A 143,551-nucleotide genomic window follows, 5' to 3' on the forward strand; every position below is an offset into this window, starting at 1 on the left:
AGAAAAATGCAAAGGTACAATACAGCATTTCCTTGCCGATATCTCTCTTTTGCAAAGAGATAGGCATTGGAAAATTCAGGGCTATAACGTGTAGATGAAGCACTAACAGGAGGCTTTAAAATTTTCATTCTAGTGTCTTTCGTTTGGGAGAAAAATGCAAAGGTACAATACAGCTTTTCCTTGCCGATATCTCTCTTTTGCAAAGAGATAGGCATTGGAAAATTCAGGGCTATAACGTGTAGATGAAGCACTAACAGGAGGCTTTAAAATTTTCATTCTAGTGTCTTTCGTTTGGGAGAAAAATGCAAAGGTACAATACAGTTTTTCCTTGCCGATATCTCTCTTTTGCAAAGAGATAGGCATTGGAAAATTCAGGGCTATAACGTGTAGATGAAGCACTAACAGGAGGCTTTAAAATTTTCATTCTAGTGTCTTTCGTTTGGGAGAAAAATGTAAAAGTACAATGCAGCTTTTCCTTGCCGATATCTCTCTTTTGCAAAGAGATAGGCATGAGAAAATTCAGGGCTATAACGTGTATATGAAGCACTAACAGGAGGCTTTAAAATTTTCATTCTAGTGTCTTTCGTTTGGGAGAAAAATGCAAAGGTACAATACAGCTTTTCCTTGCCGATATCTCTCTTTTGCTAAGAGATAGGCATTGGAAAATTCAGGGCTATAACGTGTAGATGAAGCACTAACAGGAGGCTTTAAAATTTTCATTCTAGTGTCCTTCGTTTGGGAGAAAAATGCAAAGGTACAATACAGCTTTTCCTTGCCGATATCTCTCTTTTGCAAAGAGATAGGCATTGGAAAATTCAGGGCTATAACGTGTAGATGAAGCACTAATAGGAGGCTTTAAAATTTTCATTCTAGTGTCCTTCGTTTGGGAGAAAAATGCAAAGGTACAATACAGCTTTTCCTTGCCGATATCTCTCTTTTGCAAAGAGATAGGCATTGGAAAATTCAGGGCTATAACGTGTAGATGAAGCACTAACAGGAGGCTTTAAAATTTTCATTCTAGTGTCTTTCGTTTGGGAGAAAAATGCAAAGGTACAATACAGCATTTCCTTGCCGATATCTCTCTTTTGCAAAGAGATAGGCATTGGAAAATTCAGGGCTATTACGTGTAGATGAAGCACTAAAAGGAGGCTTTAAAATTTTCATTCTAGTGTCTTTCGTTTGGGAGAAAAATGTAAAAGTACAATGCAGCTTTTCCTTGCCGATATCTCTCTTTTGCAAAGAGATAGGCATTGGAAAATTCAGGGCTATAACGTGTAGATGAAGCACTAACAGGAGGCTTTAAAATTTTCATTCTAGTGTCTTTCGTTTGGGAGAAAAATGCAAAGGTACAATACAGTTTTTCCTTGCCGATATCTCTCTTTTGCAAAGAGATAGGCATTGGAAAATTCAGGGCTATAACGTGTAGATGAAGCACTAATAGGAGGCTTTAAAATTTTCATTCTAGTGTCCTTCGTTTGGGAGAAAAATGCAAAGGTACAATACAGCTTTTCCTTGCCGATATCTCTCTTTTGCAAAAAGATAGGCATTGGAAAATTCAGGGCTATAACGTGTAGATGAAGCACTAACAGGAGGCTTTAAAATTTTCATTCTAGTGTCTTTCGTTTGGGAGAAAAATGCAAAGGTACAATACAGCTTTTCCTTGCCGATATCTCTCTTTTGCAAAGAGATAGGCATTGGAAAATTCAGGGCTATAACGTGTAGATGAAGCACTAACAGGAGGCTTTAAAATTTTCATTCTAGTGTCTTTCGTTTGGGAGAAAAATGCAAAGGTACAATACAGCATTTCCTTGCCGATATCTCTCTTTTGCAAAGAGATAGGCATTGGAAAATTCAGGGCTATTACGTGTAGATGAAGCACTAAAAGGAGGCTTTAAAATTTTCATTCTAGTGTCTTTCGTTTGGGAGAAAAATGTAAAAGTACAATGCAGCTTTTCCTTGCCGATATCTCTCTTTTGCAAAGAGATAGGCATTGGAAAATTCAGGGCTATAACGTGTAGATGAAGCACTAACAGGAGGCTTTAAAATTTTCATTCTAGTGTCTTTCGTTTGGGAGAAAAATGCAAAGGTACAATACAGTTTTTCCTTGCCGATATCTCTCTTTTGCAAAGAGATAGGCATTGGAAAATTCAGGGCTATAACGTGTAGATGAAGCACTAATAGGAGGCTTTAAAATTTTCATTCTAGTGTCCTTCGTTTGGGAGAAAAATGCAAAGGTACAATACAGCTTTTCCTTGCCGATATCTCTCTTTTGCAAAAAGATAGGCATTGGAAAATTCAGGGCTATAACGTGTAGATGAAGCACTAACAGGAGGCTTTAAAATTTTCATTCTAGTGTCTTTCGTTTGGGAGAAAAATGCAAAGGTACAATACAGCTTTTCCTTGCCGATATCTCTCTTTTGCAAAGAGATAGGCATTGGAAAATTCAGGGCTATAACGTGTAGATGAAGCACTAACAGGAGGCTTTAAAATTTTCATTCTAGTGTCTTTCGTTTGGGAGAAAAATGCAAAGGTACAATACAGCTTTTCCTTGCCGATATCTCTCTTTTGCAAAGAGATAGGCATGAGAAAATTCAGGGCTATAACGTGTATATGAAGCACTAACAGGAGGCTTTAAAATTTTCATTCTAGTGTCTTTCGTTTGGGAGAAAAATGCAAAGGTACAATACAGCTTTTCCTTGCCGATATCTCTCTTTTGCTAAGAGAGGCATTGGAAAATTCAGGGCTATAACGTGTAGATGAAGCACTAACAGGAGGCTTTAAAATTTTCATTCTAGTGTCCTTCGTTTGGGAGAAAAATGCAAAGGTACAATACAGCTTTTCCTTGCCGATATCTCTCTTTTGCAAAGAGATAGGCATTGGAAAATTCAGGGCTATAACGTGTAGATGAAGCACTAATAGGAGGCTTTAAAATTTTCATTCTAGTGTCCTTCGTTTGGGAGAAAAATGCAAAGGTACAATACAGCTTTTCCTTGCCGATATCTCTCTTTTGCAAAGAGATAGGCATTGGAAAATTCAGGGCTATAACGTGTAGATGAAGCACTAACAGGAGGCTTTAAAATTTTCATTCTAGTGTCTTTCGTTTGGGAGAAAAATGCAAAGGTACAATACAGCTTTTCCTTGCCGATATCTCTCTTTTGCAAAGAGCTAGGCATTGGAAAATTCAGGGCTATAACGTGTAGATGAAGCACTAACAGTAGACTTTAAAATTTTCATTCTAGTGTCTTTCGTTTGGGAGAAAAATGCAAAGGTACAATACAGCTTTTCCTTGCCAATATCTCTCTTTTGCAAAGAGCTAGGCATTGGAAAATTCAGGGCTATAACGTGTAGATGAAGCACTAACAGGAGGCTTTAAAATTTTCATTCTAGTGTCTTTCGTTTGGGAGAAAAATGCAAAGGTACAATACAGTTTTTCCTTGCCGATATCTCTCTTTTGCAAAGAGATAGGCATTGGAAAATTCAGGGCTATAACGTTTAGATGAAGCACTAACAGGAGGCTTTAAAATTTTCATTCTAGTGTCTTTCGTTTGGGAGAAAAATGCAAAGGTACAATACAGCTTTTCCTTGCCGATATCTCTCTTTTGCAAAGAGATAGGCATTTGAAAATTCAGGGCTATAACGTGTAGATGAAGCACTAACAGGAGGCTTTAAAATTTTCATTCTAGTGTCCTTCGTTTGGGAGAAAAATGCAAAGGTACATTACAGCTTTTCCTTGCCGATATCTCTCTTTTGCAAAGAGATAGGCATTGGAAAATTCAGGGCTATAACGTGTAGATGAAGCACTAACAGGAGGCTTTAAAATTTTCATTCTAGTGTCTTTCGTTTGGGAGAAAAATGCAAAGGTACAATACAGCTTTTCCTTGCCAATATCTCTCTTTTGCAAAGAGCTAGGCATTGGAAAATTCAGGGCTATAACGTGTAGATGAAGCACTAACAGGAGGCTTTAAAATTTTCATTCTAGTGTCTTTCGTTTGGGAGAAAAATGCAAAGGTACAACACAGCATTTCCTTGCCGATATCTCTCTTTTGCAAAGAGATAGGCATTGGAAAATTCAGGGCTATTACGTGTAGATGAAGCACTAAAAGGAGGCTTTAAAATTTTCATTCTAGTGTCTTTCGTTTGGGAGAAAAATGTAAAAGTACAATGCAGCTTTTCCTTGCCGATATCTCTCTTTTGCAAAGAGATAGGCATTGGAAAATTCAGGGCTATAACGTGTAGATGAAGCACTAACAGGAGGCTTTAACATTTTCATTCTAGTGTCTTTCGTTTGGGAGAAAAATGCAAAGGTACAATACAGTTTTTCCTTGCCGATATCTCTCTTTTGCAAAGAGATAGGCATTGGAAAATTCAGGGCTATAACGTGTAGATGAAGCACTAATAGGAGGCTTTAAAATTTTCATTCTAGTGTCCTTCGTTTGGGAGAAAAATGCAAAGGTACAATACAGCTTTTCCTTGCCGATATCTCTTTTGCAAAAAGATAGGCATTGGAAAATTCAGGGCTATAACGTGTAGATGAAGCACTAACAGGAGGCTTTAAAATTTTCATTCTAGTGTCTTTCGTTTGGGAGAAAAATGCAAAGGTACAATACAGCTTTTCCTTGCCGATATCTCTCTTTTGCAAAGAGATAGGCATTGGAAAATTCAGGGCTATAACGTGTAGATGAAGCACTAACAGGAGGCTTTAAAATTTTCATTCTAGTGTCTTTCGTTTGGGAGAAAAATGCAAAGGTACAATACAGCTTTTCCTTGCCGATATCTCTCTTTTGCAAAGAGATAGGCATTGGAAAATTCAGGGCTATAACGTGTAGATGAAGCACTAACAGGAGGCTTTAAAATTTTCATTCTAGTGTCTTTCGTTTGGGAGAAAAATGCAAAAGTACAATGCTGCTTTTCCTTGCCGATATCTCTCTTTTGCAAAGAGATAGGCATTGGAAAATTCAGGGCTATAACGTGTAGATGAAGCACTAACAGGAGGCTTTAAAATTTTCATTCTAGTGTCTTTCGTTTGGGAGAAAAATGCAAAGGTACAATACAGTTTTTCCTTGCCGATATCTCTCTTTTGCAAAGAGATAGGCATTGGAAAATTCAGGGCTATAACGTTTAGATGAAGCACTAACAGGAGGCTTTAAAATTTTCATTCTAGTGTCTTTCGTTTGGGAGAAAAATGCAAAGGTACAATACAGCTTTTCCTTGCCGATATCTCTCTTTTGCAAAGAGATAGGCATTTGAAAATTCAGGGCTATAACGTGTAGATGAAGCACTAACAGGAGGCTTTAAAATTTTCATTCTAGTGTCCTTCGTTTGGGAGAAAAATGCAAAGGTACATTACAGCTTTTCCTTGCCGATATCTCTCTTTTGCAAAGAGATAGGCATTGGAAAATTCAGGGCTATAACGTGTAGATGAAGCACTAACAGGAGGCTTTAAAATTTTCATTCTAGTGTCTTTCGTTTGGGAGAAAAATGCAAAGGTACAATACAGCTTTTCCTTGCCAATATCTCTCTTTTGCAAAGAGCTAGGCATTGGAAAATTCAGGGCTATAACGTGTAGATGAAGCACTAACAGGAGGCTTTAAAATTTTCATTCTAGTGTCTTTCGTTTGGGAGAAAAATGCAAAGGTACAACACAGCATTTCCTTGCCGATATCTCTCTTTTGCAAAGAGATAGGCATTGGAAAATTCAGGGCTATTACGTGTAGATGAAGCACTAAAAGGAGGCTTTAAAATTTTCATTCTAGTGTCTTTCGTTTGGGAGAAAAATGTAAAAGTACAATGCAGCTTTTCCTTGCCGATATCTCTCTTTTGCAAAGAGATAGGCATTGGAAAATTCAGGGCTATAACGTGTAGATGAAGCACTAACAGGAGGCTTTAACATTTTCATTCTAGTGTCTTTCGTTTGGGAGAAAAATGCAAAGGTACAATACAGTTTTTCCTTGCCGATATCTCTCTTTTGCAAAGAGATAGGCATTGGAAAATTCAGGGCTATAACGTGTAGATGAAGCACTAATAGGAGGCTTTAAAATTTTCATTCTAGTGTCCTTCGTTTGGGAGAAAAATGCAAAGGTACAATACAGCTTTTCCTTGCCGATATCTCTCTTTTGCAAAAAGATAGGCATTGGAAAATTCAGGGCTATAACGTGTAGATGAAGCACTAACAGGAGGCTTTAAAATTTTCATTCTAGTGTCTTTCGTTTGGGAGAAAAATGCAAAGGTACAATACAGCATTTCCTTGCCGATATCTCTCTTTTGCAAAGAGATAGGCATTGGAAAATTCAGGGCTATTACGTGTAGATGAAGCACTAAAAGGAGGCTTTAAAATTTTCATTCTAGTGTCTTTCGTTTGGGAGAAAAATGTAAAAGTACAATGCAGCTTTTCCTTGCCGATATCTCTCTTTTGCAAAGAGATAGGCATTGGAAAATTCAGGGCTATAACGTGTAGATGAAGCACTAACAGGAGGCTTTAAAATTTTCATTCTAGTGTCTTTCGTTTGGGAGAAAAATGCAAAGGTACAATACAGTTTTTCCTTGCCGATATCTCTCTTTTGCAAAGAGATAGGCATTGGAAAATTCAGGGCTATAACGTGTAGATGAAGCACTAATAGGAGGCTTTAAAATTTTCATTCTAGTGTCCTTCGTTTGGGAGAAAAATGCAAAGGTACAATACAGCTTTTCCTTGCCGATATCTCTCTTTTGCAAAAAGATAGGCATTGGAAAATTCAGGGCTATAACGTGTAGATGAAGCACTAACAGGAGGCTTTAAAATTTTCATTCTAGTGTCTTTCGTTTGGGAGAAAAATGCAAAGGTACAATACAGCTTTTCCTTGCCGATATCTCTCTTTTGCAAAGAGATAGGCATTGGAAAATTCAGGGCTATAACGTGTAGATGAAGCACTAACAGGAGGCTTTAAAATTTTCATTCTAGTGTCTTTCGTTTGGGAGAAAAATGCAAAGGTACAATACAGCATTTCCTTGCCGATATCTCTCTTTTGCAAAGAGATAGGCATTGGAAAATTCAGGGCTATTACGTGTAGATGAAGCACTAAAAGGAGGCTTTAAAATTTTCATTCTAGTGTCTTTCGTTTGGGAGAAAAATGTAAAAGTACAATGCAGCTTTTCCTTGCCGATATCTCTCTTTTGCAAAGAGATAGGCATTGGAAAATTCAGGGCTATAACGTGTAGATGAAGCACTAACAGGAGGCTTTAAAATTTTCATTCTAGTGTCTTTCGTTTGGGAGAAAAATGCAAAGGTACAATACAGTTTTTCCTTGCCGATATCTCTCTTTTGCAAAGAGATAGGCATTGGAAAATTCAGGGCTATAACGTGTAGATGAAGCACTAATAGGAGGCTTTAAAATTTTCATTCTAGTGTCCTTCGTTTGGGAGAAAAATGCAAAGGTACAATACAGCTTTTCCTTGCCGATATCTCTCTTTTGCAAAAAGATAGGCATTGGAAAATTCAGGGCTATAACGTGTAGATGAAGCACTAACAGGAGGCTTTAAAATTTTCATTCTAGTGTCTTTCGTTTGGGAGAAAAATGCAAAGGTACAATACAGCTTTTCCTTGCCGATATCTCTCTTTTGCAAAGAGATAGGCATTGGAAAATTCAGGGCTATAACGTGTAGATGAAGCACTAACAGGAGGCTTTAAAATTTTCATTCTAGTGTCTTTCGTTTGGGAGAAAAATGCAAAGGTACAATACAGCTTTTCCTTGCCGATATCTCTCTTTTGCAAAGAGATAGGCATGAGAAAATTCAGGGCTATAACGTGTATATGAAGCACTAACAGGAGGCTTTAAAATTTTCATTCTAGTGTCTTTCGTTTGGGAGAAAAATGCAAAGGTACAATACAGCTTTTCCTTGCCGATATCTCTCTTTTGCTAAGAGAGGCATTGGAAAATTCAGGGCTATAACGTGTAGATGAAGCACTAACAGGAGGCTTTAAAATTTTCATTCTAGTGTCCTTCGTTTGGGAGAAAAATGCAAAGGTACAATACAGCTTTTCCTTGCCGATATCTCTCTTTTGCAAAGAGATAGGCATTGGAAAATTCAGGGCTATAACGTGTAGATGAAGCACTAATAGGAGGCTTTAAAATTTTCATTCTAGTGTCCTTCGTTTGGGAGAAAAATGCAAAGGTACAATACAGCTTTTCCTTGCCGATATCTCTCTTTTGCAAAGAGATAGGCATTGGAAAATTCAGGGCTATAACGTGTAGATGAAGCACTAACAGGAGGCTTTAAAATTTTCATTCTAGTGTCTTTCGTTTGGGAGAAAAATGCAAAGGTACAATACAGCTTTTCCTTGCCGATATCTCTCTTTTGCAAAGAGCTAGGCATTGGAAAATTCAGGGCTATAACGTGTAGATGAAGCACTAACAGTAGACTTTAAAATTTTCATTCTAGTGTCTTTCGTTTGGGAGAAAAATGCAAAGGTACAATACAGCTTTTCCTTGCCAATATCTCTCTTTTGCAAAGAGCTAGGCATTGGAAAATTCAGGGCTATAACGTGTAGATGAAGCACTAACAGGAGGCTTTAAAATTTTCATTCTAGTGTCTTTCGTTTGGGAGAAAAATGCAAAGGTACAATACAGTTTTTCCTTGCCGATATCTCTCTTTTGCAAAGAGATAGGCATTGGAAAATTCAGGGCTATAACGTTTAGATGAAGCACTAACAGGAGGCTTTAAAATTTTCATTCTAGTGTCTTTCGTTTGGGAGAAAAATGCAAAGGTACAATACAGCTTTTCCTTGCCGATATCTCTCTTTTGCAAAGAGATAGGCATTTGAAAATTCAGGGCTATAACGTGTAGATGAAGCACTAACAGGAGGCTTTAAAATTTTCATTCTAGTGTCCTTCGTTTGGGAGAAAAATGCAAAGGTACATTACAGCTTTTCCTTGCCGATATCTCTCTTTTGCAAAGAGATAGGCATTGGAAAATTCAGGGCTATAACGTGTAGATGAAGCACTAACAGGAGGCTTTAAAATTTTCATTCTAGTGTCTTTCGTTTGGGAGAAAAATGCAAAGGTACAATACAGCTTTTCCTTGCCAATATCTCTCTTTTGCAAAGAGCTAGGCATTGGAAAATTCAGGGCTATAACGTGTAGATGAAGCACTAACAGGAGGCTTTAAAATTTTCATTCTAGTGTCTTTCGTTTGGGAGAAAAATGCAAAGGTACAACACAGCATTTCCTTGCCGATATCTCTCTTTTGCAAAGAGATAGGCATTGGAAAATTCAGGGCTATTACGTGTAGATGAAGCACTAAAAGGAGGCTTTAAAATTTTCATTCTAGTGTCTTTCGTTTGGGAGAAAAATGTAAAAGTACAATGCAGCTTTTCCTTGCCGATATCTCTCTTTTGCAAAGAGATAGGCATTGGAAAATTCAGGGCTATAACGTGTAGATGAAGCACTAACAGGAGGCTTTAACATTTTCATTCTAGTGTCTTTCGTTTGGGAGAAAAATGCAAAGGTACAATACAGTTTTTCCTTGCCGATATCTCTCTTTTGCAAAGAGATAGGCATTGGAAAATTCAGGGCTATAACGTGTAGATGAAGCACTAATAGGAGGCTTTAAAATTTTCATTCTAGTGTCCTTCGTTTGGGAGAAAAATGCAAAGGTACAATACAGCTTTTCCTTGCCGATATCTCTCTTTTGCAAAAAGATAGGCATTGGAAAATTCAGGGCTATAACGTGTAGATGAAGCACTAACAGGAGGCTTTAAAATTTTCATTCTAGTGTCTTTCGTTTGGGAGAAAAATGCAAAGGTACAATACAGCTTTTCCTTGCCGATATCTCTCTTTTGCAAAGAGATAGGCATTGGAAAATTCAGGGCTATAACGTGTAGATGAAGCACTAACAGGAGGCTTTAAAATTTTCATTCTAGTGTCTTTCGTTTGGGAGAAAAATGCAAAGGTACAATACAGCTTTTCCTTGCCGATATCTCTCTTTTGCAAAGAGATAGGCATTGGAAAATTCAGGGCTATAACGTGTAGATGAAGCACTAACAGGAGGCTTTAAAATTTTCATTCTAGTGTCTTTCGTTTGGGAGAAAAATGCAAAAGTACAATGCTGCTTTTCCTTGCCGATATCTCTCTTTTGCAAAGAGATAGGCATTGGAAAATTCAGGGCTATAACGTGTAGATGAAGCACTAACAGGAGGCTTTAAAATTTTCATTCTAGTGTCTTTCGTTTGGGAGAAAAATGCAAAGGTACAATACAGTTTTTCCTTGCCGATATCTCTCTTTTGCAAAGAGATAGGCATTGGAAAATTCAGGGCTATAACGTTTAGATGAAGCACTAACAGGAGGCTTTAAAATTTTCATTCTAGTGTCTTTCGTTTGGGAGAAAAATGCAAAGGTACAATACAGCTTTTCCTTGCCGATATCTCTCTTTTGCAAAGAGATAGGCATTTGAAAATTCAGGGCTATAACGTGTAGATGAAGCACTAACAGGAGGCTTTAAAATTTTCATTCTAGTGTCCTTCGTTTGGGAAAAAAATGCAAAGGTACATTACAGCTTTTCCTTGCCGATATCTCTCTTTTGCAAAGAGATAGGCATTGGAAAATTCAGGGCTATAACGTGTAGATGAAGCACTAACAGGAGGCTTTAAAATTTTCATTCTAGTGTCTTTCGTTTGGGAGAAAAATGCAAAGGTACAATACAGCTTTTCCTTGCCAATATCTCTCTTTTGCAAAGAGCTAGGCATTGGAAAATTCAGGGCTATAACGTGTAGATGAAGCACTAACAGGAGGCTTTAAAATTTTCATTCTAGTGTCTTTCGTTTGGGAGAAAAATGCAAAGGTACAACACAGCATTTCCTTGCCGATATCTCTCTTTTGCAAAGAGATAGGCATTGGAAAATTCAGGGCTATTACGTGTAGATGAAGCACTAAAAGGAGGCTTTAAAATTTTCATTCTAGTGTCTTTCGTTTGGGAGAAAAATGTAAAAGTACAATGCAGCTTTTCCTTGCCGATATCTCTCTTTTGCAAAGAGATAGGCATTGGAAAATTCAGGGCTATAACGTGTAGATGAAGCACTAACAGGAGGCTTTAACATTTTCATTCTAGTGTCTTTCGTTTGGGAGAAAAATGCAAAGGTACAATACAGTTTTTCCTTGCCGATATCTCTCTTTTGCAAAGAGATAGGCATTGGAAAATTCAGGGCTATAACGTGTAGATGAAGCACTAATAGGAGGCTTTAAAATTTTCATTCTAGTGTCCTTCGTTTGGGAGAAAAATGCAAAGGTACAATACAGCTTTTCCTTGCCGATATCTCTCTTTTGCAAAAAGATAGGCATTGGAAAATTCAGGGCTATAACGTGTAGATGAAGCACTAACAGGAGGCTTTAAAATTTTCATTCTAGTGTCTTTCGTTTGGGAGAAAAATGCAAAGGTACAATACAGCTTTTCCTTGCCGATATCTCTCTTTTGCAAAGAGATAGGCATTGGAAAATTCAGGGCTATAACGTGTAGATGAAGCACTAACAGGAGGCTTTAAAATTTTCATTCTAGTGTCTTTCGTTTGGGAGAAAAATGCAAAGGTACAATACAGCTTTTCCTTGCCGATATCTCTCTTTTGCAAAGAGATAGGCATTGGAAAATTCAGGGCTATAACGTGTAGATGAAGCACTAACAGGAGGCTTTAAAATTTTCATTCTAGTGTCTTTCGTTTGGGAGAAAAATGCAAAAGTACAATGCTGCTTTTCCTTGCCGATATCTCTCTTTTGCAAAGAGATAGGCATTGGAAAATGCAGGGCTATAACATGTAGATGAAGCACTAACAGGAGGCTTTAAAATTTTCATTCTAGTGTCTTTCGTTTGGGAGAAAAATGCAAAAGTACAATGCTGCTTTTCCTTGCCGATATCTCTCTTTTGCAAAGAGATAGGCATTGGAAAATGCAGGGCTATAACGTGCAGATGAAGCACTAACAGGAGGCTTTAAAATTTTCATTCTAGTGTCTTTCGTTTGGGAGAAAAATGCAAAGGTACAATACAGCTTTTCCTTGCCAATATCTCTCTTTTGCAAAGAGCTAGGCATTGGAAAATGCAGGTCTATAACGTGTAGATGAAGCACTAACAGGAGGCTTTACAATTTTCATTCTAGTGTCTTTCGTTTGGGAGAAAAATGCAAAGGTACAATGCTGCTTTTCCTTGCCGATATCTCTCTTTTGCAAAGAGATAGGCATTGGAAAATGCAGGGCTATAACGTGTAGATGAAGCACTAACAGGAGGCTTTTAAATTTTCATTCTAGTGTCCTTCGTTTGGGAGAAAAATGCAAAGGTACAATACAGTTTTTCCTTGCCGATATCTCTCTTTTGAAAAGAGATAGGCATTGGAAAATTCAGGGCTATAACGTGTAGATGAAGCACTAACAGGAGGCTTTAAAATTTTCATTCTAGTGTCTTTCGTTTGGGAGAAAAATGCAAAGGTACAATACAGCTTTTCCTTGCCAATATCTCTCTTTTGCAAAGAGCTAGGCATTGGAAAATTCAGGGCTATAACGTGTAGATGAAGCACTAACAGGAGGCTTTAAAATTTTCATTCTAGTGTCTTTCGTTTGGGAGAAAAATGCAAAAGTACAATGCAGCTTTTCCTTGCCGATATCTCTCTTTTGCAAAGAGATAGGCATTGGAAAATGCAGGGCTATAACGTGTAGATGAAGCACTAACAGTAGGCTTTAAAAATTTCATTCTAGTGTCTTTCGTTTGGGAGAAAAATGCAAAGGTACAATACAGCTTTTCCTTGCCGATATCTCTCTTTTGCAAAGAGATAGGCATTGGAAAATTCAGGGCTATAACGAGTAGATGAAGCACTAACAGGAGGCTTTAAAATTTTCATTCTAGTGTCTTTCGTTTGGGAGAAAAATGCAAAGGTACAATACAGTTTTTCCTTGCCGATATCTCTCTTTTGCAAAGAGATAGGCATTGGAAAATTCAGGGCTATAACGTGTAGATGAAGCACTAATAGGAGGCTTTAAAATTTTCATTCTAGTGTCCTTCGTTTGGGAGAAAAATGCAAAGGTACAATACAGCTTTTCCTTGCCGATATCTCTCTTTTGCAAAGAGATTGGCATTGGAAAATTCAGGGCTATAACGTGTAGATGAAGCACTAACAGGAGGCTTTAAAATTTTCATTCTAGTGTCTTTCGTTTGGGAGAAAAATGCAAAGGTACAATACAGCTTTTCCTTGCCGATATCTCTCTTTTGCAAAGAGATAGGCATTGGAAAATTCAGGGCTATAACGTGTAGATGAAGCACTAACAGGAGGCTTTAAAATTTTCATTCTAGTGTCTTTCGTTTGGGAGAAAAATGCAAAGGTACAATACAGCTTTTCCTTGCCGATATCTCTCTTTTGCAAAGAGATAGGCATTGGAAAATTCAGGGCTATAACGTGTAGATGAAGCACTAACAGGAGGCTTTAAAATTTTCATTCTAGTGTCTTTCGTTTGGGAGAAAAATGCAAAGGTACAATACAGCATTTCCTTGCCGATATCTCTCTTTTGCAAAGAGATAGGCATTGGAAAATTCAGGGCAATTACGTGTAGATGAAGCACTAAAAGGAGGCTTTAAAATTTTCATTCTAGTGTCTTTCGTTTGGGAGAAAAATGTAAAAGTACAATGCAGCTTTTCCTTGCCGATATCTCTCTTTTGCAAAGAGATAGGCATTGGAAAATTCAGGGCTATAACGTGTAGATGAAGCACTAACAGGAGGCTTTAAAATTTTCATTCTAGTGTCTTTCGTTTGGGAGAAAAATGTAAAAGTACAATGCAGCTTTTCCTTGCCGATATCTCTCTTTTGCAAAGAGATAGGCATTGGAAAATTCAGGGCTATAACGTGTATATGAAGCACTAACAGGAAGCTTTAAAATTTTCATTCTAGTGTCTTTCGTTTGGGAGAAAAATGCAAAGGTACAATACAGCTTTTCCTTGCCGATATCTCTCTTTTGCAAAGAGATAGGCATTGGAAAATTCAGGGCTATAACGTGTAGATGAAGCACTAACAGGAGGCTTTAAAATTTTCATTCTAGTGTCTTTCGTTTGGGAGAAAAATGCAAAGGTACAATACAGCATTTCCTTGCCGATATCTCTCTTTTGCAAAGAGATAGGCATTGGAAAATTCAGGGGTATTACGTGTAGATGAAGCACTAAAAGGAGGCTTTAAAATTTTCATTCTAGTGTCTTTCGTTTGGGAGAAAAATGTAAAAGTACAATGCAGCTTTTCCTTGCCGATATCTCTCTTTTGCAAAGAGATAGGCATTGGAAAATTCAGGGCTATAACGTGTAGATGAAGCACTAACAGGAGGCTTTAAAATTTTCATTCTAGTGTCTTTCGTTTGGGAGAAAAATGTAAAAGTACAATGCAGCTTTTCCTTGCCGATATCTCTCTTTTGCAAAGTGATAGGCATTGGAAAATTCAGGGCTATAACGTGTATATGAAGCACTAACAGGAGGCTTTAAAATTTTCATTCTAGTGTCTTTCGTTTGGGAGAAAAATGCAAAGGTACAATACAGCTTTTCCTTGCCGATATCTCTCTTTTGCAAAGAGATAGGCATTGGAAAATTCAGGGCTATAACGTGTATATGAAGCACTAACAGGAGGCTTTAAAATTTTCATTCTAGTGTCTTTCGTTTGGGAGAAAAATGCAAAGGTACAATACAGCTTTTCCTTGCCGATATCTCTCTTTTGCTAAGAGATAGGCATTGGAAAATTCAGGGCTATAACGTGTAGATGAAGCACTAAAAGGAGGCTTTAAAATTTTCATTCTAGTGTCCTTCGTTTGGGAGAAAAATGCAAAGGTACAATACAGCTTTTCCTTGCCGATATCTCTCTTTTGCAAAGAGATAGGCATTGGAAAATTCAGGGCTATAACGTGTAGATGAAGCACTAATAGGAGGCTTTAAAATTTTCATTCTAGTGTCCTTCGTTTGGGAGAAAAATGCAAAGGTACAATACAGCTTTTCCTTGCCGATATCTCTCTTTTGCAAAGAGATAGGCATTGGAAAATTCAGGGCTATAACGTGTAGATGAAGCACTAACAGGAGGCTTTAAAATTTTCATTCTAGTGTCTTTCGTTTGGGAGAAAAATGCAAAGGTACAATACAGCTTTTCCTTGCCGATATCTCTCTTTTGCAAAGAGCTAGGCATTGGAAAATTCAGGGCTATAACGTGTAGATGAAGCACTAACAGTAGACTTTAAAATTTTCATTCTAGTGTCTTTCGTTTGGGAGAAAAATGCAAAGGTACAATACAGCTTTTCCTTGCCAATATCTCTCTTTTGCAAAGAGCTAGGCATTGGAAAATTCAGGGCTATAACGTGTAGATGAAGCACTAACAGGAGGCTTTAAAATTTTCATTCTAGTGTCTTTCGTTTGGGAGAAAAATGCAAAGGTACAATACAGTTTTTCCTTGCCGATATCTCTCTTTTGCAAAGAGATAGGCATTGGAAAATTCAGGGCTATAACGTGTAGATGAAGCACTAACAGGAGGCTTTAAAATTTTCATTCTAGTGTCTTTCGTTTGGGAGAAAAATGCAAAAGTACAATGCTGCTTTTCCTTGCCGATATCTCTCTTTTGCAAAGAGATAGGCGTTGGAAAATGCAGGGCTATAACGTGTATATGAAGCACTAACAGGAGGCTTTAAAATTTTCATTCTAGTGTCTTTCGTTTGGGAGAAAAATGCAAAGGTACAATACAGCTTTTCCTTGCCGATATCTCTCTTTTGCTAAGAGATAGGCATTGGAAAATTCAGGGCTATAACGTGTAGATGAAGCACTAAAATGAGGCTTTAAAATTTTCATTCTAGTGTCCTTCGTTTGGGAGAAAAATGCAAAGGTACAATACAGCTTTTCCTTGCCGATATCTCTCTTTTGCAAAGAGATAGGCATTGGAAAATTCAGGGCTATAACGTGTAGATGAAGCACTAACAGGAGGCTTTAAAATTTTCATTCTAGTGTCTTTCGTTTGGGAGAAAAATGCAAAGGTACAATACAGCATTTCCTTGCCGATATCTCTCTTTTGCAAAGAGATAGGCATTGGAAAATTCAGGGGTATTACGTGTAGATGAAGCACTAAAAGGAGGCTTTAAAATTTTCATTCTAGTGTCTTTCGTTTGGGAGAAAAATGTAAAAGTACAATGCAGCTTTTCCTTGCCGATATCTCTCTTTTGCAAAGAGATAGGCATTGGAAAATGCAGGGCTATAACGTGTAGATGAAGCACTAACAGGAGGCTTTAAAATTTTCATTCTAGTGTCTTTCGTTTGGGAGAAAAATGTAAAAGTACAATGCAGCTTTTCCTTGCCGATATCTCTCTTTTGCAAAGAGATAGGCATTGGAAAATTCAGGGCTATAACGTGTATATGAAGCACTAACAGGAGGCTTTAAAATTTTTCATTCTAGTGTCTTTCGTTTGGGAGAAAAATGCAAAGGTACAATACAGCTTTTCCTTGCCGATATCTCTCTTTTGCAAAGAGATAGGCATTGGAAAATTCAGGGCTATAACGTGTAGATGAAGCACTAACAGGAGGCTTTAAAATTGTCATTCTAGTGTCTTTCGTTTGGGAGAAAAATGCAAAGGTACAATACAGCTTTTCCTTGCCGATATCTCTCTTTTGCAAAGAGCTAGGCATTTGAAAATTCAGGGCTATAACGTGTAGATGAAGCACTAACAGTAGACTTTAAAATTTTCATTCTAGTGTCCTTCGTTTGGGAGAAAAATGCAAAGGTACAATACAGCTTTTCCTTGCCAATATCTCTCTGTTGCAAAGAGCTAGGCATTGGAAAATTCAGGGCTATAACGTGTAGATGAAGCACTAACAGGAGGCTTTAAAATTTTCATTCTAGTGTCCTTCGTTTGGGAGAAAAATGCAAAGGTACAATACAGCTTTTCCTTGCCGATATCTCTCTTTTGCAAAGAGCTAGGCATTTGAAAATTCAGGGCTATAACGTGTAGATGAAGCACTAACAGTAGACTTTAAAATTTTCATTCTAGTCTCCTTCGTTTGGGAGAAAAATGCAAAGGTACAATACAGCTTTTCCTTGCCGATATCTCTCTTTTGCTAAGAGATAGGCATTGGAAAATTCAGGGCTATAACGTGTAGATGAAGCACTAAAAGGAGGCTTTAAAATTTTCATTCTAGTGTCCTTCGTTTGGGAGAAAAATGCAAAGGTACAATACAGCTTTTCCTTGCCGATATCTCTCTTTTGCAAAGAGATTGGCATTGGAAAATTCAGGGCTATAACGTGTAGATGAAGCACTAACAGGAGGCTTTAAAATTTTCATTCTAGTGTCCTTCGTTTGGGAGAAAAATGCAAAGGTACAATACAGCTTTTCCTTGCCAATATCTCTCTGTTGCAAAGAGCTAGGCATTGGAAAATTCAGGGCTATAACGTGTAGATGAAGCACTAACAGGAGGCTTTAAAATTTTCATTCTAGTGTCTTTCGTTTGGGAGAAAAATGCAAAGGTACAATACAGCATTTCCTTGCCGATATCTCTCTTTTGCAAAGAGATAGGCATTGGAAAATTCAGGGCTATTACGTGTAGATGAAGCACTAAAAGGAGGCTTTAAAATTTTCATTCTAGTGTCTTTCGTTTGGGAGAAAAATGTAAAAGTACAATGCAGCTTTTCCTTGCCGATATCTCTCTTTTGCAAAGAGATAGGCATTGGAAAATTCAGGGCTATAACGTGTAGATGAAGCACTAACAGGAGGCTTTAAAATTTTCATTCTAGTGTCTTTCGTTTGGGAGAAAAATGTAAAAGTACAATGCAGCTTTTCCTTGCCGATATCTCTCTTTTGCAAAGAGAAAGGCATTGGAAAATTCAGGGCTATAACGTGTATATGAAGCACTAACAGGAGGCTTTAAAATTTTCATTCTAGTGTCTTTCGTTTGGGAGAAAAATGCAAAGGTACAATACAGCTTTTCCTTGCCGATATCTCTCTTTTGCTAAGAGATAGGCATTGGAAAATTCAGGGCTATAACGTGTAGATGAAGCACTAAAAGGAGGCTTTAAAATTTTCATTCTAGTGTCCTTCGTTTGGGAGAAAAATGCAAAGGTACAATACAGCTTTTCCTTGCCGATATCTCTCTTTTGCAAAGAGATAGGCATTGGAAAATTCAGGGCTATAACGTGTAGATGAAGCACTAATAGGAGGCTTTAAAATTTTCATTCTAGTGTCCTTCGTTTGGGAGAAAAATGCAAAGGTACAATACAGCTTTTCCTTGCCGATATCTCTCTTTTGCAAAGAGATAGGCATTGGAAAATTCAGGGCTATAACGTGTAGATGAAGCACTAATAGGAGGCTTTAAAATTTTCATTCTAGTGTCCTTCGTTTGGGAGAAAAATGCAAAGGTACAATACAGCTTTTCCTTGCCGATATCTCTCTTTTGCAAAGAGATAGGCATTGGAAAATTCAGGGCTATAACGTGTAGATGAAGCACTAACAGGAGGCTTTAAAATTTTCATTCTAGTGTCTTTCGTTTGGGAGAAAAATGCAAAGGTACAATACAGCTTTTCCTTGCCGATATCTCTCTTTTGCAAAGAGCTAGGCATTGGAAAATACAGGGCTATAACGTGTAGATGAAGCACTAACAGTAGACTTTAAAATTTTCATTCTAGTTTCTTTCGTTTGGGAGAAAAATGCAAAGGTACAATACAGCTTTTCCTTGCCAATATCTCTCTTTTGCAAAGAGCTAGGCATTGGAAAATTCAGGGCTATAACGTGTAGATGAAGCACTAACAGGAGGCTTTAAAATTTTCATTCTAGTGTCTTTCGTTTGGGAGAAAAATGCAAAGGTACAATACAGCTTTTCCTTGCCGATATCTCTCTTTTGCAAAGAGATAGGCATTTGAAAATTCAGGGCTATAACGTGTAGATGAAGCACTAACAGAAGGCTTTAAAATTTTCATTCTAGTGTCCTTCGTTTGGGAGAAAAATGCAAAGGTACAATACAGCTTTTCCTTGCCGATATCTCTCTTTTGCAAAGAGATAGGCATTGGAAAATTCAGGGCTATAACGTGTAGATGAAGCACTAATAGGAGGCTTTTAAATTTTCATTCTAGTGTCCTTCGTTTGGGAGAAACATGCAAAGGTACAATACAGCTTTTCCTTGCCGATATCTCTCTTTTGCAAAGAGATAGGCATTGGAAAATTCAGGGCTATAACGTGTAGATGAAGCACTAACAGGAGGCTTTAAAATTTTCATTCTAGTGTCTTTCGTTTGGGAGAAAAATGCAAAGGTACAATACAGCTTTTCCTTGCCGATATCTCTCTTTTGCAAAGAGCTAGGCATTGGAAAATTCAGGGCTATAACGTGTAGATGAAGCACTAATAGGAGGCTTTAAAATTTTCATTCTAGTGTCTTTCGTTTGGGAGAAAAATGCAAAAGTACAATGCTGCTTTTCCTTGCCGATATCTCTCTTTTGCAAAGAGATAGGCATTGGAAAATTCAGGGCTATAACGTGTAGATGAAGCACTAACAGGAGGCTTTAAAATTTTCATTCTAGTGTCCTTCGTTTGGGAGAAAAATGCAAAGGTACAATACAGCTTTTCCTTGCCAATATCTCTCTTTTGCAAAGAGCTAGGCATTGGAAAATTCAGGGCTATAACGTGTAGATGAAGCACTAACAGGAGGCTTTAAAATTTTCATTCTAGTGTCTTTCGTTTGGGAGAAAAATGCAAAGGTACAATACAGCTTTTCCTTGCCGATATCTCTCTTTTGCAAAGAGATAGGCATTTGAAAATTCAGGGCTATAACGTGTAGATGAAGCACTAACAGAAGGCTTTAAAATTTTCATTCTAGTGTCCTTCGTTTGGGAGAAAAATGCAAAGGTACAATACAGCTTTTCCTTGCCGATATCTCTCTTTTGCAAAGAGATAGGCATTGGAAAATTCAGGGCTATAACGTGTAGATGAAGCACTAATAGGAGGCTTTAAAATTTTCATTCTAGTGTCCTTCGTTTGGGAGAAACATGCAAAGGTACAATACAGCTTTTCCTTGCCGATATCTCTCTTTTGCAAAGAGATAGGCATTGGAAAATTCAGGGCTATAACGTGTAGATGAAGCACTAACAGGAGGCTTTAAAATTTTCATTCTAGTGTCTTTCGTTTGGGAGAAAAATGCAAAGGTACAATACAGCTTTTCCTTGCCAATATCTCTCTTTTGCAAAGAGCTAGGCATTGGAAAATTCAGGGCTATAACGTGTAGATGAAGCACTAACAGGAGGCTTTAAAATTTTCATTCTAGTGTCTTTCGTTTGGGAGAAAAATGCAAAGGTACAATACAGCATTTCCTTGCCGATATCTCTCTTTTGCAAAGAGATAGGCTTTGGAAAATTCAGGGCTATTACGTGTAGATGAAGCACTAAAAGGAGGCTTTAAAATTTTCATTCTAGTGTCTTTCGTTTGGGAGAAAAATGTAAAAGTACAATGCAGCTTTTCCTTGCCGATATCTCTCTTTTGCAAAGAGATAGGCATTGGAAAATTCAGGGCTATAACGTGTAGATGAAGCACTAACAGGAGGCTTTAAAATTTTCATTCTAGTGTCTTTCGTTTGGGAGAAAAATGTAAAAGTACAATGCAGCATTTCCTTGCCGATATCTCTCTTTTGCAAAGAGATAGGCATGAGAAAATTCAGGGCTATAACGTGTATATGAAGCACTAACAGGAGGCTTTAAAATTTTCATTCTAGTGTCTTTCGTTTGGGAGAAAAATGCAAAGGTACAATACAGCTTTTCCTTGCCGATATCTCTCTTTTGCTAAGAGATAGGCATTGGAAAATTCAGGGCTATAACGTGTAGATGAAGCACTAACAGGAGGCTTTAAAATTTTCATTCTAGTGTCCTTCGTTTGGGAGAAAAATGCAAAGGTACAATACAGCTTTTCCTTGCCGATATCTCTCTTTTGCAAAGAGATAGGCATTGGAAAATTCAGGGCTATAACGTGTAGATGAAGCACTAATAGGAGGCTTTAAAATTTTCATTCTAGTGTCCTTCGTTTGGGAGAAAAATGCAAAGGTACAATACAGCTTTTCCTTGCCGATATCTCTCTTTTGCAAAGAGATAGGCATTGGAAAATTCAGGGCTATAACGTGTAGATGAAGCACTAACAGGAGGCTTTAAAATTTTCATTCTAGTGTCTTTCGTTTGGGAGAAAAATGCAAAGGTACAATACAGCTTTTCCTTGCCGATATCTCTCTTTTGCAAAGAGCTAGGCATTGGAAAATTCAGGGCTATAACGTGTAGATGAAGCACTAACAGTAGACTTTAAAATTTTCATTCTAGTGTCTTTCGTTTGGGAGAAAACTGCAAAGGTACAATACAGCTTTTCCTTGCCAATATCTCTCTTTTGCAAAGAGCTAGGCATTGGAAAATTCAGGGCTATAACGTGTAGATGAAGCACTAACAGGAGGCTTTAAAATTTTCATTCTAGTGTCTTTCGTTTGGGAGAAAAATGCAAAGGTACAATACAGTTTTTCCTTGCCGATATCTCTCTTTTGCAAAGAGATAGGCATTGGAAAATTCAGGGCTATAACGTTTAGATGAAGCACTAACAGGAGGCTTTACAATTTTCATTCTAGTGTCTTTCGTTTGGGAGAAAAATGCAAAGGTACAATACAGCTTTTCCTTGCCGATATCTCTCTTTTGCAAAGAGATAGGCATTTGAAAATTCAGGGCTATAACGTGTAGATGAAGCACTAACAGGAGGCTTTAAAATTTTCATTCTAGTGTCCTTCGTTTGGGAGAAAAATGCATAGGTACATTACAGCTTTTCCTTGCCGATATCTCTCTTTTGCAAAGAGATAGGCATTGGAAAATTCAGGGCTATAACGTGTAGATGAAGCACTAACAGGAGGCTTTAAAATTTTCATTCTAGTGTCTTTCGTTTGGGAGAAAAATGCAAAGGTACAATACAGCTTTTCCTTGCCAATATCTCTCTTTTGCAAAGAGCTAGGCATTGGAAAATTCAGGGCTATAACGTGTAGATGAAGCACTAACAGGAGGCTTTAAAATTTTCATTCTAGTGTCTTTCGTTTGGGAGAAAAATGCAAAAGTACAATGCTGCTTTTCCTTGCCGATATCTCTCTTTTGCAAAGAGATAGGCATTGGAAAATTCAGGGCTATAACGTGTAGATGAAGCACTAACAGGAGGCTTTAAAATTTTCATTCTAGTGTCTTTCGTTTGGGAGAAAAATGCAAAAGTACAATGCTGCTTTTCCTTGCCGATATCTCTCTTTTGCAAAGAGATAGGCATTGGAAAATGCAGGGCTATAACATGTAGATGAAGCACTAACAGGAGGCTTTAAAATTTTCATTCTAGTGTCTTTCGTTTGGGAGAAAAATGCAAAAGTACAATGCTGCTTTTCCTTGCCGATATCTCTCTTTTGCAAAGAGATAGGCATTGGAAAATGCAGGGCTATAACGTGCAGATGAAGCACTAACAGGAGGCTTTAAAATTTTCATTCTAGTGTCTTTCGTTTGGGAGAAAAATGCAAAGGTACAATACAGCTTTTCCTTGCCAATATCTCTCTTTTGCAAAGAGCTAGGCATTGGAAAATGCAGGGCTATAACGTGTAGATGAAGCACTAACAGGAGGCTTTACAATTTTCATTCTAGTGTCTTTCGTTTGGGAGAAAAATGCAAAGGTACAATGCTGCTTTTCCTTGCCGTTATCTCTCTTTTGCAAAGAGATAGGCATTGGAAAATGCAGGGCTATAACGTGTAGATGAAGCACTAACAGGAGGCTTTTAAATTTTCATTCTAGTGTCCTTCGTTTGGGAGAAAAATGCAAAGGTACAATACAGTTTTTCCTTGCCGATATCTCTCTTTTGAAAAGAGATAGGCATTGGAAAATTCAGGGCTATAACGTGTAGATGAAGCACTAACAGGAGGCTTTAAAATTTTCATTCTAGTATCTTTCGTTTGGGAGAAAAATGCAAAGGTACAATACAGCTTTTCCTTACCAATATCTCTCTTTTGCAAAGAGCTAGGCATTGGAAAATTCAGGGCTATAACGTGTAGATGAAGCACTAACAGGAGGCTTTAAAATTTTCATTCTAGTGTCTTTCGTTTGGGAGAAAAATGCAAAGGTACAATACAGCTTTTCCTTGCCAATATCTCTCTTTTGCAAAGAGCTAGGCATTGGAAAATGCAGGGCTATAACGTGTAGATGAAGCACTAACAGGAGGCTTTACAATTTTCATTCTAGTGTCTTTCGTTTGGGAGAAAAATGCAAAGGTACAATGCTGCTTTTCCTTGCCGTTATCTCTCTTTTGCAAAGAGATAGGCATTGGAAAATGCAGGGCTATAACGTGTAGATGAAGCACTAACAGGAGGCTTTTAAATTTTCATTCTAGTGTCCTTCGTTTGGGAGAAAAATGCAAAGGTACAATACAGTTTTTCCTTGCCGATATCTCTCTTTTGAAAAGAGATAGGCATTGGAAAATTCAGGGCTATAACGTGTAGATGAAGCACTAACAGGAGGCTTTAAAATTTTCATTCTAGTATCTTTCGTTTGGGAGAAAAATGCAAAGGTACAATACAGCTTTTCCTTACCAATATCTCTCTTTTGCAAAGAGCTAGGCATTGGAAAATTCAGGGCTATAACGTGTAGATGAAGCACTAACAGGAGGCTTTAAAATTTTCATTCTAGTGTCTTTCGTTTGGGAGAAAAATGCAAAAGTACAATGCAGCTTTTCCTTGCCGATATCTCTCTTTTGCAAAGAGATAGGCATTGGAAAATGCAGGGCTATAACGTGTAGATGAAGCACTAACAGTAGGCTTTAAAAATTTCATTCTAGTGTCTTTCGTTTGGGAGAAAAATGCAAAGGTACAATACAGCTTTTCCTTGCCGATATCTCTCTTTTGCAAAGAGATAGGCATTGGAAAATGCAGGGCTATAACGTGTAGATGAAGCACTAACAGTAGGCTTTAAAAATTTCATTCTAGTGTCTTTCGTTTGGGAGAAAAATGCAAAGGTACAATACAGCTTTTCCTTGCCGATATCTCTCTTTTGCAAAGAGATAGGCATTGGAAAATTCAGGGCTATAACGTGTAGATGAAGCACTAACAGGAGGCTTTAAATTTTTCATTCTAGTGTCTTTCGTTTGTGAGAAAAATGCAAAGGTACAATACAGTTTTTCCTTGCCGATATCTCTCTTTTGCAAAGAGATAGGCATTGGAAAATTCAGGGCTATAACGTGTAGATGAAGCACTAACAGGAGGCTTTAAAATTTTCATTCTAGTGTCTTTCGTTTGGGAGAAAAATGCAAAGGTACAATACAGCATTTCCTTGCCGATATCTCTCTTTTGCAAAGAGATAGGCATTGGAAAATTCAGGGCTATTACGTGTAGATGAAGCACTAAAAGGAGGCTTTAAAATTTTCATTCTAGTGTCTTTCGTTTGGGAGAAAAATGTAAAAGTACAATGCAGCTTTTCCTTGCCGATATCTCTCTTTTGCAAAGAGATAGGCATTGGAAAATTCAGGGCTATAACGTGTAGATGAAGCACAAACAGGAGGCTTTAAAATTTTCATTCTAGTGTCTTTCGTTTGGGAGAAAAATGCAAAAGTACAATGCAGCTTTTCCTTGCCGATATCTCTCTTTTGCAAAGAGATAGGCATTGGAAAATTCAGGGCTATAACGTGTATATGAAGCACTAACAGGAGGCTTTAAAATTTTCATTCTAGTGTCTTTCGTTTGGGAGAAAAATGCAAAGGTACAATACAGCTTTTCCTTGCCGATATCTCTCTTTTGCTAAGAGATAGGCATTGGAAAATTCAGGGCTATAACGTGTAGATGAAGCACTAAAAGGAGGCTTTAAAATTTTCATTCTAGTGTCCTTCGTTTGGGAGAAAAATGCAAAGGTACAATACAGCTTTTCCTTGCCGATATCTCTCTTTTGCAAAGAGATAGGCATTGGAAAATTCAGGGCTATAACGTGTAGATGAAGCACTAACAGGAGGCTTTAAAATTTTCATTCTAGTGTCTTTCGTTTGGGAGAAAAATGCAAAGGTACAATACAGCATTTCCTTGCCGATATCTCTCTTTTGCAAAGAGATAGGCATTGGAAAATTCAGGGGTATTACGTGTAGATGAAGCACTAAAAGGAGGCTTTAAAATTTTCATTCTAGTGTCTTTCGTTTGGGAGAAAAATGTAAAAGTACAATGCAGCTTTTCCTTGCCGATATCTCTCTTTTGCAAAGAGATATGCATTGGAAAATTCAGGGCTATAACGTGTAGATGAAGCACTAACAGGAGGCTTTAAAATTTTCATTCTAGTGTCTTTCGTTTGGGAGAAAAATGTAAAAGTACAATGCAGCTTTTCCTTGCCGATATCTCTCTTTTGCAAAGAGATAGGCATTGGAAAATTCAGGGCTATAACGTGTATATGAAGCACTAACAGGAGGCTTTAAAATTTTCATTCTAGTGTCTTTCGTTTGGGAGAAAAATGCAAAGGTACAATACAGCTTTTCCTTGCCGATATCTCTCTTTTGCAAAGAGCTAGGCATTTGAAAATTCAGGGCTATAACGTGTAGATGAAGCACTAACAGTAGACTTTAAAATTTTCATTCTAGTGTCTTTCGTTTGGGAGAAAAATGCAAAGGTACAATACAGCTTTTCCTTGCCGATATCTCTCTTTTGCTAAGAGATAGGCATTGGAAAATTCAGGGCTATAACGTGTAGATGAAGCACTAAAAGGAGGCTTTAAAATTTTCATTCTAGTGTCCTTCGTTTGGGAGAAAAATGCAAAGGTACAATACAGCTTTTCCTTGCCGATATCTCTCTTTTGCAAAGAGATAGGCATTGGAAAATTCAGGGCTATAACGTGTAGATGAAGCACTAACAGGAGGCTTTAAAATTTTCATTCTAGTGTCCTTCGTTTGGGAGAAAAATGCAAAGGTACAATACAGCTTTTCCTTGCCAATATCTCTCTTTTGCAAAGAGCTAGGCATTGGAAAATTCAGGGCTATAACGTGTAGATGAAGCACTAACAGGAGGCTTTAAAATTTTCATTCTAGTGTCTTTCGTTTGGGAGAAAAATGCAAAGGTACAATACAGCATTGCCTTGCCGATATCTCTCTTTTGCAAAGAGATAGGCATTGGAAAATTCAGGGCTATTACGTGTAGATGAAGCACTAAAAGGAGGCTTTAAAATTTTCATTCTAGTGTCTTTCGTTTGGGAGAAAAATGTAAAAGTACAATGCAGCTTTTCCTTGCCGATATCTCTCTTTTGCAAAGAGATAGGCATTGGAAAATTCAGGGCTATAACGTGTAGATGAAGCACTAACAGGAGGCTTTAAAATTTTCATTCTAGTGTCTTTCGTTTGGGAGAAAAATGTAAAAGTACAATGCAGCTTTTCCTTGCCGATATCTCTCTTTTGCAAAGAGATAGGCATTGGAAAATTCAGGGCTATAACGTGTATATGAAGCACTAACAGGAGGCTTTAAAATTTTCATTCTAGTGTCTTTCGTTTGGGAGAAAAATGCAAAGGTACAATACAGCTTTTCCTTGCCGATATCTCTCTTTTGCTAAGAGATAGGCATTGGAAAATTCAGGGCTATAACGTGTAGATGAAGCACTAAAAGGAGGCTTTAAAATTTTCATTCTAGTGTCCTTCGTTTGGGAGAAAAATGCAAAGGTACAATACAGCTTTTCCTTGCCGATATCTCTCTTTTGCAAAGAGATAGGCATTGGAAAATTCAGGGCTATAACGTGTAGATGAAGCACTAATAGGAGGCTTTAAAATTTTCATTCTAGTGTCCTTCGTTTGGGAGAAAAATGCAAAGGTACAATACAGCTTTTCCTTGCCGATATCTCTCTTTTGCAAAGAAATAGGCATTGGAAAATTCAGGGCTATAACGTGTAGATGAAGCACTAACAGGAGGTTTTAAAATTTTCATTCTAGTGTCTTTCGTTTGGGAGAAAAATGCAAAGGTACAATACAGCTTTTCCTTGCCGATATCTCTCTTTTGCAAAGAGCTAGGCATTGGAAAATTCAGGGCTATAACGTGTAGATGAAGCACTAACAGTAGACTTTAAAATTTTCATTCTAGTGTCTTTCGTTTGGGAGAAAAATGCAAAGGTACAATACAGCTTTTCCTTGCCAATATCTCTCTTTTGCAAAGAGCTAGGCATTGGAAAATTCAGGGCTATAACGTGTAGATAAAGCACTAACAGGAGGCTTTAAAATTTTCATTCTAGTGTCTTTCGTTTGGGAGAAAAATGCAAAAGTACAATGCTGCTTTTCCTTGCCGATATCTCTCTTTTGCAAAGAGATAGGCATTGGAAAATTCAGGGCTATAACGTGTAGATGAAGCACTAACAGGAGGCTTTAAAATTTTCATTCTAGTGTCCTTCGTTTGGGAGAAAAATGCAAAGGTACAATACAGCTTTTCCTTGCCAATATCTCTCTTTTGCAAAGAGCTAGGCATTGGAAAATTCAGGGCTATAACGTGTAGATGAAGCACTAACAGGAGGCTTTAAAATTTTCATTCTAGTGTCTTTCGTTTGGGAGAAAAATGCAAAGGTACAATACAGCATTTCCTTGCCGATATCTCTCTTTTGCAAAGAGATAGGCATTGGAAAATTCAGGGCTATTACGTGTAGATGAAGCACTAAAAGGAGGCTTTAAAATTTTCATTCTAGTGTCTTTCGTTTGGGAGAAAAATGTAAAAGTACAATGCAGCTTTTCCTTGCCGATATCTCTCTTTTGCAAAGAGATAGGCATTGGAAAATTCAGGGCTATAACGTGTAGATGAAGCACTAACAGGAGGCTTTAAAATTTTCATTCTAGTGTCTTTCGTTTGGGAGAAAAATGTAAAAGTACAATGCAGCTTTTCCTTGCCGATATCTCTCTTTTGCAAAGAGATAGGCATTGGAAAATTCAGGGCTATAACGTGTATATGAAGCACTAACAGGAGGCTTTAAAATTTTCATTCTAGTGTCTTTCGTTTGGGAGAAAAATGCAAAGGTACAATACAGCTTTTCCTTGCCGATATCTCTCTTTTGCTAAGAGATAGGCATTGGAAAATTCAGGGCTATAACGTGTAGATGAAGCACTAAAAGGAGGCTTTAAAATTTTCATTCTAGTGTCCTTCGTTTGGGAGAAAAATGCAAAGGTACAATACAGCTTTTCCTTGCCGATATCTCTCTTTTGCAAAGAGATAGGCATTGGAAAATTCAGGGCTATAACGTGTAGATGAAGCACTAATAGGAGGCTTTAAAATTTTCATTCTAGTGTCCTTCGTTTGGGAGAAAAATGCAAAGGTACAATACAGCTTTTCCTTGCCGATATCTCTCTTTTGCAAAGAAATAGGCATTGGAAAATTCAGGGCTATAACGTGTAGATGAAGCACTAACAGGAGGCTTTAAAATTTTCATTCTAGTGTCTTTCGTTTGGGAGAAAAATGCAAAGGTACAATACAGCTTTTCCTTGCCGATATCTCTCTTTTGCAAAGAGCTAGGCATTGGAAAATTCAGGGCTATAACGTGTAGATGAAGCACTAACAGTAGACTTTAAAATTTTCATTCTAGTGTCTTTCGTTTGGGAGAAAAATGCAAAGGTACAATACAGCTTTTCCTTGCCAATATCTCTCTTTTGCAAAGAGCTAGGCATTGGAAAATTCAGGGCTATAACGTGTAGATAAAGCACTAACAGGAGGCTTTAAAATTTTCATTCTAGTGTCTTTCGTTTGGGAGAAAAATGCAAAAGTACAATGCTGCTTTTCCTTGCCGATATCTCTCTTTTGCAAAGAGATAGGCATTGGAAAATTCAGGGCTATAACGTGTAGATGAAGCACTAACAGGAGGCTTTAAAATTTTCATTCTAGTGTCCTTCGTTTGGGAGAAAAATGCAAAGGTACAATACAGCTTTTCCTTGCCAATATCTCTCTTTTGCAAAGAGCTAGGCATTGGAAAATTCAGGGCTATAACGTGTAGATGAAGCACTAACAGGAGGCTTTAAAATTTTCATTCTAGTGTCTTTCGTTTGGGAGAAAAATGCAAAGGTACAATACAGCATTTCCTTGCCGATATCTCTCTTTTGCAAAGAGATAGGCATTGGAAAATGCAGGGCTATAACGTGTAGATGAAGCACTAACAGGAGGCTTTTAAATTTTCATTCTAGTGTCCTTCGTTTGGGAGAAAAATGCAAAGGTACAATACAGTTTTTCCTTGCCGATATCTCTCTTTTGAAAAGAGATAGGCATTGGAAAATTCAGGGCTATAACGTGTAGATGAAGCACTAACAGGAGGCTTTAAAATTTTCATTCTAGTGTCTTTCGTTTGGGAGAAAAATGCAAAGGTACAATACAGCTTTTCCTTGCCAATATCTCTCTTTTGCAAAGAGCTAGGCATTGGAAAATTCAGGGCTATAACGTGTAGATGAAGCACTAACAGGAGGCTTTAAAATTTTCATTCTAGTGTCTTTCGTTTGGGAGAAAAATGCAAAAGTACAATGCAGCTTTTCCTTGCCGATATCTCTCTTTTGCAAAGAGATAGGCATTGGAAAATGCAGGGCTATAACGTGTAGATGAAGCACTAACAGTAGGCTTTAAAAATTTCATTCTAGTGTCTTTCGTTTGGGAGAAAAATGCAAAAGTACAATGCAGCTTTTCCTTGCCGATATCTCTCTTTTGCAAAGAGATAGGCATTGGAAAATTCAGGGCTATAACGTGTAGATGAAGCACTAATAGGAGGCTTTAAAATTTTCATTCTAATGTCCTTCGTTTGGGAGAAAAATGCAAAGGTACAATACAGCTTTTCCTTGCCGATATCTCTCTTTTGCAAAGAGATAGGCATTGGAAAATTCAGGGCTATAACATGTAGATGAAGCACTAACAGGAGGCTTTAAAATTTTCATTCTAGTGTCTTTCGTTTGGGAGAAAAATGCAAAGGTACAATACAGCTTTTCCTTGCCGATATCTCTCTTTTGCAAAGAGATAGGCATTGGAAAATTCAGGGCTATAACGTGTAGATGAAGCACTAACAGGAGGCTTTAAAATTTTCATTCTAGTGTCCTTCGTTTGGGAGAAAAATGCAAAGGTACAATACAGCTTTTCCTTGCCGATATCTCTCTTTTGCAAAGAGATAGGCATTGGACAAATTCAGGGCTATAACGTGTAGATGAAGCACTAACAGGAGGCTTTAAAATTTTCATTCTAGTGTCTTTCGTTTGGGAGAAAAATGCAAAGGTACAATACAGCTTTTCCTTGCCGATATCTCTCTTTTGCAAAGAGCTAGGCATTGGAAAATTCAGGGCTATAACGTGTAAATGAAGCACTAACAGGAGGCTTTAAAATTTTCATTCTAGTGTCTTTCGTTTGGGAGAAAAATGCAAAGGTACAATACAGCTTTTCCTTGCCAATATCTCTCTTTTGCAAAGAGCTAGGCATTGGAAAATTCAGGGCTATAACGTGTAGATGAAGCACTAACAGGAGGCTTTAAAATTTTCATTCTAGTGTCTTTCGTTTGGGAGAAAAATGCAAAGGTACAATACAGTTTTTCCTTGCCGATATCTCTCTTTTGCAAAGAGATAGGCATTGGAAAATTCAGGGCTATAACGTGTAGATGAAGCACTAACAGGAGGCTTTAAAATTTTCATTCTAGTGTCCTTCGTTTGGGAGAAAAATGCAAAGGTACAATACAGCTTTTCCTTGCCAATATCTCTCTTTTGCAAAGAGCTAGGCATTGGAAAATTCAGGGCTATAACGTGTAGATGAAGCACTAACAGGAGGCTTTAAAATTTTCATTCTAGTGTCTTTCGTTTGGGAGAAAAATGCAAAGGTACAATACAGCATTTCCTTGCCGATATCTCTCTTTTGCAAAGAGATAGGCATTGGAAAATGCAGGGCTATAACGTGTAGATGAAGCACTAACAGGAGGCTTTTAAATTTTCATTCTAGTGTCCTTCGTTTGGGAGAAAAATGCAAAGGTACAATACAGTTTTTCCTTGCCGATATCTCTCTTTTGAAAAGAGATAGGCATTGGAAAATTCAGGGCTATAACGTGTAGATGAAGCACTAACAGGAGGCTTTAAAATTTTCATTCTAGTGTCTTTCGTTTGGGAGAAAAATGCAAAGGTACAATACAGCTTTTCCTTGCCAATATCTCTCTTTTGCAAAGAGCTAGGCATTGGAAAATTCAGGGCTATAACGTGTAGATGAAGCACTAACAGGAGGCTTTAAAATTTTCATTCTAGTGTCTTTCGTTTGGGAGAAAAATGCAAAAGTACAATGCAGCTTTTCCTTGCCGATATCTCTCTTTTGCAAAGAGATAGGCATTGGAAAATGCAGGGCTATAACGTGTAGATGAAGCACTAACAGTAGGCTTTAAAAATTTCATTCTAGTGTCTTTCGTTTGGGAGAAAAATGCAAAAGTACAATGCAGCTTTTCCTTGCCGATATCTCTCTTTTGCAAAGAGATAGGCATTGGAAAATTCAGGGCTATAACGTGTAGATGAAGCACTAATAGGAGGCTTTAAAATTTTCATTCTAATGTCCTTCGTTTGGGAGAAAAATGCAAAGGTACAATACAGCTTTTCCTTGCCGATATCTCTCTTTTGCAAAGAGATAGGCATTGGAAAATTCAGGGCTATAACATGTAGATGAAGCACTAACAGGAGGCTTTAAAATTTTCATTCTAGTGTCTTTCGTTTGGGAGAAAAATGCAAAGGTACAATACAGCTTTTCCTTGCCGATATCTCTCTTTTGCAAAGAGATAGGCATTGGAAAATTCAGGGCTATAACGTGTAGATGAAGCACTAACAGGAGGCTTTAAAATTTTCATTCTAGTGTCCTTCGTTTGGGAGAAAAATGCAAAGGTACAATACAGCTTTTCCTTGCCGATATCTCTCTTTTGCAAAGAGATAGGCATTGGACAAATTCAGGGCTATAACGTGTAGATGAAGCACTAACAGGAGGCTTTAAAATTTTCATTCTAGTGTCTTTCGTTTGGGAGAAAAATGCAAAGGTACAATACAGCTTTTCCTTGCCGATATCTCTCTTTTGCAAAGAGCTAGGCATTGGAAAATTCAGGGCTATAACGTGTAAATGAAGCACTAACAGGAGGCTTTAAAATTTTCATTCTAGTGTCTTTCGTTTGGGAGAAAAATGCAAAGGTACAATACAGCTTTTCCTTGCCAATATCTCTCTTTTGCAAAGAGCTAGGCATTGGAAAATTCAGGGCTATAACGTGTAGATGAAGCACTAACAGGAGGCTTTAAAATTTTCATTCTAGTGTCTTTCGTTTGGGAGAAAAATGCAAAGGTACAATACAGTTTTTCCTTGCCGATATCTCTCTTTTGCAAAGAGATAGGCATTGGAAAATTCAGGGCTATAACGTGTAGATGAAGCACTAACAGGAGGCTTTAAAATTTTCATTCTAGTGTCCTTCGTTTGGGAGAAAAATGCAAAGGTACAATACAGCTTTTCCTTGCCAATATCTCTCTTTTGCAAAGAGCTAGGCATTGGAAAATTCAGGGCTATACCGTGTAGATGAAGCACTAACAGGAGGCTTTTACATTTTCATTCTAGTGTCCTTCGTTTGGGAGAAAAATGCAAAGGTACAATACAGCTTTTCCTTGCCGATATCTCTCTTTTGCAAAGAGCTAGGCATTGGAAAAATCAGGGCTATAACGTGTAGATGAAGCACTAACAGGAGGCTTTAAAATTTTCATTCTAGTGTCTTTCGTTTGGGAGAAAAATGCAAAGGTACAATACAGTTTTTCCTTTGCGATATCTCTCTTTTGCAAAGAGATAGGCATTGGAAAATTCAGGGCTATAACGTGTAGATGAAGCACTAACAGGAGGCTTTAAAATTTTCATTCTAGTGTCCTTCGTTTGGGAGAAAAATGCAAAGGTACAATACAGCTTTTCCTTGCCAATATCTCTCTTTTGCAAAGAGCTAGGCATTGGAAAATTCAGGGCTATACCGTGTAGATGAAGCACTAACAGGAGGCTTTTACATTTTCATTCTAGTGTCCTTCGTTTGGGAGAAAAATGCAAAGGTACAATACAGCTTTTCCTTGCCGATATCTCTCTTTTGCAAAGAGATAGGCATTGGAAAATTCAGGGCTATAACGTGTAGATGAAGCACTAACAGGAGGCTTTAAAATTTTCATTCTAGTGTCTTTCGTTTGGGAGAAAAATGCAAAGGTACAATACAGCTTTTCCTTGCCGATATCTCTCTTTTGCAAAGAGATAGGCATTTGAAAATTCAGGGCTATAACGTATAGATGAAGCACTAACAGGAGGCTTTAAAATTTTCATTCTAGTGTCCTTCGTTTGGGAGAAAAATGCAAAGGTACAATACAGCTTTTCCTTGCCGATATCTCTCTTTTGCAAAGAGATAGGCATTGGAAAATTCAGGGCTATAACGTGTAGATGAAGCACTAATAGGAGGCTTTAAAATTTTCATTCTAGTGTCCTTCGTTTGGGAGAAAAATGCAAAGGTACAATACAGCTTTTCCTTGCCGATATCTCTCTTTTGCAAAGAGATAGGCATTGGAAAATTCAGGGCTATAACGTGTAGATGAAGCACTAACAGGAGGCTTTAAAATTTTCATTCTAGTGTCTTTCGTTTGGGAGAAAAATGCAAAGGTACAATACAGCTTTTCCTTGCCGATATCTCTCTTTTGCAAAGAGCTAGGCATTGGAAAATTCAGGGCTATAACGTGTAGATGAAGCACTAATAGGAGGCTTTAAAATTTTCATTCTAATGTCCTTCGTTTGGGAGAAAAATGCAAAGGTACAATACAGCTTTTCCTTGTCGATATCTCTCTTTTGCAAAGAGATAGGCATTGGAAAATTCAGGGCTATAACGTGTATATGAAGCACTAACAGGAGGCTTTAAAATTTTCATTCTAGTGTCTTTCGTTTGGGAGAAAAATGCAAAGGTACAATACAGCTTTTCCTTGCCGATATCTCTCTTTTGCAAAGAGCTAGGCATTGGAAAATTCAGGGCTATAACGTGTAGATGAAGCTCTAACAGTAGACTTTAAAATTTTCATTCTAGTGTCTTTCGTTTGGGAGAAAAATGCAAAGGTACAATACAGCTTTTCCTTGCCAATATCTCTCTTTTGCAAAGAGCTAGGCATTGGAAAATTCAGGGCTATAACGTGTAGATGAAGCACTAACAGGAGGCTTTAAAATGTTCATTCTAGTGTCTTTCGTTTGGGAGAAAAATGCAAAGGTACAATACAGCTTTTCCTTGCCGATATCTCTCTTTTGCAAAGAGATAGGCATTGGAAAATTCAGGGCTATAACGTGTAGATGAAGCACTAACAGGAGGCTTTAAAATTTTCATTCTAGTGTCTTTCGTTTGGGAGAAAAATCAGCTTGAATGCTTCAGGGGCTGGGGCATAGCCAACATGAGCCCCACACCGAAGGAGGGTGGAGGTGTTTAATGCAAACTAGGGGTCAGACAAGCGCCGCAAAAGGCCACCATGCCCTGCACGCACCTTTTCTGTTTTCATATGCAGACGAGGGTTGAAGCCAACTTTGACCCACTGCTTGGATGACATCACCATATGCAAATCCATCTGCGGCAGGCCTTCCCCCAGGAATGCTTGCACTAGTTGTTGCATTTGGTTTGTTGTTTGGGGGTGCTTCAGTATTAGGCAGCCTTCTGCCCTCCCATGTTCATCTGAAAATATGTGTTCTCCCTGCAGTTGTTGTCCCCAGATGAGAGTTCCCTTGTGCTGCCTCAGTTGAATCTCCTTAACTTGACAGAGATGTGCCTGAGCAGCGGCCCTCCCCAGCTCTATCCCAAATCATACTTATTTTGCATAGGAGATACCATGGTCATGAAGATTATTCTCCCAGGGTGAGGTTCATTCATTGCATTCTGGGTATGCTGACCCCTGTGATTTCCCCAAATGTGGGAAACTCGACTGCTTTATTTGTGGTAGTGGGGGACTGTGTTTGTGTTTTCCTCTGGTCAGCTCTGGTAAAAGTCAGATTTCTTTGTTTCAGAGCCTTGTTCTTCTTTTGAGAGTTCCCTTGTGCTAGTTCTTCAGAACGAACAAATCTTTTGCTTTTTACTAAAGATTTCCGTGGAGAGGAGCAAAACTGAGTTTTATCTCAATTTTTGCATGCCCCGTCTTATTGGGGTTTCTTTTATCAGTTTAAAGATAGAACGAGTGTGCTTTAATGTAAGCTCATTTGCGTAGAAATGACAGTAAATGTTTGTTTCTTTTCAAACAGAACTTTCTTGACTATACTAATTGCTTGAAAGATCTGGGAGCACATGGAAAAGAGTACAAACCATGTTTATAGCAAGGGGAAGCCTGGTGAGAAATCTGCTTTCTTTCTTTCAAATTGGGTGCTCACTTTGAGCTGAATGAGGACTGCTGGCATGGCACTCAGGCGACAGGTAGAATCTTGGTCATGCTGTGGTTTCTCTTCAGAACGAACAAATCTTTCGCCTTTTACTAAAGATTTCCGTGGAGAGGAGCAAAACTGAGTTTTATCTCAATTTTTGCATGCCCCATCTTATTGGGGTTTTATTTTATTGGTTTAAAGATAGAACGAGTGTGCTTTAATGTAAGCTCATTTGCATAGAAATGACAGTAAATGTTTGTTTCTTTTCAAACAGAACTTTCTTGACCACACTAATTGTTTGAAAGATCTGGGAGCACATGGAAAAGAGTACAAACCATGTTTATAGCAAGGGGAAGCCTGGTGAGAAATCTGCTTTCTTTCATTCAAATTGGGTGCTCACTTTGAGCTGAATGAGAACTGCTGGCATGGCACTCAGGCGACAGGTGGAATCTTGGTCATGCTCTGGTTTCTCTTCAGAACTAACAAATATTTCGCCTTTTATTAAAGATTTCCGTGGAGAGGAGCAAAACTGAGTTTTATCTCAATTTTTGCATGCCCCATATTATTGGGGTTTCTTTTATCAGTTTAAAGACAGAACGAGTGTGCTTTCTTGTTAGCTTTAATGTAAGTTTATTTGCATAACAATGACAGTAAATGTTTGTTTCTTTTCAAACAGAACTTTCTTGACCATGCTACTTGCTTGAAAGATCTGGGAGCACATGGAAAACAGTACAAACCATGCAGTATCACAAGAGCCTTTATTTGATCTTTCATGAAGATAGAGCAGAATTGAGGACACGTCAACAATTTCTGCCGAAGGTGGTTCATCTTTCCACATGGTGCCTTTGGCCACTGACACCTTCATTGAGTCAAAGTCTCTGGCTGTGGTCAGAACTTTGAAAATTTATGTCACCAGAACGGTTCAGATTAGGAAAACAGAGGCTCTGTTTGTCCTGTATGCTCCCAACATGATTGGGTGTCCTGCTTCCATGCAGACCATTATGCGCTGGATCTGTGGTTAAATTCAGCATGCTCATTCCACGGCAGGATTGCCGTTACTGAATTAGGTGAAGACCCATTCTACTAGAAAGGTGGGTTCATCCTGGGCAGCTGGTCGGGGAGTCTCGGCATTGCAACTTTGCCGAGCAGCTATTTAGTAAACACTTTTGCTAAGTTTTACAAGTTTGATACCTTGGCTGATGATAACCTCAAGTTGGGTCATTCGGTGCTGCAGAGTCGTACGCACTCTCCCACCCGTTCAAGAGCTTTGGTATAACCCCATGGTTCTTAATGTGACCCCAGCATCCTCTAGGTCGTATGAGAAAATAGGATTTTAATACCTACCGGTAAATCCTTTTCTCTTAGTACGTAGAGGATGCTGGGCACCCGTCCCAGTCCATACTGTGTCTGCAGTTATTACTTGTGGTTATACACATGTTGTGTTACGGTTCTGGTCAGCTTTTTGCTGCAATTGTTCATGCCGTTGGCTTGTGTTCTGTTGAATGCCACGTTCTGCGGCATGCTTAAGGTGTGAGCTGGTAAGATGCTCACCTTAGTTTAACAATAAATCCTTTCCTCGAAATGTCCGTCTCCCTGGGCACAGTTCCTATAACTGGAGTCTGGAGGAGGGGCATAGAGGGAGGAGCCAGTTCACACCCTTTGAAAGTCTTAAAGTGCCCATGTCTCTTGCGGATCCCGTCTATACCCCATGGTTCTTAATGTGACCCCAGCATCCTCTACGGACTAAGAGAAAAGGATGCCCTTGTGTACTATCCTGACTTCTCCTCCCGTCTGCTTACTTTGTGCCTTCCAACGCACAATGCGAACTACAGGTGGTGCTGCAGGGCCCACACCCTTTTACTTGCCTTACAGAGCAGCTCTGGAGCTGTTACAGTGCCCAGCTGCTGCAAGAAATCAGCATGAATGCTTCAGGGGATGGGGCATGGCCAACATGAGCCCCACACCAAAGGAGGGTGGGGGTGTTTAATGCGAACTAGGGGTCATCCAAGCACTGCAAAAGGCCGCCATGCCCTGCATGCCCCTTTTCTCTTTTTATATGCAGATGAGGGTTCCAGCCAACTTTGGCCCACTGCTTGGATGACATCACCGTATGCAAATCCGTCTGCTGCAGACCTTCCCCCAGGAATGCTGTTACTAGTTGTTGGATATGGTTTGATATTTGATGGTGCTTCAGTATTAGGCAGCCTTCCGCCATCCCATGTTCATCTGAAAAGATGTGGTCTCCCTGCAGTTGTTGTCCCCAGACGAGAGTTCCCTTGTGCTTCCTCAGTTGAATCTCCTTAACTTGACGGGGGAGGGGCTGCCCGAGCTGCCACCCTCCCCAGCCCTATCCCAACTCATACTTATTTTACATATTAGATCTCTTGATCATGAAGATTGTTCTCACAGGGTGAGGTTCATCCATTATATTTTAAAATAGGAAGGTACAAATTACATATTTGAATTGCATCTATGTGCTGGATTCAAATGCCCCCCCCCCTTCCTTTCTCAATTGTGCCCGTCAGCAGCTATTCTAAGGTTGCTGCCAATGGGTGTGACACATTAATTTCTTCTGTGGGGTACACTGGACTCCACAAGGATTCACATTGGGGTGTAGAGTAGGATCTTGATCTGAGGCACCAACCGGCTCAAAGCTTTTGACTGTTCCCAAGAAGCTCAGTGCATTCTCCTCTATAACCCCGCTTCCATGAACAGGGAGCTCAGTTTGTAGTTGGTGCCTTCAGTAGCAGGCCAATTAACAGGGGCCTGCCTCAGGCAGCCTATTCTTAGCTATTAATTTTGACAAGAAAAGAAGAACTTGTTTTATGAGAATCTACAAGGGCTGCAGCAGGCTAGGTCTAATAGACATCTTTACTGCAGCTTCATCACTCCCAGCGGCGCTATATACTCCCGTGCCCTGGTTGCTGGGTCACTGCAGCGGAGGCTCCGGTTTCATCCTAAGGTCAGTCACACACACACCACCCTTCCGGATCACGAGGCCGCTGATGAAGGGGAGCGAGGCCGTAGGGGGTGGGCCGTGTGCGCACTGCGGTGGACACTGATTACTGGGCAGCCGCTCCACTAGCCACCAGGTACAGTTAAGGAGCACAGGTCTGGGGGTTTTTCTCCTATATTAACCCAATTTTGTACTGCCCGCAGCGCATTGTGATAGGTAATAGGGCCTGATTCAGGTTGGATTGCAATCACAATAAGCGATCCAACTGCAAAAATTGCTAAGAGCATACGCATGTGCCTGCATTTTCTGCGGCACCCCGCAGAGAATGTGATCGCCTCTGCCTGTCAATCGGGGTGGGGAAGGGGGGGAGAGGTGGGTCAGCAACACTCCATTTCCAAGTCAGGGATGGAGCGGTGCGGGGGCAAGGCTTCAAAATGGGGTCTGCAACGGAGGAGACACAGGGGGCGTGGTCACAGCGGCTGTATGACATCACATTCAGCCGCTGTGATCACAAAAATGGTGGCGGCTTCCTGCGCGCACATACAGTCTGCACCAGCAGGAGCCTACACCATTTTTTATGATCACGCTGAACTGCAGTGCGACTGCAATTACAGCATGGTCAAGAAGGGAGGCGTCATGCTGGGTGGCCATGCCCTGTCACTGTGCAGGAGCCAGCACCGCTCACACACTAGTCCCCGGGTGCAGCCCCCAACCCCCGGGACACCCGGAGCAACAAAATGTAGATTCAGGCCACCAGGCCACGCCCCTACCTATGAAACCATGCCTCCTTTTTACCATTGCGCTGCTTATCTGCGCGCACTGCATTACAATCTCCCTCGCCACCTCTCTGTGTGTCACCAGTGATAGTGACACCTCTGCCATGCTTGTAGCAGCTGGTCCTAAGATCTACGCCTCAAACCCTGAGTGTTTGCCCTTGTGACTTGTTGATCATCATAGCGAAGCAGATGCTTACAGAAAACTGCAGGGGCTTAGATTGAAAATAAAAAAATTGATGGGTATAAGGTAGAGAGGAGCGGGTTCGGTTCTCCGAGAACCGAATTCCCCACGAACTCCACGTGGTTTACACTGGTCCGAGGCAGGCTTGGTTGTTCCCGCCTGACTCGGAAAACCTGAACAAGGGAAAATGTCATCATCCCGCTGTCGGATTCTCGCGAGATTCGGATTCCATATAAAGAGCTGCGCGTTGCTGCCATTTTTACTCGTGCATTGAAGAGAGAGCGGAGAGGACGTGGCTATGTTCTCTCAGTGGAAATCTCAATATCAGTGCTCAGTATCAGTGGTTACTTATTGCTGCTCAGTAATACTAGTAGTGTGTCTCTCCTGCTCAGTGTCAGTTCTCAGTAGTATCCTCATCAGTGCTCAGTATCACTGCTCATTGTCTTGTGCTGCATTGTGGTGCTCAGCATACTACAGTACATTACTAATAGTCCAGTGCTGCATCTTGCTGCTCAGTGTCAGTTCTAGTATCCTCATCAGTGCTCACTATCACTGCTCATTGCATTGTGGTGTTCTGTATACTACAATAACATAGTAATATAGTAACATAGTTTTTGAGGTTGAATAGAGGCAAATTGCCCATCGTGTTCAACCTGTTTTAAGTTGTGATGATTCTACATACTTGCTGAATAATGTTTTATGACTAGTTAGCTACTATAACTCATGTTACCCCCGGATTAACCATGTTGATATTTTAAGTATTATAACCTTGGATAGCTTTTTCATTCAGAAATGTATCCATTCCTTTTTTAAATCCAATTACAGAGTCCGCCATTACCACCTTCCCTGGCAGGGAATTCCACATCCTGATTGCCCTAACAGTGAAGAAACCTTTCCTCCATTGCGTTCTGAACTTTCCTCCAGTCGCAGCGAGTGACCACGTGTTCTTTTAATAAATAATTCCTCTGATAACTCTTTGTTATGTATCTTTACATATTTGAAGATATTAATAATATCTCCTCTTAGGCACCTCTTTTCTAGTGTATAAATATTCAGCCTAGTAAGTCTTTCCTTATAGTCCAGTACTTTTAGGCCTTTAATCAATTTAGTCTTCAGGATCTCTTACACTTCCATGAGCAGCAGAGTAGTGCAATGGAAGCATGCTGGGCCCATAACCCAGAGGTCGATTGATCGAAACTATCCTCTGCTATGTGCATTTTTTTTTTTATAATTAAAGTAATCAAAAACTGGGATTGATATTTTGGCTCTTTTATTTTTACTTAAAGTACAATAACTTTTATCATTTTAATTTGTTTTAATAGTATATTGACAGCATTGTTTTCTTTAAAAAATCCACTTAATTTTCTTTACCCTATTACTGAAATGGTAATTGACAAAAACAAACTACATTGTCACCAGAAGAGCAATGCAAAATGTACAAGTGATATATGAAAATCATCTTCCATCTTGAATTTCAATGATGCATTGGGACAACAATTTGTGAGAAACATCTTCACCCACAAAGAAAGATTTTCTTAATTCCTTACCTGTGTGCTGATTAGATATCACCTTGTTTTCACATTAAACAGACTTCCCCGTGAGGAAGCAGCAAGGATGCAGTGACGTTTCCTGGTGTCAACCTGTATTATTTCAGTAGACATTGAAATGAGGATGCATCTTTGATGCCTTTCCAATGAAGCAAGTTTATTTCAGTAATAGGTGAAAAACCATTCCTACAAAGGTGTTAATCAGAGACTTGGCTTTGTGGACACTTTTCAGAGAGCAAATTTGTTAGCATAAACATAAAATCAGAAAATGAAGAGCTGTTTAATCACTCAATTGGACTTTTCTGCCAGCATATTTTTTTTCTCTGCAACCCACTGCTAAATTGTGCTTCCTAGCTGTTTTTTTATAAAATCACTTAATCAAATCTAACTCTGATTACATCAGAGAAGGCCAGGTACCCTACACCATAAGGGGGGTTTTTGAAATTTTGACTTGTCTACTTAAAGATCACCAAAATCTGATTACAAGGTCAATTACATCCCTGGGTGGGATTGAACCACCAACCTTTTGGTTAATAGCCAAACATGCTAACCGATTGCGCCACAGAGACACCTTGCAAAAGTCAATACTGACAAAGGCTAATAATCATTCATCTAGAACGTTTCCTAGAAAAACTTTAAAAAGTCAATAATCTGGAGAATTTTTGTAAGAAACACATTGGTACTTTCCCATGATGAGTGAGTGCTTCAGGATTTCTTGCACTTACATGGGCTATTAACCAAAAGGTTGGTGGTTCAATCCCACCCAGGGATGTAATTGACCTTGTCATCAGATTTTGGTGATCTTTAAGTAGACAAGTCAAAATTTCAAACCCCCTCTTATGGTGTAGGGTACCTGGCCTTCTCTGACGTAATCAGAGTTAGATTTAATTAAGTGATTTTATAAAAAACAGCTAGGAAGCACAATTTAGCAGTGGGTTGCAGAGAAAAAAATAACATTTTAAACCTACCGGTAATTTTTTTTTCTCGTAGTCCGTAGAGGATGATGGGGACTCCGTAAGGACCATGGGGGATAGACGGGCTCCGCAGCAGACATGGGCACTTTAAGAAAGACTTTAGATCTGGGTGTGCACTGGCTCCTCCCTCTATGCCCCTCCTCCATACCTCAGTTAGAGAAACTGTGCCCAGAGGAGACAGACAGTTCGAGGAAAGGATTTTTGTTAATCCAAGGTCAAGATTCATACCAGCCACACCAATCACACCGTATAACTTGTGATATACTACCCAGTTAACAGTATGAATCAAATCTAACTCTGATTACATCAGAGAAGGCCAGGTACCCTACACCATAACAGGGGTTTTCGAAATTTTGACTTGTCTACTTAAAGATCAACAAAATCTGATTACAAGTTCAATTACGTCCCTGGGTGGGATTGAACCACCAACCTTTTGGTTAATAGCCGTACACACTAACTGATTGCGCCACAGCGAAACTTTGCAAAAGTACATACTGACAAAGGCTAATAAGCATTCATCTAGAACGATTCCTAGAAAAACTTTAAAAAGTCAATAATCTGGAGAGTTTTTGTAAGATGTTTCTTCCAGCAACCAATGAAGAAACACATTGGTACTTTCGCATGATGAGTGAGTGCTTCAGGATCTCTTGCACTTACATGTGCAGCAGAGTACTGTAATGGAAGCATGCTGGGTCCATAACCCAGAGGTAGGCAGATTGAAACTATCCTCTGCTATATGACTTGTCTACTTAAATATTACCAAAATTTGATGACAAGGTCAATTACGTCCCTGGATGGGATTGAACCACCAACCTTTTGATTAATAGCTGAACACACTAACCGATTGCGCCACAGAGACACTTTGCAAAAAGTACATACTGACAAAGACTAATAAGCATTCATCTAGAACGTTTCCTAGAAAAACTTTAAAAAGTCAATAATCTGGAGAGTTTTTGTAAGATGTTTCTTCCAGCAACCAATGAAGAAACACATTGGTACTTTCCCATGATGAGTGAGTGCTTCAGGATCTCTTGCACTTACATGTGCAGCAGAGTACTGCAATGGAAGCATGCTGGGCCCATAACCCAGAGGTAGGCAGATTGAAACTATCCTTTGCTATATGCATTTTTTTTTTGTTCATTAAAGTAATCCAAAACTGGGATTGATATTTTAGCTTTTATTTTTACTTAAAGTACAATAACTTTTACCATTTTAATTTGTTTTAATAGTATATTGACAGTGTTGTTTTCTTTCAAAAATCCAATTAATTTTCTTTACCCGATTATTAAAATGGTAATTGACAAAAACAAACTACATTGTCACCAGAAGAGCAATACAAAATGTACAAGTGATATATTAAAATCATCTTTCCAGCTTGAATTTCAATGATGCATTGGGGCAACGATTTTGTGAGAAACATCTTCACCCTTAAATAAAGATTTTCTTTATTCCTTACCTGTGTGCTAATTAGATATCACCTTGTTTTCACATTAAACAGACTTCCACATGAGAAAGCAGCAAGGATGCAGTGGCGTTAATGTTTCCTGGTGTCAACCTGTATTATTTCAGTAGATATTGAAATGAGGATGCATCTTGCTGCCTTTCCAATGAAGCAAGTTTAATTTAGTAATAGGTGAAAAACCATCCCTACAAATATGTTAATCAGATACTTGGCTTTGTGGACACTTTTCAGAGAACAAATTAGTTAGCATAAAAATAAAGCCAGAAAATGAAGAGCTGTTTAATCACTCAATTGGATTTTTCTGCCAGCATATTTCTTTTTCTCTGCAACCCACTGCTAAATTGTGCTTCCTAGCTGTTTTTTTATAAAATCACTGATTCAAATCTAACTCTGATTACATCAGAGTAGGCCAGGTACCCTACACCATAAGAAGGGGGTTTGAAATTTTGACTTGTCTACTTAAAGATCACCAAAATCTGATAACAAGGTCAATTACATCGTTGGGTGGGATTGAACCACCAACCCTTTGATTAATAACCAAACACACTAACCGATTGCGCCACAGAGACACTTTACAAACATACATACTGACAAAGGCTAATAAGCATTCATCTAGAACGTTTCCTAGAAAAACTTTAAAAAGTCAATAATCTGGAGAGTTTTTGTAAGATGTTTCTTCCATCAACCAACGAAGAAACACATTGGTACTTTCCCATGATGAGTGAGTGCTTCAGGATCTCTTGCACTTACATGTGCAGCAGAGTACTGCAATGGAAACATGCTGGGCCCATAACCCAGAGGTAGGCAGATTGAAACTATCCTCTGCTATATGCATTTTTTTTGTTAATTAAAGTAATCCAAAACTGGGATTGATATTTTTGCTCTTTTATTTTTACTTAAAGTACAATAACTTTTACCATTTTAATTTGTTTTAATAGTATATTGACAGTATTGTTTTCTTTCAAAAATCCACTTAATTTTCTTTACCCTATTATTAAAATGGTAATTGACAAAAACAAACTACATTGTCACCAGAAGAGCAATACAAAATGTACAAGTGATATATTAAAATCATCTTTCCAGCTTGAATTTCAATGATGCATTGGGGCAACGATTTTGTGAGAAACACCTTCACCCTTAAATAAAGATTTTCTTAATTCCTTACCTGTGTGCTAATTAGATATCACCTTGTTTTCACATTAAACAGACTTCCACATGCGAAAGCAGCAAGGATGCAGTGGCGTTTATGTTTCCTGGTGTCAACCTGTATTATTTCAGTAGACATTGAAATGAGGATGCATCTTGCTGCCTTTCCAATGAAGCAAGTTTAATTCAGTAATAGGTGAAAAACCATTCCTACAAAGGTGTTAATCAGAGACTTGGCTTTGTGGACACTTTTCAGAGAGCAAATTTGTTAGCATAAACATAAAATCAGAAAATGAAGAGCTGTTTAAACAGCTACTGCCTGAGGGTCTCTTGACCTGGTGCAATACCTCTGTAGCTTTTTGTTGAGGCGGGACGCCATCATGTCTATCTGGAACAGTCCCCACCGACTTGCAATCTGTGCGAAGACTTCCTGATGGAGTCCCCACTCTCCTGGATGTAGGTCGTGTCTGCTGAGGAAGTCTGCTTCCCAGTTGTCCACTCCCGGAATGAACACTGCTGACAGTGCGCTTACATGATTCTCCGCCCAGCGAAGAATTCTGGTGGCTTCCGCCATCGCCACTCTGCTCCTTGTGCCGCCTTGGCGGTTTACATGAACTACTGCGGTGACGTTGTCTGACTGGATCAGAACTGGTTGGTCGCGAAGTAAGGTCTCCGCTTGACATAGGGCATTGTATATGGCCCTTAGCTCCAGGATGTTGATGTGAAGACAAGTCTCCTGACTTGACCAAAGACCTTGGAAATTTCTTCCCTGTGTGGCTGCTCCCCAACCTCGGAGGCTCGCGTTCGTGGTCACCAGGATCCAGTCCTCAATGCCGAACCTGCGGCCCTCTAGAAGGTGAGCACTCTGCAGCCACCACAGGAGAGATACCCTGGCCCTGGGGGACAGGGTGATCAACTGATGAATCTGTAGATGTGACCCGGACCACTTGTCCAGTAGGTCCCATTGCAAGATCCTCGCATGGAACCTGCCGAAGGGAATGGCCTCGTATGATGCCACCATCATTCCCAGGACTCGAGTGCAGTGATGCACTGACACCTGTTTTGGTTTCAATAGGTTCCTGACCAGAGTCATGAGTTCCTGGGCCTTTTCTATCGGAATATAAACCCTTTTCTGGTCCGTATCCAGAATAATGCCCAAGCAAAGTCAGACGAGTCGTAGGAACCAACTGCGACTTCGGGATATTGAGAATCCAGCCGTTTTGCTGTAACACCTTCAATGAAAGTTATACGCTGTTCAGCAACTGCTCTCTTGATCTCGCTTTTATGAGGAGATCGTTCAAGTACGGGATAATTGTGACACCTTGCTTTCGCAGGAGCACCATAATTTCCGTCATTACCTTGGTGAAAATTCTCGGAGAAAATTCTGGAGAGACCAAACGGCAACGTCTGAAATTGGTAATGACAATACTGTACCGCAAATCTTAGGTACGCCTGATGAGGTGGATAAATGAGTACATGAAGGTATGCATCCTTTATGTCCAGAGATATCATAAAATCCCCCCCTTCTAGGCTGGCGATGACCGCTCTTAGCGATTCCATCTTGAACTTGAACCTTTTCAAGTATAGGTTCAGGGATTTTAAATTTAATATGGGTCTGACCAAACCGTCCGGTTTTGGGACTACAAACAGGGTCGAATAATTTCCCTTTCCTTGTTGAAGCAGGGGAACCTTGACCACCACCTGTTGAAGATACAATTTGTGAATTGCATTTAACACTATCTCCCTTTCCTGGGGAGAAGATGGTAGGGCCGATTTGAAAAACCGGCGAGGAGGCACCTCTTCGAATTTCAGCTTGTAACCCTGAGAAACAATTTCTATTGCCTAGGGATCCACCTGCGAATGAACCCAGATGTGGCTGAAAACACGAAGACGTGCCCCCAACTGGGCGGACTCCTTTAGCGGAGCCCCAGCGTCATGCGGTGGATTTTGTAGAGGCCGGGGAGGACTTCTGTTCCTGGGAACTAGCTGTGTTGTGCAGCTTCTTCCCTCTGCCCTTACCTCTGGCAAGAAAGGGACGCACCTCGTACTTTCTTGTTTCTCTGTGATCGAAAGGACTGCATTTGATAATGTGGTGCTTTCTTAGGCTGTGAGGGAATATAAGGCAAAAAATTTGATTTACCAGCTGTAGCTGTGGAGACAAGGTCCGAGAGACCTTCCCCAAACAATTCCTCACACCTGTAAGGTAAAACCTCCATATGCCTTTTTGAGTCGGCATCACCTGTCCATTGCCGGGTCCATAGGACTCGTCTAGCAGAAATCGACATAGCGTTTATTCTAGAACCCAGTAGACTAATGTCACTTTGAGCATCTCTCATATATAGGACAGCATCTTTTATATGCCCTATGGTCAATAACATAGCATCCTTATCTAGGGTCTCAATCTCTGCTGATAAGGTATCTGTCCATGCTGCCACCGCGCTACAACCTCGGCCGACGCAATTGCCGGTCTGAGTAAGGTACCAGAATGTGTGTAAATGGACTTTAGGGTAACCTCCTGCTTGCGGTCAGCAGGGTCCCTGATGGTAGCCGTATCCTGGGATGGCAGCGCTACCTTTTTGGATAAGCGTGTCAATGCTTTATCCACCCTAGGGGAGGATTCCCACCGTATCCTGTCCATTGGCGGGAAAGGATACGCCATAAGAATCCTTTTGGGAATCTGCAGCTTTTTGTCTGGAGATTCCCAAGCTTTTTCACATAATTCGTTCAACTCATGTGAGGGGGGAAAGGTTATCTCAGGTTTCTTTCCCTTATACATGTGTACCCTCGTGTCAGGGACAGGGGACTCTGTGATGTGCAAAACATCTTTTATTGCAATAATCATATATCGAATACATTTAGCCAATTTTGGTTGTAACTTTGCATCATCGTAGTCGACACTGGAGTCAGAATCTGTGTCGGTATCTGTGTCAACTATTTGGGATAGTGGGCGCTTTTGAGACCCCGAAGGTCCCTGCGACATAGGGACAGGCATGGGTTGACTCCCTGACTGTTCCCTAGCTTCAGCTTTGTCTAATCTCTTGTGTAATAAGTTTACATTAGCACTTAAAACATTCCACATATCCATCCAGTCAGGTGTCGGCGTTGTCGATGGAGACACCACATTAATTTGCTCCTGCTCCTCTCTAGGAGAGCCTTCTACCTCAGACATGTCGACACACGTGTACCGACACACCATACACTCAGGGAATCCTCTTATCTGAGGACAGTTCCCCAACAAGGCCCTTTGGAGAGACAGAGAGAGAAAGTATGCCAGCACACACCCCAGCGCTATATGACCCAGGAAAAAAACACAATCATTTTATGTTTACCCAGTAGCGCTGTATTTCCATATATATATGCGCCTAATTATGTGCCCCCTCTTCTTTAAGACCCTCTTTCTACCGTGGTATAAGCAGGGGAGAGTCCATGGAGCTTCCCCTCAGCGGTGCTGTGGAGAAAATGGCGCTGGGGAGTGCTGAGGGAGAAGCCCCACCCCCTCAGCGACGGGCTTCTGTCCCGCTCAAATAGCCCCCCCCATAAAAAAATGGCGGGGGCTCTTATATATATATACAGTGCCTAGCTGCATATATATTTATTTTGCCAAAGAGAGGTCTATATTGCTGCCCAGGGCGTCCCCCCTGCGCCCTTCACCCTTACACTGACTGCCGTGTGTGAGGTGTATGGGAGCAATGGAGCACAGCTTTACTGCTGTGCGTTACCTCAGTGAAGATCATGAAGTCTTCCGCCGCCTCTGAAGTCTTCTTTTCTTCTCATACTCACCCGGCTTCTATCTTCCGGCTCTGCGAGGGGGACGGCGGCGCGGCTCTGGGACGGACGGCGAGGGTGAGACCTGCGTACCGATCCCTCTGGAGCTAATGCTGTACAGTAGCCTAAGAAGCAGAGCCTATCAACTCACAGAAGTAGGTGTGCATCTCTCCCCTCCGCCCCTCGATGCAGGGAGTCTGTTGCCAGCAGGCTCCCTGAAAATAAAAAAATCTAACAAATATACTTTCTGTCAGGAAACTCAGGAGAGCTCCCTGAAAAGCACCCAGTCTCCTCTGGGCACAGTAGTAAACTGAGGTCTGGAGGAGGGGCATAGAGGGAGGAGCCAGTGCACACCCAGATCTAAAGTCTTTCTTAAAGTGCCCATGTCTCCTGCGGAGCCCGTCTATCCCCCATGGTCCTTACGGAGTCCCCAGCATCCTCTAGGACGTAAGAGAAAAATTATGCTGGCAGAAAAATCCAATTGAGTGATTAAACAGCTCCAGAGCTGCTCTGTAAGGCAAGTAAAAGGGTGTGGGCCCTGCAGCACTACCTGTAGTTTGCATTGTGCATTGGAAGCCTAGTTTGCTGTCTGTTTCCACTTCTTTTTTCTTGATCCCCTCCCGTCTATACCCTTGTGCACTATCCTGACTTCTCCTCCCGTCTGCTTACTTTGTGCCTTCCAATGCACAATGCAAACTACAGGTAGTGCTGCAGGGCCCACACCCTTTTACTTGCCTTACAGAGCAGCTCTTGAGCTGTTACAGTGCCCAGCTGCTGCAAGAAATCAGCGTGAATGCTTCAGGGGCTGGGGCATGGCCAACATGAGCCCCACACCGAAGGAGGGTGGGGGTGTTTAATGCGAACTAGGGGTCTTGCACAATGCGAACTACAGGTAGTGCTGCAGGGCCCACACCCTTTTACTTGCCTTACAGAGCAGCTCTGGAGCTGTTACAGTGCCCAGCTGCTGCAAGAAATCAGCTTGAATCCTTCAGGGGCTGGGGCATAGCCAACATGAGCCCCACACCGACAGAGGGTGGAGGTGTTTAATGCGAACTAGGGGTCATCCAAGTGCCGCAAAAGGCCGCCATGCCCTGCACGCCCCTTTTCTCTTTTCATATGCAGACGAGGGTTGAAGCCAACTTTGACCCACTGCTTGGATGACATCGCCATATGCAAATCCATCTGCTGCAGGCCTTCCCCCAGGAATGCTTGCACTAGTTGTTGCATTTGGTTTGTTGTTTGGGGGTGCTTCAGTATTAGGCAGCCTTCTGCCCTCCCATGTTCATCTGAAAATATGTGTTCTCCCTGCAGTTGTTGTCCCCAGATGAGAGTTCCCTTGTGCTGCCTCAGTTGAATCTCCTTTACTTGACAGAGATGTGCCTGAGCAGCGGCCCTCCCCAGCCCTATCCCAAATCATACTTATTTTGCATAGGAGATACCATGGTCATGAAGACTGTTCTCCCAGGGTGCGGTTCATTCATTGCATTCTGGGTATGCTGACCCCTGTGATTTCCCCAAATGTGGGAAACTCGACTGCATTATTTAATGCGAACTAGGGGTCATCCAAGCACCGCAAAAGGCCGCCATGCCCTGCATACCCCTTTTCTCTTTTCATAAGCAGACGAGGTTTGAAGCCAACCTTGACCCACTGCTTGGATGACATCACTTGCTGCCTTTCCAATGAAGCAAGTTTAATTTAATAATAGGTGAAAAACCATCCCTACAAAGGTGTTAATAAGATACTTGGCTTTGTGGACACTTTTCAGAGCACAAATTTGTTAGCATAAAAATAAAGCCAGAAAATGAAGAGCTGTTTAATCACTCAATTGGATTTTTCTGCCAGCATATTTCTTTTTCTCTGCAACCCACTGCTAAATTGTGCTTCGTGGCTGTTTTTTTTATAAAATCACTTAATCAAATCTAACTCTGATTACATCAGAGAAGGCCAGGTACCCTACACCATAACAGGGGTTTTCGAAATTTTGACTTGTCTACTTAAAGATCACCAAAATCTGATAACAAGGTCAATTACGTCCCTAGGTGGGATTGAACCACCAACCTTTTGGTTAACAACTGAACACGCTAACTGTTTGTGCCTCAGAGACACTTTGCGAAAGTACATACTGACAAAGGCTAATAAGCATTCATCTAGAACGTTTCCTAGAAAAACTTTAAAAAGTCAATAATCTGGAGAGTTTTTGTAAGATGTTTCTTCCATCAACCAATGAAGAAACACATTGGTACTTTCCCATGATGAGTGAGTGCTTCAGGATCTCTTGCACTTACATGTGCAGCAGAGTACTGTAATGGAAGCATGCTGGGTCCATAACCCAGAGGTAGGCAGATTGAAACTATCCTCTGCTATATGCATTGTTTTTTGTTAATTAAAGTAATCCAAAACTGGGATTGATATTTTTGCTCTTTTATTTTTACTTAAAGTACAATAACTTTTACCATTTTAATTTGTTTTAATAGTATATTGACAGTATTGTTTTCTTTCAAAAATCCACTTAATTTTCTTTACCCTATTATTAAAATGGTAATTGACAAAAACAAACTACATTGTCACCAGAAGAGCAGTACAAAATATACAAGTGATATATTAAAATCATCTTTCCAGCTTTAATTTCAATGATGCCTTGGTGCAACAATTTTGTGAGAAACATCTTCACCCATAAAGAAAGATTTTCTTAATTCCTTACCTGTGTGCTGATTAGATATCACCTTGTTTTCACATTAAACAGACTTCCCCATGAGGAAGCAGCAAGGATGCAGTGACGTTTATGTTTCCTGGTGTCAACCTGTATTATTTCAGTAGACATTGAAATGAGGATGCATCTTGCTTCCTTTCCAATGAAGCAAGTTTAATTCAGTAATAGGTGGATAATCATTCCTACAAAGGTGTTAATCAGAGACTTGGCTTTGTGGACACTTTTCAGAGAGCAAATTTGTTAGCATAAACATAAAATCAGAAAATGAAGAGCTGTTTAATCACTCAATTGGACTTTTCTGCCAGCATAATTTTTTTTCTCTGCAACCCACTGCTAAATTGTGCTTCCTAGCTGTTTTTTATAAAATCACTTAATCAAATCTAACTCTGATTACATCAGAGAAGGCCGGGTACCCTACACCATAAGAGGGGGTTTGAAATTTTGACTTGTCTACTTAAAGATCACCAAAATCTGATAACAAGGTCAATTACGTCCCTGGGTGGGATTGAATCACCAACCTTTAGGTTAATAGCCATACACACTGACTGATTGCGCCACAGCGACACTTTGCAAAAGTACATACTGACAAAGGCTAATAAGCATTCATCTAGAACGTTTCCTAGAAAAACTTTAAAAAGTCAATAATCTGGAGAATTTTTGTAAGAAACACATTGGTACTTTCCCATGATGAGTGAGTGCTTCAGGATCTCTTGCACTTACATGGGCTATTAACCAAAAGGTTCCCACCCAGTGATGTAATTGACCTTGTGATCAGATTTTGGTGATCTTTAAGTAGACAAGTCAAAATTTCAAACCCCCTCTTATGGTGTAGGGTACCTGGCCTTCTCTGACGTAATCAGAGTTAGATTTAATTAAGGTGCGCAAGGACATAGAAGGGAGCGGTTTAAGAAAAGAGAAGTGGAAACAGACAGCAAACTAGGCTGGAGAGAGACCTGAGACAAAGAGATCTGAATTATACGAGAGCCGACCAGGGGAAACACAAATTATGCAGTCAAGTTTCCCACATTTGGGGAAATCGCAGGAGCAGCACACCCAGAGTGCAATGGGTGAGCCTTGCCCTGGGAGAAGCACCTTCATGATCATAGTATCTCACCTGGCAGGTAAGTAGGAGTTGGGCTAGTGCTGGGGAGGGTCGCTGCTCGGGTACGCCCCTGTCAAGTGAAGGAGATCCAACTGAGGCAGCACAAGGGAACTCTCGAAAGAAGAACAAGGCTAGAGGAAGATCTGAGACAAAGAAATCTGACTTTTACCAGAGCTGACCAGAGGAAAGCACAAACACAGTCCCCCACTACAACCAGGAAACATTAACGCCACTGCATCCTTGCTGCTTTCTCATGTGGAAGTCTATTTAATGTGAAAACAAGGTGCTATCTAATTAGCACACAGAAAAGAAAATTAAGTGAATTTTTGAAAGAAAACAATACTGTCAATATACTATTAAAACAAATTAAAATGGTAAAAGTTATTGTACTTTAAGTAAAAATAAAAGAGCAAAAATGTCAATCCCAGTTTTGGATTACTTTAATTAACAAAAAAAATGCATATAGCAGAGGATAGTTTCAATCTGCCTACCTCTGGGTTATGGACCCAGCATGCTTCCATTACAGTACTCTGCTGCACATGTAAGTGCAAGAGATCCTGAAGCACTCACTCATCATGGGAAAGTACCAATGTGTTTCTTCATTGGTTGATGGAAGAAACATCTTACAAAAACTCTCCACATTATTGACTTTTTAAAATGTTTCTAGGAAACGTTCTAGATGAATGCTTATTAGCCTTTTTCAGTATATGCTTTTGCAAAGTGTCGCTGTGGCGCAATCAGTTAGTGTGTAAGGCTATTAACCAAAAAGTTGGTGGTTCAATCCCACCCAGGGACGTAATTGACCTTGTTATCAGATTTTGGTGATCTTTATGTAGACAAGTAAAAATTTCAAACCCCCTCTTATGGTGTAGGGTACCTGGCCTTCTCTGATGTAATCAGAGTTAGATTTGATTCAGTGATTTTATAAAAAACAGCTAGGAAGCACAATTTAGCAGTGGGTTGCAGAGAAAAAGAAATATGCTGGCAAAAAAATCCAATTGAGTGATTAAACAGCTCTTCATTTTCTGGCTTTATTTTTATGCTAACAAATTTGTTCTGTGAAAAGTGTCCACAAAGCCAAGTCTCTGATTAACACCTTTGTAGGGATGGTTTTTCACCTATTACTAAATTAAACTTGCTTCATTGGAAAGGCAGCAAGATGCATCCTCATTTCAATATCTACAGAAATAATACAGGTTGACACCAGGAAACATTAACGCCACTGCAAACTTGCTGCTTTCTCATGTGGAAGTCTGTTTAATGTGAAAACAAGGTGATATCTAATTAGCACACAGGTAAGGAATTAAGAAAATCTTTATTTAAGGGTGAAGATGTTTCTCACAAAATCGTTGCCCCAATGCATCATTGAAATTCAAGCTGGAAAGATGATTTTAATATATCACTTGTACATTTTGTATTGCTCTTCTGGTGACAATGTAGTTTGTTTTTGTCAATTACCATTTTAATAATCGGGTAAAGAAAATTAAGTGGATTTTTGAAAGAAAACAATACTGTCAATATACTATTAAAACAAATTAAAATGGTAAAAGTTATTGTACTTTAAGTAAAAATAAAAGAGCAAAAATATCAATCCCAGTTTTGGATTACTTTAATTAACAAAAAAAAATGCATATAGCAGAGGATAGTTTCAATCTGCCTACCTCTGGGTTATGGACCCAGCATGCTTCCATTACAGTACTCTGCTGCACATGTAAGTGCAAGAGGTCCTGAAGCACTCACTTATCATGGGAAAGTACCAATGTGTTTCTTCATTGGTTGATGGAAGAAACATCTTACAAAAACTCTCCACATTATTGACTTTTTAAAATGTTTCTAGGAAGCGTTCTAGATGAATGCTTATTAGCCTTTGTCAGTATGTACTTTTGCAAAGTGTCGCTGTGGTGCAATCAGTTAGTGTGTATGGTTATTAACCAAAAGGTTGGTGGTTCAATCCCACCCAGGGACGTAATTGACCTTGTTATCAGATTTTGGTGATCTTTAAGTAGACAAGTCAAAATTTCAAACCCCCTGTTATGGTGTAGGGTACCTGGCCTTCTCTGATGTAATCAGAGTTAGATTTGATTCAGTGATTTTATAAAAACAGCTAGGAAGCACAATTTAGCAGTGGGTTGCAGAGAAAAAGAAATATGCTGGCAAAAAAATCCAATTGAGTGATTAAACAGCTCTTCATTTTCTGGCTTTATTTTTATGCTAACAAATTTGTTCTCTGAAAAGTGTCCACAAAGCCAAGTCTCTGATTAACACCTTTGTAGGGATGGTTTTTCACCTATTACTAAATTAAACTTGCTTCATTGGAAAGGCAGCAAGATGCATCCTCATTTCAATGTCTACTGAAATAATACAGGTTGACACCAGGAAACATTAACGCCACTGCATCCTTGCTGCTTTCGCATGTTGAAGTCTGTTTAATGTGAAAACAAGGTGATATCTAATTAGCACACAGGTAAGGAATTAAGAAAATCTTTATTCAAGGGTGAAGGTGTTTCTCACAAAATCGTTACCCCAATGCATCATTGAAATTCAAGCTGGAAAGATGATTTTAATATATCACTTGTACATTTTGTATTGCTCTTCTGGTGACAATGTAGTTTGTTTTTGTCAATTACCATTTTAATAATAGGGTAAAGAAAATTAAGTGGATTTTTGAAAGAAAACAATACTGTCAATATACTATTAAAACAAATTAAAAAGGTAAAAGTTATTGCACTTTAAGTAAAAATAAAAGAGCAAAAATATCAATCCCAGTTTTGGATTACTTTAATTAACAAAAAAAAATGCATATAGCAGAGGATAGTTTCAATCTGCCTACCTCTGGGTTATGGGCCCAGCATTTTTCCATTGCAGTACTCTGCTGCACATGTAAGTGCAAGAGATCCTGAAGCACTCACTCATCATGGGAAAGTACCAATGTGTTTCTTCGTTGGTTGATGGAAGAAACATCTTACAAAAACTCTCCAGATTATTGACTTTTTAAAGTTTTTCTAGGAAACGTTCTAGATGAATGCTTATTAGCCTTTGTCAGTATGTACGTTTGTAAAGTGTCTCTGTGGCGCAATCTGTTGGTGTGTTTGGTTATTAATCACAGGGTTGGTGGTTCAATCCCACGCAGGGATGTAATTGACCTTGTTATCAGATTTTGGTGATCTTTAAGTAGACAAGTCAAAATTTCAAACCCCCTTCTTATGGTGTAGGGTACCTGGCCTACTCTGATGTAATCAGAGTTAGATTTGAATCAGTGATTTTATAAAAAAAACAGCTAGGAAGCACAATTTAGCAGTGGGTTGCAGAGAAAAAGAAATATGCTGGCAGAAAAATCCAATTGAGTGATTAAACAGCTCTTCATTTTCTGGCTTTATTTTTATGCTAACGAATTTGTTCTCTGAAAAGTGTCCACAAAGCCAAGTATCTGATTAACATATTTGTAGGGATGGTTTTTCACCTATTACTAAATTAAACTTGCTTCATTGGAAAGGCAGCAAGATGCATCCTCATTTCAATATCTACTGAAATAATACAGGTTGACACCAGGAAACATTAACGCCACTGCATCCTTGCTGCTTTCTCATGTGGAAGTCTGTTTAATGTGAAAACAAGGTGATATCTAATTAGCACACAGGTAAGGAATTAAGAAAATCTTTATTTAAGGGTGAAGATGTTTCTCACAAAATCGTTGCCCCAATGCATCATTGAAATTCAAGCTGGAAAGATGATTTTAATATATCACTTGTACATTTTGTATTGCTCTTCTGGTGACAATGTAGTTTGTTTTTGTCAATTACCATTTTAATAATCGGGTAAAGAAAATTAATAGGATTTTTGAAAGAAAACAATACTGTCAATATACTATTAAAACAAATTAAAATGGTAAAAGTTATTGTACTTTAAGTAAAAATAAAAGCTAAAATATCAATCCCAGTTTTGGATTACTTTAATGAACAAAAAAAAAATGCATATAGCAAAGGATAGTTTCAATCTGCCTACCTCTGGGTTATGGGCCCAGCATGCTTCCATTGCAGTACTCTGCTGCACATGTAAGTGCAAGAGATCCTGAAGCACTCACTCATCATGCGAAAGTACCAATGTGTTTCTTCATTGGTTGCTGGAAGAAACATCTTACAAAAACTCTCCAGATTATTGACTTTTTAAAGTTTTTCTAGGAAACGTTCTAGATGAATGCTTATTAGTCTTTGTCAGTATGTACTTTTCGCAAAGTGTCTCTGTGGCGCAATCGGTTAGTGTGTTCAGCTATTAATCAAAAGATTGGTGGTTCAATCCCATCCAGGGACGTAATTGACCTTGTGATCAGATTTTGGTAATATTTAAGTAGACAAGTCAAAATTGCAAACCCCCTCTTATGGTGTAGGGTACCTGGCCTTCTCTGATGTAATCAGAGTTAGATTTGATTAAGTGATTTTATAAAAAAACAGCTAGGAAGCACAATTTAGCAGTGGGTTGCAGAGAAAAAGAAAAATGCTGGCAGAAAAATCCAATTAAGTGATTAAACAGCTCTTCATTTTCTGGCTTTATTTTTATGATTACAAATTTGTTCTCTGAAAAGTGTCCACAAAGCCAAGTATCTGATTAACATCTTTGTAGGGATGGTTTTTCACCTATTACTAAATTAAACTTGCTTCATTGGAAAGGCAGCAAGATGCATCCTCATTTCAATATCTACGGAAATAATACAGGTTGACACCAGGAAACATTAACGCCACTGCATCTTTGCTGTTTTCTCATGTGGAAGTCTGTTTAATGTGAAAACAAGGTGATATCTAATTAGCACACAGGTAAGGAATTAAGAAAATCTTTATTTAAGGGTGAAGATGTTTCTCACAAAATCGTTGCCCCAATGCATCATTGAAATTCAAGCTGGAAAGATGATTTTAATATATCACTTGTACATTTTGTATTGCTCTTCTGGTGACAATGTAGTTTGTTTTTGTCAATTACCATTTTAATAATCGGGTAAAGAAAATTAAGTGGATTTTTGAAAGAAAACAATACTGTCAATATACTCTTAAAACAAATTAAAATGGTAAAAGTTATTGTACTTTAAGTAAAAATAAAAGAGCAAAAATATCAATCCCAGTTTTGGATTACTTTAATTAACAAAAAAAAATGCATATAGCAGAGGATAGTTTCAATCTGCCTACCTCTGGGTTATGGACCCAGCATGCTTCCATTACAGTACTCTGCTGCACATGTAAGTGCAAGAGGTCCTGAAGCACTCACTTATCATGGGAAAGTACCAATGTGTTTCTTCATTGGTTGATGGAAGAAACATCTTACAAAAACTCTCCACATTATTGACTTTTTAAAATGTTTCTAGGAATCGTTCTAGATGAATGCTTATTAGCCTTTGTCAGTATGTACTTTTGCAAAGTGTAGCTGTGGCGCAATCAGTTAGTGTGTAAGGCTATTAACCAAAAGGTTGGTTGTTCAATCCCACCCAGGGACTTAATTGACCTTGTTATCAGATTTTGGTGATCTTTAAGTAGACAAGTCAAAATTTCAAACCCCCTGTTATGGTGTAGGGTACCTGGCCTTCTCTGATGTAATCAGAGTTAGATTTGATTCAGTGATTTTATAAAAACAGCTAGGAAGCACAATTTGGCAGTGGGTTGCAGAGAAAAAGAAATATGCTGGCAGAAAAATCCAATTGAGTGATTAAACAGCTCTTCATTTTCTGGCTTTATTTTTATACTAACTAATTTGTTCTCTGAAAAGTGTCCACAAAGCCAAGTATCTGATTAACATATTTGTAGGGATGGTTTTTCACCTATTACTAAATTAAACTTGCTTCATTGGAAAGGCAGCAAGATGCATCCTCATTTCAATATCTACTGAAATAATACAGGTTGATACCAGGAAACATTAACGCCACTGCATCCTTGCTGCTTTCTCATGTGGAAGTCTGTTTAATGTGAAAACAAGGTGATATCTAATTAGCACACAGGTAAGGAATTAAGAAAATCTTTATTTAAGGGTGAAGATGTTTCTCACAAAATCGTTGCCCCAATGCATCATTGAAATTCAAGCTGGAAAGATGATTTTAATATATCACTTGTACATTTTGTATTGCTCTTATGGTGACAATGTAGTTTGTATTTGTCAATTACCATTTTAATAATAGGGTAAAGAAAATTAAGTGGATTTATGAAAGAAAACAATACTGTCAATATACTATTAAAACAAATTAAAATGGTAAAAGTTATTGTACTTTAAGTAAAAATAAAAGCTAAAATATCAATCCCAGTTTTGGATTACTTTAATGAACAAAAAAAAAAATTCATATAGCAAAGGATAGTTTCAATCTGCCTACCTCTGGGTTATGGGCCCAGCATGCTTCCATTGCAGTACTCTGCTGCACATGTAAGTGCAAGAGATCCTGAAGCACTCACTCATCATGCGAAAGTACCAATGTGTTTCTTCATTGGTTGCTGGAAGAAACATCTTACAAAAACTCTCCAGATTATTGACTTTTTAAAGTTTTTCTAGGAAACGTTCTAGATGAATGCTTATTAGTCTTTGTCAGTATGTACTTTTCGCAAAGTGTCTCTGTGGCGCAATCGGTTAGTGTGTTCAGCTATTAATCAAAAGGTTGGTGGTTCAATCCCATCCAGGGACGTAATTGACCTTGTGATCAGATTTTGGTAATATTTAAGTAGACAAGTCAAAATTGCAAACCCCCTCTTATGGTGTAGGGTACCTGGCCTTCTCTGATGTAATCAGAGTTAGATTTGATTAAGTGATTTTATAAAAAAACAGCTAGGAAGCACAATTTAGCAGTGGGTTGCAGAGAAAAAGAAAAATGCTGGCAGAAAAATCCAATTAAGTGATTAAACAGCTCTTCATTTTCTGGCTTTATTTTTATGATTACAAATTTGTTCTCTGAAAAGTGTCCACAAAGCCAAGTATCTGATTAACATCTTTGTAGGGATGGTTTTTCACCTATTACTAAATTAAACTTGCTTCATTGGAAAGGCAGCAAGATGCATCCTCATTTCAATATCTACGGAAATAATACAGGTTGACACCAGGAAACATTAACGCCACTGCATCTTTGCTGTTTTCTCATGTGGAAGTCTGTTTAATGTGAAAACAAGGTGATATCTAATTAGCACACAGGTAAGGAATTAAGAAAATCTTTATTTAAGGGTGAAGATGTTTCTCACAAAATCGTTGCCCCAATGCATCATTGAAATTCAAGCTGGAAAGATGATTTTAATATATCACTTGTACATTTTGTATTGCTCTTCTGGTGACAATGTAGTTTGTTTTTGTCAATTACCATTTTAATAATCGGGTAAAGAAAATTAAGTGGATTTTTGAAAGAAAACAATACTGTCAATATACTCTTAAAACAAATTAAAATGGTAAAAGTTATTGTACTTTAAGTAAAAATAAAAGAGCAAAAATATCAATCCCAGTTTTGGATTACTTTAATTAACAAAAAAAAATGCATATAGCAGAGGATAGTTTCAATCTGCCTACCTCTGGGTTATGGACCCAGCATGCTTCCATTACAGTACTCTGCTGCACATGTAAGTGCAAGAGGTCCTGAAGCACTCACTTATCATGGGAAAGTACCAATGTGTTTCTTCATTGGTTGATGGAAGAAACATCTTACAAAAACTCTCCACATTATTGACTTTTTAAAATGTTTCTAGGAATCGTTCTAGATGAATGCTTATTAGCCTTTGTCAGTATGTACTTTTGCAAAGTGTAGCTGTGGCGCAATCAGTTAGTGTGTAAGGCTATTAACCAAAAGGTTGGTTGTTCAATCCCACCCAGGGACTTAATTGACCTTGTTATCAGATTTTGGTGATCTTTAAGTAGACAAGTCAAAATTTCAAACCCCCTGTTATGGTGTAGGGTACCTGGCCTTCTCTGATGTAATCAGAGTTAGATTTGATTCAGTGATTTTATAAAAACAGCTAGGAAGCACAATTTGGCAGTGGGTTGCAGAGAAAAAGAAATATGCTGGCAGAAAAATCCAATTGAGTGATTAAACAGCTCTTCATTTTCTGGCTTTATTTTTATACTAACTAATTTGTTCTCTGAAAAGTGTCCACAAAGCCAAGTATCTGATTAACATATTTGTAGGGATGGTTTTTCACCTATTACTAAATTAAACTTGCTTCATTGGAAAGGCAGCAAGATGCATCCTCATTTCAATATCTACTGAAATAATACAGGTTGATACCAGGAAACATTAACGCCACTGCATCCTTGCTGCTTTCTCATGTGGAAGTCTGTTTAATGTGAAAACAAGGTGATATCTAATTAGCACACAGGTAAGGAATTAAGAAAATCTTTATTTAAGGGTGAAGATGTTTCTCACAAAATCGTTGCCCCAATGCATCATTGAAATTCAAGCTGGAAAGATGATTTTAATATATCACTTGTACATTTTGTATTGCTCTTATGGTGACAATGTAGTTTGTATTTGTCAATTACCATTTTAATAATAGGGTAAAGAAAATTAAGTGGATTTTTGAAAGAAAACAATACTGTCAATATACTATTAAAACAAATTAAAATGGTAAAAGTTATTGTACTTTAAGTAAAAATAAAAGCTAAAATATCAATCCCAGTTTTGGATTACTTTAATGAACAAAAAAAAAAATTCATATAGCAAAGGATAGTTTCAATCTGCCTACCTCTGGGTTATGGGCCCAGCATGCTTCCATTGCAGTACTCTGCTGCACATGTAAGTGCAAGAGATCCTGAAGCACTCACTCATCATGCGAAAGTACCAATGTATTTCTTCATTGGTTGCTGGAAGAAACATCTTACAAAAACTCTCCAGATTATTGACTTTTTAAAGTTTTTCTAGGAAACGTTCTAGATGAATGCTTATTAGTCTTTGTCAGTATGTGCTTTTTGCAAAGTGTCGCTGTGGCGCAATCAGTTAGTGTGTAAGGCTGTTAACCAAAAGGTTGGTGGTTCAATCCCACCCAGGGACTTAATTGACCTTGTTATCAGATTTTGGTGATATTTAAGTAGACAAGTCAAAATTGCAAACCCCCTCTTATGGTATAGGGTACCTGGCCTTCTCTGATGTAATCAGAGTTAGATTTGATTAAGTGATTTTATAAAAAAACAGCTAGGAAGCACAATTTAGCAGTGGGTTGCAGAGAAAAAGAAAAATGCTGGCAGAAAAATCCAATTGAGTGATTAAACAGCTCTTCATTTTCTGGCTTTATTTTTATGATTACAAATTTGTTCTCTGAAAAGTGTCCACAAAGCCAAGTATCTGATTAACATCTTTGTAGGGATGGTTTTTCACCTATTACTAAATTAAACTTGCTTCATTGGAAAGGCAGCAAGATGCATCCTCATTTCAATATCTACGGAAATAATACAGGTTGACACCAGGAAACATTAACGCCACTGCATCTTTGCTGTTTTCTCATGTGGAAGTCTGTTTAATGTGAAAACAAGGTGATATCTAATTAGCACACAGGTAAGGAATTAAGAAAATCTTTATTTAAGGGTGAAGATGTTTCTCACAAAATCGTTGCCCCAATGCATCATTGAAATTCAAGCTGGAAAGATGATTTTAATATATCACTTGTACATTTTGTATTGCTCTTCTGGTGACAATGTAGTTTGTTTTTGTCAATTACCATTTTAATAATCGGGTAAAGAAAATTAATTGGATTTTTGAAAGAAAACAATACTGTCAATATACTATTAAAACAAATTAAAATGGTAAAAGTTATTGTACTTTAAGTAAAAATAAAAGAGCAAAAATATCAATCCCAGTTTTGGATTACTTTAATTAACAAAAAAAAATGCATATAGCAGAGGATAGTTTCAATCTGCCTACCTCTGGGTTATGGACCCAGCATGCTTCCATTACAGTACTCTGCTGCACATGTAAGTGCAAAAGATCCTGAAGCACTCACTCATCATGGGAAAGTACCAATGTGTTTCTTCATTGGTTGATGGAAGAAACATCTTACAAAAACTCTCCACATTATTGACTTTTTAAAATGTTTCTAGGAATCGTTCTAGATGAATGCTTATTAGCCTTTGTCAGTATGTACTTCTGCAAAGTGTCGCTGTGGCGCAATCAGTTAGTGTGTAAGGCTGTTAACCAAAAGGTTGGTGGTTCAATCCCACCCAGGGACTTAATTGACCTTGTTATTAGATTTTGGTGATCTTTAAGTAGACAAGTCAAAATTTCAAACCCCCTGTTATGGTGTAGGGTACCTGGCCTTCTCTGATGTAATCAGAGTTAGATTTGATTCAGTGATTTTATAAAAACAGCTAGGAAGCACAATTTAGCAGTGGGTTGCAGAGAAAAAGAAATATGCTGGCAGAAAAATCCAATTGAGTGATTAAACAGCTCTTCATTTTCTGGCTTTATTTTTATGCTAACAAATTTGTGCTCTGAAAAGTGTCCACAAAGCCAAGTATCTGATTAACACCTTTGTAGGGATGGTTTTTCACCTATTATTAAATTAAACTTGCTTCATTGGAAAGGCAGCAAGTGATGTCATCCAAGCAGTGGGTCAAAGTTGGCTTCAAACCTCGTCTGCTTATGAAAAGAGAAAAGGGGTATGCAGGGCATGGCGGCCTTTTGCGGTGCTTGGATGACCCCTAGTTCGCATTAAATAATGCAGTCGAGTTTCCCACATTTGGGGAAATCACAGGGGTCAGCATACCCAGAATGCAATGAATGAACTGCACCCTGGGAGAACAGTCTTCATGACCATGGTATCTCCTATGCAAAATAAGTATGATTTGGGATAGGGCTGGGGAGGGCCGCTGCTCAGGCACATCTCTGTCAAGTAAAGGAGATTCAACTGAGGCAGCACAAGGGAACTCTCATCTGGGGACAACACCTGCAGGGAGAACACATATTTTCAGATGAACATGGGAGGGCAGAAGGCTGCCTAATACTGAAGCACCCTCAAACAACAAACCAAATGCAACAACTAGTGCAAGTATTCCTGGGGGAAGGCCTGCAGCAGATGGATTTGCATATGGCGATGTCATCCAAGCAGTGGGTCAAAGTTGGCTTCAACCCTCGTCTGCATATGAAAAGAGAAAAGGGGCGTGCAGGGCATGGCGGCCTTTTGCGGCACTTGGATGACCCCTAGTTCGCATTAAACACCTCCACCCTCCGTCGGTGTGGGGCTCATGTTGGCTATGCCCCAGCCCCTGAAGGATTCAAGCTGATTTCTTGCAGCAGCTGGGCACTGTAACAGCTCCAGAGCTGCTCTGTAAGGCAAGTAAAAGGGTGTGGGCCCTGCAGCACTACCTGGAGGGGGGAGGTGTTTAATGCGAACTAGGGGTCATCCAAGCACTGCAAAAGGCCGCCATGCCCTGCATGCCCCTTTTCTCTTTTCATATGCAGATGAGGGTTCCAGTCAACTTTGGCCCACTGCTTGGATAACATCACCGTATGCAAATCCGTCTTCTGCAGACCTTCCCCCAGGAATGCTTGTACTAGTTGTTGCATTTGGTTTGTTGTTTGGGGTGCTTCAGTATTAGGCAGCCTTCTGCTCTCCCATGTTCATCTGAAAATATGTGTTCTCCCTGCAGTTGTTGTCCCCAGATGAGAGTTCCCTTGTGCTGCCTCAGTTGAATCTCCTTAACTTGACAGAGATGTGCCTGAGCAGCGGCCCTCCCCAGCCCTATCCCAAATCATACTTATTTTGCATAGGAGATACCATGGTCATGAAGATTGTTCTCCCAGGGTGAGGTTCATTCATTGCATTCTGGGTATGCTGACCCCTGTGATTTCCCCAAATGTGGGAAACTCGACTGCATTATTTGTGGTAGTGGGGGACTGTGTTTGTGCTTTCCTCTGGTCAGCTCTGGTAAAAGTCAGATTTCTTTGTCTCAGATCTTCCTCTAGCCTTGTTCTTTTTTCGAGAGTTTCCTTGTGCTGCCTCAGTTGGATCTCCTTCACTTGACAGGGGGGAGCCCGAGCAGCGACCCTCCCCAGCTCAAGCCCAACTCCTACTTACCTGCCAAGTGAGATACTATGATCAGGAAGGTGCTTCTCCCAGGGCAAGGCTCACCCATTGCACTCTGGGTGTGCTGCTCCTACGATTTCCCCAAATGTGGGACACTTGACTGCATAATTTGTGTTTCCTCTGGTCGGCTACTCGTATAATTCAGATCTCTTTGTCTCAGGTCTCTCTCCAGCCTAGTTTGCTGTCTGTTTCCACTTCTCTTTTCTTGAGCCCCTGCCTTCTATGCCCTTGTGCACTCTCCTGACTTCTCCTGTCTGCTTACTTTGTGCCTTCCAACGCACAATGCAAACTACAGGTAGTGCTGCAGGGCCAACACCCTTTTACTTGCCTTACAGAGCAGCTCTGGAGCTGTTACAGTGCCCAGCTGCTGCAAGAAATCAGCTTGAATGCTTCAGGGGCTGGGGCATAGCCAACATGAGCAGCAAGATGCAGCACTGGACTATTAGTAATGTACTGTTGTATGCTGAGCACCACAATGCAGCACAAGACAATGAGCAGTGATACTGAGCACTGATGAGGATACTACTGAGAACTGACACTGAGCAGGAGAGACACACTACTAGTATTACTGAGCAGCAATAAGTAACCACTGATACTGGGCACTGATATTGAGATTTCCACTGAGAGAACATAGCCACGTCCTCTCCGCTCTCTCTTCAATGCACGAGTAAAAATGGCGGCAACGCGCAGCTCTTTATATGGAATCCGAATCTCGCGAGAATCCGACAGCGGGATGATGACATTTTCCCTTGTTCAGGTTTTCCGAGTCAGGCGGGAACAACCGAGCCTGCCTCGGACCAGTGTAAACCACGTGGAGTTCGTAGGGAATTCGGTTCTCGGAGAACCGAACCCGCTCCTCTATATATACTATATTACTATGTTACTGTAGTATACAGAACACCACAATGCAATGAGCAGTGATAGTGAGCACTGATGAGGATACTAGAACTGACACTGAGCAGCAAGATGCAGCACTGGACTATTAGTAATGTACTGTAGTATGCTGAGCACCACAATGCAGCACAAGACAATGAGCAGTGATACTGAGCACTGATGAGGATACTACTGAGAACTGACACTGAGCAGGAGAGACACACTACTAGTATTACTGAGCAGCAATAAGTAACCACTGATACTGAGCACTGATATTGAGATTTCCACTGAGAGAACATAGCCACGTCCTCTCCGCTCTCTCTTCAATGCACGAGTAAAAATGGCAGCAACGCGCAGCTCTTTATATGGAATCCGAATCTCGCAAGAATCCGACAGCGGGATGATGACATTTTCCCTTGTTCAGGTTTTCCGAGTCAGGCGGGAACAACCGAGCCTGCCTCGGACCAGTGTAAACCACGTGGAGTTCGTGGGGAATTCGGTTCTCGGAGAACCGAACCCGCTCCTCTCTACCTTATACCCATCAATTTTTTTATTTTCAATCTAAGCCCCTGCAGTTTTCTGTAAGCATCTGCTTCGCTATGATGATCAACAAGTCACAAGGGCAAACACTCAGGGCTTGAGGCGTAGATCTTAGGACCAGCTGCTACAAGCATGGCAGAGGTGTCACTATCACTGGTGACACCCAGAGAGGTGGCGAGGGAGATTGTAATGCAGTGCGCGCAGATAAACAGCGCAATGGTAAAAAGGAGGCATGGTTTCATAGGTAGGGGCGTGGCCTGGTGGCCTGAATCTACATTTTGTTGCTCCGGGTGTCCCGGGGGTTGGGGGCTGCACCCGGGGACTAGTGTGTGAGCTGTGCTGGCTCCTGCACAGTGACAGGGCATGGCCACCCAGCATGACGCCTCCCTTCTTGACCATGCTGTAATTGCAGTCGCACTGCAGTTCAGCGTGATCATAAAAAATGGTGTAGGCTCCTGCTGGTGCAGGCTGTAGAGAAAAGCTGCTGTGACCACGCCCCCTGTGTCTCCTCCGTTGCAGACCCCATTTTGAAGCCTTGCCCCCGGACTAAGAGAAAAGTATGCCCTTGCGCACTATCCTGACTTCTCCTCCCGTCTGCTTAATTTGTGCCTTCCAACGCACAATGCGAACAACAGGTGGTGCTGCAGGGCCCACACCCTTTTTCTTGCCTTACAGAACAGCTCTGGAGCTGTTACAGTGCCCAGCTGCTGCAAGAAATCAGCTTGAATGCTTCAGGGGATGGGGCATGGCCAACATGAGCCCCACACCAAAGGAGGGTGGGGGTGTTTAATGCGAACTAGGGGTCATCCAAGCACTGCAAAAGGCCGCCATGCCCTGCATGCCCCTTTTCTCTTTTCATATGCAGATGAGGGTTCCAGTCAACTTTGGCCCACTGCTTGGATAACATCACCGTATGCAAATCCGTCTGCTGCAGACCTTCCCCCAGGAGTGCTTGTACTAGTTGTTGCATATGGTTTGATATTTGATGGTGCTTCAGTATTAGGCAGCCTTCCGCCCTCCCATGTTCATCTGAAAAGATGTGGTCTCCCTGCAGTTGTTGTCCCCAGATGAGAGTTCCCTTGTGCTGCCTCAGTTGAATCTCCTTTACTTGACAGAGATGTGCCTGAGCAGCGGCCCTCACCAGCCCTATCCCAAATCATACTTATTTTGCATAGGAGATACCATGGTCATGAAGATTGTTCTCCCAGGGTGAGGTTCATTCATTGCATTCTGGGTATGCTGACCCCTGTGATTTTCCCAAATGTGGGAAACTCGACTGCATTATTTGTGGTAGTGGGGGACTGTGTTTGTGCTTTCCTCTGGTCAGCTCTGGTAAAAGTCAGATTTCTTTGTCTCAGATCTTCCTCTAGCCTTGTTCTTCTTTCGAGAGTTCCCTGGTGCTGCCTCAGTTGGATCTCCTTCACTTCACAGGGGGGAACCCGAGCAGCGACCCTCCCCAGCTCTAGCCCAACTCCTACTTACCTGCCAGGTGAGATACTATGATCATGAAGGTGCTTCTCCCAGGGCAAGGCTCAACCATTGCACTCTGGGTGTGCTGCTCCTGCGATTTCCCCAAATGTGGGAAACTTGACTGCATAATTTGTGTTTCCCCTCGTCGGCTCTCGTATAATTCAGATCTCTTTGTCTCAGGTCTCTCTACAGCCTAGTTTGCTGTCTGTTTCCACTTCTCTTTTCTTGAGCCGCTCCCTTCTATGCCCTTGCGCACTATCCTGACTTCTCCCGTCTGCTTACTTCGTGCCTTCCAACGCACAATGCGAACTACAGGTAGTGCTGCAGGGCCCACACCCTTTTACTTGCCTTACAGAGTAGCTCTGGAGCAGTTACAGTGCCCAGCTGCTGCAAGAAATCAGCTTGAATGCTTCAGGGGCTGGGGCATAGCCAACATGAGCCCCACACCGAAGGAGGGTGGAGGTGTGTAATGCGAACTAGGGGTCATCCAAGCGCTGCAAAAGGCCGCCATGCCCTGCACGCCCCTTTTCTCTTTTCATATGCAGACGAGGGTTGAAGCCAACTTTGACCCACTGCTTGGATGACATCACCACATGCAAATCCATATGCTGCAGGCCTTCCCCCAGGAATGCTTGCACTAGTTGTTGCATTTGGTTTGTTGTTTGGGGGTGCTTCAGCATTAGGCAGCCTTCTGCCCTCACATGTTCATCTGAAAATATGTGTTCTCCCTGCAGTTGTTGTCCCCAGATGAGAGTTCCCTTGTGCTGCCTCAGTTGAATCTCCTTTACTTGACAGAGATGTGCCTGAGCAGCGGCCCTCCCCAGCCCTATCCCAAATCATACTTATTTTGCATAGGCGATACCATGGTCATGAAGATTTTTCTCCCAGGGTGAGGTTCATTCATTGCATTCTGGGTATGCTGACCCCTGTGATTTCCCCAAATGTGGGAAACTCGACTGCATTATTTGTGGTAGTGGGGGACTGTGTTTGTGCTTTCCTCTGGTCAGCTCTGGAAAAAGTCTGATTTCTTTGTCTCAGATCTTCCTCTAGCCTTGTTCTTCTTTCGAGAGTTCCCTTGTGCTGCCTCAGTTGGATCTCTTTCACTTGACAGGGGGGTGCCCGAACAGCGGCATATGTTGAAGATACAATTTGTGAATTGCATTTAACACTATCTCCCTTTCCTGGGGAGAAGATGGTAGGGCCGATTTGAAAAACCGGCGAGGAGGCACCTCTTCGAATTTCAGCTTGTAACCCTGAGAAACAATTTCTATTGCCTAGGGATCCACCTGCGAATGAACCCAGATGTGGCTGAAAACTCGAAGACGTGCCCCCAACTGGGCGGACTCCTTTAGCGGAGCCCCAGCGTCATGCGGTGGATTTTGTAGAGGCCGGGGAGGACTTCTGTTCCTGGGAACTAGCTGTGTTGTGCAGCTTCTTCCCTCTGCCCTTACCTCTGGCAAGAAAGGACGCACCTCGTACTTTCTTGTTTCTCTGTGATCGAAAGGACTGCATTTGATAATGTGGTGCTTTCTTAGGCTGTGAGGGAATATAAGGCAAAAAATTTGATTTACCAGCTGTAGCTGTGGAGACTAGGTCCGAGAGACCTTCCCCAAACAATTCCTCACCCCTGTAAGGTAAAACCTCCATATGCCTTTTTGAGTCGGCATCACCTGTCCATTGCCGGGTCCATAGGACTCGTCTAGCAGAAATCGACATAGCGTTTATTCTAGAACCCAGTAGACTAATGTCACTTTGAGCATCTCTCATATATAGGACAGCATCTTTTATATGCCCTATGGTCAATAACATAGCATCCTTATCTAGGGTCTCAATCTCTGCTGATAAGGTATCTGTCCATGCTGCCACTGCGCTACAACCCCGGCCGACGCAATTACCGGTCTGAGTAAGGTACCAGAATGTGTGTAAATGGACTTTAGGGTAACCTCCTGCTTGCGGTCAGCAGGGTCCCTGATGGTAGCCGTATCCTGGGATGGCAGCGCTACCTTTTTGGATAAGCGTGTCAATGCTTTATCCACCCTAGGGGAGGATTCCCACCGTATCCTGTCCATTGGCGGGAAAGGATACGCCATAAGAATCCTTTTGGGAATCTGCAGCTTTTTGTCTGGAGATTCCCAAGCTTTTTCACATAATTCGTTCAACTCATGTGAGGGGGGAAAGGTTATCTCAGGTTTCTTTCCCTTATACATGTGTACCCTCGTGTCAGGGACAGGGGACTCTGTGATGTGCAAAACATCTTTTATTGCAATAATCATATATCGAATACATTTAGCCAATTTTGGCTGTAACTTTGCATCATCGTAGTCGACACTATGTCGGTATCTGTGTCAACTATTTGGGATAGTGGGCGCTTTTGAGACCCCGAAGGTCCCTGCGACATAGGGACAGGCATGGGTTGACTCCCTGACTGTTCCCTAGCTTCAGCTTTGTCTAATCTCTTGTGTAATAAGTTTACATTAGCACTTAAAACATTCCACATATCCATCCAGTCAGGTGTCGGCGTTGTCGATGGAGACACCACATTAATTTGCTCCTGCTCCTCTCTAGGAGAGCCTTCTACCTCAGACATGTCGACACACGTGTACCGACACACCATACACTCAGGGAATCCTCTTATCTGAGGACAGTTCCCCAACAAGGCCCTTTGGAGAGACAGAGAGAGAGAGTATGCCAGCACACACCCCAGCGCTATATGACCCAGGAAAAAAACACAATAATTTTATGTTTACCCAGTAGCGCTGTATTTCCATATATATATGCGCCTAATTATGTGCCCCCCTCTTCTTTAAGACCCTCTTTCTACCGTGGTATAAGCAGGGGAGAGTCCGTGGAGCTTCCCCTCAGCGGTGCTGTGGAGAAAATGGCGCTGGTGAGTGCTGAGGGAGAAGCCCCACCGCCTCAGCGACGGGCTTCTGTCCCGCTCAAATATAGTAAAAAAATGGCGGGGGCTCTTATATATATATATACAGTGCCTAGCTGCATATATATTTATTTTGCCAAAGAGAGGTCTATATTGCTGCCCAGGGCGTCCCCCCTGCGCCCTTCACCCTTACACTGACTGCCGTGTGTGAGGTGTATTGGAGCAATGGAGCACAGCTTTACTGCTGTGCGTTACCTCAGTGAAGATCATGAAGTCTTCCGCCGCCTCTGAAGTCTTCTTTTCTTCTCATACTCACCCGGCTTCTATCTTCCGGCTCTGCGAGGGGGACGGCGGCGCGGCTCTGGGACGGACGGCGAGGGTGAGACCTGCGTACCGATCCCTCTGGAGCTAATGCTGTACAGTAGCCTAAGAAGCAGAGCCTATCAACTCACAGAAGTAGGTGTGCATCTCTCCCCTCCGCCCCTCGATGCAGGGAGTCTGTTGCCAGCAGGCTCCCTGAAAATAAAAAAATCTAACAAATATACTTTCTGTCAGGAAACTCAGGAGAGCTCCCTGAAAAGCACCCAGTCTCCTCTGGGCACAGTAGTAAACTGAGGTCTGGAGGAGGGGCATAAAGGGAGGAGCCAGTGCACACCCAGATCTAAAGTCTTTCTTAAAGTGCCCATGTCTCCTGCGGAGCCCGTCTATCCCCCATGGTCCTTACGGAGTCCCCAGCATCCTCTAGGACGTAAGAGAAAAATTATGCTGGCAGAAAAATCCAATTGAGTGATTAAACAGCTCCAGAGCTGCTCTGTAAGGCAAGTAAAAGGGTGTGGGCCCTGCAGCACTACCTGTAGTTTGCATTGTGCATTGGAAGCCTAGTTTGCTGTCTGTTTCCACTTCTTTTTTCTTGAGCCCCTCCCGTCTATACCCTTGTGCACTATCCTGACTTCTCCTCCCGTCTGCTTACTTTGTGCCTTCCAATGCACAATGCAAACTACAGGTAGTGCTGCAGGGCCCACACCCTTTTACTTGCCTTACAGAGCAGCTCTGGAGCTGTTACAGTGCCCAGCTGCTGCAAGAAATCAGCTTGAATCCTTCAGGGGCTGGGGCATAGCCAACATGAGCCCCACACCGACGGAGGGTGGAGGTGTTTAATGCGAACTAGGGGTCATCCAAGTGCCGCAAAAGGCCGCCATGCCCTGCACGCCCCTTTTCTCTTTTCATATGCAGACGAGGGTTGAAGCCAACTTTGACCCACTGCTTGGATGACATCGCCATATGCAAATCCATCTGCTGCAGGCCTTCCCCCAGGAATACTTGCACTAGTTGTTGCATTTGGTTTGTTGTTTGAGGGTGCTTCAGTATTAGGCAGCCTTCTGCCCTCCCATGTTCATCTGAAAATATGTGTTCTCCCTGCAGTTGTTGTCCCCAGATGAGAGTTCCCTTGTGCTGCCTCAGTTGAATCTCCTTTACTTGACAGAGATGTGCCTGAGCAGCGGCCCTCCCCAGCCCTATCCCAAATCATACTTATTTTGCATAGGAGATACCATGGTCATGAAGACTGTTCTCCCAGGGTGCGGTTCATTCATTGCATTCTGGGTATGCTGACCCCTGTGATTTCCCCAAATGTGGGAAACTCGACTGCATTATTTAATGCGAACTAGGGGTCATCCAAGCACCGCAAAAGGCCGCCATGCCCTGCATACCCCTTTTCTCTTTTCATAAGCAGACGAGGTTTGAAGCCAACTTTGACCCACTGCTTGGATGACATCACTTGCTGCCTTTCCAATGAAGCAAGTTTAATTTAATAATAGGTGAAAAACCATCCCTACAAAGGTGTTAATCAGATACTTGGCTTTGTGGACACTTTTCAGAGCACAAATTTGTTAGCATAAAAATAAAGCCAGAAAATGAAGAGCTGTTTAATCACTCAATTGGATTTTTCTGCCAGCATATTTCTTTTTCTCTGCAACCCACTGCTAAATTGTGCTTCCTAGCTGTTTTTATAAAATCACTGAATCAAATCTAACTCTGATTACATCAGAGAAGGCCAGGTACCCTACACCATAACAGGGGGTTTGAAATTTTGACTTGTCTACTTAAAGATCACCAAAATCTGATAACAAGGTCAATTAAGTCCCTGGGTGGGATTGAACCACCAACCTTTTGGTTAACAGCCTTACACACTAACTGATTGCGCCACAGCGACACTTTGCAGAAGTACATACTGACAAAGGCTAATAAGCATTCATCTAGAACGATTCCTAGAAACATTTTAAAAAGTCAATAATGTGGAGAGTTTTTGTAAGATGTTTCTTCCATCAACCAATGAAGAAACACATTGGTACTTTCCCATGATGAGTGAGTGCTTCAGGATCTTTTGCACTTACATGTGCAGCAGAGTACTGTAATGGAAGCATGCTGGGTCCATAACCCAGAGGTAGGCAGATTGAAACTATCCTCTGCTATATGCATTTTTTTTTGTTAATTAAAGTAATCCAAAACTGGGATTGATATTTTTGCTCTTTTATTTTTACTTAAAGTACAATAACTTTTACCATTTTAATTTGTTTTAATAGTATATTGACAGTATTGTTTTCTTTCAAAAATCCAATTAATTTTCTTTACCCGATTATTAAAATGGTAATTGACAAAAACAAACTACATTGTCACCAGAAGAGCAATACAAAATGTACAAGTGATATATTAAAATCATCTTTCCAGCTTGAATTTCAATGATGCATTGGGGCAACGATTTTGTGAGAAACATCTTCACCCTTAAATAAAGATTTTCTTAATTCCTTACCTGTGTGCTAATTAGATATCACCTTGTTTTCACATTAAACAGACTTCCACATGAGAAAACAGCAAAGATGCAGTGGCGTTAATGTTTCCTGGTGTCAACCTGTATTATTTCCGTAGATATTGAAATGAGGATGCATCTTGCTGCCTTTCCAATGAAGCAAGTTTAATTTAGTAATAGGTGAAAAACCATCCCTACAAAGATGTTAATCAGATACTTGGCTTTGTGGACACTTTTCAGAGAACAAATTTGTAATCATAAAAATAAAGCCAGAAAATGAAGAGCTGTTTAATCACTCAATTGGATTTTTCTGCCAGCATTTTTCTTTTTCTCTGCAACCCACTGCTAAATTGTGCTTCCTAGCTGTTTTTTTATAAAATCACTTAATCAAATCTAACTCTGATTACATCAGAGAAGGCCAGGTACCCTATACCATAAGAGGGGGTTTGCAATTTTGACTTGTCTACTTAAATATCACCAAAATCTGATAACAAGGTCAATTAAGTCCCTGGGTGGGATTGAACCACCAACCTTTTGGTTAACAGCCTTACACACTAACTGATTGCGCCACAGCGACACTTTGCAAAAAGCACATACTGACAAAGACTAATAAGCATTCATCTAGAACGTTTCCTAGAAAAACTTTAAAAAGTCAATAATCTGGAGAGTTTTTGTAAGATGTTTCTTCCAGCAACCAATGAAGAAACACATTGGTACTTTCGCATGATGAGTGAGTGCTTCAGGATCTCTTGCACTTACATGTGCAGCAGAGTACTGCAATGGAAGCATGCTGGGCCCATAACCCAGAGGTAGGCAGATTGAAACTATCCTTTGCTATATGAATTTTTTTTTTTGTTCATTAAAGTAATCCAAAACTGGGATTGATATTTTAGCTTTTATTTTTACTTAAAGTACAATAACTTTTACCATTTTAATTTGTTTTAATAGTATATTGACAGTATTGTTTTCTTTCAAAAATCCACTTAATTTTCTTTACCCTATTATTAAAATGGTAATTGACAAAAACAAACTACATTGTCACCATAAGAGCAATACAAAATGTACAAGTGATATATTAAAATCATCTTTCCAGCTTGAATTTCAATGATGCATTGGGGCAACGATTTTGTGAGAAACATCTTCACCCTTAAATAAAGATTTTCTTAATTCCTTACCTGTGTGCTAATTAGATATCACCTTGTTTTCACATTAAACAGACTTCCACATGAGAAAGCAGCAAGGATGCAGTGGCGTTAATGTTTCCTGGTATCAACCTGTATTATTTCAGTAGATATTGAAATGAGGATGCATCTTGCTGCCTTTCCAATGAAGCAAGTTTAATTTAGTAATAGGTGAAAAACCATCCCTACAAATATGTTAATCAGATACTTGGCTTTGTGGACACTTTTCAGAGAACAAATTAGTTAGTATAAAAATAAAGCCAGAAAATGAAGAGCTGTTTAATCACTCAATTGGATTTTTCTGCCAGCATATTTCTTTTTCTCTGCAACCCACTGCCAAATTGTGCTTCCTAGCTGTTTTTATAAAATCACTGAATCAAATCTAACTCTGATTACATCAGAGAAGGCCAGGTACCCTACACCATAACAGGGGGTTTGAAATTTTGACTTGTCTACTTAAAGATCACCAAAATCTGATAACAAGGTCAATTAAGTCCCTGGGTGGGATTGAACAACCAACCTTTTGGTTAATAGCCTTACACACTAACTGATTGCGCCACAGCTACACTTTGCAAAAGTACATACTGACAAAGGCTAATAAGCATTCATCTAGAACGATTCCTAGAAACATTTTAAAAAGTCAATAATGTGGAGAGTTTTTGTAAGATGTTTCTTCCATCAACCAATGAAGAAACACATTGGTACTTTCCCATGATAAGTGAGTGCTTCAGGACCTCTTGCACTTACATGTGCAGCAGAGTACTGTAATGGAAGCATGCTGGATCCATAACCCAGAGGTAGGCAGATTGAAACTATCCTCTGCTATATGCATTTTTTTTTGTTAATTAAAGTAATCCAAAACTGGGATTGATATTTTTACTCTTTTATTTTTACTTAAAGTACAATAACTTTTACCATTTTAATTTGTTTTAAGAGTATATTGACAGTATTGTTTTCTTTCAAAAATCCACTTAATTTTCTTTACCCGATTATTAAAATGGTAATTGACAAAAACAAACTACATTGTCACCAGAAGAGCAATACAAAATGTACAAGTGATATATTAAAATCATCTTTCCAGCTTGAATTTCAATGATGCATTGGGGCAACGATTTTGTGAGAAACATCTTCACCCTTAAATAAAGATTTTCTTAATTCCTTACCTGTGTGCTAATTAGATATCACCTTGTTTTCACATTAAACAGACTTCCACATGAGAAAACAGCAAAGATGCAGTGGCGTTAATGTTTCCTGGTGTCAACCTGTATTATTTCCGTAGATATTGAAATGAGGATGCATCTTGCTGCCTTTCCAATGAAGCAAGTTTAATTTAGTAATAGGTGAAAAACCATCCCTACAAAGATGTTAATCAGATACTTGGCTTTGTGGACACTTTTCATAGAACAAATTTGTAATCATAAAAATAAAGCCAGAAAATGAAGAGCTGTTTAATCACTTAATTGGATTTTTCTGCCAGCATTTTTCTTTTTCTCTGCAACCCACTGCTAAATTGTGCTTCCTAGCTGTTTTTTTATAAAATCACTTAATCAAATCTAACTCTGATTACATCAGAGAAGGCCAGGTACCCTACACCATAAGAGGGGGTTTGCAATTTTGACTTGTCTACTTAAATATTACCAAAATCTGATCACAAGGTCAATTACGTCCCTGGATGGGATTGAACCACCAACCTTTTGATTAATAGCTGAACACACTAACCGATTGCGCCACAAAGACACTTTGCGAAAAGTACATACTGACAAAGACTAATAAGCATTCATCTAGAACGTTTCCTAGAAAAACTTTAAAAAGTCAATAATCTGGAGAGTTTTTGTAAGATGTTTCTTCCAGCAACCAATGAAGAAACACATTGGTACTTTCGCATGATGAGTGAGTGCTTCAGGATCTCTTGCACTTACATGTGCAGCAGAGTACTGCAATGGAAGCATGCTGGGCCCATAACCCAGAGGTAGGCAGATTGAAACTATCCTTTGCTATATGCATTTTTTTTTTGTTCATTAAAGTAATCCAAAACTGGGATTGATATTTTAGCTTTTATTTTTACTTAAAGTACAATAACTTTTACCATTTTAATTTGTTTTAATAGTATATTGACAGTATTGTTTTCTTTCAAAAATCCTATTAATTTTCTTTACCCGATTATTAAAATGGTAATTGACAAAAACAAACTACATTGTCACCAGAAGAGCAATACAAAATGTACAAGTGATATATTAAAATCATCTTTCCAGCTTGAATTTCAATGATGCATTGGGGCAACGATTTTGTGAGAAACATCTTCACCCTTAAATAAAGATTTTCTTAATTCCTTACCTGTGTGCTAATTAGATATCACCTTGTTTTCACATTAAACAGACTTCCACATGAGAAAGCAGCAAGGATGCAGTGGCGTTAATGTTTCCTGGTGTCAACCTGTATTATTTCAGTAGATATTGAAATGAGGATGCATCTTGCTGCCTTTCCAATGAAGCAAGTTTAATTTAGTAATAGGTGAAAAACCATCCCTACAAATATGTTAATCAGATACTTGGCTTTGTGGACACTTTTCAGAGAACAAATTCGTTAGCATAAAAATAAAGCCAGAAAATGAAGAGCTGTTTAATCACTCAATTGGATTTTTCTGCCAGCATATTTCTTTTTCTCTGCAACCCACTGCTAAATTGTGCTTCCTAGCTGTTTTTTTTATAAAATCACTGATTCAAATCTAACTCTGATTACATCAGAGTAGGCCAGGTACCCTACACCATAAGAAGGGGGTTTGAAATTTTGACTTGTCTACTTAAAGATCACCAAAATCTGATAACAAGGTCAATTACATCCCTGCGTGGGATTGAACCACCAACCCTGTGATTAATAACCAAACACACCAACAGATTGCGCCACAGAGACACTTTACAAACGTACATACTGACAAAGGCTAATAAGCATTCATCTAGAACGTTTCCTAGAAAAACTTTAAAAAGTCAATAATCTGGAGAGTTTTTGTAAGATGTTTCTTCCATCAACCAACGAAGAAACACATTGGTACTTTCCCATGATGAGTGAGTGCTTCAGGATCTCTTGCACTTACATGTGCAGCAGAGTACTGCAATGGAAAAATGCTGGGCCCATAACCCAGAGGTAGGCAGATTGAAACTATCCTCTGCTATATGCATTTTTTTTTGTTAATTAAAGTAATCCAAAACTGGGATTGATATTTTTGCTCTTTTATTTTTACTTAAAGTGCAATAACTTTTACCTTTTTAATTTGTTTTAATAGTATATTGACAGTATTGTTTTCTTTCAAAAATCCACTTAATTTTCTTTACCCTATTATTAAAATGGTAATTGACAAAAACAAACTACATTGTCACCAGAAGAGCAATACAAAATGTACAAGTGATATATTAAAATCATCTTTCCAGCTTGAATTTCAATGATGCATTGGGGCAACGATTTTGTGAGAAACATCTTCACCCTTAAATAAAGATTTTCTTAATTCCTTACCTGTGTGCTAATTAGATATCACCTTGTTTTCACATTAAACAGACTTCCACATGAGAAAGCAGCAAGTTTGCAGTGGCGTTAATGTTTCCTGGTGTCAACCTGTATTATTTCTGTAGATATTGAAATGAGGATGCATCTTGCTGCCTTTCCAATGAAGCAAGTTTAATTTAGTAATAGGTGAAAAACCATCCCTACAAAGGTGTTAATCAGAGACTTGGCTTTGTGGACACTTTTCACAGAACAAATTTGTTAGCATAAAAATAAAGCCAGAAAATGAAGAGCTGTTTAATCACTCAATTGGATTTTTTTGCCAGCATATTTCTTTTTCTCTGCAACCCACTGCTAAATTGTGCTTCCTAGCTGTTTTTTATAAAATCACTGAATCAAATCTAACTCTGATTACATCAGAGAAGGCCAGGTACCCTACACCATAAGAGGGGGTTTGAAATTTTTACTTGTCTACATAAAGATCACCAAAATCTGATAACAAGGTCAATTACGTCCCTGGGTGGGATTGAACCACCAACTTTTTGGTTAATAGCCTTACACACTAACTGATTGCGCCACAGCGACACTTTGCAAAAGCATATACTGAAAAAGGCTAATAAGCATTCATCTAGAACGTTTCCTAGAAACATTTTAAAAAGTCAATAATGTGGAGAGTTTTTGTAAGATGTTTCTTCCATCAACCAATGAAGAAACACATTGGTACTTTCCCATGATGAGTGAGTGCTTCAGGATCTCTTGCACTTACATGTGCAGCAGAGTACTGTAATGGAAGCATGCTGGGTCCATAACCCAGAGGTAGGCAGATTGAAACTATCCTCTGCTATATGCATTTTTTTTGTTAATTAAAGTAATCCAAAACTGGGATTGACATTTTTGCTCTTTTATTTTTACTTAAAGTACAATAACTTTTACCATTTTAATTTGTTTTAATAGTATATTGACAGTATTGTTTTCTTTCAAAAATTCACTTAATTTTCTTTTCTGTGTGCTAATTAGATAGCACCTTGTTTTCACATTAAATAGACTTCCACATGAGAAAGCAGCAAGGATGCAGTGGCGTTAATGTTTCCTGGTGGTAGTGGGGGACTGTGTTTGTGCTTTCCTCTGGTCAGCTCTGGTAAAAGTCAGATTTCTTTGTCTCAGATCTTCCTCTAGCCTTGTTCTTCTTTCGAGAGTTCCCTTGTGCTGCCTCAGTTGGATCTCCTTCACTTGACAGGGGCGTACCCGAGCAGCGACCCTCCCCAGCACTAGCCCAACTCCTACTTACCTGCCAGGTGAGATACTATGATCATGAAGGTGCTTCTCCCAGGGCAAGGCTCACCCATTGCACTCTGGGTGTGCTGCTCCTGCGATTTCCCCAAATGTGGGAAACTTGACTGCATAATTTGTGTTTCCCCTGGTCGGCTCTCGTATAATTCAGATCTCTTTGTCTCAGGTCTCTCTCCAGCCTAGTTTGCTGTCTGTTTCCACTTCTCTTTTCTTAAACCGCTCCCTTCTATGTCCTTGCGCACCTTAATTAAATCTAACTCTGATTACGTCAGAGAAGGCCAGGTACCCTACACCATAAGAGGGGGTTTGAAATTTTGACTTGTCTACTTAAAGATCACCAAAATCTGATCACAAGGTCAATTACATCACTGGGTGGGAACCTTTTGGTTAATAGCCCATGTAAGTGCAAGAGATCCTGAAGCACTCACTCATCATGGGAAAGTACCAATGTGTTTCTTACAAAAATTCTCCAGATTATTGACTTTTTAAAGTTTTTCTAGGAAACGTTCTAGATGAATGCTTATTAGCCTTTGTCAGTATGTACTTTTGCAAAGTGTCGCTGTGGCGCAATCAGTCAGTGTGTATGGCTATTAACCTAAAGGTTGGTGATTCAATCCCACCCAGGGACGTAATTGACCTTGTTATCAGATTTTGGTGATCTTTAAGTAGACAAGTCAAAATTTCAAACCCCCTCTTATGGTGTAGGGTACCCGGCCTTCTCTGATGTAATCAGAGTTAGATTTGATTAAGTGATTTTATAAAAAACAGCTAGGAAGCACAATTTAGCAGTGGGTTGCAGAGAAAAAAAATTATGCTGGCAGAAAAGTCCAATTGAGTGATTAAACAGCTCTTCATTTTCTGATTTTATGTTTATGCTAACAAATTTGCTCTCTGAAAAGTGTCCACAAAGCCAAGTCTCTGATTAACACCTTTGTAGGAATGATTATCCACCTATTACTGAATTAAACTTGCTTCATTGGAAAGGAAGCAAGATGCATCCTCATTTCAATGTCTACTGAAATAATACAGGTTGACACCAGGAAACATAAACGTCACTGCATCCTTGCTGCTTCCTCATGGGGAAGTCTGTTTAATGTGAAAACAAGGTGATATCTAATCAGCACACAGGTAAGGAATTAAGAAAATCTTTCTTTATGGGTGAAGATGTTTCTCACAAAATTGTTGCACCAAGGCATCATTGAAATTAAAGCTGGAAAGATGATTTTAATATATCACTTGTATATTTTGTACTGCTCTTCTGGTGACAATGTAGTTTGTTTTTGTCAATTACCATTTTAATAATAGGGTAAAGAAAATTAAGTGGATTTTTGAAAGAAAACAATACTGTCAATATACTATTAAAACAAATTAAAATGGTAAAAGTTATTGTACTTTAAGTAAAAATAAAAGAGCAAAAATATCAATCCCAGTTTTGGATTACTTTAATTAACAAAAAACAATGCATATAGCAGAGGATAGTTTCAATCTGCCTACCTCTGGGTTATGGACCCAGCATGCTTCCATTACAGTACTCTGCTGCACATGTAAGTGCAAGAGATCCTGAAGCACTCACTCATCATGGGAAAGTACCAATGTGTTTCTTCATTGGTTGATGGAAGAAACATCTTACAAAAACTCTCCAGATTATTGACTTTTTAAAGTTTTTCTAGGAAACGTTCTAGATGAATGCTTATTAGCCTTTGTCAGTATGTACTTTCGCAAAGTGTCTCTGAGGCACAAACAGTTAGCGTGTTCAGTTGTTAACCAAAAGGTTGGTGGTTCAATCCCACCTAGGGACGTAATTGACCTTGTTATCAGATTTTGGTGATCTTTAAGTAGACAAGTCAAAATTTCGAAAACCCCTGTTATGGTGTAGGGTACCTGGCCTTCTCTGATGTAATCAGAGTTAGATTTGATTAAGTGATTTTATAAAAAAAACAGCCACGAAGCACAATTTAGCAGTGGGTTGCAGAGAAAAAGAAATATGCTGGCAGAAAAATCCAATTGAGTGATTAAACAGCTCTTCATTTTCTGGCTTTATTTTTATGCTAACAAATTTGTGCTCTGAAAAGTGTCCACAAAGCCAAGTATCTTATTAACACCTTTGTAGGGATGGTTTTTCACCTATTATTAAATTAAACTTGCTTCATTGGAAAGGCAGCAAGTGATGTCATCCAAGCAGTGGGTCAAGGTTGGCTTCAAACCTCGTCTGCTTATGAAAAGAGAAAAGGGGTATGCAGGGCATGGCGGCCTTTTGCGGTGCTTGGATGACCCCTAGTTCGCATTAAATAATGCAGTCGAGTTTCCCACATTTGGGGAAATCACAGGGGTCAGCATACCCAGAATGCAATGAATGAACCGCACCCTGGGAGAACAGTCTTCATGACCATGGTATCTCCTATGCAAAATAAGTATGATTTGGGATAGGGCTGGGGAGGGCCGCTGCTCAGGCACATCTCTGTCAAGTAAAGGAGATTCAACTGAGGCAGCACAAGGGAACTCTCATCTGGGGACAACAACTGCAGGGAGAACACATATTTTCAGATGAACATGGGAGGGCAGATGGCTGCCTAATACTGAAGCACCCCCAAACAACAAACCAAATGCAACAACTAGTGCAAGCATTCCTGGGGGAAGGCCTGCAGCAGATGGATTTGCATATGGCGATGTCATCCAAGCAGTGGGTCAAAGTTGGCTTCAACCCTCGTCTGCATATGAAAAGAGAAAAGGGGCGTGCAGGGCATGGGGGCTTTTGCGGCACTTGGATGACCCCTAGTTCGCATTAAACACCTCCACCCTCTGTCGGTGTGGGGCTCATGTTGGCTATGCCCCAGCCCCTGAAGGATTCAAGCTGATTTCTTGCAGCAGCTGGGCACTGTAACAGCTCCAGAGCTGCTCTGTAAGGCAAGTAAAAGGGTGTGGGCCCTGCAGCACTACCTGTAGTTCGCATTGTGCAAGACCCCTAGTTCGCATTAAACACCTCCACCCTCCTTCGGTGTGGGGCTCATGTTGGCCATGCCCCAGCCCCTGAAGCATTCACGCTGATTTCTTGCAGCAGCTGGGCACTGTAACAGCTCAAGAGCTGCTCTGTAAGGCAAGTAAAAGGGTGTGGGCCCTGCAGCACTACCTGTAGTTTGCATTGTGCATTGGAAGGCACAAAGTAAGCAGACGGGAGGAGAAGTCAGGATAGTGCACAAGGGTATAGACGGGAGGGGATCAAGAAAAAAGAAGTGGAAACAGACAGCAAACTAGGCTTCCAATGCACAATGCAAACTACAGGTAGTGCTGCAGGGCCCACACCCTTTTACTTGCCTTACAGAGCAGCTCTGGAGCTGTTTAATCACTCAATTGGATTTTTCTGCCAGCATAATTTTTCTCTTACGTCCTAGAGGATGCTGGGGACTCCGTAAGGACCATGGGGGATAGACGGGCTCCGCAGGAGACATGGGCACTTTAAGAAAGACTTTAGATCTGGGTGTGCACTGGCTCCTCCCTCTATGCCCCTCCTCCAGACCTCAGTTTACTACTGTGCCCAGAGGAGACTGGGTGCTTTTCAGGGAGCTCTCCTGAGTTTCCTGACAGAAAGTATATTTGTTAGATTTTTTTATTTTCAGGGAGCCTGCTGGCAACAGACTCCCTGCATCGAGGGGCGGAGGGGAGAGATGCACACCTACTTCTGTGAGTTGATAGGCTCTGCTTCTTAGGCTACTGTACAGCATTAGCTCCAGAGGGATCGGTACGCAGGTCTCACCCTCGCCGTCCGTCCCAGAGCCGCGCCGCCGTCCCCCTCGCAGAGCCGGAAGATGGAAGCCGGGTGAGTATGAGAAGAAAAGAAGACTTCAGAGGCGGCGGAAGACTTCATGATCTTCACTGAGGTAACGCACAGCAGTAAAGCTGTGCTCCATTGCTCCCATACACCTCACACACGGCAGTCAGTGTAAGGGTGAAGGGCGCAGGGGGGACGCCCTGGGCAGCAATATAGACCTCTCTTTGGCAAAATAAATATATATGCAGCTAGGCACTGTATATATATATAAGAGCCCCCGCCATTTTTTTATGGGGGGGGCTATTTGAGCGGGACAGAAGCCCGTCGCTGAGGGGGTGGGGCTTCTCCCTCAGCACTCCCCAGCGCCATTTTCTCCACAGCACCGCTGAGGGGAAGCTCCATGGACTCTCCCCTGCTTATACCACGGTAGAAAGAGGGTCTTAAAGAAGAGGGGGCACATAATTAGGCGCATATATATATGGAAATACAGCGCTACTGGGTAAACATAAAATGATTGTGTTTTTTTCCTGGGTCATATAGCGCTGGGGTGTGTGCTGGCATACTTTCTCTCTCTGTCTCTCCAAAGGGCCTTGTTGGGGAACTGTCCTCAGATAAGAGGATTCCCTGAGTGTATGGTGTGTCGGTACACGTGTGTCGACATGTCTGAGGTAGAAGGCTCTCCTAGAGAGGAGCAGGAGCAAATTAATGTGGTGTCTCCATCGACAACGCCGACACCTGACTGGATGGATATGTGGAATGTTTTAAGTGCTAATGTAAACTTATTACACAAGAGATTAGACAAAGCTGAAGCTAGGGAACAGTCAGGGAGTCAACCCATGCCTGTCCCTATGTCGCAGGGACCTTCGGGGTCTCAAAAGCGCCCACTATCCCAAATAGTTGACACAGATACCGACACAGATTCTGACTCCAGTGTCGACTACGATGATGCAAAGTTACAACCAAAATTGGCTAAATGTATTCGATATATGATTATTGCAATAAAAGATGTTTTGCACATCACAGAGTCCCCTGTCCCTGACACGAGGGTACACATGTATAAGGGAAAGAAACCTGAGATAACCTTTCCCCCCTCACATGAGTTGAACGAATTATGTGAAAAAGCTTGGGAATCTCCAGACAAAAAGCTGCAGATTCCCAAAAGGATTCTTATGGCGTATCCTTTCCCGCCAATGGACAGGATACGGTGGGAATCCTCCCCTAGGGTGGATAAAGCATTGACACGCTTATCCAAAAAGGTAGCGCTGCCATCCCAGGATACGGCTACCATCAGGGACCCTGCTGACCGCAAGCAGGAGGTTACCCTAAAGTCCATTTACACACATTCTGGTACCTTACTCAGACCGGCAATTGCGTCGGCCGAGGTTGTAGCGCGGTGGCAGCATGGACAGATACCTTATCAGCAGAGATTGAGACCCTAGATAAGGATGCTATGTTATTGACCATAGGGCATATAAAAGATGCTGTCCTATATATGAGAGATGCTCAAAGTGACATTAGTCTACTGGGTTCTAGAATAAACGCTATGTCGATTTCTGCTAGACGAGTCCTATGGACCCGGCAATGGACAGGTGATGCCGACTCAAAAAGGCATATGGAGGTTTTACCTTACAGGTGTGAGGAATTGTTTGGGGAAGGTCTCTCGGACCTTGTCTCCACAGCTACAGCTGGTAAATCAAATTTTTTGCCTTATATTCCCTCACAGCCTAAGAAAGCACCACATTATCAAATGCAGTCCTTTCGATCACAGAGAAACAAGAAAGTACGAGGTGCGTCCTTTCTTGCCAGAGGTAAGGGCAGAGGGAAGAAGCTGCACAACACAGCTAGTTCCCAGGAACAGAAGTCCTCCCCGGCCTCTACAAAATCCACCGCATGACGCTGGGGCTCCGCTAAAGGAGTCCGCCCAGTTGGGGGCACGTCTTCGTGTTTTCAGCCACATCTGGGTTCATTCGCAGGTGGATCCCTAGGCAATAGAAATTGTTTCTCAGGGTTACAAGCTGAAATTCGAAGAGGTGCCTCCTCGCCGGTTTTTCAAATCGGCCCTACCATCTTCTCCCCAGGAAAGGGAGATAGTGTTAAATGCAATTCACAAATTGTATCTTCAACAGGTGGTGGTCAAGGTTCCCCTGCTTCAACAAGGAAAGGGAAATTATTCGACCCTGTTTGTAGTCCCAAAACCGGACGGTTTGGTCAGACCCATATTAAATTTAAAATCCCTGAACCTATACTTGAAAAGGTTCAAGTTCAAGATGGAATCGCTAAGAGCGGTCATCGCCAGCCTAGAAGGGGGGGATTTTATGATATCTCTGGACATAAAGGATGCATACCTTCATGTACTCATTTATCCACCTCATCAGGCGTACCTAAGATTTGCGGTACAGTATTGTCATTACCAATTTCAGACGTTGCCGTTTGGTCTCTCCAGAATTTTCTCCGAGAATTTTCACCAAGGTAATGACGGAAATTATGGTGCTCCTGCGAAAGCAAGGTGTCACAATTATCCCGTACTTGAACGATCTCCTCATAAAAGCGAGATCAAGAGAGCAGTTGCTGAACAGCGTATAACTTTCATTGAAGGTGTTACAGCAAAACGGCTGGATTCTCAATATCCCGAAGTCGCAGTTGGTTCCTACGACTCGTCTGACTTTGCTTGGGCATTATTCTGGATACGGACCAGAAAAGGGTTTATCTTCCGATAGAAAAGGCCCAGGAACTCATGACTCTGGTCAGGAACCTATTGAAACCAAAACAGGTGTCAGTGCATCACTGCACTCGAGTCCTGGGAATGATGGTGGCATCATACGAGGCCATTCCCTTCGGCAGGTTCCATGCGAGGATCTTGCAATGGGACCTACTGGACAAGTGGTCCGGGTCACATCTACAGATTCATCAGTTGATCACCCTGTCCCCCAGGGCCAGGGTATCTCTCCTGTGGTGGCTGCAGAGTGCTCACCTTCTAGAGGGCCGCAGGTTCGGCATTCAGGACTGGATCCTGGTGACCACGAACGCGAGCCTCCGAGGTTGGGGAGCAGCCACACAGGGAAGAAATTTCCAAGGTCTTTGGTCAAGTCAGGAGACTTGTCTTCACATCAACATCCTGGAGCTAAGGGCCATATACAACGCCCTATGTCAAGCGGAGACCTTACTTCGCGACCAACCAGTTCTGATCCAGTCAGACAACGTCACCGCAGTAGTTCATGTAAACCGCCAAGGCGGCACAAGGAGCAGAGTGGCGATGGCGGAAGCCACCAGAATTCTTCGCTGGGCGGAGAATCATGTAAGCGCACTGTCAGCAGTGTTCATTCCGGGAGTGGACAACTGGGAAGCAGACTTCCTCAGCAGACACGACCTACATCCAGGAGAGTGGGGACTCCATCAGGAAGTCTTCGCACAGATTGCAAGTCGGTGGGGACTGTTCCAGATAGACATGATGGCGTCCCGCCTCAACAAAAAGCTACAGAGGTATTGCACCAGGTCAAGAGACCCTCAGGCAGTAGCTGTTTAAACAGCTCTTCATTTTCTGATTTTATGTTTATGCTAACAAATTTGCTCTCTGAAAAGTGTCCACAAAGCCAAGTCTCTGATTAACACCTTTGTAGGAATGGTTTTTCACCTATTACTGAATTAAACTTGCTTCATTGGAAAGGCAGCAAGATGCATCCTCATTTCAATGTCTACTGAAATAATACAGGTTGACACCAGGAAACATAAACGCCACTGCATCCTTGCTGCTTTCGCATGTGGAAGTCTGTTTAATGTGAAAACAAGGTGATATCTAATTAGCACACAGGTAAGGAATTAAGAAAATCTTTATTTAAGGGTGAAGGTGTTTCTCACAAAATCGTTGCCCCAATGCATCATTGAAATTCAAGCTGGAAAGATGATTTTAATATATCACTTGTACATTTTGTATTGCTCTTCTGGTGACAATGTAGTTTGTTTTTGTCAATTACCATTTTAATAATAGGGTAAAGAAAATTAAGTGGATTTTTGAAAGAAAACAATACTGTCAATATACTATTAAAACAAATTAAAATGGTAAAAGTTATTGTACTTTAAGTAAAAATAAAAGAGCAAAAATATCAATCCCAGTTTTGGATTACTTTAATTAACAAAAAAAAATGCATATAGCAGAGGATAGTTTCAATCTGCCTACCTCTGGGTTATGGGCCCAGCATGTTTCCATTGCAGTACTCTGCTGCACATGTAAGTGCAAGAGATCCTGAAGCACTCACTCATCATGGGAAAGTACCAATGTGTTTCTTCGTTGGTTGATGGAAGAAACATCTTACAAAAACTCTCCAGATTATTGACTTTTTAAAGTTTTTCTAGGAAACGTTCTAGATGAATGCTTATTAGCCTTTGTCAGTATGTATGTTTGTAAAGTGTCTCTGTGGCGCAATCGGTTAGTGTGTTTGGTTATTAATCAAAGGGTTGGTGGTTCAATCCCACCCAACGATGTAATTGACCTTGTTATCAGATTTTGGTGATCTTTAAGTAGACAAGTCAAAATTTCAAACCCCCTTCTTATGGTGTAGGGTACCTGGCCTACTCTGATGTAATCAGAGTTAGATTTGAATCAGTGATTTTATAAAAAAACAGCTAGGAAGCACAATTTAGCAGTGGGTTGCAGAGAAAAAGAAATATGCTGGCAGAAAAATCCAATTGAGTGATTAAACAGCTCTTCATTTTCTGGCTTTATTTTTATGCTAACTAATTTGTTCTCTGAAAAGTGTCCACAAAGCCAAGTATCTGATTAACATATTTGTAGGGATGGTTTTTCACCTATTACTAAATTAAACTTGCTTCATTGGAAAGGCAGCAAGATGCATCCTCATTTCAATATCTACTGAAATAATACAGGTTGACACCAGGAAACATTAACGCCACTGCATCCTTGCTGCTTTCTCATGTGGAAGTCTGTTTAATGTGAAAACAAGGTGATATCTAATTAGCACACAGGTAAGGAATAAAGAAAATCTTTATTTAAGGGTGAAGATGTTTCTCACAAAATCGTTGCCCCAATGCATCATTGAAATTCAAGCTGGAAAGATGATTTTAATATATCACTTGTACATTTTGTATTGCTCTTCTGGTGACAATGTAGTTTGTTTTTGTCAATTACCATTTTAATAATCGGGTAAAGAAAATTAATTGGATTTTTGAAAGAAAACAACACTGTCAATATACTATTAAAACAAATTAAAATGGTAAAAGTTATTGTACTTTAAGTAAAAATAAAAGCTAAAATATCAATCCCAGTTTTGGATTACTTTAATGAACAAAAAAAAAATGCATATAGCAAAGGATAGTTTCAATCTGCCTACCTCTGGGTTATGGGCCCAGCATGCTTCCATTGCAGTACTCTGCTGCACATGTAAGTGCAAGAGATCCTGAAGCACTCACTCATCATGGGAAAGTACCAATGTGTTTCTTCATTGGTTGCTGGAAGAAACATCTTACAAAAACTCTCCAGATTATTGACTTTTTAAAGTTTTTCTAGGAAACGTTCTAGATGAATGCTTATTAGTCTTTGTCAGTATGTACTTTTTGCAAAGTGTCTCTGTGGCGCAATCGGTTAGTGTGTTCAGCTATTAATCAAAAGGTTGGTGGTTCAATCCCATACAGGGACGTAATTGACCTTGTCATCAAATTTTGGTAATATTTAAGTAGACAAGTCATATAGCAGAGGATAGTTTCAATCTGCCTACCTCTGGGTTATGGACCCAGCATGCTTCCATTACAGTACTCTGCTGCACATGTAAGTGCAAGAGATCCTGAAGCACTCACTCATCATGCGAAAGTACCAATGTGTTTCTTCATTGGTTGCTGGAAGAAACATCTTACAAAAACTCTCCAGATTATTGACTTTTTAAAGTTTTTCTAGGAATCGTTCTAGATGAATGCTTATTAGCCTTTGTCAGTATGTACTTTTGCAAAGTTTCGCTGTGGCGCAATCAGTTAGTGTGTACGGCTATTAACCAAAAGGTTGGTGGTTCAATCCCACCCAGGGACGTAATTGAACTTGTAATCAGATTTTGTTGATCTTTAAGTAGACAAGTCAAAATTTCGAAAACCCCTGTTATGGTGTAGGGTACCTGGCCTTCTCTGATGTAATCAGAGTTAGATTTGATTCATACTGTTAACTGGGTAGTATATCACAAGTTATACGGTGTGATTGGTGTGGCTGGTATGAATCTTGACCTTGGATTAACAAAAATCCTTTCCTCGAACTGTCTGTCTCCTCTGGGCACAGTTTCTCTAACTGAGGTATGGAGGAGGGGCATAGAGGGAGGAGCCAGTGCACACCCAGATCTAAAGTCTTTCTTAAAGTGCCCATGTCTGCTGCGGAGCCCGTCTATCCCCCATGGTCCTTACGGAGTCCCCATCATCTTCTACGGACTACGAGAAAAAAAAATTACCGGTAGGTTTAAAATGTTATTTTTTTCTCTGCAACCCACTGCTAAATTGTGCTTCCTAGCTGTTTTTTATAAAATCACTTAATTAAATCTAACTCTGATTACGTCAGAGAAGGCCAGGTACCCTACACCATAAGAGGGGGTTTGAAATTTTGACTTGTCTACTTAAAGATCACCAAAATCTGATGACAAGGTCAATTACATCCCTGGGTGGGATTGAACCACCAACCTTTTGGTTAATAGCCCATGTAAGTGCAAGAAATCCTGAAGCACTCACTCATCATGGGAAAGTACCAATGTGTTTCTTACAAAAATTCTCCAGATTATTGACTTTTTAAAGTTTTTCTAGGAAACGTTCTAGATGAATGATTATTAGCCTTTGTCAGTATTGACTTTTGCAAGGTGTCTCTGTGGCGCAATCGGTTAGCATGTTTGGCTATTAACCAAAAGGTTGGTGGTTCAATCCCACCCAGGGATGTAATTGACCTTGTAATCAGATTTTGGTGATCTTTAAGTAGACAAGTCAAAATTTCAAAAACCCCCCTTATGGTGTAGGGTACCTGGCCTTCTCTGATGTAATCAGAGTTAGATTTGATTAAGTGATTTTATAAAAAAACAGCTAGGAAGCACAATTTAGCAGTGGGTTGCAGAGAAAAAAAATATGCTGGCAGAAAAGTCCAATTGAGTGATTAAACAGCTCTTCATTTTCTGATTTTATGTTTATGCTAACAAATTTGCTCTCTGAATAGTGTCCACAAAGCCAAGTCTCTGATTAACACCTTTGTAGGAATGGTTTTTCACCTATTACTGAAATAAACTTGCTTCATTGGAAAGGCATCAAAGATGCATCCTCATTTCAATGTCTACTGAAATAATACAGGTTGACACCAGGAAACGTCACTGCATCCTTGCTGCTTCCTCACGGGGAAGTCTGTTTAATGTGAAAACAAGGTGATATCTAATCAGCACACAGGTAAGGAATTAAGAAAATCTTTCTTTGTGGGTGAAGATGTTTCTCACAAATTGTTGTCCCAATGCATCATTGAAATTCAAGATGGAAGATGATTTTCATATATCACTTGTACATTTTGCATTGCTCTTCTGGTGACAATGTAGTTTGTTTTTGTCAATTACCATTTCAGTAATAGGGTAAAGAAAATTAAGTGGATTTTTTAAAGAAAACAATGCTGTCAATATACTATTAAAACAAATTAAAATGATAAAAGTTATTGTACTTTAAGTAAAAATAAAAGAGCCAAAATATCAATCCCAGTTTTTGATTACTTTAATTATAAAAAAAAAAATGCACATAGCAGAGGATAGTTTCGATCAATCGACCTCTGGGTTATGGGCCCAGCATGCTTCCATTGCACTACTCTGCTGCTCATGGAAGTGTAAGAGATCCTGAAGACTAAATTGATTAAAGGCCTAAAAGTACTGGACTATAAGGAAAGACTTACTAGGCTGAATATTTATACACTAGAAAAGAGGTGCCTAAGAGGAGATATTATTAATATCTTCAAATATGTAAAGATACATAACAAAGAGTTATCAGAGGAATTATTTATTAAAAGAACACGTGGTCACTCGCTGCGACTGGAGGAAAGTTCAGAACGCAATGGAGGAAAGGTTTCTTCACTGTTAGGGCAATCAGGATGTGGAATTCCCTGCCAGGGAAGGTGGTAATGGCGGACTCTGTAATTGGATTTAAAAAAGGAATGGATACATTTCTGAATGAAAAAGCTATCCAAGGTTATAATACTTAAAATATCAACATGGTTAATCCGGGGGTAACATGAGTTATAGTAGCTAACTAGTCATAAAACATTATTCAGCAAGTATGTAGAATCATCACAACTTAAAACAGGTTGAACACGATGGGCAATTTGCCTCTATTCAACCTCAAAAACTATGTTACTATATTACTATGTTATTGTAGTATACAGAACACCACAATGCAATGAGCAGTGATAGTGAGCACTGATGAGGATACTAGAACTGACACTGAGCAGCAAGATGCAGCACTGGACTATTAGTAATGTACTGTAGTATGCTGAGCACCACAATGCAGCACAAGACAATGAGCAGTGATACTGAGCACTGATGAGGATACTACTGAGAACTGACACTGAGCAGGAGAGACACACTACTAGTATTACTGAGCAGCAATAAGTAACCACTGATACTGAGCACTGATATTGAGATTTCCACTGAGAGAACATAGCCACGTCCTCTCCGCTCTCTCTTCAATGCACGAGTAAAAATGGCAGCAACGCGCAGCTCTTTATATGGAATCCGAATCTCGCGAGAATCCGACAGCGGGATGATGACATTTTCCCTTGTTCAGGTTTTCCGAGTCAGGCGGGAACAACCGAGCCTGCCTCGGACCAGTGTAAACCACGTGGAGTTCGTGGGGAATTCGGTTCTCGGAGAACCGAACCCGCTCCTCTCTACCTTATACCCATCAATTTTTTTATTTTCAATCTAAGCCCCTGCAGTTTTCTGTAAGCATCTGCTTCGCTATGATGATCAACAAGTCACAAGGGCAAACACTCAGGGTTTGAGGCGTAGATCTTAGGACCAGCTGCTACAAGCATGGCAGAGGTGTCACTATCACTGGTGACACACAGAGAGGTGGCGAGGGAGATTGTAATGCAGTGCGCGCAGATAAGCAGCGCAATGGTAAAAAGGAGGCATGGTTTCATAGGTAGGGGCGTGGCCTGGTGGCCTGAATCTACATTTTGTTGCTCCGGGTGTCCCGGGGGTTGGGGGCTGCACCCGGGGACTAGTGTGTGAGCGGTGCTGGCTCCTGCACAGTGACAGGGCATGGCCACCCAGCATGACGCCTCCCTTCTTGACCATGCTGTAATTGCAGTCGCACTGCAGTTCAGCGTGATCATAAAAAATGGTGTAGGCTCCTGCTGGTGCAGACTGTATGTGCGCGCAGGAAGCCGCCACCATTTTTGTGATCACAGCGGCTGAATGTGATGTCATACAGCCGCTGTGACCACGCCCCCTGTGTCTCCTCCGTTGCAGACCCCATTTTGAAGCCTTGCCCCCGCACCGCTCCATCCCTGACTTGGAAATGGAGTGTTGCTGACCCACCTCTCCCCCCCTTCCCCACCCCGATTGACAGGCAGAGGCGATCACATTCTCTGCGGGGTGCCGCAGAAAATGCAGGCACATGCGTATGCTCTTAGCAATTTTTGCAGTTGGATCGCTTATTGTGATTGCAATCCAACCTGAATCAGGCCCTATTACCTATCACAATGCGCTGCGGGCAGTACAAAATTGGGTTAATATAGGAGAAAAACCCCCAGACCTGTGCTCCTTAACTGTACCTGGTGGCTAGTGGAGCGGCTGCCCAGTAATCAGTGTCCACCGCAGTGCGCACACGGCCCACCCCCTACGGCCTCGCTCCCCTTCATCAGCGGCCTCGTGATCCGGAAGGGTGGTGTGTGTGTGACTGACCTTAGGATGAAACCGGAGCCTCCGCTGCAGTGACCCAGCAACCAGGGCACGGGAGTATATAGCGCCGCTGGGAGTGATGAAGCTGCAGTAAAGATGTCTATTAGACCTAGCCTGCTGCAGCCCTTGTAGATTCTCATAAAACAAGTTCTTCTTTTCTTGTCAAAATTAATAGCTAAGAATAGGCTGCCTGAGGCAGGCCCCTGTTAATTGGCCTGCTACTGAAGGCACCAACTACAAACTGAGCTCCCTGTTCATGGAAGCGGGGTTATAGAGGAGAATGCACTGAGCTTCTTGGGAACAGTCAAAAGCTTTGAGCCGGTTGGTGCCTCAGATCAAGATCCTACTCTACACCCCAATGTGAATCCTTGTGGAGTCCAGTGTACCCCACAGAAGAAATTAATGTGTCACACCCATTGGCAGCAACCTTAGAATAGCTGCTGACGGGCACAATTGAGAAAGGAAGGGGGGGGGACATTTGAATCCAGCACATAGATGCAATTCAAATATGTAATTTGTACCTTCCTATTTTAAAATATAATGGATGAACCTCACCCTGTGAGAACAATCTTCATGATCAAGAGATCTAATATGTAAAATAAGTATGAGTTGGGATAGGGCTGGGGAGGGTGGCAGCTCGGGCAGCCCCTCCCCCGTCAAGTTAAGGAGATTCAACTGAGGAAGCACAAGGGAACTCTCGTCTGGGGACAACAACTGCAGGGAGACCACATCTTTTCAGATGAACATGGGATGGCGGAAGGCTGCCTAATACTGAAGCACCATCAAATATCAAACCATATCCAACAACTAGTAACAGCATTCCTGGGGGAAGGTCTGCAGCAGACGGATTTGCATACGGTGATGTCATCCAAGCAGTGGGCCAAAGTTGGCTGGAACCCTCATCTGCATATAAAAAGAGAAAAGGGGCATGCAGGGCATGGCGGCCTTTTGCAGTGCTTGGATGACCCCTAGTTCGCATTAAACACCCCCACCCTCCTTTGGTGTGGGGCTCATGTTGGCCATGCCCCATCCCCTGAAGCATTCATGCTGATTTCTTGCAGCAGCTGGGCACTGTAACAGCTCCAGAGCTGCTCTGTAAGGCAAGTAAAAGGGTGTGGGCCCTGCAGCACCACCTGTAGTTCGCATTGTGCGTTGGAAGGCACAAAGTAAGCAGACGGGAGGAGAAGTCAGGATAGTACACAAGGGCATCCTTTTCTCTTAGTCCGTAGAGGATGCTGGGGTCACATTAAGAACCATGGGGTATAGACGGGATCCGCAAGAGACATGGGCACTTTAAGACTTTCAAAGGGTGTGAACTGGCTCCTCCCTCTATGCCCCTCCTCCAGACTCCAGTTATAGGAACTGTGCCCAGGGAGACGGACATTTCGAGGAAAGGATTTATTGTTAAACTAAGGTGAGCATCTTACCAGCTCACACCTTAAGCATGCCGCAGAACGTGGCATTCAACAGAACACAAGCCAACGGCATGAACAATTGCAGCAAAAAGCTGACCAGAACCGTAACACAACATGTGTATAACCACAAGTAATAACTGCAGACACAGTATGGACTGGGACGGGTGCCCAGCATCCTCTACGTACTAAGAGAAAAGGATTTACCGGTAGGTATTAAAATCCTATTTTCTCATACGACCTAGAGGATGCTGGGGTCACATTAAGAACCATGGGGTTATACCAAAGCTCTTGAACGGGTGGGAGAGTGCGTACGACTCTGCAGCACCGAATGACCCAACTTGAGGTTATCATCAGCCAAGGTATCAAACTTGTAAAACTTAGCAAAAGTGTTTACTAAATAGCTGCTCGGCAAAGTTGCAATGCCGAGACTCCCCGACCAGCTGCCCAGGATGAACCCACCTTTCTAGTAGAATGGGTCTTCACCTAATTCAGTAACGGCAATCCTGCCGTGGAATGAGCATGCTGAATTTTACCACAGATCCAGCGCATAATGGTCTGCATGGAAGCAGGACACCCAATCATGTTGGGAGCATACAGGACAAACAGAGCCTCTGTTTTCCTAATCTGAACCGTTCTGGTGACATAAATTTTCAAAGTTCTGACCACAGCCAGAGACTTTGACTCAACGAAGGTGTCAGTGGCCAAAGGCACCATGTGGAAAGATGAACCACCTTCGGCAGAAATTGTTGACGTGTCCTCAATTCTGCTCTATCTTCATGAAAGATCAAATAAAGGCTCTTGTGATACTGCATGGTTTGTACTGTTTTCCATGTGCTCCCAGATCTTTCAAGCAAGTAGCATGGTCAAGAAAGTTCTGTTTGAAAAGAAACAAACATTTACTGTCATTGTTATGCAAATAAACTTACATTAAAGCTAACAAGAAAGCACACTCGTTCTGTCTTTAAACTGATAAAAGAAACCCCAATAATATGGGGCATGCAAAAATTGAGATAAAACTCAGTTTTGCTCCTCTCCACGGAAATCTTTAATAAAAGGCGAAATATTTGTTAGTTCTGAAGAGAAACCAGAGCATGACCAAGATTCCACCTGTCGCCTGAGTGCCATGCCAGCAGTTCTCATTCAGCTCAAAGTGAGCACCCAATTTGAATGAAAGAAAGCAGATTTCTCACCAGGCTTCCCCTTGCTATAAACATGGTTTGTACTCTTTTCCATGTGCTCCCAGATCTTTCAAACAATTAGTGTGGTCAAGAAAGTTCTGTTTGAAAAGAAACAAACATTTACTGTCATTTCTATGCAAATGAGCTTACATTAAAGCACACTCGTTCTATCTTTAAACCAATAAAATAAAACCCCAATAAGATGGGGCATGCAAAAATTGAGATAAAACTCAGTTTTGCTCCTCTCCACGGAAATCTTTAGTAAAAGGCGAAAGATTTGTTCGTTCTGAAGAGAAACCACAGCATGACCAAGATTCTACCTGTCGCCTGAGTGCCATGCCAGCAGTCCTCATTCAGCTCAAAGTGAGCACCCAATTTGAAAGAAAGAAAGCAGATTTCTCACCAGGCTTCCCCTTGCTATAAACATGGTTTGTACTCTTTTCCATGTGCTCCCAGATCTTTCAAGCAATTAGTATAGTCAAGAAAGTTCTGTTTGAAAAGAAACAAACATTTACTGTCATTTCTACGCAAATGAGCTTACATTAAAGCACACTCGTTCTATCTTTAAACTGATAAAAGAAACCCCAATAAGACGGGGCATGCAAAAATTGAGATAAAACTCAGTTTTGCTCCTCTCCACGGAAATCTTTAGTAAAAGGCAAAAGATTTGTTCGTTCTGAAGAACTAGCACAAGGGAACTCTCAAAAGAAGAACAAGGCTCTGAAACAAAGAAATCTGACTTTTACCAGAGCTGACCAGAGGAAAACACAAACACAGTCCCCCACTACCACAAATAAAGCAGTCGAGTTTCCCACATTTGGGGAAATCACAGGGGTCAGCATACCCAGAATGCAATGAATGAACCTCACCCTGGGAGAATAATCTTCATGACCATGGTATCTCCTATGCAAAATAAGTATGATTTGGGATAGAGCTGGGGAGGGCCGCTGCTCAGGCACATCTCTGTCAAGTTAAGGAGATTCAACTGAGGCAGCACAAGGGAACTCTCATCTGGGGACAACAACTGCAGGGAGAACACATATTTTCAGATGAACATGGGAGGGCAGAAGGCTGCCTAATACTGAAGCACCCCCAAACAACAAACCAAATGCAACAACTAGTGCAAGCATTCCTGGGGGAAGGCCTGCCGCAGATGGATTTGCATATGGTGATGTCATCCAAGCAGTGGGTCAAAGTTGGCTTCAACCCTCGTCTGCATATGAAAACAGAAAAGGGGCGTGCAGGGCATGGTGGCCTTTTGCGGCGCTTGTCTGACCCCTAGTTTGCATTAAACACCTCCACCCTCCTTCGGTGTGGGGCTCATGTTGGCTATGCCCCAGCCCCTGAAGCATTCAAGCTGATTTTTCTCCCAAACGAAAGACACTAGAATGAAAATTTTAAAGCCTCCTGTTAGTGCTTCATCTACACGTTATAGCCCTGAATTTTCCAATGCCTATCTCTTTGCAAAAGAGAGATATCGGCAAGGAAATGCTGTATTGTACCTTTGCATTTTTCTCCCAAACGAAAGACACTAGAATGAAAATTTTAAAGCCTCCTGTTAGTGCTTCATCTACACGTTATAGCCCTGAATTTTCCAATGCCTAGCTCTTTGCAAAAGAGAGATATTGGCAAGGAAAAGCTGTATTGTACCTTTGCATTTTTCTCCCAAACGAAAGACACTAGAATGAAAATTTTAAAGTCTACTGTTAGAGCTTCATCTACACGTTATAGCCCTGAATTTTCCAATGCCTAGCTCTTTGCAAAAGAGAGATATCGGCAAGGAAAAGCTGTATTGTACCTTTGCATTTTTCTCCCAAACGAAAGACACTAGAATGAAAATTTTAAAGCCTCCTGTTAGTGCTTCATATACACGTTATAGCCCTGAATTTTCCAATGCCTATCTCTTTGCAAAAGAGAGATATCGACAAGGAAAAGCTGTATTGTACCTTTGCATTTTTCTCCCAAACGAAGGACATTAGAATGAAAATTTTAAAGCCTCCTATTAGTGCTTCATCTACACGTTATAGCCCTGAATTTTCCAATGCCTAGCTCTTTGCAAAAGAGAGATATCGGCAAGGAAAAGCTGTATTGTACCTTTGCATTTTTCTCCCAAACGAAAGACACTAGAATGAAAATTTTAAAGCCTCCTATTAGTGCTTCATCTACACGTTATAGCCCTGAATTTTCCAATGCCTATCTCTTTGCAAAAGAGAGATATCGGCAAGGAAAAGCTGTATTGTACCTTTGCATTTTTCTCCCAAACGAAGGACACTAGAATGAAAATTTTAAAGCCTCCTATTAGTGCTTCATCTACACGTTATAGCCCTGAATTTTCCAATGCCTATCTCTTTGCAAAAGAGAGATATCGGCAAGGAAAAGCTGTATTGTACCTTTGCATTTTTCTCCCAAACGAAGGACACTAGAATGAAAATTTTAAAGCCTCCTGTTAGTGCTTCATCTATACGTTATAGCCCTGAATTTTCAAATGCCTATCTCTTTGCAAAAGAGAGATATCGGCAAGGAAAAGCTGTATTGTACCTTTGCATTTTTCTCCCAAACGAAAGACACTAGAATGAAAATTTTAAAGCCTCCTGTTAGTGCTTCATCTACACGTTATAGCCCTGAATTTTCCAATGCCTATCTCTTTGCAAAAGAGAGATATCGGCAAGGAAAAGCTGTATTGTACCTTTGCATTTTTCTCCCAAACGAAGGACACTAGAATGAAAATGTAAAAGCCTCCTGTTAGTGCTTCATCTACACGGTATAGCCCTGAATTTTCCAATGCCTAGCTCTTTGCAAAAGAGAGATATTGGCAAGGAAAAGCTGTATTGTACCTTTGCATTTTTCTCCCAAACGAAGGACACTAGAATGAAAATTTTAAAGCCTCCTGTTAGTGCTTCATCTACACGTTATAGCCCTGAATTTTCCAATGCCTATCTCTTTGCAAAAGAGAGATATCGGCAAGGAAAAACTGTATTGTACCTTTGCATTTTTCTCCCAAACGAAAGACACTAGAATGAAAATTTTAAAGCCTCCTGTTAGTGCTTCATCTACACGTTATAGCCCTGAATTTTCCAATGCCTAGCTCTTTGCAAAAGAGAGATATCGGCAAGGAAAAGCTGTATTGTACCTTTGCATTTTTCTCCCAAACGAAGGACACTAGAATGAAAATGTAAAAGCCTCCTGTTAGTGCTTCATCTACACGGTATAGCCCTGAATTTTCCAATGCCTAGCTCTTTGCAAAAGAGAGATATTGGCAAGGAAAAGCTGTATTGTACCTTTGCATTTTTCTCCCAAACGAAGGACACTAGAATGAAAATTTTAAAGCCTCCTGTTAGTGCTTCATCTACACGTTATAGCCCTGAATTTTCCAATGCCTATCTCTTTGCAAAAGAGAGATATCGGCAAGGAAAAACTGTATTGTACCTTTGCATTTTTCTCCCAAACGAAAGACACTAGAATGAAAATTTTAAAGCCTCCTGTTAGTGCTTCATCTACACGTTATAGCCCTGAATTTTCCAATGCCTAGCTCTTTGCAAAAGAGAGATATTGGCAAGGAAAAGCTGTATTGTACCTTTGCATTTTTCTCCCAAACGAAAGACACTAGAATGAAAATTTTAAAGCCTCCTGTTAGTGCTTCATCTACACGTTATAGCCCTGAATTTTCCAATGCCTAGCTCTTTGCAAAAGAGAGATATCGGCAAGGAAAAGCTGTATTGTACCTTTGCATTTTTCTCCCAAACGAAAGACACTAGAATGAAAATTTTAAAGCCTCCTGTTAGTGCTTCATCTACACGTTATAGCCCTGAATTTGTCCAATGCCTATCTCTTTGCAAAAGAGAGATATCGGCAAGGAAAAGCTGTATTGTACCTTTGCATTTTTCTCCCAAACGAAGGACACTAGAATGAAAATTTTAAAGCCTCCTGTTAGTGCTTCATCTACACGTTATAGCCCTGAATTTTCCAATGCCTATCTCTTTGCAAAAGAGAGATATCGGCAAGGAAAAGCTGTATTGTACCTTTGCATTTTTCTCCCAAACGAAAGACACTAGAATGAAAATTTTAAAGCCTCCTGTTAGTGCTTCATCTACATGTTATAGCCCTGAATTTTCCAATGCCTATCTCTTTGCAAAAGAGAGATATCGGCAAGGAAAAGCTGTATTGTACCTTTGCATTTTTCTCCCAAACGAAGGACATTAGAATGAAAATTTTAAAGCCTCCTATTAGTGCTTCATCTACACGTTATAGCCCTGAATTTTCCAATGCCTATCTCTTTGCAAAAGAGAGATATCGGCAAGGAAAAGCTGCATTGTACTTTTGCATTTTTCTCCCAAACGAAAGACACTAGAATGAAATTTTTAAAGCCTACTGTTAGTGCTTCATCTACACGTTATAGCCCTGCATTTTCCAATGCCTATCTCTTTGCAAAAGAGAGATATCGGCAAGGAAAAGCTGCATTGTACTTTTGCATTTTTCTCCCAAACGAAAGACACTAGAATGAAAATTTTAAAGCCTCCTGTTAGTGCTTCATCTACACGTTATAGCCCTGAATTTTCCAATGCCTAGCTCTTTGCAAAAGAGAGATATTGGCAAGGAAAAGCTGTATTGTACCTTTGCATTTTTCTCCCAAACGAAAGACACTAGAATGAAAATTTTAAAGCCTCCTGTTAGTGCTTCATCTACACGTTATAGCCCTGAATTTTCCAATGCCTATCTCTTTTCAAAAGAGAGATATCGGCAAGGAAAAACTGTATTGTACCTTTGCATTTTTCTCCCAAACGAAGGACACTAGAATGAAAATTTAAAAGCCTCCTGTTAGTGCTTCATCTACACGTTATAGCCCTGCATTTTCCAATGCCTATCTCTTTGCAAAAGAGAGATATCGGCAAGGAAAAGCAGCATTGTACCTTTGCATTTTTCTCCCAAACGAAAGACACTAGAATGAAAATTGTAAAGCCTCCTGTTAGTGCTTCATCTACACGTTATAGCCCTGCATTTTCCAATGCCTAGCTCTTTGCAAAAGAGAGATATTGGCAAGGAAAAGCTGTATTGTACCTTTGCATTTTTCTCCCAAACGAAAGACACTAGAATGAAAATTTTAAAGCCTCCTGTTAGTGCTTCATCTACATGTTATAGCCCTGCATTTTCCAATGCCTATCTCTTTGCAAAAGAGAGATATCGGCAAGGAAAAGCAGCATTGTACTTTTGCATTTTTCTCCCAAACGAAAGACACTAGAATGAAAATTTTAAAGCCTCCTATTAGTGCTTCATCTACACGTTATAGCCCTGAATTTTCCAATGCCTAGCTCTTTGCAAAAGAGAGATATCGGCAAGGAAAAGCTGTATTGTACCTTTGCATTTTTCTCCCAAACGAAAGACACTAGAATGAAAATTTTAAAGCCTCCTGTTAGTGCTTCATCTACACGTTATAGCCCTGAATTTTCCAATGCCTATCTCTTTGCAAAAGAGAGATATCGGCAAGGAAAAGCTGTATTGTACCTTTGCATGTTTCTCCCAAACGAAGGACACTAGAATGAAAATTTTAAAGCCTCCTATTAGTGCTTCATCTACACGTTATAGCCCTGAATTTTCCAATGCCTATCTCTTTGCAAAAGAGAGATATCGGCAAGGAAAAGCTGTATTGTACCTTTGCATTTTTCTCCCAAACGAAGGACACTAGAACGAAAATTTTAAAGCCTCCTTTTAGTGCTTCATCTACACGTTATAGCCCTGAATTTTCCAATGCCTATCTCTTTGCAAAAGAGAGATATCGGCAAGGAAATGCTGTATTGTACCTTTGCATTTTTCTCCCAAACGAAAGACACTAGAATGAAAATTTTAAAGCCTCCTGTTAGTGCTTCATCTACACGTTATAGCCCTGAATTTTCCAATGCCTAGCTCTTTGCAAAAGAGAGATATTGGCAAGGAAAAGCTGTATTGTACCTTTGCATTTTTCTCCCAAACGAAGGACACTAGAATGAAAATTTTAAAGCCTCCTGTTAGTGCTTCATCTACACGTTATAGCCCTGAATTTTCCAATGCCTATCTCTTTGCAAAAGAGAGATATCGGCAAGGAAAAGCAGCATTGTACTTTTGCATTTTTCTCCCAAACGAAAGACACTAGAATGAAAATTTTAAAGCCTCCTGTTAGTGCTTTATCTACACGTTATAGCCCTGAATTTTCCAATGCCTAGCTCTTTGCAAAAGAGAGATATTGGCAAGGAAAAGCTGTATTGTACCTTTGCATTTTTCTCCCAAACGAAAGACACTAGAATGAAAATTTTAAAGCCTCCTGTTAGTGCTTCATCTACACGTTATAGCCCTGAATTTTCCAATGCCTATTTCTTTGCAAAAGAGAGATATCGGCAAGGAAAAGCTGTATTGTACCTTTGCATTTTTCTCCCAAACGAAGGACACTAGAATGAAAATTTTAAAGCCTCCTATTAGTGCTTCATCTACACGTTATAGCCCTGAATTTTCCAATGCCTATCTCTTTGCAAAAGAGAGATATCGGCAAGGAAAAGCTGTATTGTACCTTTGCATTTTTCTCCCAAACGAAGGACACTAGAATGAAAATTTTAAAGCCTCCTTTTAGTGCTTCATCTACACGTTATAGCCCTGAATTTTCCAATGCCTATCTCTTAGCAAAAGAGAGATATCGGCAAGGAAAAGCTGTATTGTACCTTTGCATTTTTCTCCCAAACGAAAGACACTAGAATGAAAATTTTAAAGCCTCCTGTTAGTGCTTCATATACACGTTATAGCCCTGAATTTTCCAATGCCTATCTCTTTGCAAAAGAGAGATATCGGCAAGGAAAAGCTGCATTGTACTTTTACATTTTTCTCCCAAACGAAAGACACTAGAATGAAAATTTTAAAGCCTCCTGTTAGTGCTTCATCTACACGTTATAGCCCTGAATTTTCCAATGCCTATCTCTTTGCAAAAGAGAGATATCGGCAAGGAAAAGCTGCATTGTACTTTTACATTTTTCTCCCAAACGAAAGACACTAGAATGAAAATTTTAAAGCCTCCTTTTAGTGCTTCATCTACACGTAATAGCCCTGAATTTTCCAATGCCCATCTCTTTGCAAAAGAGAGATATCGGCAAGGAAATGCTGTATTGTACCTTTGCATTTTTCTCCCAAACGAAAGACACTAGAATGAAAATTTTAAAGCCTCCTGTTAGTGCTTCATCTACACGTTATAGCCCTGAATTTTCCAATGCCTAGCTCTTTGCAAAAGAGAGATATTGGCAAGGAAAAGCTGTATTGTACCTTTGCATTTTTCTCCCAAACGAAGGACACTAGAATGAAAATTTTAAAGCCTCCTGTTAGTGCTTCATCTACACGTTATAGCCCTGAATTTTCCAATGCCTATCTCTTTGCAAAAGAGAGATATCGGCAAGGAAAAGCTGTATTGTACCTTTGCATTTTTCTCCCAAACGAAGGACACTAGAATGAAAATTTTAAAGCCTCCTTTTAGTGCTTCATCTACACGTTATAGCCCTGAATTTTCCAATGCCTATCTCTTAGCAAAAGAGAGATATCGGCAAGGAAAAGCTGTATTGTACCTTTGCATTTTTCTCCCAAACGAAAGACACTAGAATGAAAATTTTAAAGTCTACTGTTAGTGCTTCATCTACACGTTATAGCCCTGAATTTTCAAATGCCTAGCTCTTTGCAAAAGAGAGATATCGGCAAGGAAAAGCTGTATTGTACCTTTGCATTTTTCTCCCAAACGAAAGACACTAGAATGAAAATTTTAAAGCCTCCTGTTAGTGCTTCATCTACACGTTATAGCCCTGAATTTTCCAATGCCTATCTCTTTGCAAAAGAGAGATATCGGCAAGGAAAAGCTGTATTGTACCTTTGCATTTTTCTCCCAAACGAAAGACACTAGAATGAAAATTTTAAAGCCTCCTGTTAGTGCTTCATATACACGTTATAGCCCTGAATTTTCCAATGCCTATCTCTTTGCAAAAGAGAGATATCGGCAAGGAAAAGCTGCATTGTACTTTTACATTTTTCTCCCAAACGAAAGACACTAGAATTAAAATTTTAAAGCCTCCTGTTAGTGCTTCATCTACACGTTATAGCCCTGAATTTTCCAATGCATATCTCTTTGCAAAAGAGAGATATCGGCAAGGAAAAGCTGCATTGTACTTTTACATTTTTCTCCCAAACGAAAGACACTAGAATGAAAATTTTAAAGCCTCCTTTTAGTGCTTCATCTACACGTAATACCCCTGAATTTTCCAATGCCTATCTCTTTGCAAAAGAGAGATATCGGCAAGGAAATGCTGTATTGTACCTTTGCATTTTTCTCCCAAACGAAAGACACTAGAATGAAAATTTTAAAGCCTCCTGTTAGTGCTTCATCTACACGTTATAGCCCTGAATTATCCAATGCCTATCTCTTTGCAAAAGAGAGATATCGGCAAGGAAAAGCTGTATTGTACCTTTGCATTTTTCTCCCAAACGAAGGACACTAGAATGAAAATTTTAAAGCCTCCTTTTAGTGCTTCATCTACACGTTATAGCCCTGAATTTTCCAATGCCTATCTCTTAGCAAAAGAGAGATATCGGCAAGGAAAAGCTGTATTTTACCTTTGCATTTTTCTCCCAAACGAAAGACACTAGAATGAAAATTTTAAAGCCTCCTGTTAGTGCTTCATATACACGTTATAGCCCTGAATTTTCCAATGCCTATCTCTTTGCAAAAGAGAGATATCGGCAAGGAAAAGCTGCATTGTACTTTTGCATTTTTCTCCCAAACGAAAGACACTAGAATGAAAATTTTAAAGCCTCCTGTTTGTGCTTCATCTACACGTTATAGCCCTGAATTTTCCAATGCCTATCTCTTTGCAAAAGAGAGATATCGGCAAGGAAAAGCTGTATTGTACCTTTGCATTTTTCTCCCAAACGAAAGACACTAGAATGAAATTTTTAAAGCCTACTGTTAGTGCTTCATCTACACGTTATAGCCCTGCATTTTCCAATGCCTATCTCTTTGCAAAAGAGAGATATCGGCAAGGAAAAGCTGCATTGTACTTTTGCATTTTTCTCCCAAACGAAAGACACTAGAATGAAAATTTTAAAGCCTCCTGTTAGTGCTTCATCTACACGTTATAGCCCTGAATTTTCCAATGCCTAGCTCTTTGCAAAAGAGAGATATTGGTAAGGAAAAGCTGTATTGTACCTTTGCATTTTTCTCCCAAACGAAAGACACTAGAATGAAAATTTTAAAGCCTCCTGTTAGTGCTTCATCTACACGTTATAGCCCTGAATTTTCCAATGCCTATCTCTTTTCAAAAGAGAGATATCGGCAAGGAAAAACTGTATTGTACCTTTGCATTTTTCTCCCAAACGAAGGACACTAGAATGAAAATTTAAAAGCCTCCTGTTAGTGCTTCATCTACACGTTATAGCCCTGCATTTTCCAATGCCTATCTCTTTGCAAAAGAGAGATAACGGCAAGGAAAAGCAGCATTGTACCTTTGCATTTTTCTCCCAAACGAAAGACACTAGAATGAAAATTGTAAAGCCTCCTGTTAGTGCTTCATCTACACGTTATAGCCCTGCATTTTCCAATGCCTAGCTCTTTGCAAAAGAGAGATATTGGCAAGGAAAAGCTGTATTGTACCTTTGCATTTTTCTCCCAAACGAAAGACACTAGAATGAAAATTTTAAAGCCTCCTGTTAGTGCTTCATCTGCACGTTATAGCCCTGCATTTTCCAATGCCTATCTCTTTGCAAAAGAGAGATATCGGCAAGGAAAAGCAGCATTGTACTTTTGCATTTTTCTCCCAAACGAAAGACACTAGAATGAAAATTTTAAAGCCTCCTGTTAGTGCTTCATCTACATGTTATAGCCCTGCATTTTCCAATGCCTATCTCTTTGCAAAAGAGAGATATCGGCAAGGAAAAGCAGCATTGTACTTTTGCATTTTTCTCCCAAACGAAAGACACTAGAATGAAAATTTTAAAGCCTCCTGTTAGTGCTTCATCTACACGTTATAGCCCTGAATTTTCCAATGCCTATCTCTTTGCAAAAGAGAGATATCGGCAAGGAAAAGCAGCATTGTACTTTTGCATTTTTCTCCCAAACGAAAGACACTAGAATGAAAATTTTAAAGCCTCCTGTTAGTGCTTCATCTACACGTTATAGCCCTGAATTTTCCAATGCCTAGCTCTTTGCAAAAGAGAGATATTGGCAAGGAAAAGCTGTATTGTACCTTTGCATTTTTCTCCCAAACGAAAGACACTAGAATGAAAATTTTAAAGCCTCCTGTTAGTGCTTCATCTACACGTTATAGCCCTGAATTTTCCAATGCCTATCTCTTTGCAAAAGAGAGATATCGGCAAGGAAAAGCTGTAATGTACCTTTGCATTTTTCTCCCAAACGAAGGACACTAGAATGAAAATTTTAAAGCCTCCTGTTAGTGCTTCATCTACACGTTATAGCCCTGAATTTTCAAATGCCTATCTCTTTGCAAAAGAGAGATATCGGCAAGGAAAAGCTGTATTGTACCTTTGCATTTTTCTCCCAAACGAAAGACACTAGAATGAAAATTTTAAAGCCTCCTGTTAGTGCTTCATCTAAACGTTATAGCCCTGAATTTTCCAATGCCTATCTCTTTGCAAAAGAGAGATATCGGCAAGGAAAAACTGTATTGTACCTTTGCATTTTTCTCCCAAACGAAAGACACTAGTATGAAAATTTTAAAGCCTCCTGTTAGTGCTTCATCTACACGTTATAGCCCTGAATTTTCCAATGCCTAGCTCTTTGCAAAAGAGAGATATTGGCAAGGAAAAGCTGTATTGTACCTTTGCAGTTTTCTCCCAAACGAAAGACACTAGAATGAAAATTTTAAAGTCTACTGTTAGTGCTTCATCTACACGTTATAGCCCTGAATTTTCCAATGCCTAGCTCTTTGCAAAAGAGAGATATCGGCAAGGAAAAGCTGTATTGTACCTTTGCATTTTTCTCCCAAACGAAAGACACTAGAATGAAAATTTTAAAGCCTCCTGTTAGTGCTTCATCTACACGTTATAGCCCTGAATTTTCCAATGCCTATCTCTTTGCAAAAGAGAGATATCGGCAAGGAAAAGCTGTATTGTACCTTTGCATTTTTCTCCCAAACGAAGGACACTAGAATGAAAATTTTAAAGCCTCCTATTAGTGCTTCATCTACACGTTATAGCCCTGAATTTTCCAATGCCTATCTCTTTGCAAAAGAGAGATATCGGCAAGGAAAAGCTGTATTGTACCTTTGCATTTTTCTCCCAAACGAAGGACACTAGAATGAAAATGTTAAAGCCTCCTGTTAGTGCTTCATCTACACGTTATAGCCCTGAATTTTCCAATGCCTATCTCTTAGCAAAAGAGAGATATCGGCAAGGAAAAGCTGTATTGTACCTTTGCATTTTTCTCCCAAACGAAAGACACTAGAATGAAAATTTTAAAGCCTCCTGTTAGTGCTTCATATACACGTTATAGCCCTGAATTTTCTCATGCCTATCTCTTTGCAAAAGAGAGATATCGGCAAGGAAAAGCTGTATTGTACCTTTGCATTTTTCTCCCAAACGAAAGACACTATAATGAAAATTTTAAAGCCTCCTGTTAGTGCTTCATCTACACGTTATAGCCCTGAATTTTCCAATGCCTATCTCTTTGCAAAAGAGAGATATCGGCAAGGAAAAGCTGTATTGTACCTTTGCATTTTTCTCCCAAACGAAAGACACTAGAATGAAAATTTTAAAGCCTCCTGTTAGTGCTTCATCTACACGTTATAGCCCTGAATTTTCCAATGCCTATCTTTTTGCAAAAGAGAGATATCGGCAAGGAAAAGCTGTATTGTACCTTTGCATTTTTCTCCCAAACGAAGGACACTAGAATGAAAATTTTAAAGCCTCCTATTAGTGCTTCATCTACACGTTATAGCCCTGAATTTTCCAATGCCTATCTCTTTGCAAAAGAGAGATATCGGCAAGGAAAAACTGTATTGTACCTTTGCATTTTTCTCCCAAACGAAAGACACTAGAATGAAAATTTTAAAGCCTCCTGTTAGTGCTTCATCTACACGTTATAGCCCTGAATTTTCCAATGCCTATCTCTTTGCAAAAGAGAGATATCGGCAAGGAAAAGCTGCATTGTACTTTTACATTTTTCTCCCAAACGAAAGACACTAGAATGAAAATTTTAAAGCCTCCTTTTAGTGCTTCATCTACACGTAATAGCCCTGAATTTTCCAATGCCTATCTCTTTGCAAAAGAGAGATATCGGCAAGGAAATGCTGTATTGTACCTTTGCATTTTTCACCCAAACGAAAGACACTAGAATGAAAATTTTAAAGCCTCCTGTTAGTGCTTCATCTACACGTTATAGCCCTGAATTTTCCAATGCCTATCTCTTTGCAAAAGAGAGATATCGGCAAGGAAAAGCTGTATTGTACCTTTGCATTTTTCTCCCAAACGAAAGACACTAGAATGAAAATTTTAAAGCCTCCTGTTAGTGCTTCATCTACACGTTATAGCCCTGAATTTTCCAATGCCTATCTTTTTGCAAAAGAGAGATATCGGCAAGGAAAAGCTGTATTGTACCTTTGCATTTTTCTCCCAAACGAAGGACACTAGAATGAAAATTTTAAAGCCTCCTATTAGTGCTTCATCTACACGTTATAGCCCTGAATTTTCCAATGCCTATCTCTTTGCAAAAGAGAGATATCGGCAAGGAAAAACTGTATTGTACCTTTGCATTTTTCTCCCAAACGAAAGACACTAGAATGAAAATTTTAAAGCCTCCTGTTAGTGCTTCATCTACACGTTATAGCCCTGAATTTTCCAATGCCTATCTCTTTGCAAAAGAGAGATATCGGCAAGGAAAAGCTGCATTGTACTTTTACATTTTTCTCCCAAACGAAAGACACTAGAATGAAAATTTTAAAGCCTCCTTTTAGTGCTTCATCTACACGTAATAGCCCTGAATTTTCCAATGCCTATCTCTTTGCAAAAGAGAGATATCGGCAAGGAAATGCTGTATTGTACCTTTGCATTTTTCTCCCAAACGAAAGACACTAGAATGAAAATTTTAAAGCCTCCTGTTAGTGCTTCATCTACACGTTATAGCCCTGAATTTTCCAATGCCTAGCTCTTTGCAAAAGAGAGATATTGGCAAGGAAAAGCTGTATTGTACCTTTGCATTTTTCTCCCAAACGAAAGACACTAGAATGAAAATTTTAAAGCCTCCTGTTAGTGCTTCATCTACACGTTATAGCCCTGAATTTTCCAATGCCTATCTCTTTGCAAAAGAGAGATATCGGCAAGGAAAAGCTGTAATGTACCTTTGCATTTTTATCCCAAACGAAGGACACTAGAATGAAAATTTTAAAGCCTCCTGTTAGTGCTTCATCTACACGTTATAGCCCTGAATTTTCAAATGCCTATCTCTTTGCAAAAGAGAGATATCGGCAAGGAAAAGCTGTATTGTACCTTTGCATTTTTCTCCCAAACGAAAGACACTAGAATGAAAATTTTAAAGCCTCCTGTTAGTGCTTCATCTAAACGTTATAGCCCTGAATTTTCCAATGCCTATCTCTTTGCAAAAGAGAGATATCGGCAAGGAAAAACTGTATTGTACCTTTGCATTTTTCTCCCAAACGAAAGACACTAGAATGAAAATTTTAAAGCCTCCTGTTAGTGCTTCATCTACACGTTATAGCCCTGAATTTTCCAATGCCTAGCTCTTTGCAAAAGAGAGATATTGGCAAGGAAAAGCTGTATTGTACCTTTGCATTTTTCTCCCAAACGAAAGACACTAGAATGAAAATTTTAAAGTCTACTGTTAGTGCTTCATCTACACGTTATAGCCCTGAATTTTCCAATGCCTAGCTCTTTGCAAAAGAGAGATATCGGCAAGGAAAAGCTGTATTGTACCTTTGCATTTTTCTCCCAAACGAAAGACACTAGAATGAAAATTTTAAAGCCTCCTGTTAGTGCTTCATCTACACGTTATAGCCCTGAATTTTCCAATGCCTATCTCTTTGCAAAAGAGAGATATCGGCAAGGAAAAGCTGTATTGTACCTTTGCATTTTTCTCCCAAACGAAGGACACTAGAATGAAAATTTTAAAGCCTCCTATTAGTGCTTCATCTACACGTTATAGCCCTGAATTTTCCAATGCCTATCTCTTTGCAAAAGAGAGATATCGGCAAGGAAAAGCTGTATTGTACCTTTGCATTTTTCTCCCAAACGAAGGACACTAGAATGAAAATTTTAAAGCCTCCTGTTAGTGCTTCATCTACACGTTATAGCCCTGAATTTTCCAATGCCTATCTCTTAGCAAAAGAGAGATATCGGCAAGGAAAAGCTGTATTGTACCTTTGCATTTTTCTCCCAAACGAAAGACACTAGAATGAAAATTTTAAAGCCTCCTGTTAGTGCTTCATATACACGTTATAGCCCTGAATTTTCTCATGCCTATCTCTTTGCAAAAGAGAGATATCGGCAAGGAAAAGCTGCATTGTACTTTTACATTTTTCTCCCAAACGAAAGACACTAGAATGAAAATTTTAAAGCCTCCTGTTAGTGCTTCATCTACACGTTATAGCCCTGAATTTTCCAATGCCTATCTCTTTGCAAAAGAGAGATATCGGCAAGGAAAAACTGTATTGTACCTTTGCATTTTTCTCCCAAACGAAAGACACTAGAATGAAAATTTTAAAGCCTCCTGTTAGTGCTTCATCTACACGTTATAGCCCTGAATTTTCCAATGCCTATCTCTTTGCAAAAGAGAGATATCGGCAAGGAAAAGCTGCATTGTACTTTTACATTTTTCTCCCAAACGAAAGACACTAGAATGAAAATTTTAAAGCCTCCTTTTAGTGCTTCATCTACACGTAATAGCCCTGAATTTTCCAATGCCTATCTCTTTGCAAAAGAGAGATATCGGCAAGGAAATGCTGTATTGTACCTTTGCATTTTTCTCCCAAACGAAAGACACTAGAATGAAAATTTTAAAGCCTCCTGTTAGTGCTTCATCTACACGTTATAGCCCTGAATTTTCCAATGCCTAGCTCTTTGCAAAAGAGAGATATTGGCAAGGAAAAGCTGTATTGTACCTTTGCATTTTTCTCCCAAACGAAAGACACTAGAATGAAAATTTTAAAGCCTCCTGTTAGTGTTTCATCTACACGTTATAGCCCTGAATTTTCCAATGCCTATCTCTTTGCAAAAGAGAGATATCGGCAAGGAAAAGCTGTATTGTACCTTTGCATTTTTCTCCCAAACGAAAGACACTAGAATGAAAATTTTAAAGCATCCTGTTAGTGCTTCATCTAAACGTTATAGCCCTGAATTTTCCAATGCCTATCTCTTTGCAAAAGAGAGATATCGGCAAGGAAAAACTGTATTGTACCTTTGCATTTTTCTCCCAAACGAAAGACACTAGAATGAAAATTTTAAAGTCTACTGTTAGTGCTTCATCTACACGTTATAGCCCTGAATTTTCCAATGCCTAGCTCTTTGCAAAAGAGAGATATCGGCAAGGAAAAGCTGTATTGTACCTTTGCATTTTTCTCCCAAACGAAAGACACTAGAATGAAAATTTTAAAGCCTCCTGTTAGTGCTTCATCTACACGTTATAGCCCTGAATTTTCCAATGCCTATCTCTTTGCAAAAGAGAGATATCGGCAAGGAAAAGCTGTATTGTACCTTTGCATTTTTCTCCCAAACGAAGGACACTAGAATGAAAATTTTAAAGCCTCCTATTAGTGCTTCATCTACACGTTATAGCCCTGAATTTTCCAATGCCTATCTCTTTGCAAAAGAGAGATATCGGCAAGGAAAAGCTGTATTGTACCTTTGCATTTTTCTCCCAAACGAAGGACACTAGAATGAAAATTTTAAAGCCTCCTGTTAGTGCTTCATCTACACGTTATAGCCCTGAATTTTCCAATGCCTATCTCTTAGCAAAAGAGAGATATCGGCAAGGAAAAGCTGTATTGTACCTTTGCATTTTTCTCCCAAACGAAAGACACTAGAATGAAAATTTTAAAGCCTCCTGTTAGTGCTTCATATACACGTTATAGCCCTGAATTTTCTCATGCCTATCTCTTTGCAAAAGAGAGATATCGGCAAGGAAAAGCTGCATTGTACTTTTACATTTTTCTCCCAAACGAAAGACACTAGAATGAAAATTTTAAAGCCTCCTGTTAGTGCTTCATCTACACGTTATAGCCCTGAATTTTCCAATGCCTATCTCTTTGCAAAAGAGAGATATCGGCAAGGAAAAGCTGCATTGTACTTTTACATTTTTCTCCCAAACGAAAGACACTAGAATGAAAATTTTAAAGCCTCCTTTTAGTGCTTCATCTACACGTAATAGCCCTGAATTTTCCAATGCCTATCTCTTTGCAAAAGAGAGATATCGGCAAGGAAATGCTGTATTGTACCTTTGCATTTTTCTCCCAAACGAAAGACACTAGAATGAAAATTTTAAAGCCTCCTGTTAGTGCTTCATCTACACGTAATAGCCCTGAATTTTCCAATGCCTAGCTCTTTGCAAAAGAGAGATATTGGCAAGGAAAAGCTGTATTGTACCTTTGCATTTTTCTCCCAAACGAAGGACACTAGAATGAAAATTTTAAAGCCTCCTGTTAGTGCTTCATCTACACGTAATAGCCCTGAATTTTCCAATGCCTATCTCTTTGCAAAAGAGAGATATCGGCAAGGAAAAGCAGCATTGTACTTTTGCATTTTTCTCCCAAACGAAAGACACTAGAATGAAAATTTTAAAGCCTTCTATTAGTGCTTCATCTACACGTTATAGCCCTGAATTTTCCAATGCCTAGCTCTTTGCAAAAGAGAGATATCGGCAAGGAAAAGCTGTATTGTACCTTTGCATTTTTCTCCCAAACGAAAGACACTAGAATGAAAATGTTAAAGCCTCCTGTTAGTGCTTCATCTACACGTTATAGCCCTGAATTTTCCAATGCCTATCTCTTTGCAAAAGAGAGATATCGGCAAGGAAAAGCTGTATTGTACCTTTGCATGTTTCTCCCAAACGAAGGACACTAGAATGAAAATTTTAAAGCCTCCTATTAGTGCTTCATCTACACGTTATAGCCCTGAATTTTCCAATGCCTATCTCTTTGCAAAAGAGAGATATCGGCAAGGAAAAGCTGTATTGTACCTTTGCATTTTTCTCCCAAACGAAGGACACTAGAATGAAAATTTTAAAGCCTTCTGTTAGTGCTTCATCTACACGTTATAGCCCTGAATTTTCAAATGCCTATCTCTTTGCAAAAGAGAGATATCGGCAAGGAAAAGCTGTATTGTACCTTTGCATTTTTCTCCCAAACGAAAGACACTAGAATGAAAATTTTAAAGCCTCCTGTTAGTGCTTCATCTACACGTTATAGCCCTGAATTTTCCAATGCCTATCTCTTTGCAAAAGAGAGATATCGGCAAGGAAAAACTGTATTGTACCTTTGCATTTTTCTCCCAAACGAAAGACACTAGAATGAAAATTTTAAAGCCTCCTGTTAGTGCTTCATCTACACGTTATAGCCCTGAATTTTCCAATGCCTAGCTCTTTGCAAAAGAGAGATATTGGCAAGGAAAAGCTGTATTGTACCTTTGCATTTTTCTCCCAAACGAAAGACACTAGAATGAAAATTTTAAAGTCTACTGTTAGTGCTTCATCTACACGTTATAGCCCTGAATTTTCCAATGCCTAGCTCTTTGCAAAAGAGAGATATCGGCAAGGAAAAGCTGTATTGTACCTTTGCATTTTTCTCCCAAACGAAAGACACTAGAATGAAAATTTTAAAGCCTCCTGTTAGTGCTTCATCTACACGTTATAGCCCTGAATTTTCCAATGCCTATCTCTTTGCAAAAGAGAGATATCGGCAAGGAAAAGCTGTATTGTACCTTTGCATTTTTCTCCCAAACGAAGGACACTAGAATGAAAATTTTAAAGCCTCCTATTAGTGCTTCATCTACACGTTATAGCCCTGAATTTTCCAATGCCTATCTCTTTGCAAAAGAGAGATATCGGCAAGGAAAAGCTGTATTGTACCTTTGCATTTTTCTCCCAAACGAAGGACACTAGAATGAAAATTTTAAAGCCTCCTTTTAGTGCTTCATCTACACGTTATAGCCCTGAATTTTCCAATGCCTATCTCTTAGCAAAAGAGAGATATCGGCAAGGAAAAGCTGTATTGTACCTTTGCATTTTTCTCCCAAACGAAAGACACTAGAATGAAAATTTTAAAGCCTCCTGTTAGTGCTTCATATAAACGTTATAGCCCTGAATTTTCCAATGCCTATCTCTTTGCAAAAGAGAGATATCGGCAAGGAAAAGCTGCATTGTACTTTTACATTTTTCTCCCAAACGAAAGACACTAGAATGAAAATTTTAAAGCCTCCTTTTAGTGCTTCATCTACACGTAATAGCCCTGAATTTTCCAATGCCTATCTCTTTGCAAAAGAGAGATATCGGCAAGGAAAAGCTATATTGTACCTTTGCATTTTTCTCCCAAACGAAGGACACTAGAATGAAAATTTTAAAGCCTCCTTTTAGTGCTTCATCTACACGTTATAGCCCTGAATTTTCCAATGCCTATCTCTTAGCAAAAGAGAGATATCGGCAAGGAAAAGCTGTATTGTACCTTTGCATTTTTCTCCCAAACGAAAGACACTAGAATGAAAATTTTAAAGTCTACTGTTAGTGCTTCATCTACACGTTATAGCCCTGAATTTTCAAATGCCTAGCTCTTTGCAAAAGAGAGATATCGGCAAGGAAAAGCTGTATTGTACCTTTGCATTTTTCTCCCAAACGAAAGACACTAGAATGAAAATTTTAAAGCCTCCTGTTAGTGCTTCATCTACACGTTATAGCCCTGAATTTTCCAATGCCTATCTCTTTGCAAAAGAGAGATATCGGCAAGGAAAAGCTGTATTGTACCTTTGCATTTTTCTCCCAAACGAAAGACACTAGAATGAAAATTTTAAAGCCTCCTGTTAGTGCTTCATATACACGTTATAGCCCTGAATTTTCCAATGCCTATCTCTTTGCAAAAGAGAGATATCGGCAAGGAAAAGCTGCATTGTACTTTTACATTTTTCTCCCAAACGAAAGACACTAGAATGAAAATTTTAAAGCCTCCTGTTAGTGCTTCATCTACACGTTATAGCCCTGAATTTTCCAATGCCTATCTCTTTGCAAAAGAGAGATATCGGCAAGGAAAAGCTGCATTGTACTTTTACATTTTTCTCCCAAACGAAAGACACTAGAATGAAAATTTTAAAGCCTCCTTTTAGTGCTTCATCTACACGTAATACCCCTGAATTTTCCAATGCCTATCTCTTTGCAAAAGAGAGATATCGGCAAGGAAATGCTGTATTGTACCTTTGCATTTTTCTCCCAAACGAAAGACACTAGAATGAAAATTTTAAAGCCTCCTGTTAGTGCTTCATCTACACGTTATAGCCCTGAATTTTCCAATGCCTATCTCTTTGCAAAAGAGAGATATCGGCAAGGAAAAGCTGTATTGTACCTTTGCATTTTTCTCCCAAACGAAGGACACTAGAATGAAAATTTTAAAGCCTCCTTTTAGTGCTTCATCTACACGTTATAGCCCTGAATTTTCCAATGCCTATCTCTTAACAAAAGAGAGATATCGGCAAGGAAAAGCTGTATTGTACCTTTGCATTTTTCTCCCAAACGAAAGACACTAGAATGAAAATTTTAAAGCCTCCTTTTAGTGCTTCATCTACACGTTATAGCCCTGAATTTTCCAATGCCTATCTCTTAACAAAAGAGAGATATCGGCAAGGAAAAGCTGTATTGTACCTTTGCATTTTTCTCCCAAACGAAAGACACTAGAATGAAAATTTTAAAGCCTCCTGTTAGTGCTTCATATACACGTTATAGCCCTGAATTTTCCAATGCCTATCTCTTTGCAAAAGAGAGATATCGGCAAGGAAAAGCTGCATTGTACTTTTACATTTTTCTCCCAAACGAAAGACACTAGAATGAAAATTTTAAAGCCTCCTGTTAGTGCTTCATCTACACGTTATAGCCCTGAATTTTCCAATGCCTATCTCTTTGCAAAAGAGAGATATCGGCAAGGAAAAGCTGCATTGTACTTTTACATTTTTCTCCCAAACGAAAGACACTAGAATGAAAATTTTAAAGCCTCCTTTTAGTGCTTCATCTACACGTAATAGCCCTGAATTTTCCAATGCCTATCTCTTTGCAAAAGAGAGATATCGGCAAGGAAATGCTGTATTGTACCTTTGCATTTTTCTCCCAAACGAAAGACACTAGAATGAAAATTTTAAAGCCTCCTGTTAGTGCTTCATCTACACGTTATAGCCCTGAATTTTCCAATGCCTAGCTCTTTGCAAAAAAGAGATATTGGCAAGGAAAAGCTGTATTGTACCTTTGCATTTTTCTCCCAAACGAAGGACACTAGAATGAAAATTTTAAAGCCTCCTGTTAGTGCTTCATCTACACGTTATAGCCCTGAATTTTCCAATGCCTATCTCTTTGCAAAAGAGAGATATCGGCAAGGAAAAACTGTATTGTACCTTTGCATTTTTCTCCCAAACGAAAGACACTAGAATGAAAATTTTAAAGCCTCCTGTTAGTGCTTCATCTACACGTTATAGCCCTGAATTTTCCAATGCCTAGCTCTTTGCAAAAGAGAGATATCGGCAAGGAAAAGCTGTATTGTACCTTTGCATTTTTCTCCCAAACGAAAGACACTAGAATGAAAATTTTAAAGCCTCCTGTTAGTGCTTCATCTACACGTTATAGCCCTGAATTTTCCAATGCCTATCTCTTAGCAAAAGAGAGATATCAGCAAGGAAAAGCTGTATTGTACCTTTGCATTTTTCTCCCAAACGAAGGACACTAGAATGAAAATTTTAAAGCCTCCTATTAGTGCTTCATCTACACGTTATAGCCCTGAATTTTCCAATGCCTATCTCTTTGCAAAAGAGAGATATCGGCAAGGAAAAGCTGTATTGTACCTTTGCATTTTTCTCCCAAACGAAGGACACTAGAATGAAAATTTTAAAGCCTCCTGTTAGTGCTTCATCTACACGTTATAGCCCTGAATTTTCCAATGCCTATCTCTTAGCAAAAGAGAGATATCAGCAAGGAAAAGCTGTATTGTACCTTTGCATTTTTCTCCCAAACGAAGGACACTAGAATGAAAATTTTAAAGCCTCCTGTTAGTGCTTCATCTACACGTTATAGCCCTGAATTTTCCAATGCCTATCTCTTTGCAAAAGAGAGATATCGGCAAGGAAAAGCAGCATTGTACTTTTGCATTTTTCTCCCAAACGAAAGACACTAGAATGAAAATTTTAAAGCCTCCTATTAGTGCTTCATCTACACGTTATAGCCCTGAATTTTCCAATGCCTAGCTCTTTGCAAAAGAGAGATATCGGCAAGGAAAAGCTGTATTGTACCTTTGCATTTTTCTCCCAAACGAAAGACACTAGAATGAAAATTTTAAAGCCTCCTGTTAGTGCTTCATATACACGTTATAGCCCTGAATTTTCCAATGCCTATCTCTTTGCAAAAGAGAGATATCGGCAAGGAAAAGCTGTATTGTACCTTTGCATGTTTCTCCCAAACGAAGGACACTAGAATGAAAATTTTAAAGCCTCCTATTAGTGCTTCATCTACACGTTATAGCCCTGAATTTTCCAATGCCTATCTCTTTGCAAAAGAGAGATATCGGCAAGGAAAAGCTGTATTGTACCTTTGCATTTTTCTCCCAAACGAAGGACACTAGAATGAAAATTTTAAAGCCTCCTGTTAGTGCTTCATCTACACGTTATAGCCCTGAATTTTCCAATGCCTAGCTCTTTGCAAAAAAGAGATATTGGCAAGGAAAAGCTGTATTGTACCTTTGCATTTTTCTCCCAAACGAAGGACACTAGAATGAAAATTTTAAAGCCTCCTGTTAGTGCTTCATCTACACGTTATAGCCCTGAATTTTCCAATGCCTATCTCTTTGCAAAAGAGAGATATCGGCAAGGAAAAACTGTATTGTACCTTTGCATTTTTCTCCCAAACGAAAGACACTAGAATGAAAATTTTAAAGCCTCCTGTTAGTGCTTCATCTACATGTTATAGCCCTGAATTTTCCAATGCCTAGCTCTTTGCAAAAGAGAGATATCGGCAAGGAAAAGCTGTATTGTACCTTTGCATTTTTCTCCCAAACGAAAGACACTAGAATGAAAATTTTAAAGCCTCCTGTTAGTGCTTCATCTACACGTTATAGCCCTGAATTTTCCAATGCCTATCTCTTTGCAAAAGAGAGATATCGGCAAGGAAAAGCTGTATTGTACCTTTGCATTTTTCTCCCAAACGAAGGACACTAGAATGAAAATTTTAAAGCCTCCTATTAGTGCTTCATCTACACGTTATAGCCCTGAATTTTCCAATGCCTATCTCTTTGCAAAAGAGAGATATCGGCAAGGAAAAGCTGTATTGTACCTTTGCATTTTTCTCCCAAACGAAGGACACTAGAATGAAAATTTTAAAGCCTCCTGTTAGTGCTTCATCTACACGTTATAGCCCTGAATTTTCCAATGCCTATCTCTTAGCAAAAGAGAGATATCAGCAAGGAAAAGCTGTATTGTACCTTTGCATTTTTCTCCCAAACGAAAGACACTAGAATGAAAATTTTAAAGCCTCCTGTTAGTGCTTCATATACACTTTATAGCCCTGAATTTTCTCATGCCTATCTCTTTGCAAAAGAGAGATATCGGCAAGGAAAAGCTGCATTGTACTTTTACATTTTTCTCCCAAACGAAAGACACTAGAATGAAAATTTTAAAGCCTCCTGTTAGTGCTTCATCTACACGTTATAGCCCTGAATTTTCCAATGCCTATCTCTTTGCAAAAGAGAGATATCGGCAAGGAAAAGCGGCATTGTACTTTTACATTTTTCTCCCAAACGAAAGACACTAGAATGAAAATTTTAAAGCCTCCTTTTAGTGCTTCATCTACACGTAATAGCCCTGAATTTTCCAATGCCTATCTCTTTGCAAAAGAGAGATATCGGCAAGGAAATGCTGTATTGTACCTTTGCATTTTTCTCCCAAACGAAAGACACTAGAATGAAAATTTTAAAGCCTCCTGTTAGTGCTTCATCTACACGTTATAGCCCTGAATTTTCCAATGCCTAGCTCTTTGCAAAAGAGAGATATTGGCAAGGAAAAGCTGTAATGTACCTTTGCATTTTTCTCCCAAACGAAGGACACTAGAATGAAAATTTTAAAGCCTCCTGTTAGTGCTTCATCTACACGTTATAGCCCTGAATTTTCCAATGCCTATCTCTTTGCAAAAGAGAGATATCGGCAAGGAAAAGCAGCATTGTACTTTTGCATTTTTCTCCCAAACGAAAGACACTAGAATGAAAATTTTAAAGCCTCCTATTAGTGCTTCATCTACACGTTATAGCCCTGAATTTTCCAATGCCTAGCTCTTTGCAAAATAGAGATATCGGCAAGGAAAAGCTGTATTGTACCTTTGCATTTTTCTCCCAAACGAAAGACACTAGAATGAAAATTTTAAAGCCTCCTGTTAGTGCTTCATCTACACGTTATAGCCCTGAATTTTCCAATGCCTATCTCTTTGCAAAAGAGAGATATCGGCAAGGAAAAGCTGTATTGTACCTTTGCATGTTTCTCCCAAACGAAGGACACTAGAATGAAAATTTTAAAGCCTCCTATTAGTGCTTCATGTACACGTTATAGCCCTGAATTTTCCAATGCCTATCTCTTTGCAAAAGAGAGATATCGGCAAGGAAAAGCTGTATTGTACCTTTGCATTTTTCTCCCAAACGAAGGACACTAGAATGAAAATTTTAAAGCCTCCTGTTAGTGCTTCATCTACACGTTATAGCCCTGAATTTTCCAATGCCTATCTCTTTGCAAAAGAGAGATATCGGCAAGGAAAAGCTGTATTGTACCTTTGCATTTTTCTCCCAAACGAAAGACACTAGAATGAAAATTTTAAAGCCTCCTGTTAGTGCTTCATCTACACGTTATAGCCCTGAATTTTCCAATGCCTATCTCTTTGCAAAAGAGAGATATCGGCAAGGAAAAACTGTATTGTACCTTTGCATTTTTCTCCCAAACGAAAGACACTAGAATGAAAATTTTAAAGCCTCCTGTTAGTGCTTCATCTACACGTTATAGCCCTGAATTTTCCAATGCCTAGCTCTTTGCAAAAGAGAGATATTGGCAAGGAAAAGCTGTATTGTACCTTTGCATTTTTCTCCCAAACGAAAGACACTAGAATGAAAATTTTAAAGTCTACTGTTAGTGCTTCATCTACACGTTATAGCCCTGAATTTTCCAATGCCTAGCTCTTTGCAAAAGAGAGATATCGGCAAGCAAAAGCTGTATTGTACCTTTGCATTTTTCTCCCAAACGAAAGACACTAGAATGAAAATTTTAAAGCCTCCTGTTAGTGCTTCATCTACACGTTATAGCCCTGAATTTTCCAATGCCTATCTCTTTGCAAAAGAGAGATATCGGCAAGGAAAAGCTGTATTGTACCTTTGCATTTTTCTCCCAAACGAAGGACACTAGAATGAAAATTTTAAAGCCTCCTGTTAGTGCTTCATCTACACGTTATAGCCCTGAATTTTCCAATGCCTAGCTCTTTGCAAAAGAGAGATATTGGCAAGGAAAAGCTGTAATGTACCTTTGCATTTTTCTCCCAAACGAAGGACACTAGAATGAAAATTTTAAAGCCTCCTGTTAGTGCTTCATCTACACGTTATAGCCCTGAATTTTCCAATGCCTATCTCTTTGCAAAAGAGAGATATCGGCAAGGAAAAGCAGCATTGTACTTTTGCGTTTTTCTCCCAAACGAAAGACACTAGAATGAAAATTTTAAAGCCTCCTATTAGTGCTTCATCTACACGTTATAGCCCTGAATTTTCCAATGCCTAGCTCTTTGCAAAAGAGAGATATCGGCAAGGAAAAGCTGTATTGTACCTTTGCATTTTTCTCCCAAACGAAAGACACTAGAATGAAAATTTTAAAGCCTCCTGTTAGTGCTTCATCTACACGTTATAGCCCTGAATTTTCCAATGCCTATCTCTTTGCAAAAGAGAGATATCGGCAAGGAAAAGCTGTATTGTACCTTTGCATGTTTCTCCCAAACGAAGGACACTAGAATGAAAATTTTAAAGCCTCCTATTAGTGCTTCATCTACACGTTATAGCCCTGAATTTTCCAATGCCTAGCTCTTTGCAAAAGAGAGATATCGGCAAGGAAAAGCTGTATTGTACCTTTGCATTTTTCTCCCAAACGAAGGACACTAGAATGAAAATTTTAAAGCCTCCTGTTAGTGCTTCATCTACACGTTATAGCCCTGAATTTTCAAATGCCTATCTCTTTGCAAAAGAGAGATATCGGCAAGGAAAAGCTGTATTGTACCTTTGCATTTTTCTCCCAAACGAAAGACACTAGAATGAAAATTTTAAAGCCTCCTGTTAGTGCTTCATCTACACGTTATAGCCCTGAATTTTCCAATGCCTATCTCTTTGCAAAAGAGAGATATCGGCAAGGAAAAACTGTATTGTACCTTTGCATTTTTCTCCCAAACGAAAGACACTAGAATGAAAATTTTAAAGCCTCCTGTTAGTGCTTCATCTACACGTTATAGCCCTGAATTTTCCAATGCCTAGCTCTTTGCAAAAGAGAGATATTGGCAAGGAAAAGCTGTATTGTACCTTTGCATTTTTCTCCCAAACGAAAGACACTAGAATGAAAATTTTAAAGTCTACTGTTAGTGCTTCATCTACACGTTATAGCCCTGAATTTTCCAATGCCTAGCTCTTTGCAAAAGAGAGATATCGGCAAGGAAAAGCTGTATTGTACCTTTGCATTTTTCTCCCAAACGAAAGACACTAGAATGAAAATTTTAAAGCCTCCTGTTAGTGCTTCATCTACACGTTATAGCCCTGAATTTTCCAATGCCTATCTCTTTGCAAAAGAGAGATATCGGCAAGGAAAAGCTGTATTGTACCTTTGCATTTTTCTCCCAAACGAAGGACACTAGAATGAAAATTTTAAAGCCTCCTATTAGTGCTTCATCTACACGTTATAGCCCTGAATTTTCCAATGCCTATCTCTTTGCAAAAGAGAGATATCGGCAAGGAAAAGCTGTATTGTACCTTTGCATTTTTCTCCCAAACGAAGGACACTAGAATGAAAATTTTAAAGCCTCCTTTTAGTGCTTCATCTACACGTTATAGCCCTGAATTTTCCAATGCCTATCTCTTAGCAAAAGAGATATCGGCAAGGAAAAGCTGTATTGTACCTTTGCATTTTTCTCCCAAACGAAAGACACTAGAATGAAAATTTTATAGCCTCCTGTTAGTGCTTCATATACACGTTATAGCCCTGAATTTTCCAATGCCTATCTCTTTGCAAAAGAGAGATATCGGCAAGGAAAAGCTGCATTGTACTTTTACATTTTTCTCCCAAACGAAAGACACTAGAATGAAAATTTTAAAGCCTCCTGTTAGTGCTTCATCTACACGTTATAGCCCTGAATTTTCCAATGCCTATCTCTTTGCAAAAGAGAGATATCGGCAAGGAAAAGCTGCATTGTACTTTTACATTTTTCTCCCAAACGAAAGACACTAGAATGAAAATTTTAAAGCCTCCTTTTAGTGCTTCATCTACACGTTATAGCCCTGAATTTTCCAATGCCTAGCTCTTTGCAAAAGAGAGATATTGGCAAGGAAAAGCTGTATTGTACCTTTGCATTTTTCTCCCAAACGAAGGACACTAGAATGAAAATTTTAAAGCCTCCTGTTAGTGCTTCATCTACACGTTATAGCCCTGAATTTTCCAATGCCTATCTCTTTGCAAAAGAGAGATATCGGCAAGGAAAAACTGTATTGTACCTTTGCATTTTTCTCCCGAACGAAAGACACTAGAATGAAAATTTTAAAGCCTCCTGTTAGTGCTTCATCTACACGTTATAGCCCTGAATTTTCCAATGCCTAGCTCTTTGCAAAAGAGAGATATTGGCAAGGAAAAGCTGTATTGTACCTTTGCATTTTTCTCCCAAACGAAAGACACTAGAATGAAAATTTTAAAGTCTACTGTTAGTGCTTCATCTACACGTTATAGCCCTGAATTTTCCAATGCCTATCTCTTAGCAAAAGAGATATCGGCAAGGAAAAGCTGTATTGTACCTTTGCATTTTTCTCCCAAACGAAAGACACTAGAATGAAAATTTTAAAGCCTCCTGTTAGTGCTTCATATACACGTTATAGCCCTGAATTTTCCAATGCCTATCTCTTTGCAAAAGAGAGATATCGGCAAGGAAAAGCTGCATTGTACTTTTACATTTTTCTCCCAAACGAAAGACACTAGAATGAAAATTTTAAAGCCTCCTGTTAGTGCTTCATCTACACGTTATAGCCCTGAATTTTCCAATGCCTATCTCTTTGCAAAAGAGAGATATCGGCAAGGAAAAGCTGCATTGTACTTTTACATTTTTCTCCCAAACGAAAGACACTAGAATGAAAATTTTAAAGCCTCCTTTTAGTGCTTCATCTACACGTTATAGCCCTGAATTTTCCAATGCCTAGCTCTTTGCAAAAGAGAGATATTGGCAAGGAAAAGCTGTATTGTACCTTTGCATTTTTCTCCCAAACGAAGGACACTAGAATGAAAATTTTAAAGCCTCCTGTTAGTGCTTCATCTACACGTTATAGCCCTGAATTTTCCAATGCCTATCTCTTTGCAAAAGAGAGATATCGGCAAGGAAAAACTGTATTGTACCTTTGCATTTTTCTCCCGAACGAAAGACACTAGAATGAAAATTTTAAAGCCTCCTGTTAGTGCTTCATCTACACGTTATAGCCCTGAATTTTCCAATGCCTAGCTCTTTGCAAAAGAGAGATATTGGCAAGGAAAAGCTGTATTGTACCTTTGCATTTTTCTCCCAAACGAAAGACACTAGAATGAAAATTTTAAAGTCTACTGTTAGTGCTTCATCTACACGTTATAGCCCTGAATTTTCCAATGCCTATCTCTTTGCAAAAGAGAGATATCGGCAAGGAAAAGCTGTATTGTACCTTTGCATTTTTCTCCCAAACGAAAGACACTAGAATGAAAATTTTAAAGCCTCCTGTTAGTGCTTCATATACACGTTATAGCCCTGAATTTTCCAATGCCTATCTCTTTGCAAAAGAGAGATATCGGCAAGGAAAAGCTGTATTGTACCTTTGCATTTTTCTCCCAAACGAAAGACACTAGAATGAAAATTTTAAAGCCTCCTGTTAGTGCTTCATCTACACGTTATAGCCCTGAATTTTCCAATGCCTAGCTCTTTGCAAAAGAGAGATATCGGCAAGGAAAAGCTGTATTGTACCTTTGCATTTTTCTCCCAAACGAAAGACACTAGAATGAAAATTTTAAAGCCTCCTGTTAGTGCTTCATCTACACGTTATAGCCCTGAATTTTCCAATGCCTATCTCTTTGCAAAAGAGAGATATCGGCAAGGAAAAGCTGTATTGTACCTTTGCATTTTTCTCCCAAACGAAGGACACTAGAATGAAAATTTTAAAACCTCCTATTAGTGCTTCATCTACACGTTATAGCCCTGAATTTTCCAATGCCTATCTCTTTGCAAAAGAGAGATATCGGCAAGGAAAAGCTGTATTGTACCTTTGCATTTTTCTCCCAAACGAAGTACACTAGAATGAAAATGTTAAAGCCTCCTGTTAGTGCTTCATCTACACGTTATAGCCCTGAATTTTCCAATGCCTATCTCTTTGCAAAAGAGAGATATCGGCAAGGAAAAGCTGTATTGTACCTTTGCATTTTTCTCCCAAACGAAAGACACTAGAATGAAAATTTTAAAGCCTCCTGTTAGTGCTTCATCTACACGTTATAGCCCTGCATTTTCCAATGCCTATCTCTTTGCAAAAGAGAGATATCGGCAAGGAAAAGCTGCATTGTACTTTTGCATTTTTCTCCCAAACGAAAGACACTAGAATGAAAATTTTAAAGCCTCCTGTTAGTGCTTCATCTATACGTTATAGCCCTGAATTTTCCAATGCCTATCTCTTTGCAAAAGAGAGATATCGGCAAGGAAAAGCTGTATTGTACCTTTGCATTTTTCTCCCAAACGAAGGACACTAGAATGAAAATGTTAAAGCCTCCTATTAGTGCTTCATCTACACGTTATAGCCCTGAATTTTCCAATGCCTATCTCTTTGCAAAAGAGAGATATCGGCAAGGAAAAGCTGTATTGTACCTTTGCATTTTTCTCCCAAACGAAGGACACTAGAATGAAAATGTTAAAGCCTCCTATTAGTGCTTCATCTACACGTTATAGCCCTGAATTTTCCAATGCCTATCTCTTTGCAAAAGAGAGATATCGGCAAGGAAAAGCTGTATTGTACCTTTGCATTTTTCTCCCAAACGAAAGACACTAGAATGAAAATGTTAAAGCCTACTGTTAGTGCTTCATCTACACGTTATAGCCCTGAATTTTCCAATGCCTATCTCTTTGCAAAAGAGAGATATCGGCAAGGAAAAGCTGTATTGTACCTTTGCATTTTTCTCCCAAACGAAGGACACTAGAATGAAAATGTTAAAGCCTCCTATTAGTGCTTCATCTACACGTTATAGCCCTGAATTTTCCAATGCCTATCTCTTTGCAAAAGAGAGATATCGGCAAGGAAAAACTGTATTGTACCTTTGCATTTTTCTCCCAAACGAAAGACACTAGAATGAAAATTTTAAAGCCTCCTGTTAGTGCTTCATCTACACGTTATAGCCCTGAATTTTCCAATGCCTATCTCTTTGCAAAAGTGAGATATCGGCAAGGAAAAGCTGTATTGTACCTTTGCATTTTTCTCCCAAACGAAAGACACTAGAATGAAAATTTTAAATCCTACTGTTAGTGCTTCATCTACACGTTATAGCCCTGAATTTTCCAATGCCTAGCTCTTTGCAAAAGAGAGATATCGACAAGGAAAAGCTGTATTGTACCTTTGCATTTTTCTCCCAAACGAAAGACACTAGAATGAAAATTTTAAAGCCTCCTGTTAGTGCTTCATCTACACGTTATAGCCCTGAATTTTCCAATGCCTATCTCTTTGCAAAAGAGAGATATCGGCAAGGAAAAGCTGTATTGTACCTTTGCATTTTTCTCCCAAACGAAGGACACTAGAATGAAAATTTTAAAGCCTCCTGTTAGTGCTTCATCTACACGTAATAGCCCTGAATTTTCCAATGCCTATCTCTTTGCAAAAGAGAGATATCGGCAAGGAAATGCTGTATTGTACCTTTGCATTTTTCTCCCAAACGAAAGACACTAGAATGAAAATTTTAAAGCCTCCTGTTAGTGCTTCATCTACACGTTATAGCCCTGCATTTTCCAATGCCTATCTCTTTGCAAAAGAGAGATATCGGCAAGGAAAAGTTGCATTGTACTTTTGCATTTTTCTCCCAAACGAAAGACACTAGAATGAAAATTGTAAAGCCTCCTGTTAGTGCTTCATCTACACGTTATAGCCCTGCATTTTCCAATGCCTATCTCTTTGCAAAAGAGAGATATCGGCAAGGAAAAGCTGTATTGTACCTTTGCATTTTTCTCCCAAACGAAAGACACTAGAATGAAAATGTTAAAGCCTACTGTTAGTGCTTCATCTACACGTTATAGCCCTGAATTTTCCAATGCCTATCTCTTTGCAAAAGAGAGATATCGGCAAGGAAAAGCTGTATTGTACCTTTGCATTTTTCTCCCAAACGAAAGACACTAGAATGAAAATTTTAAAGCCTCCTGTTAGTGCTTCATCTACACGTTATAGCCCTGAATTTTCCAATGCCTAGCTCTTTGCAAAAGAGAGATATCGGCAAGGAAAAGCTGTATTGTACCTTTGCATTTTTCTCCCAAACGAAAGACACTAGAATGAAAATTTTAAAGCCTCCTGTTAGTGCTTCATCTACACGTTATAGCCCTGAATTTTCCAATGCCTATCTCTTTGCAAAAGAGAGATATCGGCAAGGAAAAGCTGTATTGTACCTTTGCATTTTTCTCCCAAACGAAGGACACTAGAATGAAAATTTTAAAGCCTCCTATTAGTGCTTCATCTACACGTTATAGCCCTGAATTTTCCAATGCCTATCTCTTTGCAAAAGAGAGATATCGGCAAGGAAAAGCTGTATTGTACCTTTGCATTTTTCTCCCAAACGAAGTACACTAGAATGAAAATTTTAAAGCCTCCTGTTAGTGCTTCATCTACACGTTATAGCCCTGAATTTTCCAATGCCTATCTCTTTGCAAAAGAGAGATATCGGCAAGGAAATGCTGTATTGTACCTTTGCATTTTTCTCCCAAACGAAAGACACTAGAATGAAAATTTTAAAGCCTCCTGTTAGTGCTTCATCTACACGTTATAGCCCTGCTTTTTCCAATGCCTATCTCTTTGCAAAAGAGAGATATCGGCAAGGAAAAGCTGCATTGTACTTTTGCATTTTTCTCCCAAACGAAAGACACTAGAATGAAAATTTTAAAGCCTCCTGTTAGTGCTTCATCTACACGTTATAGCCCTGAATTTTCCAATGCCTAGCTCTTTGCAAAAGAGAGATATTGGCAAGGAAAAGCTGTATTGTACCTTTGCATTTTTCTCCCAAACGAAAGACACTAGAATGAAAATTTTAAAGCCTCCTGTTAGTGCTTCATCTACACGATATAGCCCTGAATTTTCCAATGCCTATCTCTTTGCAAAAGAGAGATATCGGCAAGGAAAAGCTGTATTGTACCTTTGCATTTTTCTCCCAAACGAAGGACACTAGAATGAAAATTTTAAAGCCTCCTGTTAGTGCTTCATCTACACGTTATAGCCCTGAATTTTCCAATGCCTATTTCTTTGCAAAAGAGAGATATCGGCAAGGAAAAGCTGTATTGTACCTTTGCATTTTTCTCCCAAACGAAAGACACTAGAATGAAAATTTTAAAGCCTACTGTTAGTGCTTCATCTACACGTTATAGCCCTGAATTTTCCAATGCCTAGCTCTTTGCAAAAGAGAGATATCGGCAAGGAAAAGCTGTATTGTACCTTTGCATTTTTCTCCCAAACGAAAGACACTAGAATGAAAATTTTAAAGCCTCCTGTTAGTGCTTCATCTACACGTTATAGCCCTGAATTTTCCAATGCCTATCTCTTTGCAAAAGAGAGATATCGGCAAGGAAAAGCTGTATTGTACCTTTGCTTTTTTCTCCCAAACGAAAGACACTAGAATGAAAATTTTAAAGCCTCCTATTAGTGCTTCATCTACACGTTATAGCCCTGAATTTTCCAATGCCTATCTCTTTGCAAAAGAGAGATATCGGCAAGGAAAAGCTGCATTGTACTTTTGCATTTTTCTCCCAAACGAAAGACACTAGAATGAAAATTTTAAAGCCTCCTGTTAGTGCTTCATCTACACGTTATAGCCCTGAATTTTCCAATGCCTAGCTCTTTGCAAAAGAGAGATATTGGCAAGGAAAAGCTGTATTGTACCTTTGCATTTTTCTCCCAAACGAAAGACACTAGAATGAAAATTTAAAAGCCTCCTGTTAGTGCTTCATGTACGCGGTATAGCCCTGAATTTTCCAATGCCTAGCTCTTTGCAAAAGAGAGATATCGGCAAGGAAAAGCTGTATTGTACCTTTGCATTTTTCTCCCAAACGAAAGACACTAGAATGAAAATTTTAAAGCCTCCTGTTAGTGCTTCATCTACACGTTATAGCCCTGAATTTTCCAATGCCTATCTCTTTGCAAAAGAGAGATATCGGCAAGGAAATGCTGTATTGTACCTTTGCATTTTTCTCCCAAACGAAAGACACTAGAATGAAAATTTTAAAGCCTCCTGTTAGTGCTTCATCTACACGTTATAGCCCTGCATTTTCCAATGCCTATCTCTTTGCAAAAGAGAGATATCGGCAAGGAAAAGCTGCATTGTACTTTTGCATTTTTCTCCCAAACGAAAGACACTAGAATGAAAATTTTAAAGCCTCCTGTTAGTGCTTCATCTACACGTTATTGCCCTGAATTTTCCAATGCCTAGCTCTTTGCAAAAGAGAGATATTGGCAAGGAAAAGCTGTATTGTACCTTTGCATTTTTCTCCCAAACGAAAGACACTAGAATGAAAATTTTAAAGCCTCCTGTTAGTGCTTCATCTACACGTTATAGCCCTGAATTTTCCAATGCCTATCTCTTTGCAAAAGAGAGATATCGGCAAGGAAAAACTGTATTGTACCTTTGCATTTTTCTCCCAAACGAAAGACACTAGAATGAAAATTTTAAAGCCTCCTGTTAGTGCTTCATCTACACGTTATAGCCCTGAATTTTCCAATGCCTATCTCTTTGCAAAAGAGAGATATCGGCAAGGAAAAGCTGTATTGTACCTTTGCATTTTTCTCCCAAACGAAGGACACTAGAATGAAAATTTTAAAGCCTCCTATTAGTGCTTCAACTACACGTTATAGCCCTGAATTTTCCAATGCCTATCTCTTTGCAAAAGAGAGATATCGGCAAGGAAAAGCTGTATTGTACCTTTGCATTTTTCTCCCAAACGAAGTACACTAGAATGAAAATGTTAAAGCCTCCTGTTAGTGCTTCATCTACACGTTATAGCCCTGAATTTTCCAATGCCTATCTCTTTGCAAAAGAGAGATATCGGCAAGGAAAAGCTGTATTGTACCTTTGCATTTTTCTCCCAAACGAAAGACACTAGAATGAAAATTTTAAAGCCTCCTGTTAGTGCTTCATCTACACGTTATAGCCCTGAATTTTCCAATGCCTATCTCTTTGCAAAAGAGAGATATCGGCAAGGAAATGCTGTATTGTACCTTTGCATTTTTCTCCCAAACGAAAGACACTAGAATGAAAATTTTAAAGCCTCCTGTTAGTGCTTCATCTACACGTTATAGCCCTGCATTTTCCAATGCCTATCTCTTTGCAAAAGAGAGATATCGGCAAGGAAAAGCTGCATTGTACTTTTGCATTTTTCTCCCAAACGAAAGACACTAGAATGAAAATTTTAAAGCCTCCTGTTAGTGCTTCATCTACACGTTATAGCCCTGAATTTTCCAATGCCTAGCTCTTTGCAAAAGAGAGATATTGGCAAGGAAAAGCTGTATTGTACCTTTGCATTTTTCTCCCAAACGAAAGACACTAGAATGAAAATTTTAAAGCCTACTGTTAGTGCTTCATCTACACGTTATAGCCCTGAATTTTCCAATGCCTAGCTCTTTGCAAAAGAGAGATATTGGCAAGGAAAAGCTGTATTGTACCTTTGCATTTTTCTCCCAAACGAAAGACACTAGAATGAAAATTTTAAAGCCTCCTGTTAGTGCTTCATCTACACGATATAGCCCTGAATTTTCCAATGCCTATCTCTTTGCAAAAGAGAGATATCGGCAAGGAAAAGCTGTATTGTACCTTTGCATTTTTCTCCCAAACGAAGGACACTAGAATGAAAATTTTAAAGCCTCCTGTTAGTGCTTCATCTACACGTTATAGCCCTGAATTTTCCAATGCCTATTTCTTTGCAAAAGAGAGATATCGGCAAGGAAAAGCTGTATTGTACCTTTGCATTTTTCTCCCAAACGAAAGACACTAGAATGAAAATTTTAAAGCCTACTGTTAGTGCTTCATCTACACGTTATAGCCCTGAATTTTCCAATGCCTAGCTCTTTGCAAAAGAGAGATATCGGCAAGGAAAAGCTGTATTGTACCTTTGCATTTTTCTCCCAAACGAAAGACACTAGAATGAAAATTTTAAAGCCTCCTGTTAGTGCTTCATCTACACGTTATAGCCCTGAATTTTCCAATGCCTATCTCTTTGCAAAAGAGAGATATCGGCAAGGAAAAGCTGTATTGTACCTTTGCATTTTTCTCCCAAACGAAAGACACTAGAATGAAAATTTTAAAGCCTCCTGTTAGTGCTTCATATACACGTTATAGCCCTGAATTTTCCAATGCCTATCTCTTTGCAAAAGAGAGATATCGGCAAGGAAAAGCTGTATTGTACCTTTGCATTTTTCTCCCAAACGAAAGACACTAGAATGAAAATTTTAAAGCCTCCTGTTAGTGCTTCATCTACACGTTATAGCCCTGAATTTTCCAATGCCTAGCTCTTTGCAAAAGAGAGATATCGGCAAGGAAAAGCTGTATTGTACCTTTGCATTTTTCTCCCAAACGAAAGACACTAGAATGAAAATTTTAAAGCCTCCTGTTAGTGCTTCATCTACACGTTATAGCCCTGAATTTTCCAATGCCTATCTCTTTGCAAAAGAGAGATATCGGCAAGGAAAAGCTGTATTGTACCTTTGCATTTTTCTCCCAAACGAAGGACACTAGAATGAAAATTTTAAAACCTCCTATTAGTGCTTCATCTACACGTTATAGCCCTGAATTTTCCAATGCCTATCTCTTTGCAAAAGAGAGATATCGGCAAGGAAAAGCTGTATTGTACCTTTGCATTTTTCTCCCAAACGAAGTACACTAGAATGAAAATGTTAAAGCCTCCTGTTAGTGCTTCATCTACACGTTATAGCCCTGAATTTTCCAATGCCTATCTCTTTGCAAAAGAGAGATATCGGCAAGGAAAAGCTGTATTGTACCTTTGCATTTTTCTCCCAAACGAAAGACACTAGAATGAAAATTTTAAAGCCTCCTGTTAGTGCTTCATCTACACGTTATAGCCCTGCATTTTCCAATGCCTATCTCTTTGCAAAAGAGAGATATCGGCAAGGAAAAGCTGCATTGTACTTTTGCATTTTTCTCCCAAACGAAAGACACTAGAATGAAAATTTTAAAGCCTCCTGTTAGTGCTTCATCTATACGTTATAGCCCTGAATTTTCCAATGCCTATCTCTTTGCAAAAGAGAGATATCGGCAAGGAAAAGCTGTATTGTACCTTTGCATTTTTCTCCCAAACGAAGGACACTAGAATGAAAAATTTAAAGCCTCCTGTTAGTGCTTCATCTACACGTTATAGCCCTGAATTTTCCAATGCCTATCTCTTTGCAAAAGAGAGATATCGGCAAGGAAAAGCTGTATTGTACCTTTGCATTTTTCTCCCAAACGAAAGACACTAGAATGAAAATTTTAAAGCCTACTGTTAGTGCTTCATCTACACGTTATAGCCCTGAATTTTCCAATGCCTAGCTCTTTGCAAAAGAGAGATATCGGCAAGGAAATGCTGTATTGTACCTTTGCATTTTTCTCCCAAACGAAAGACACTAGAATGAAAATGTTAAAGCCTACTGTTAGTGCTTCATCTACACGTTATAGCCCTGAATTTTCCAATGCCTAGCTCTTTGCAAAAGAGAGATATCGGCAAGGAAAAGCTGTATTGTACCTTTGCATTTTTCTCCCAAACGAAAGACACTAGAATGAAAATTTTAAAGCCTCCTGTTAGTGCTTCATCTACACGTTATAGCCCTGAATTTTCCAATGCCTATCTCTTTGCAAAAGAGAGATATCAGCAAGGAAAAGCTGTATTGTACCTTTGCATTTTTCTCCCAAACGAAGGACACTAGAATGAAAATTTTAAAGCCTCCTATTAGTGCTTCATCTACACGTTATAGCCCTGAATTTTCCAATGCCTATCTCTTTGCAAAAGAGAGATATCGGCAAGGAAAAACTGTATTGTACCTTTGCATTTTTCTCCCAAACGAAAGACACTAAAATGAAAATTTTAAAGCCTCCTGTTAGTGCTTCATCTACACGTTATAGCCCTGAATTTTCCAATGCCTATCTCTTTGCAAAAGAGAGATATCGGCAAGGAAAAGCTGTATTGTACCTTTGCATTTTTCTCCCAAACGAAAGATACTAGAATGAAAATTTTAAATCCTACTGTTAGTGCTTCATCTGCACGTTATAGCCCTGAATTTTCCAATGCCTAGCTCTTTGCAAAAGAGAGATATCGGCAAGGAAAAGCTGTATTGTACCTTTGCATTTTTCTCCCAAACGAAAGACACTAGAATGAAAATTTTAAAGCCTACTGTTAGTGCTTCATCTACACGTTATAGCCCTGAATTTTCCAATGCCTAGCTCTTTGCAAAAGAGAGATATCGGCAAGGAAAAGCTGTATTGTACCTTTGCATTTTTCTCCCAAACGAAAGACACTAGAATGAAAATTTTAAAGCCTCCTGTTAGTGCTTCATCTACACGTTATAGCCCTGAATTTTCCAATGCCTATCTCTTTTCAAAAGAGAGATATCGGCAAGGAAAAGATGTATTGTACCTTTGCATTTTTCTCCCAAACGAAGGATACTAGAATGAAAATGTTAAAGCCTCCTATTAGTGCTTCATCTACACGTTATAGCCCTGAATTTTCCAATGCCTATCTCTTTGCAAAAGAGAGATATCGGCAAGGAAAAGTGTATTGTACTTTTGCATTTTTCTCCCAAACGAAAGACACTAGAATGATAATTTTAAAGCCTCCTGTTAGTGCTTCATCTACACGTTATAGCCCTGCATTTTCCAATGCCTATCTCTTTGCAAAAGAGAGATATCGGCAAGGAAAAGCTGCATTGTACTTTTGCATTTTTCTCCCAAACGAAAGACACTAGAATGAAAATTTTAAAGCCTCCTGTTAGTGCTTCATCTACACGTTATAGCCCTGAATTTTCCAATGCCTATCTCTTTGCAAAAGAGAGATATCGGCAAGGAAAAGCTGTATTGTGCCTTTGCATTTTTCTCCCAAACGAAAGACACTAGAATGAAAATGTTAAAGCCTACTGTTAGTGCTTCATCTACACGTTATAGCCCTGAATTTTCCAATGCCTATCTCTTTGCAAAAGAGAGATATCGGCAAGGAAAAGCTGTATTGTACCTTTGCATTTTTCTCCCAAACGAAGGACACTAGAATGAAAATGTTAAAGCCTCCTATTAGTGCTTCATCTACACGTTATAGCCCTGAATTTTCCAATGCCTATCTCTTTGCAAAAGAGAGATATCGGCAAGGAAAAACTGTATTGTACCTTTGCATTTTTCTCCCAAACGAAAGACACTAGAATGAAAATTTTAAAGCCTCCTGTTAGTGCTTCATCTACACGTTATAGCCCTGAATTTTCCAATGCCTATCTCTTTGCAAAAGTGAGATATCGGCAAGGAAAAGCTGTATTGTACCTTTGCATTTTTCTCCCAAACGAAAGACACTAGAATGAAAATTTTAAATCCTACTGTTAGTGCTTCATCTACACGTTATAGCCCTGAATTTTCCAATGCCTAGCTCTTTGCAAAAGAGAGATATCGACAAGGAAAAGCTGTATTGTACCTTTGCATTTTTCTCCCAAACGAAAGACACTAGAATGAAAATTTTAAAGCCTCCTGTTAGTGCTTCATCTACACGTTATAGCCCTGAATTTTCCAATGCCTATCTCTTTGCAAAAGAGAGATATCGGCAAGGAAAAGCTGTATTGTACCTTTGCATTTTTCTCCCAAACGAAGGACACTAGAATGAAAATTTTAAAGCCTCCTGTTAGTGCTTCATCTACACGTAATAGCCCTGAATTTTCCAATGCCTATCTCTTTGCAAAAGAGAGATATCGGCAAGGAAATGCTGTATTGTACCTTTGCATTTTTCTCCCAAACGAAAGACACTAGAATGAAAATTTTAAAGCCTCCTGTTAGTGCTTCATCTACACGTTATAGCCCTGCATTTTCCAATGCCTATCTCTTTGCAAAAGAGAGATATCGGCAAGGAAAAGTTGCATTGTACTTTTGCATTTTTCTCCCAAACGAAAGACACTAGAATGAAAATTGTAAAGCCTCCTGTTAGTGCTTCATCTACACGTTATAGCCCTGCATTTTCCAATGCCTATCTCTTTGCAAAAGAGAGATATCGGCAAGGAAAAGCTGTATTGTACCTTTGCATTTTTCTCCCAAACGAAAGACACTAGAATGAAAATGTTAAAGCCTACTGTTAGTGCTTCATCTACACGTTATAGCCCTGAATTTTCCAATGCCTATCTCTTTGCAAAAGAGAGATATCGGCAAGGAAAAGCTGTATTGTACCTTTGCATTTTTCTCCCAAACGAAAGACACTAGAATGAAAATTTTAAAGCCTCCTGTTAGTGCTTCATCTACACGTTATAGCCCTGAATTTTCCAATGCCTAGCTCTTTGCAAAAGAGAGATATCGGCAAGGAAAAGCTGTATTGTACCTTTGCATTTTTCTCCCAAACGAAAGACACTAGAATGAAAATTTTAAAGCCTCCTGTTAGTGCTTCATCTACACGTTATAGCCCTGAATTTTCCAATGCCTATCTCTTTGCAAAAGAGAGATATCGGCAAGGAAAAGCTGTATTGTACCTTTGCATTTTTCTCCCAAACGAAGGACACTAGAATGAAAATTTTAAAGCCTCCTATTAGTGCTTCATCTACACGTTATAGCCCTGAATTTTCCAATGCCTATCTCTTTGCAAAAGAGAGATATCGGCAAGGAAAAGCTGTATTGTACCTTTGCATTTTTCTCCCAAACGAAGTACACTAGAATGAAAATTTTAAAGCCTCCTGTTAGTGCTTCATCTACACGTTATAGCCCTGAATTTTCCAATGCCTATCTCTTTGCAAAAGAGAGATATCGGCAAGGAAATGCTGTATTGTACCTTTGCATTTTTCTCCCAAACGAAAGACACTAGAATGAAAATTTTAAAGCCTCCTGTTAGTGCTTCATCTACACGTTATAGCCCTGCTTTTTCCAATGCCTATCTCTTTGCAAAAGAGAGATATCGGCAAGGAAAAGCTGCATTGTACTTTTGCATTTTTCTCCCAAACGAAAGACACTAGAATGAAAATTTTAAAGCCTCCTGTTAGTGCTTCATCTACACGTTATAGCCCTGAATTTTCCAATGCCTAGCTCTTTGCAAAAGAGAGATATTGGCAAGGAAAAGCTGTATTGTACCTTTGCATTTTTCTCCCAAACGAAAGACACTAGAATGAAAATTTTAAAGCCTCCTGTTAGTGCTTCATCTACACGATATAGCCCTGAATTTTCCAATGCCTATCTCTTTGCAAAAGAGAGATATCGGCAAGGAAAAGCTGTATTGTACCTTTGCATTTTTCTCCCAAACGAAGGACACTAGAATGAAAATTTTAAAGCCTCCTGTTAGTGCTTCATCTACACGTTATAGCCCTGAATTTTCCAATGCCTATTTCTTTGCAAAAGAGAGATATCGGCAAGGAAAAGCTGTATTGTACCTTTGCATTTTTCTCCCAAACGAAAGACACTAGAATGAAAATTTTAAAGCCTACTGTTAGTGCTTCATCTACACGTTATAGCCCTGAATTTTCCAATGCCTAGCTCTTTGCAAAAGAGAGATATCGGCAAGGAAAAGCTGTATTGTACCTTTGCATTTTTCTCCCAAACGAAAGACACTAGAATGAAAATTTTAAAGCCTCCTGTTAGTGCTTCATCTACACGTTATAGCCCTGAATTTTCCAATGCCTATCTCTTTGCAAAAGAGAGATATCGGCAAGGAAAAGCTGTATTGTACCTTTGCTTTTTTCTCCCAAACGAAAGACACTAGAATGAAAATTTTAAAGCCTCCTATTAGTGCTTCATCTACACGTTATAGCCCTGAATTTTCCAATGCCTATCTCTTTGCAAAAGAGAGATATCGGCAAGGAAAAGCTGCATTGTACTTTTGCATTTTTCTCCCAAACGAAAGACACTAGAATGAAAATTTTAAAGCCTCCTGTTAGTGCTTCATCTACACGTTATAGCCCTGAATTTTCCAATGCCTAGCTCTTTGCAAAAGAGAGATATTGGCAAGGAAAAGCTGTATTGTACCTTTGCATTTTTCTCCCAAACGAAAGACACTAGAATGAAAATTTAAAAGCCTCCTGTTAGTGCTTCATGTACGCGGTATAGCCCTGAATTTTCCAATGCCTAGCTCTTTGCAAAAGAGAGATATCGGCAAGGAAAAGCTGTATTGTACCTTTGCATTTTTCTCCCAAACGAAAGACACTAGAATGAAAATTTTAAAGCCTCCTGTTAGTGCTTCATCTACACGTTATAGCCCTGAATTTTCCAATGCCTATCTCTTTGCAAAAGAGAGATATCGGCAAGGAAATGCTGTATTGTACCTTTGCATTTTTCTCCCAAACGAAAGACACTAGAATGAAAATTTTAAAGCCTCCTGTTAGTGCTTCATCTACACGTTATAGCCCTGCATTTTCCAATGCCTATCTCTTTGCAAAAGAGAGATATCGGCAAGGAAAAGCTGCATTGTACTTTTGCATTTTTCTCCCAAACGAAAGACACTAGAATGAAAATTTTAAAGCCTCCTGTTAGTGCTTCATCTACACGTTATTGCCCTGAATTTTCCAATGCCTAGCTCTTTGCAAAAGAGAGATATTGGCAAGGAAAAGCTGTATTGTACCTTTGCATTTTTCTCCCAAACGAAAGACACTAGAATGAAAATTTTAAAGCCTCCTGTTAGTGCTTCATCTACACGTTATAGCCCTGAATTTTCCAATGCCTATCTCTTTGCAAAAGAGAGATATCGGCAAGGAAAAACTGTATTGTACCTTTGCATTTTTCTCCCAAACGAAAGACACTAGAATGAAAATTTTAAAGCCTCCTGTTAGTGCTTCATCTACACGTTATAGCCCTGAATTTTCCAATGCCTATCTCTTTGCAAAAGAGAGATATCGGCAAGGAAAAGCTGTATTGTACCTTTGCATTTTTCTCCCAAACGAAGGACACTAGAATGAAAATTTTAAAGCCTCCTATTAGTGCTTCAACTACACGTTATAGCCCTGAATTTTCCAATGCCTATCTCTTTGCAAAAGAGAGATATCGGCAAGGAAAAGCTGTATTGTACCTTTGCATTTTTCTCCCAAACGAAGTACACTAGAATGAAAATGTTAAAGCCTCCTGTTAGTGCTTCATCTACACGTTATAGCCCTGAATTTTCCAATGCCTATCTCTTTGCAAAAGAGAGATATCGGCAAGGAAAAGCTGTATTGTACCTTTGCATTTTTCTCCCAAACGAAAGACACTAGAATGAAAATTTTAAAGCCTCCTGTTAGTGCTTCATCTACACGTTATAGCCCTGAATTTTCCAATGCCTATCTCTTTGCAAAAGAGAGATATCGGCAAGGAAATGCTGTATTGTACCTTTGCATTTTTCTCCCAAACGAAAGACACTAGAATGAAAATTTTAAAGCCTCCTGTTAGTGCTTCATCTACACGTTATAGCCCTGCATTTTCCAATGCCTATCTCTTTGCAAAAGAGAGATATCGGCAAGGAAAAGCTGCATTGTACTTTTGCATTTTTCTCCCAAACGAAAGACACTAGAATGAAAATTTTAAAGCCTCCTGTTAGTGCTTCATCTACACGTTATAGCCCTGAATTTTCCAATGCCTAGCTCTTTGCAAAAGAGAGATATTGGCAAGGAAAAGCTGTATTGTACCTTTGCATTTTTCTCCCAAACGAAAGACACTAGAATGAAAATTTTAAAGCCTACTGTTAGTGCTTCATCTACACGTTATAGCCCTGAATTTTCCAATGCCTAGCTCTTTGCAAAAGAGAGATATTGGCAAGGAAAAGCTGTATTGTACCTTTGCATTTTTCTCCCAAACGAAAGACACTAGAATGAAAATTTTAAAGCCTCCTGTTAGTGCTTCATCTACACGATATAGCCCTGAATTTTCCAATGCCTATCTCTTTGCAAAAGAGAGATATCGGCAAGGAAAAGCTGTATTGTACCTTTGCATTTTTCTCCCAAACGAAGGACACTAGAATGAAAATTTTAAAGCCTCCTGTTAGTGCTTCATCTACACGTTATAGCCCTGAATTTTCCAATGCCTATTTCTTTGCAAAAGAGAGATATCGGCAAGGAAAAGCTGTATTGTACCTTTGCATTTTTCTCCCAAACGAAAGACACTAGAATGAAAATTTTAAAGCCTACTGTTAGTGCTTCATCTACACGTTATAGCCCTGAATTTTCCAATGCCTAGCTCTTTGCAAAAGAGAGATATCGGCAAGGAAAAGCTGTATTGTACCTTTGCATTTTTCTCCCAAACGAAAGACACTAGAATGAAAATTTTAAAGCCTCCTGTTAGTGCTTCATCTACACGTTATAGCCCTGAATTTTCCAATGCCTATCTCTTTGCAAAAGAGAGATATCGGCAAGGAAAAGCTGTATTGTACCTTTGCTTTTTTCTCCCAAACGAAAGACACTAGAATGAAAATTTTAAAGCCTCCTATTAGTGCTTCATCTACACGTTATAGCCCTGAATTTTCCAATGCCTATCTCTTTGCAAAAGAGAGATATCGGCAAGGAAAAGCTGCATTGTACTTTTGCTTTTTTCTCCCAAACGAAAGACACTAGAATGAAAATTTTAAAGCCTCCTGTTAGTGCTTCATCTACACGTTATAGCCCTGAATTTTCCAATGCCTAGCTCTTTGCAAAAGAGAGATATTGGCAAGGAAAAGCTGTATTGTACCTTTGCATTTTTCTCCCAAACGAAAGACACTAGAATGAAAATTTAAAAGCCTCCTGTTAGTGCTTCATGTACGCGGTATAGCCCTGAATTTTCCAATGCCTAGCTCTTTGCAAAAGAGAGATATCGGCAAGGAAAAGCTGTATTGTACCTTTGCATTTTTCTCCCAAACGAAAGACACTAGAATGAAAATTTTAAAGCCTCCTGTTAGTGCTTCATCTACACGTTATAGCCCTGAATTTTCCAATGCCTATCTCTTTGCAAAAGAGAGATATCGGCAAGGAAATGCTGTATTGTACCTTTGCATTTTTCTCCCAAACGAAAGACACTAGAATGAAAATTTTAAAGCCTCCTGTTAGTGCTTCATCTACACGTTATAGCCCTGCATTTTCCAATGCCTATCTCTTTGCAAAAGAGAGATATCGGCAAGGAAATGCTGTATTGTACCTTTGCATTTTTCTCCCAAACGAAAGACACTAGAATGAAAATTTTAAAGCCTCCTGTTAGTGCTTCATCTACACGTTATAGCCCTGCATTTTCCAATGCCTATCTCTTTGCAAAAGAGAGATATCGGCAAGGAAAAGTTGCATTGTACTTTTGCATTTTTCTCCCAAACGAAAGACACTAGAATGAAAATTGTAAAGCCTCCTGTTAGTGCTTCATCTACACGTTATAGCCCTGCATTTTCCAATGCCTATCTCTTTGCAAAAGAGAGATATCGGCAAGGAAAAGCTGTATTGTACCTTTGCATTTTTCTCCCAAACGAAAGACACTAGAATGAAAATGTTAAAGCCTACTGTTAGTGCTTCATCTACACGTTATAGCCCTGAATTTTCCAATGCCTATCTCTTTGCAAAAGAGAGATATCGGCAAGGAAAAGCTGTATTGTACCTTTGCATTTTTCTCCCAAACGAAAGACACTAGAATGAAAATTTTAAAGCCTCCTGTTAGTGCTTCATCTACACGTTATAGCCCTGAATTTTCCAATGCCTAGCTCTTTGCAAAAGAGAGATATCGGCAAGGAAAAGCTGTATTGTACCTTTGCATTTTTCTCCCAAACGAAAGACACTAGAATGAAAATTTTAAAGCCTCCTGTTAGTGCTTCATCTACACGTTATAGCCCTGAATTTTCCAATGCCTATCTCTTTGCAAAAGAGAGATATCGGCAAGGAAAAGCTGTATTGTACCTTTGCATTTTTCTCCCAAACGAAGGACACTAGAATGAAAATTTTAAAGCCTCCTATTAGTGCTTCATCTACACGTTATAGCCCTGAATTTTCCAATGCCTATCTCTTTGCAAAAGAGAGATATCGGCAAGGAAAAGCTGTATTGTACCTTTGCATTTTTCTCCCAAACGAAGTACACTAGAATGAAAATTTTAAAGCCTCCTGTTAGTGCTTCATCTACACGTTATAGCCCTGAATTTTCCAATGCCTATCTCTTTGCAAAAGAGAGATATCGGCAAGGAAATGCTGTATTGTACCTTTGCATTTTTCTCCCAAACGAAAGACACTAGAATGAAAATTTTAAAGCCTCCTGTTAGTGCTTCATCTACACGTTATAGCCCTGCTTTTTCCAATGCCTATCTCTTTGCAAAAGAGAGATATCGGCAAGGAAAAGCTGCATTGTACTTTTGCATTTTTCTCCCAAACGAAAGACACTAGAATGAAAATTTTAAAGCCTCCTGTTAGTGCTTCATCTACACGTTATAGCCCTGAATTTTCCAATGCCTAGCTCTTTGCAAAAGAGAGATATTGGCAAGGAAAAGCTGTATTGTACCTTTGCATTTTTCTCCCAAACGAAAGACACTAGAATGAAAATTTTAAAGCCTCCTGTTAGTGCTTCATCTACACGATATAGCCCTGAATTTTCCAATGCCTATCTCTTTGCAAAAGAGAGATATCGGCAAGGAAAAGCTGTATTGTACCTTTGCATTTTTCTCCCAAACGAAGGACACTAGAATGAAAATTTTAAAGCCTCCTGTTAGTGCTTCATCTACACGTTATAGCCCTGAATTTTCCAATGCCTATTTCTTTGCAAAAGAGAGATATCGGCAAGGAAAAGCTGTATTGTACCTTTGCATTTTTCTCCCAAACGAAAGACACTAGAATGAAAATTTTAAAGCCTACTGTTAGTGCTTCATCTACACGTTATAGCCCTGAATTTTCCAATGCCTAGCTCTTTGCAAAAGAGAGATATCGGCAAGGAAAAGCTGTATTGTACCTTTGCATTTTTCTCCCAAACGAAAGACACTAGAATGAAAATTTTAAAGCCTCCTGTTAGTGCTTCATCTACACGTTATAGCCCTGAATTTTCCAATGCCTATCTCTTTGCAAAAGAGAGATATCGGCAAGGAAAAGCTGTATTGTACCTTTGCTTTTTTCTCCCAAACGAAAGACACTAGAATGAAAATTTTAAAGCCTCCTATTAGTGCTTCATCTACACGTTATAGCCCTGAATTTTCCAATGCCTATCTCTTTGCAAAAGAGAGATATCGGCAAGGAAAAGCTGCATTGTACTTTTGCATTTTTCTCCCAAACGAAAGACACTAGAATGAAAATTTTAAAGCCTCCTGTTAGTGCTTCATCTACACGTTATAGCCCTGAATTTTCCAATGCCTAGCTCTTTGCAAAAGAGAGATATTGGCAAGGAAAAGCTGTATTGTACCTTTGCATTTTTCTCCCAAACGAAAGACACTAGAATGAAAATTTAAAAGCCTCCTGTTAGTGCTTCATGTACGCGGTATAGCCCTGAATTTTCCAATGCCTAGCTCTTTGCAAAAGAGAGATATCGGCAAGGAAAAGCTGTATTGTACCTTTGCATTTTTCTCCCAAACGAAAGACACTAGAATGAAAATTTTAAAGCCTCCTGTTAGTGCTTCATCTACACGTTATAGCCCTGAATTTTCCAATGCCTATCTCTTTGCAAAAGAGAGATATCGGCAAGGAAATGCTGTATTGTACCTTTGCATTTTTCTCCCAAACGAAAGACACTAGAATGAAAATTTTAAAGCCTCCTGTTAGTGCTTCATCTACACGTTATAGCCCTGCATTTTCCAATGCCTATCTCTTTGCAAAAGAGAGATATCGGCAAGGAAAAGCTGCATTGTACTTTTGCATTTTTCTCCCAAACGAAAGACACTAGAATGAAAATTTTAAAGCCTCCTGTTAGTGCTTCATCTACACGTTATTGCCCTGAATTTTCCAATGCCTAGCTCTTTGCAAAAGAGAGATATTGGCAAGGAAAAGCTGTATTGTACCTTTGCATTTTTCTCCCAAACGAAAGACACTAGAATGAAAATTTTAAAGCCTCCTGTTAGTGCTTCATCTACACGTTATAGCCCTGAATTTTCCAATGCCTATCTCTTTGCAAAAGAGAGATATCGGCAAGGAAAAACTGTATTGTACCTTTGCATTTTTCTCCCAAACGAAAGACACTAGAATGAAAATTTTAAAGCCTCCTGTTAGTGCTTCATCTACACGTTATAGCCCTGAATTTTCCAATGCCTATCTCTTTGCAAAAGAGAGATATCGGCAAGGAAAAACTGTATTGTACCTTTGCATTTTTCTCCCAAACGAAAGACACTAGAATGAAAATTTTAAAGCCTCCTGTTAGTGCTTCATCTACACGTTATAGCCCTGAATTTTCCAATGCCTATCTCTTTGCAAAAGAGAGATATCGGCAAGGAAAAGCTGTATTGTACCTTTGCATTTTTCTCCCAAACGAAGGACACTAGAATGAAAATTTTAAAGCCTCCTATTAGTGCTTCATCTACACGTTATAGCCCTGAATTTTCCAATGCCTATCTCTTTGCAAAAGAGAGATATCGGCAAGGAAAAGCTGTATTGTACCTTTGCATTTTTCTCCCAAACGAAGTACACTAGAATGAAAATTTTAAAGCCTCCTGTTAGTGCTTCATCTACACGTTATAGCCCTGAATTTTCCAATGCCTATCTCTTTGCAAAAGAGAGATATCGGCAAGGAAATGCTGTATTGTACCTTTGCATTTTTCTCCCAAACGAAAGACACTAGAATGAAAATTTTAAAGCCTCCTGTTAGTGCTTCATCTACACGTTATAGCCCTGCTTTTTCCAATGCCTATCTCTTTGCAAAAGAGAGATATCGGCAAGGAAAAGCTGCATTGTACTTTTGCATTTTTCTCCCAAACGAAAGACACTAGAATGAAAATTTTAAAGCCTCCTGTTAGTGCTTCATCTACACGTTATAGCCCTGAATTTTCCAATGCCTAGCTCTTTGCAAAAGAGAGATATTGGCAAGGAAAAGCTGTATTGTACCTTTGCATTTTTCTCCCAAACGAAAGACACTAGAATGAAAATTTTAAAGCCTCCTGTTAGTGCTTCATCTACACGATATAGCCCTGAATTTTCCAATGCCTATCTCTTTGCAAAAGAGAGATATCGGCAAGGAAAAGCTGTATTGTACCTTTGCATTTTTCTCCCAAACGAAGGACACTAGAATGAAAATTTTAAAGCCTCCTGTTAGTGCTTCATCTACACGTTATAGCCCTGAATTTTCCAATGCCTATTTCTTTGCAAAAGAGAGATATCGGCAAGGAAAAGCTGTATTGTACCTTTGCATTTTTCTCCCAAACGAAAGACACTAGAATGAAAATTTAAAAGCCTCCTGTTAGTGCTTCATGTACGCGGTATAGCCCTGAATTTTCCAATGCCTAGCTCTTTGCAAAAGAGAGATATCGGCAAGGAAAAGCTGTATTGTACCTTTGCATTTTTCTCCCAAACGAAAGACACTAGAATGAAAATTTTAAAGCCTCCTGTTAGTGCTTCATCTACACGTTATAGCCCTGAATTTTCCAATGCCTATCTCTTTGCAAAAGAGAGATATCGGCAAGGAAATGCTGTATTGTACCTTTGCATTTTTCTCCCAAACGAAAGACACTAGAATGAAAATTTTAAAGCCTCCTGTTAGTGCTTCATCTACACGTTATAGCCCTGCATTTTCCAATGCCTATCTCTTTGCAAAAGAGAGATATCGGCAAGGAAAAGCTGCATTGTACTTTTGCATTTTTCTCCCAAACGAAAGACACTAGAATGAAAATTTTAAAGCCTCCTGTTAGTGCTTCATCTACACGTTATAGCCCTGCATTTTCCAATGCCTATCTCTTTGCAAAAGAGAGATATCGGCAAGGAAAAGCTGCATTGTACTTTTGCATTTTTCTCCCAAACGAAAGACACTAGAATGAAAATTTTAAAGCCTCCTGTTAGTGCTTCATCTACACGTTA

General features: G+C 39.6%; 16 non-coding genes and 5 pseudogenes across 16 annotated transcripts; 13 read left to right on the forward strand and 8 right to left on the reverse strand.

Annotated features, from left to right (window-relative positions):
• Window positions 1-34,781: 34,781 nt before the first annotated feature.
• On the forward strand, window positions 34,782-34,945 carry LOC134987425 (U1 spliceosomal RNA). Its single transcript, XR_010193083.1, has one exon. It is a non-coding gene; the product is annotated as a U1 spliceosomal RNA (small nuclear RNA).
• A 59-nt stretch (window positions 34,946-35,004) lies between these two features.
• On the forward strand, window positions 35,005-35,121 carry LOC134987412 (U5 spliceosomal RNA). The gene has a single exon (XR_010193068.1). It is a non-coding gene; the product is annotated as a U5 spliceosomal RNA (small nuclear RNA).
• A 274-nt stretch (window positions 35,122-35,395) lies between these two features.
• Window positions 35,396-35,511, forward strand: LOC134987407 (U5 spliceosomal RNA). Its single transcript, XR_010193063.1, has one exon. It is a non-coding gene; the product is annotated as a U5 spliceosomal RNA (small nuclear RNA).
• A 275-nt stretch (window positions 35,512-35,786) lies between these two features.
• LOC134987409 (U5 spliceosomal RNA) lies at window positions 35,787-35,902 on the forward strand. Its single transcript, XR_010193065.1, has one exon. It is a non-coding gene; the product is annotated as a U5 spliceosomal RNA (small nuclear RNA).
• Window positions 35,903-41,284: 5,382 nt separating this feature from the next.
• TRNAN-AUU (transfer RNA asparagine (anticodon AUU)) lies at window positions 41,285-41,358 on the reverse strand. Its single transcript has one exon. It is a non-coding gene; the product is annotated as a tRNA-Asn (tRNA).
• An 8,193-nt stretch (window positions 41,359-49,551) lies between these two features.
• Window positions 49,552-49,730, forward strand: LOC134987400 (U1 spliceosomal RNA; annotated as a pseudogene).
• Window positions 49,731-51,813: 2,083 nt separating this feature from the next.
• Window positions 51,814-51,976, reverse strand: LOC134987448 (U1 spliceosomal RNA). The gene has a single exon (XR_010193106.1). It is a non-coding gene; the product is annotated as a U1 spliceosomal RNA (small nuclear RNA).
• A 10,567-nt stretch (window positions 51,977-62,543) lies between these two features.
• LOC134987406 (U1 spliceosomal RNA) lies at window positions 62,544-62,722 on the reverse strand (annotated as a pseudogene).
• Window positions 62,723-63,633: 911 nt separating this feature from the next.
• On the forward strand, window positions 63,634-63,797 carry LOC134987434 (U1 spliceosomal RNA). The gene has a single exon (XR_010193091.1). It is a non-coding gene; the product is annotated as a U1 spliceosomal RNA (small nuclear RNA).
• Window positions 63,798-63,949: 152 nt separating this feature from the next.
• On the forward strand, window positions 63,950-64,113 carry LOC134987457 (U1 spliceosomal RNA). The gene has a single exon (XR_010193115.1). It is a non-coding gene; the product is annotated as a U1 spliceosomal RNA (small nuclear RNA).
• Window positions 64,114-66,537: 2,424 nt separating this feature from the next.
• On the forward strand, window positions 66,538-66,701 carry LOC134987414 (U1 spliceosomal RNA). Its single transcript, XR_010193070.1, has one exon. It is a non-coding gene; the product is annotated as a U1 spliceosomal RNA (small nuclear RNA).
• Window positions 66,702-66,853: 152 nt separating this feature from the next.
• On the forward strand, window positions 66,854-66,989 carry LOC134987461 (U1 spliceosomal RNA; annotated as a pseudogene).
• Window positions 66,990-67,687: 698 nt separating this feature from the next.
• LOC134987423 (U1 spliceosomal RNA) lies at window positions 67,688-67,851 on the forward strand. The gene has a single exon (XR_010193081.1). It is a non-coding gene; the product is annotated as a U1 spliceosomal RNA (small nuclear RNA).
• A 3,402-nt stretch (window positions 67,852-71,253) lies between these two features.
• On the forward strand, window positions 71,254-71,432 carry LOC134987401 (U1 spliceosomal RNA; annotated as a pseudogene).
• A 7,057-nt stretch (window positions 71,433-78,489) lies between these two features.
• On the forward strand, window positions 78,490-78,652 carry LOC134987449 (U1 spliceosomal RNA). Its single transcript, XR_010193107.1, has one exon. It is a non-coding gene; the product is annotated as a U1 spliceosomal RNA (small nuclear RNA).
• A 2,083-nt stretch (window positions 78,653-80,735) lies between these two features.
• Window positions 80,736-80,914, reverse strand: LOC134987402 (U1 spliceosomal RNA; annotated as a pseudogene).
• Window positions 80,915-89,106: 8,192 nt separating this feature from the next.
• Window positions 89,107-89,180, forward strand: TRNAN-AUU (transfer RNA asparagine (anticodon AUU)). Its single transcript has one exon. It is a non-coding gene; the product is annotated as a tRNA-Asn (tRNA).
• A 5,382-nt stretch (window positions 89,181-94,562) lies between these two features.
• Window positions 94,563-94,678, reverse strand: LOC134987410 (U5 spliceosomal RNA). Its single transcript, XR_010193066.1, has one exon. It is a non-coding gene; the product is annotated as a U5 spliceosomal RNA (small nuclear RNA).
• Window positions 94,679-94,953: 275 nt separating this feature from the next.
• Window positions 94,954-95,069, reverse strand: LOC134987408 (U5 spliceosomal RNA). The gene has a single exon (XR_010193064.1). It is a non-coding gene; the product is annotated as a U5 spliceosomal RNA (small nuclear RNA).
• A 274-nt stretch (window positions 95,070-95,343) lies between these two features.
• Window positions 95,344-95,460, reverse strand: LOC134987411 (U5 spliceosomal RNA). The gene has a single exon (XR_010193067.1). It is a non-coding gene; the product is annotated as a U5 spliceosomal RNA (small nuclear RNA).
• Window positions 95,461-95,519: 59 nt separating this feature from the next.
• Window positions 95,520-95,683, reverse strand: LOC134987426 (U1 spliceosomal RNA). Its single transcript, XR_010193084.1, has one exon. It is a non-coding gene; the product is annotated as a U1 spliceosomal RNA (small nuclear RNA).
• Between the last annotated feature and the right edge of the window lie 47,868 nt (window positions 95,684-143,551).

This window comes from Pseudophryne corroboree, unplaced genomic scaffold (genome assembly GCF_028390025.1).
Source record: "Pseudophryne corroboree isolate aPseCor3 unplaced genomic scaffold, aPseCor3.hap2 scaffold_1003, whole genome shotgun sequence".
Lineage (NCBI taxonomy): Eukaryota > Metazoa > Chordata > Amphibia > Anura > Myobatrachidae > Pseudophryne > Pseudophryne corroboree.